General features: G+C 43.6%; 2 protein-coding genes across 2 annotated transcripts; both read right to left on the bottom strand.

Moving 5' to 3' along the window:
* Positions 1-52,138: 52,138 nt before the first annotated feature.
* Positions 52,139-89,747, bottom strand: LOC141964166 (monocarboxylate transporter 2-like). Its single transcript, XM_074914214.1, has 4 exons — positions 89,348-89,747; positions 60,938-61,081; positions 55,256-56,131; positions 52,139-52,439 (listed from the first exon to the last, which is right to left on the bottom strand). Exons 1-4 carry the CDS (start codon positions 89,661-89,663, stop codon positions 52,144-52,146), a joined length of 1,632 nt encoding a protein of 543 aa, XP_074770315.1. The 5' UTR covers positions 89,664-89,747; the 3' UTR covers positions 52,139-52,143.
* Positions 89,748-101,751: 12,004 nt separating this feature from the next.
* On the bottom strand, positions 101,752-112,271 carry KBTBD8 (kelch repeat and BTB domain containing 8). The gene is made up of 4 exons (XM_074914087.1): positions 112,220-112,271; positions 109,693-109,903; positions 107,905-109,019; positions 101,752-105,359 (listed from the first exon to the last, which is right to left on the bottom strand). Exons 1-4 carry the CDS (start codon positions 112,233-112,235, stop codon positions 104,896-104,898), a joined length of 1,806 nt encoding a protein of 601 aa, XP_074770188.1. The 5' UTR covers positions 112,236-112,271; the 3' UTR covers positions 101,752-104,895.
* Between the last annotated feature and the right edge of the window lie 31,908 nt (positions 112,272-144,179).

The following is a 144,179-nucleotide window of genomic DNA, read 5'->3' as shown; positions in this document are numbered from 1 at the left end:
TCCTGCTTCACTTCACTGCTCTGCAGTACACGGAAGGCAAAATCCTGCTTTGTGTGAAATGTTTATTCTGGACACTGTGTGTGCAGGGGGATGACAATCCCCGTATACTCTGGTTTTGAAAATTAAGTTCTCCTGGTTTGCTTGTGCATGTGTTTGCCGTTTCTGCCTTATAAATGGACCGAAGACGTGTCTGTGCTTAATCCAAATGTCACATCAAGCCTGACAGCAGGAGGCTCATTTCAGTGATAAAGGAGCCAAAATAAATGGAGTTCTAGGGAGAAAAGCCTGGGATTCAGGTGGAAGTGGGACAAGGCTCACTGCTGGGATGGCTGGCCCACAGCATAAATTATGAAAGCAGTGCTCTTTCTCTACCATTCACTAGATCCTTCATCCCATCTATTGTGTCCATTGTTGTTCTCTTTATTTCTTGTCTTGCCCTGCATTTTTTCCCTTTTTCTAAGCCACTGCTAAAAAAAAAAAATATTTACAATTTTATAAGGGAAAGCAATGTATGACAGTTCCTCTCCAACCGTTATCTCCCAAAATAAATTAGAAAAAAATCCCTCCCTTCTGTCACAGAGAAACTTCCAATCTCTTACTAACAGCAGACAAAGTCCATAAATCATTCCTAAATTGCCTATCAGGCCACAGTTGGGCTTTTATCTACAAAATAAAGTAGGGCAAATATATAAGGTCTATAAAGTTTAAGGACGTACTATTTACCATTGGTAATTAAAAGCCAAGTGCTCCACGATAGTCACGCTGTTACACTGGACTCCAGGCTGATGTAAATGGGCACAGCTCCATTAGCCACAATGAGGTAAAGCATATTAATTTTAGCTGGAGATTTCTTCCTTATACATCTTTTTTTGCTACCAAAAGACCAGGTGGTGCTTTCCTTACTTGCATTATACAATCTCAAATTGATTTCAGAGGGACTATTTGAGTTGTAAGGTACTACTCAGCTTGTGTAGGGATGGTTGTACTTGGCCTTTGGAGTGCAATAGATTATATTTTTTTAAAGCCAATAAAAACAGGCATTTTCTTTACATACTCTTTTTAAGAACTATAATGTAAGTAGTTATAACTCCTCACATAATTTGTCTTTCTCTTATTTTAATGACAACAGATGGAAATAATCCTAATCATGGAATTAGCTGGTGCAACTGGCTTCCTCAGGCATTCATACCAGCGAAGGGGTTAAATCAGTCAAGTGATGCCTGTCCCTTCCTGGGACACATAGCCTGCTAATGTTGGGTTTCTGAAGTCACACTACTCTGTCAGCTCTCTCCCTGTCAAGCAGGTGGTGAGTGAAAAGTTATTCAAGAATGGTGTTATGTACCCTTCATGAATTATGCATCTTAAACAAACTTACATGATCTGAAGCACTCAAGTGGAAGCCTTTTAGCTAGAAGCAGGCCACTGGAGAGCTTAGCTACAGATCTCCGATAATGGTTTAAAATAGTTCACTGTAGTATGTCTGCTCTCGTTCCCTCTTTGACTCAGTGGCCCATGCTTTGCTTCATTTCCTTGCTGTGGCTGCAATGGAGCTTCTGAAATCCCTGTAGGAAAAGACCATCTTAAATCATCTTCAACGGTTAAAAAGGCTTGCTTCTTTCTGCTGGAGCTTTGTCTTTTGATGGGCTTGGGAGGGAGGTGCTGCCTTGGTTTGGGTTTATTTTGGAAGAGGGAGAATAAGAGACAGAAATTCTGCCAAGGTTACTGTTTTTTTTCCCTTTCAGGACAAGATAATGAATGTCATTTTAATATTTGCTTTCAGTGAAAGGGAACCTTGCTGTGTCTTCATTGCAGCTGTGAGCTGGTTGAGGAAATGTCTTAGTCACTGTGTCATGTAATCATCCTGTGACAATATTACTTGGTATTAATTAATTTTTTCCTCTTCTGAATGCATTGCTTGGGTGCAAGATATGGCATTTCAGTTCTGATCCTCTGATGATGTTAATCTGGTGGGAAGGTGGGTGGACTGCCTACGTGCACTCCATAGACCATGGCTTTTCAGCACCTGGAGTCCCACAAGCAGAGAGAAAAAAAAAAAAAATTAATTTTATCACCCTGTGCAGTCATGCTGGAAGAAGGCTGCTTTCTCTAGACACTAAGTTGTGGTTTCATGATGAATATATACCATCAGGCTTCCACTGGATGGGCCTTTATTCCGTTAAAAGGTCCCTCAGCCTGATATAAGGCATTTTAGGTAGAGCAGCAGCATTATATATAAAGGAAGACATTATAGTACAGCTTATTATAGACTGATTTCAGGAGCACAAGTCACTTGGGATTCAGACTGTGCTGGCAGTGTTAATACTACATCTGGCTTCTCCTTTGGTTATGTATTTCTTTGTCCCTCTGTGCAAAGAACAGCAACACCTATTAACCAAGGACACTGTTATCTAAGCTTGTTCTGGTCCTGTGCAGCTACAGGGACTTTGCTACTGATTTCTTTGAGGTTGGAGCAAGCTCATACTCATTAACCCCACCGTAGTAACATTACAGCTGCTGCCTCCAGAAGCTGCCTGAGACAGGCTATACCTCCACCCCACCGGTTAATGTCAGGTGGTGGAGATCTGGACAGTAACTTGTAACCTGACCAATCCTGTGTGGCCAACTCACCCTGCTCCTGACCAATCCTGTGTGGCCAACTCACCCTGCTCCTGACCAATCCTGTATGGCCAACTCACCCTGCTCCTGTCCAATCCTGTGTGGCCAACTCACCCTGCTCCTGACCAATCCCATGTAGCCAACTCATCCTGCTCCTGGCCAATCCCATGTGGTAACTCACCCTGCTCCTGACCAATCCCATGTGGTAACTCACCCTGCTCCTGACCAGTCCCACATGGCCAACTCACCCTTCTCCGGACCAATCCCAAGTGGCCTACTCACCCTGCTCCTGACCAATCTGGTGTAACCAACTCACCCTGCTCCTGACCAATCCCATGTGGCCAAATAATCCTGCTCCTGACCAATCCTGTGTGGCCAAATAATCCTGCTCCTGACCAATCCTGTGTGGCCAAATCACCCTGCTCCTGACCAGTCAGCTCCTGACCACCCTTTGTCATTTAAAGGCTGGAAAGGGATGTGGGCACCTTCCCTCTACCACCAGGTGTTTCCTCTGGCCTGAACGTCTCTGTCTTTTGCTCGTGTCTTCTGGACATGCTTCTTCCTGCGTGATGGAGCAATAGACACGCTTGGGAGATGCAAGTTCTAATGTGAAAGGTCAGATTTTAATTTGATTTAATAGTGTTGTGATTGAAGTTGCTTGGGTTCCACATGACCTTCAGTTGTGGGCAATCAATGATCCTTGAGAGACCTGCTTACTTGTGGGAGCAACCTTATGGAGGGCCCATAAGTGAGTAAAGACTCAAGACTTTGTACAAACAGCAATGCACATGCATGGGAAGTTACATTGTTCAGAATAATTCAATTATTGTGTAAGTACATCTGAGCAACTAAAATTACTAGGTCAAATTCTTCTGCAGAATTTTGAAGCAGTATCATTTTCATCTTGTCAAACATTTTGTGAACAAAACCTTCCTAGGGTATTTTGAAACTAACATGTCACTTAAAAAAATTCACTTTCTGGCTAGTGCTAATACTTTTTTTTGTAAAACCGCAGAGGGAAAACAATCAATTTTCTTTAATGGTTTGTAACAGGGTGGGGTAATGAAGCCTTTCCACATTTCATGCTATGTCAAAGATGCAGTTTGTATAAATCTGCCAAAAAAGCACCAAGGAAGAAAAGAAAATCTGAGATGCCTCAGTACGAAAAGAAAGTATTGCTTGGTTAAAGTTTGCAAAATGCATTGCTAAAACTTAGAAAATACTGGAATTTTTTGTATGCCTGTTTGTGGGGAGTTAGTCTGGTATTTTGCCCTGTGCTAGGACTTCAGAGTGAATAACCAAGGCTTGTCAACTCGCATAGGAAAGGCTTGCATTTGGAAAACCTGGTAAAGAATGTGTGTTTGTGTGTGTTTCTGCCTCCTGTATCCCACAACTGAGTGCTTGGGTCAGCACTGAGGGGCCAGTTAGGTGGAGTGGGGCAGCTAAAGCAAGATCTGACTGGGCTCTGTTTAGGTGCTTAGTTTCAAAGGATGTTGCTACAGCGGAGCAATTTTAAGGTTCTTGTTTGAGAAACAAAGGTTTTGGAGAACTAAATTCACTTCTTATGGTGCAAAGTTGCTGGATTGGGTTTGTGCTCTTTCACCTTCCTCCTCAGGGTGATGTAGTAGTCAAATGATGAAGACTGCACTTAAAAAACTCACATTGCCTATGAAAAATCACAACTCATTCCCTGCCTGTGCCCAGATTACCAGACCTATTTTTGTCTTTATTGTTTGTGTAGTCATGAAAAATAATTTCCCTTCAGGTAAAGATTTCTTGGATTCAAGTTTCTTGTGTGTGCCACACCCTCAAACATGGTGAGGACTGCTGCATTTATGGTGTAATTAGCTTTTTTTAATTACCGCAGTTTGGACTGAAGGACACAAAGAATTTTTTCAAATGTTTATAATGAGTGTGCTGAGTTGCTGAGGAAATGCATCCTTTCACTAGCTTAGGTCTATATCCAGTGTTCTTGCAAATACATTTCTGGAAATACAGTTTAATGTGAAACTTCAGCTTGAGCAAAAGTGAATGACATGGAGAGAATGTGGGTTACAAGAATCTAGATGTTCCACTTTCCTACATATTTCTAAAACAAATCTGAAACAGTCTAGCTAGCTAAACAAGGGTTTAATTGTCAATGTGTCCTTAAGAGAAGAGCTAGCATTATTGAGTGCAAATGTTTTTTTTTAAAAAAAAAACAGAACAAAGGAGCTCAGTGTGATGCTGCAAGATCCCCTGTTAATCACTACTTTGATCAGCCTTTTCCCCACTGAGCAACCTCAGCACTGGAAAACATCCTCCCTGGCACACAAGTGGGCTCCTTTTGGACTGGAGCACAGTGATTGTCCAGCCACCCTGCAGAGCAGCATGTTCTCAGGGGCTCCTACTGCCCCAGCTCTGCCCTTTGCTCACCCTTATTGCCATTTCTGGACATCCTTATCCTTATACAAGGACATTAAATCTATAAAGTCTATATAAACCAAAACAATTTGGTCAATGTGCCTGGAAGTAAACTCTAGAGGACTTCTGAAAATGGATTTTAAAAATCTGATTTTCTCAACTGTAGGTGTAGTAAAAATACAAATTGGAAATTTGGAAAGCAATTACTGCAGTCATTTAAGAGTGCCAGTACATTGGCAAGTCCTTGCCTTCTTTGAGACTAATCTGCTACCCACATTATTGCATAGCATGGTTACTTGGGGAAGGGAGAGAGAGAGAGAAATGGCAATGTTTGTCTCTTTGTGTGTAAATTGGCCTCGATTTCCCTCACTGACTTCCCCACTGTTCACAGTTGTTCTGCTATGACATTTTGCCTTGGAAGTCATTCATATCTGCTTAGCGCTGGACACTTACTAAAAGGTTAAAGTAATTTCTCCAGCTGTACTTTGACCAAATTCTGTTTGGAGACTCCATGAGCCAGACTGTGGCCAGAGTCCTGGTGGGAAGTTTGCACCCAGGTGGGAACAGCAGAAGCCAATGGCTTTGCTGAGACCAGAGTTTGACCTTTTAGCTGGGCATGTCACATTCATTCTTTGATCCTTCTCTTTTTTTTTTTTTCCAGAGCCATTTAAGGTGACGTTAGAAAGCCAACCTACAGCTAACTCATCACAGTAAATAAAGAGAAATTATAATTACATAATGAAATTAAGTCCCAGTCCCTAGTTACCTGACTAATCCCATGGAATAGCATGGGTCTGTTCCTCCCATCTCCCTTGGACATTACTGAGAGGAAGCCTGCAATATTCTTTTGAGTGTTTAATTGGGTACTTTCAGATAAAATTCTAATTTAAAACCAGCCATTCAGGTTTTATATGGTAAGTAAAAATAAAAAAGGTAAAACAAAGCAGATCCATAAGACTACAAAATTATCCTTAATTGTCACAAAAGGATTCAAGTAAATTTTTAAGCATGTGTAACATCCTTGATCTAACTTGGAGGCACTCAGACAAACCATTCCAAAATATCTTTTAAAACCAACTTGCTGAACTGTGTTAAATCTCTGAAAAGACACTCTTATACTGAATTAGACTAGATTAAATTGAGTTTACCTTAATTTACTTTGGAAACAAAAATCAAATTATTATTCTTTCAGTCATCAATAACCATGCCTACAAAAAGGTAAACATGATTCAACAAATTTGGTTTACAGTGGTGTCTAGTTTTAATTTGGATACATTTCCCTAGTTTTGCTGTGTAGAAAAGTTCTACCCCAAGGTAACTTTGGAATAAATCAAAAGTTATTCCAGGTCTTCGAGATTCAGCAAGACAAATGAACAGCTGATCTGAGCAAGTGTTGGCTCTTGTATGGAGCAGGAGGTTGCTCTAGATGACCTTTAAAAATCCCTCCCTCTCCAAATTACTGGTGTGCATTAGTGTAACTGAGTACATTGTGCTAGTTGTCCTCACTGTCAACTTATATTTAGAGCTGAATTTCTATAATGAGGTTCTTTAAATATTTAAATAGAAGTACTGCTATATTTTTCAAGCTTCCAGATTATTTTTTTTTAATATAGAGAGGGAAAACGGATAATTATGGGGGAAAAGAGGCATTCTATCATATGATGATAATATCTCCACTAGGTTTTTGAAGCCCTGAACTTTGTTTCTAATTTAAGCAAACTTAAACCGTCAGAATAAATCTGCTTCGTTAGGTATAGGGATGATGTTTGCTTTGTTTGACATATACAAACAGAACTGGAAATATATATTGGTATGAAGTTTTAAATGCTCTAGGGATAACACAGAGTCCATTTAAATCAATAGGAAAAAAGTCACAAATCTGCTTTTTAGAGGTTTTGGATTTACAAGAACCCTTAGGGAAGAATTTTTGGTAGCACTTGTGTTGCTGAATTACACAGGTGCTTTATAAATCTCACCCTTTATCTCCAGTAAAGTCTCACAAATGCAGTCTGCTGGGTTTGATTTACTCAGATTGGTAGAGTTTTACGGGGCTTTTTCAGACCGGCATTGACTAGGAAAGAGGCTGAGCCCTCCCCTGCATTTCACATGGTCTCTGGAAAGGGGATGACTTTTAGTTGCTGCTTCTCAGCCAGCCTGCCTTCATATCCTCTGTCTAAAGCTTTATGTCTCTTCAGAGTAACACCTGCTTACCTTTCTCAGTCAGTGGAATGATTCTCATTAAAGTGAGGTAGAAACCTGGTTCCTGCTCACACAAACAGAGATGTCCTTTGGTGTCAGCCCAGGCCAACTTTCATTTGTATAGAGGCCCTACACTGCCTTCAAATTCACCAGTGCCACAGGACTAGTTAGTTAAATGTCAAATTATTCTGGTCACAATTATTCTGGTCAAAGCTCAACAAAATCATTAATGTTTCACTGAAACACTTCATATGATCTTGAGAAATGTAGTTAGATTGACTTCCACGTCTTTTAATCCTGTCTGCAAAATGCTTTGAGTTCAAGTGTCAGATATTGGCTATAATCAATAAGAATAAGGGAAAAACAAAACACAAAAAGAACAAGGAAATATTTTGGTTTAAAATGATGGATGGCATTATTTGTCACTGCTCCTATGACTTTGCAGCTGCTTGCAACAAGCAGTTTGGGACCACATGAGTGCTTGCTGGGGGTGCACAGCACAGGACTTGAAGTAATCAGACCAAACTTTCTGTTGTAACCTTTAGTTCCATGCTGAACCAGGAAAACAGTACATGAAACAACTAACAAAGAAACCAAAGAGTACATAACTTCCTTTACTCCACTGAAAATTACCCTTATGCGCATCCTCAGAAGATCTAGCTTGTTTAGAACCAAGTCTTTCCCAATCTTCCCCTAGAAATACTGTTAAATGGTGGTTGAACTGTCTGAAATAGGACACCTGATTTTTACCAGCTGAGAAATTTTTAGGTTAAGGAGAAATCTGTACTTATAGTAGTCTTACCAACAGACTTCATTTATTCCTGTCAGGGCATACAGCACCCATTTTTAGATGCATTGAACTGATTGTCTGTTTTTTAATTGCATCAGTAATATTTTATATGTGCTGAAGTGGTATTAAGATTTAAATTATTTCAGCAAGCTAATAATTTATTTTCTACCTGGCAGACAGTCTCTCATGCATAAGGGTAGACAAGAAAAGTGAGAGATGGTATATTGGATATACTTGAAGACTAAAGCACCTTCTGCAGTCCTGTAGGGTGAAGAACAGACACTTTGATATAGTCATTGTGGTTTATTGATCCTATTAACATTATCTTGTGGTAAAATCAATGCTGGAGTTTCAGTCTTGCAGGAGACATGTAAATGAGAAGATGAAAAAACATACCAAGGCAAACGGTTTCCTGATGGGGAAAAAAAATATATGAAAAGAAGTAACAGGAGGAAGGTGTGTGTTAAGCGAAGATAATACTTAGAGACAGGAGACTGAGTGCAGGACCTTACCAAAAGTCATCCTTGGTGTATGATGCAGAATGTCATCTCCTGAAAAACCTCTTCACTAACTGGGACATGGCTTTGAAAGGCTGAAAGCTCCTGTTACTTGATCAAACCCTGAGCCCATACGGTCCCTTCTTGTCTCAGATCTTGCCTAAATGAGGCCTTTCTGCATGTGTTTATGGAGGGTCTGTCTGGGCCAGGCACGCAACAGCAGCCCATCCTGCCATCAGGGATTCAAAACTCAATACAAATGGCTGTCTATGTCTGTAGTGCTTTAACCAGCACCAGACCATTAAGTGGGTTTTTTCCTCTTCGGTTCCTCTACACATCTATCTAGAGAGCCAGGCTGTCACCCCGAGCTCCTCCACTGCACCTGCAGTCCCACATTTAGGGTGGTCTTAGCCCAGATTTGATGGCAAGAGGGGAAGGGGCCTGCTCAAGTTATCTCGGGTTGGATGCGCGCCTTGCAACTGAAACGTGCTGCCACTTCCCCGTTCTGTGTCTCTGATGAACGCTGCAGCCACAGAGCACTGGGAAAACTCAGGTTGAACAGGAGAGACAAGAACGTGACAAGAAAATCTTAGGAAAACCTTGGCACTCCTTTTGAAGTGTTTTAAAGGATTTTTAGAATCAGATTTTCAAGCAACTGGAAACAACTCCAATCACAGAATTAACTTGAAATTAAATAGTTCTTGCTCTTCCCCACTGCAATTACTGATTTTTATTTTTTAACCTGACCAACTCTTTGAAATCAACATGAATTTGTGCAGTCATTTGGCTAAAGGAAGCTGCATTTTTAAAGGGGACTACACAGAATGTGCTCAAGAAATTAAATCCTGCTGGATGAATAGGTTTCACTGGATGCTGAAATCTGCAGGTAGCTCTAATAGCATCTTTACCCTTGTGCATTGCAGCAGTAGGGCAGCATCACTCACAGATATCAATGAAGGCTCAGGTCTGCAGGCAGCGATGCACCCAAGCTGACAGGGCCAAAATAAATCTGTTCTGCTATAGCTGGGTCTGAACATAATGAAGCATCTGTGTCCTCTTGATTTATTCGGAGTGAATGGTGGTTTCTTTCAGAAGTTTGGGGGTTTTGTTCTTCTTGCACCAAGAAGTCTACCTTTATAACAGTGTGTACTTAATGATCAATTAGTGAGTTTTTAAACCACAATCCATATTACAGAGTGACAGATTAGAAGTTTTGTGTGAGATTGTTTTCCTCCTGTAGTACATTTAAAATAGTATGGCTTCATTTGCTGAGCAGCTTGATCAGAGGAGCTCTCTGTGCATGAGTGAATGTATAGCTGCGGTGTTGGTTTTAAAGTTCATTTGATCTGTAAAATGTGAATTTACCTAGTTCTCTGCTCTACCAGTTCAGATAGGTTATTAATAAAAGGTAAAATAAAATTTTTGGTGGAAATGTCAGTGATGACATGGAAGTTGTAGATTAAATCATGATCCCCACAAAACCCTCTTATCAATACTTACAGAACCATCATCTAAAAAAGAACCAAGGAAGGAGAGAGCAGCTGTACAAAGTTGTGTCCTGTCCCTGACAACAACCAGCTGCAAATGGTTAAGGACAAAGGGATGGGCAGGTCTAGGTGGTGGTTCTCTGATGCCTTGGGCCATCCCTGTATGAGAGGTTCCACCCAGCAGCTGGCATCTGAACTATTAAAAGAAAATCTCCCTTATCAGTGAGTGAGTCTTCACTGTTCCCCGTTTGAATCAATTTATATTTTTGACTTTTATAATACCGTTTTGGCAGGAACTTTTTCAGGGATGTTGTTTGAGATTATATCTCCTTTGGTTTGTTTCATTACCTGCTCTCTGGTACATTCATTGGGTTCTTTAGAGCTCCTGCTTTTATGAGAAATAGGGAATAACTGTTTCGTGTTCAGCTTTGATTCACCATGCATTGTAGATCTATATCGTGTACTTCATTATAGATCTATATTGTGTCCTACCTCAGTTATTTTTAACTTCAGGTATATAAGTAATGCTACTGGCCACTGAACACCTAAAATTAAGCATGTTGTAAAGTGCTTGCCTGCATCAGGGCGGAGGCTTTTGTGCCAGTTAGCTTTCTGATCATCATTAGCCAGAGAAGTATTTGGATGTGCAAGTCTAACACAGGACCCTTTGTGCTCCCTTTTCTCCACAAAAATAAAGTGCTGTCCAGTGAGGGATCCCTTGTGCTGAGCTTCTACATGTAGAGCTCCTGGAGGTGCTGCTGGCCTGCAGTGCCTGTGTTTAGGGCCTGGAGATACAACCAGTGGAGCAAGACACTGGGTGCATCTGGGCTCCTGATGTTCCAGCCCTGTGGTGCTCCTGGCAGTGATCTTTATGCATGGAATAAGGGGAACAGCATGTTTGGTCCAGGGGGGTGTTTTCAGGTTAAGTCCTGGTGGTTCCCTGAACCCCCTCCACTGAGTGCAGGGAACAGGGATCAGTGGGAAGGGGCATAGTGCCTTGTATTGCTTCTGCTTGGCCTTAATGAGAAGCTCCTCTGCTGTGCCTTGGGTCAAGATGTAGGTAAAGGCAAGGCAGAGAGGGTTTGACTTCTGTCCTCTTGATTCTGGAGCAAACCTTGTTCACTCTGTCCTCTGAAATTATATTCAGGAAGGATGAGGCCATAGGCACATCTCAGTTACAACAGCCTTCCAGTAAAAAACAAACAAACAAAACCCCAAACACCCCCCCCCCCCTCAAAATCCTATAGTTCAAAAAATCCCACAATGACTAAACAAATAGATCAAGACTCATTAATAACTACAGACTCCATTGCCAGTTTAACATGAGGAGCAATTTAATTGGGACCTAGACTACTTTGTGTAGCTTCGTTAATGTAATTGAATAATGCATATTGATTTTTCATGGGGCTCAAATCTTTTTCCTTCATCTCGTATAAGAAAGCCTGTTAAGGAATTATTAATCACACTATAATTGCTTTAAGATCTATGCTCTAATTAAAACCATAAATTCTTTATTACATCTTTATTTTAATTAGACATCCAGAAAGACAATAATTTTTACAAGAAAACTTGTACAATAAAATTACCCCGCTTAACAATGCTTCAAAGAGCCTGGTCTTAGGACACACAGGCTCCAGTAGGACTTCCTAAATGAAGACATGTGTGATTCTCTTCATAATCAGAATTAAAGATGTCCTCTGAATGTAATTAAGTAACTTTACAATATGATCTTCTCTGTGCAACAAAACTGCGTTCATCCACAGGAGTAAGACTTTACTTTCTCTTCTTGTTTTTCTTTTGTCTTTTAAAAATCTAGGATTGAAGAAGCATGTTCTGAAATTTTAAGAGTCTAATCAAAGGTTTAAAATATAATCCTACTATAATGAAAATAAGCTTATTATCATAACCACCTTCTGGTATTTTCTTTTGGGTGTCTTTGTTCCTGCTGTGATAAGTACTTTTTACCTGCCAGGAAGAATTAAAAGTAAGCATATTTCCTCATCTGTGTCGAAGGACTGGATATTTCTCTCATTTAACCTATTGGGAAACTAGGTCCTGGAGAAGAGAGTCTAGTCTATGGTTTGTGTGTGCGGTTTTTAGGTTTTTTTCAACTGTTGAGTCTTATGGGTCTTTTGTTACTAGAAATTGAAGATACACTAAAATAACAGTTTCCCTTTTTTAAGATTAAAATTATTTCTGTAATGTGAAATAACATCGTGGCTTAAAATGTTACCTAATCCACATTTTGCTTGGCTTTAAGTCTAGAACTTTATCAGAAAGGTCAACGAACAGCTGACTTGGACAGAAACTTTTCGTAGTATCTAAGCATAATTGAGAGTTCACCTTATCCCAGTTCAGGATAAAATGTCTCAGAGTGCTCAAAATGTTCCCGGAGAAAATCTTGTAGGTTCCCCACTTGAAGGTGGGGTATGTGCCAGAAATGCTTATCATGATTCTACGATTTGTTCGTGCCATGGGTACTTTTTTCATGGCCATAGTCTCACTTCAGCCAGGTAAGGAAATTGGGCCAAAAAACCATGCTTTTATCCATATTTATTTTGTGGAAGAAATGTACCAGTTCATTTCTTATGGCAAGGCAGGTTCTAAATTGTGGCTGTGTGCAAAGCACCAGGTGTGAACTGCAGTGATATGCTTGTAGCAGAAACAAACACCTGTATCCCATTTTCCTTGAAGAATCTGCAGTGTGCCTCCTTTCAAATCCCAGAACACCACTTCAGAGTGACGTGTAACTATTTAGGCCGACAAGGTCTGATTGAAAAGCCAGCTCATAGCCTAGCAGTTGGTAAATGGCAAAAAGATAGGTTTATTTGCCACTAATTCCTACACTCATCACCAAAGGAAACTGGTACACAGCCGGTGCATTGCCTAGACACGTCACTTGTCAGATAATGTTTTGATGGTCACTTGATGCTCATTCAAAATAGATGAAATAAAGTGTTGATGGAGGGTTTGTTATAGCAGCAGTTAGATTTGCACCTCTGGCTCAGCAGCAATCCTTACCTGTGCTCAGCAGTGACTGTTCTGCTGAGTGATGCTATAGAGGTACGCAGGGGCTGCAGTCCCAAGCTGCTCAGGTGTGAGCTGAAACATAGAAAGAGGGACTTGCAAAGATCCTGGTACTTCCTCTCTTCTGCTATTTTTTTTATACTTCTCACTCTTCTCTAGCATTTTTATGGTTCTGTTCTTTTGAGGCTATGGCTTTAATTTAACCTCTGGTTATTTACAGACTAGGCTGCTGATGGTTTCAACATCTCCAAGGCATGACAGATGCTGACGGTACATGAGCTCAGGGTTTAGGTGCCTGATTCTCAAAGCATTGCCTCCACCTAGGACCTGAAGCCAAACCCACTGGCCTGATCCGGACCAGATGCCAGGGAGGTTTTCCATTGATTTCAGTGGGCTTTGAATCAGGATAACTTGATACTGTGGAGGAAACAAGTGACCTAAGTGTGAATGGAAATGTTTGAAAAATGTGGACATATTCCCTAGAACAGTCTGCCTTGACAGTGCATAACAGTCAGTCAGAAGGATGATTGTACCAGCTTTCATCTAAGTGATGATGAAATTATGGGGGTGGAGGGATGCAGGAAAACCTGTGCTTGAGATGCAGAGGGCTGCCTGCTGCAGATAGATTAGCAAACGGATCAAACAGCATTGCCAGCCGTGCACTCCTCTGCCTCAAATGTTTCACTTATTCGGCAGTCCTTGTGAAGTTTGCAAGATGTACCTGCCCTAGCTCCCGCTTTAGAGAGTGGGAACATGATGTTTTTTTCAATTCTTGAGTTCTGAGGCTTTGCTTTCCTGATCTGTCTTTGCTTCGCCTGAAAACAACTCAGCAGGTCTTCTGTGGGAATTAAGCAAACAGACTACACGGCTGGGAGTACGGTTTGAATACTTGAGTTGAGCAGCTGAAGTAGGGAGAGAAGGGATGTAACAGCAAGAGCTCAATTTAAGGTGTGTGTCCTTCTGTGGGAAGGGTTAGCTGTATTTCTGGTTTTATTGTTGCTTCGTACCTAAACTGAAGTAAATCAGAATAGGGCAGTGTTTGTAGCTTGACTGGTCCCCTCAAACATCATCAAGCTTCAGTTCTACCAGTAGGGCTTTGAAATTTATGAACCTGTGTTTACTGAGATTTTCTCCCCAAAAATAGACAAGAAGGCCAGGATTTACCATAGAGATTGCTAACAAGCAGAGCCAGAAGGCTGTCAGTGGAAAATATTAAATGTCATTACTTTATAGGTATATTAAAAGTTATTAAATAATAGTTGATTTGTAGAGACCAAAGCACAGTGAGCCACTCAGGTGAATTAATGGGATCAGTCACTCGGAAAATCATCCTCAAACATGGGAAATTTTTAGACATCTTTATCAAGAGAGCTGATATCTAGTCAATATTCTTGCTAGCCAAATAGAAATCAAAACAATAAATAGGTTCCTATTATGTAGGAAGCAACATTATTTAACCTGTCAATACACTTCAGCAATTAAATCGAAAGGGGGTTTTGTACATTTCTGGCTTTTGAGCTCCACTAAATGCTTAAGACCTACTATTCATTTAATGGGAATCTCTGGGTAGATACTACTCGAAGATTCAATATCTATTTCTTCAAGAATCAAACAACATACATTAAACAATTATTTATGCAGATAATTTGTTTGTATTTAGTATCCCTAAGTCACTGATCTTATTATAGATATAATCTGTTTTCCCCCTTTGAGAAACAAATAGCCTTTTTTATTATTACAAATGTCAGGAAATGGTTATTCTCAATTTCTCATGAATATGAAAGAGGGAGGGAGGTATCACATGTCACTATTGAGCAGAAGTATAAAAAAGGAAATCAATAATGAAATTGTGGAACTCACAGCTGCAGTATGCTGCAGGACCAAGGGAATAAAAGACAATGTGAAACTAATTGAATAAAAGTCCATTGGAGGCCATTAAACGAATCTCTGGCTTTCAGATTTGTAGCAACTGGGGACATTGGGTAACTCAAGACCAAGCAGTGGTTGTAAGAAATAAGGCATCTGTTACTGGGCACTTTGGAGGGAGGATACTGGGCTAGGCAGGGTCTTACTCTGATCTATGTTGCATGGTTTTAAATGGTAGGAGAAATAAATGAGAAATTTTTAAATTATTACTTGTGTATAATTATTTACCCTCAGAAGATGCACTGACCAGGCTTGTGTGTCCAGCTGTGGGCTGAATTACAGCTCTCCCACGTGTGGGTGCTGCTGAGCAAACCCCGATGATGTGGCTGGGGCAGAAAGAAGCACCTGCTCATTCCCACTTCCACTCGGGGCATCCCAAGGTGCAGGCACTCGCCAACCGCTCCAGCTTCCAAATGGGCTCGTTCTGGTGCCAGCTCAAAGCAGCTTCATAAGAAGTTCCTGTAAATGAGCAGCAAAGCAAGAAATGACCAGAGTAATAACTCTTATTTAAGCACGGCCAGCAGAACTGGGAACAGCAAGCCTAGCCAGGTGTCTGTGGCCTGTTTGGCATGGATCATCAAAGAGCATGGTCTTTTTTTTCCCCTCCCCTCCTGACTTGCCATGGGTGATCTGAGTAAGGCTCTTTAAGAAAATGAATGATATTGAGGCCATTTTGTCATAGTATCCATTTTAAAGTGTTCGTGGCATGACACTAACCCCAGATTCCTTGCTTCCAAGTAGTTCCTCTGCTCTGGATCCATGTGGTGACTCTAGTGTCTCAAATCCACCCCGCTTGCCTTTGGGCCTGTGTAGAGATACAGTCTTTCTAGAGCTGCATCCATCTCTCTGACCCTATAAAGCTGATCCTCCCAACTGGGTAACTCCAAACACATCCCCTCACCCCACTGCCCTACACGTGGATTTTTAGGGTGATGTAAAATGCATCTTTCCATCCCCCCAGGGTTACACTGGCTTCCAACCTCCTAACGTGGTGCATATGCCAGAACACCTCCCCTCCTGTTTTCTTGAGGCAGGAGCTAACTTCCTTTGTCATAATAGCTGAGTAAGCCTATAGCCTATAGGGACATGAACCACATACTTGCCTGTATTTCTTGGGGACAGTGTGACAGGGCTGCAGAAAGAATAGACTGGAGGTATTTTTCCTCTATTATTACAGTTCCTGTCTGCACTGTAGATCTTTATTGCACAATCCCCACTTGTTCTGCATTCAAAATGTCTCCATGGATGTGGATGCAAATTCCACACATTAGTACACTGACAGGTATTTAATACGAACAGAGAAAGCCAAGTGAAGATTGAAATCTTCAATCCTTTAGACATCCATACCAGCAGTGAAACTGCTAACTGTTATAAATGCCTGGTGACAATGCAGCTGAACTCCAGGTTCATAACAGTAAAAAGGAAGGGATTTTATTGCTTCTGCTCAGGTCTGAGAACACCCTGAAGGCTGCTTGTGATGGCACAGTTTGGCCAATATGGATTAGAAAAAATGGGAAAGCCTATGTTCCACCCAGCTGCTGTTGGCAGCTCTGGCTCAGGTCCTGCCTGCCAGCCCTGGGCTGGGGATACACACAGATCATGGTGCTGATGGCTCACGTGGGGTAACTGGAGATAATTTTACCTGCCCAGTGATTGTGCTGAGCTCTGATGGTAGACAATCAGTGTGGTAACCAGCAGTTGAGTTATATGGAAAGATGCATTTCTTATCTCCATGATACTGGGAGCCAAACTATGCCAGAGAGCTTTACACCTGCCTGCCTCAACCGTGACATCTCTGGCTCCCTTCCCCAACGCCCAGCTGGCAGTGTGCTTTCACTTTACCTGTGAAATGCTGGGGTTTCTGCCCCAAGACCCAAATTAAAGTTGACATATGGGTGATTCCCACAGCCCTTCACAAAGGGGGGTGAGTTTGCCTTTAGGCTTCCCCCCAGGGTGCAGCTGGCCTTGCAGACAGAGCCATTGGGTAAATGAGCCCCGGGTGTCTGCATTGAGTAACCCAAGGTCAGGTGTCCCACTGAGGGATAAAGCTGGGACCACTTGCAGGCAGGGGCAGTGTCTGTCTGTGAGGTGGATGCCCTGTGCAGAGTTCCCTGTTGGGGAAGGACCTCCCGCCTCCCTGGGACTGGGCTCCACTCAGGTCTGGCTTTTGTAAACGCGGGCTGTGTAGAGATTCAGTATGTGGCTTCCTTGGTCTTATGTGTTTGGCTTGTTGTCTCAGTTGTCTCCTGTCCCTTCTATGGGAGACTGCATGTCACCATTTATTCCACCCATTGTTGGTCATGCGATGTCATTGTTGGGGTCAGTGGGATTGATGTCGATTATGTATAATCTGACTTGTTTGTACCCCCAGCACTCACCCATGTACTGATCCTTTGGTATCAAATACAATTTGGTTATTGGTTCATCTTTGTGCTGGCTGTGCCCTTTATGCTAGGCCTGATAATTGGCAAAACAACCTGTTGTCTGATCAGGGACAGAATCTGCCTCTTGTTCCCCGTTTGCCCCTCCTGTGGGAGCAGAGGAGATGGTGAGTCCTGCTCTGGTGGTGCCTTGAGGGCTGCCAGGCTGACCCGGGCTCCCTGGCATAAGCACAGGAGCTGCTGCGGTGCTGCTGGGAGCCGAGCACCCAGGGACCTGCAAGGAAGGGTGATTGCCAGTGGGACCAATCTGCCCAGCCTGCTGCCTCCCAGGGATGGAAGAGGTTTTTTAGCTGTGAAACCCCAGGGGTGAGCACCTTGCTTGTGGCCAAGCACTTAGCTGTCAGTTTTGTGAGACTGAGACCCAGAACTAACCTCCAGCTCTACCACCGCTGAGGATGGACGACTGTGCCATAGCTGAATGAATAACACCCAGTAAAGGCAATGAGAGGGAGGCAGCTACAGTGCAGAAAGTGTTTTGTCCATCAATTACCCCCAATTCTTCATCCAGAAAGATTAAAAGTTGTTTGTTTGCAGTTATGTGTAATGTCATGCTCTGTTTGTCATCTTATTAGCTCTCCTGGGATCATAAGACATGCCTAAATGCTACAGTGCCACATTTTAGAAAACAGCCTACTAAAACTAATTAATAGTGCACCCTAGTTAACACATGCAAACTTGGCATTATTAGTCTAATTAAAAGGATTTTAACAATCTGAGTTCTTTTTCTCTCTCCCCCTCACAGATTCCAACATATGCAAGTCAAGTAAATTAAAACCATTAATCACCATTGGTGCAAATGATATAGGTGCCTGTAACATGGGCTCATCTCTGAAGAGAGCCACTAACAGGCCTCATTATGTTTAATTTTGCTCCTTAGCAAAGGATAATAAATACAAATTGTAACATCACAATAAAATATTTAATTATTCATGAGTTTGGTAAGAAACATAATTAGCTCACTGGTACGTGTCTTCATTTGGGTGATAATGGATCCAATTTAGGAGCTTAACCATTTCTGGATAAAGGTTGAAAATGAGAATTTTTCCAGGACTTTATTGCTTAAACATAGAGAATAAACCCATTTCCACAATCTCCTTTACCTCCTGAGGAGGAAGCTGTGTGGACATCCCAGCTCACAGGCCTAACAACATCCCCCATGTACCTGGAGCTCTCCTGCCCCTGGACAGGCTTGGGCTGATCTCTTCAGTCTCGCAGAGATAAGGGAAACTGAGGGCTGATGGTGTTTGCAGAGATGATACCAGAGCAAGCCCAAAGAACAAGAGGTCACGATTTTAAGCTTGACATTGGTGGTTTATTTAATTTGCTGCATAAAGACTCTGCTTTGGGTTTTGCATCTGGCTTGAAATTCAGGGCTTTCCATTCAGTTCCAAGGAAGATGAGCCACAGTTGGGGAAGACCTGCTAGAGCATCACAAGTAGTTTAGGTTACGCCCCACTTGCAAAGGGGAGGTGGGCTGGCTGGAGAGCACGTTTACCCACCCCACCTCCGTCCAGCCCATCTACACCCCCTGACACAAGTCTGGGCATAATACAAATGTCCCAAGAGCTGCTGGTGGTTGGGCCTGTGGCTTGCAGATGCAGTGTTGCAGCAGCTCAGGGGTGCAGGAGTTAAACCAGTGCACTGCTGGGTGCAGGAGGCAACTCCACCAGCTATTTAGCGGCTGCTGTTTGATTTTATGGGATCCTAATTTTATTTATTTTATGTTCTCCTTATTGCACGTATTTAGGTGACAGATGTGTACGTTCCTTAATCTCTTCCTCATTACCCTCTGAAATTGTAGCTGCATTTTGACAGCTTTCAGACAAAGATAAAAGAGGAGAGGAAAACTTCAAACATATGGAAATTTGCAGAGACCCTGGACCGACTCCTGGTGGGGAGATCACTGAATACATAGTAAGAGAATTAAAACTGGTGGCCTTTGAGTTCATGGTGTCTAAATGCAGATCTAAGTGAAAGCATTGCTCAAGCAGCCATGATCCCAGCTTTCGATTATGTATCATACAGGAGAGAAGGGAGCTTAGGAGTGGATTAATGCTCTGAACAGATGAATTCAAAATTGTATTTCCAATGCACTTGCCATGTACCTCTGCACTGTAATCTTTGCTTAAGGGAAAAAAAAAAAAAAAACACCAAACAACAATCCACAAAACAAATCACCAGGAAAACCTAGGATGTCTCAGCACCTGCGTGACGCAAACCATACGATTCAGACTTACTTTTAAAGGTAATTAACAGCCAGGAGATTGATTGGTTTGGCAGAGTTTGAATTAATTTGGCTTAGTTTGAATTAATTTGCATTATTTGCAATACTCATTTTACTTACCCTATCGTGATGTCCCCTTCACCATTTCCCATTTCTAAATAGATTTTTAAAGAATCCCCTGAAACATGAGTTATATTGTCTTTTTGAAGAAGGCATTCGAATTAGTGCAAGAGAGTGTGAATATAAATTTGCAATCAACGTTATAAACATGGTGAGTTATTTCTTCCTGCACTAATTCTTCCAAGCAAGATTTACTGTCTTGGTGAGGTTTTTTTTTTAATAAATTAAATATAACATGAACTAGATAGTTGTTCACATGGAGCTGGAGCTGGAAAGGCTCATTAATCACTAGTTTAAATCCCAGAGTATCCAGTCATCCTAATTAATGATTCAGTGCTGAACTTTACTCCAGCAGTGGCAGCAGAAGCAAGCTATTACCCATCTCGGTTCATAGGGACCACGTGAGTCGGAGGCAATGAAGCAGCCCTTTGGGCTGGTGAGGCAGGGATGCTGCTACCCGGGCAGATCGTACCGACCCATGCCCATCGTGTGGGCAGTGGTCACCGATGCCAAATGCAGCTGCTCCTGCTATCTAAGAGCCACTTTGCAGCACGTGGCTGGTGTAGCGTTCAAACCCCAACCCTGCGGGATGGGTATGGGGTGGAGTACTACAGAGTAACTCTGCACCTCTCTGGGGCAAACAGCATCCAGTCGCTTCTCTTCAAAGAGCAGCAGGCTCCCTAACATGTAACAGGCTGGAGAGAGAGGTTTAAAATGGTCCTGCAGTCTTAGATCGGGGACCCGCAAGGGAGAGAAGTCATACCTGTCTCCAGTGGGTGCTCTAGAGACTATTTAGGTAAAATGGAGCATGTTTATGGGGGACGAGGGCTTCTAGCCCCCTGGATTCCTAGTAAACTGCTGGCTAAGATGCTCCTTTTGGTGGAGATGCAGGACCCCGGGAAAAGGAATATTTTGAAGCCATGTCTATGCGTGGTGTCTGAGGTGTCCTCTGAATCCTGTCTGGGGTCTTGATACTTCATGCACAGGACTGGAGCAGCTTTTGTGCAAGCCAGGGCATAATTAAAGGCTGTAGAATTGAAACTTGTTCTTGTAATAGGAAAATCATAAATCATAATCCTATTATTCAAATGAATTTACCTGCTCTTTAGGGCTACATTAGTTCTGTATTTCATTTATCTGTGTTTCTAAGGCAAATAATTCACATTATTTCGGTGCGCTGCTTTTTTTTTTCTGTAATGTTTTAACATCCCTCACAAATGCCAAGGGAAGGACATTGGGTTTTGGTTTTGTTGTAGGTGCTTTGTTTATTATATATTGGCAGGAAACTCCACTAGGAAAGTGTTCCATCGTGCCTTAGAGAACAAGAGATGCGCTCAGGCCCTCGATTAGCAAAGCAACAAATTTGCCTTGCTGCAGTCCTGTTGCCTGGAAGTTAATAAATTAGGCGGTCTTGAAGGGTTGAACTTCACCGACTTTGGGGACAGTAGGCTTTTTGTTGCTTTTTTATTTTGTTACAGGCAAATTCTCACAAGAGAAAGTTAGCTTGAACGTAACCTCAGTGCATGGAAAATCTACTGAGTGTGGGTTTTGCAGTTGCATCAGTGTTTTGGACTTAAGAGTTTTTGTCAGCTTTTGTTATAATTAACTTAATCATGAGAGATCTTAGGGCTCTACTCACCTAATTCTTAACACAGAATCAGGGCCTCTGCAGCAGCAAATAATTTTTATTCCTGTTGATTTTTGGCCTGGCTAGTGGGACCTAGGAAATTTTAGCATATGTAATTTGAATTATTTCATGAAACATTTAACAAGGGCCTATTTCATTCTTCACTAAGGCAAGTTGATATAAGAAGGATGATGTTATGGTTAATGTAAATCATAATTATTACCAGGTGCATCACTGAACTGCGAAATTGTGCTAAAAATGTAAGTTTTGCTCCATTTCATATTGAAAAATTACTTTGCAGCCTGACAGCCATTAATCTCTGTTACAGGAATGTTATTCTTTATTTTGTTAAATTACAGCACTAAGACATAACAAGGCATAAATTATCAGGCCACAGGAGTCCACTTCACCAGGCTAAGCTGGGCTCAAACCCTTGATGGCGAGAAGAACCAAGTCACCTACACCCACCCCAGTGCTGTCCACCCTGGGGGGCAACTCAGCCCCCCACGTAGTCAGGCCTTCAGCAACTCCATTCCCTGAAACTTGTCTTCTGGACATACCTAAATTTCGTTGTCATGGCAGCACTCCATCTCTGTAGCTCCCACAAGGCTGTACCCTGGGCAGATTTGTGTGCTGGGTGTTCTTCATCTGTTGGCATTGCTAAATCCTCCCTAAAAATAGGTTTTATCATAAAGCAGGGGCTCCAGGAAGCGTTCCCTTTCTATCCAACAGCTTCATTCTTAAAGCAGGATGGGATATCCAGCTATGAAAGGGGGGGGGGGGGATGCAAAACTGTATTGCTTTATTTATCCCCAGGGGATGAATTGGCTTTTCCAAGGCAGGAGCTTCAAGTACTTTCTGACTTGTAATAAAGAAGCTTTAGCAGAAGTAATTAGCTCTGTGTTGGCAGATGGGGAGGCGACATGGCAAGTAGGACTCTAATAGTACTGTGTGTAGTAAGGTCTCTTTTTCTAACAGGAAGAGCACTTGTACAAAGGAATATTTATTATGAAATACCTAAACTTCCTCAGAGCAAGGTGCTGCTCTTCTCAGTTTATGCCATAACATCAGAGGCATAGAGTCCTAGTAGGTTTTGCTTTATAAGCAGAAGAAGCAACTAAACATGAGTTTCCTACCACTGAATTATTCATTAAAGCATATAGGTTTTTGAGATGATTCTCCACTAGGCTTTTCATGTGTTTCCAGTGAAGTAGTTTTGGTTGGTCCTACTCAATTTACTGTGAATCCAGCTTCCAGCCTAGTGACTCCATGAATGATATGAAGTTCAGAATGATCTTTACTTTTGATGAATATGTCTTTCTGTATATAAATGATACATCTTCTCTTCCTCTCACTTTTGGCAGCTATTCCAAATCAGTGTAATCATTGTAACTCTTCACAATAAAGTTTTTTAAACCATCACAGGATGGTTCATTGCCACACCATCGCCTGCCATGCAAAGGTTTAGTCTAAGTAGGTGAATCTTGGGTGCTCTCTGTGAAGTGCCTGTCTCTCCCATTTTGTTGAAGCCCAGCTCCTTGTACTCAGATCACTGTCCAAAAGTCCCTCTGGGACTGCCCACTGTCCCTTTGAAGGGCCCCTCCAAAGCTTTTTATTGTTTGTGCAAGCGATACTTCTCAGAAGACTCTTTATTCATCTTTGACATCTTCCCAAGACAGGATGAACAGTTTTGATAATATAACTGGGGGATAGCCCAGAGAGAAGTCAGTCTGCCTTTAGTGACCATTTTTAATTTTCGTTACGTCATCCTCAGGCTGCCGAGGAAAGGGGCTGGAGTGGACGTGTCTGTGTCTTGGCATCTCTGGTCTCTTCACTTGCAAAAAGCAATATTGAAAATGTTAGAAGTGCACAGCGAAGCTGAAGTGTAGCCTGTGAAAATGATGATAACAGCAAATGGGAAACCATTTAATACTAGATGTGTTGGCTAGCTTGACAGCACTGCAAAAATTTTGCCAAACCTGAAATGTATGCTTTGATAGCACAGAGTCAGCAGAAAAGACCCGAGCCAGCTGAATTGCCGTGCTTGCGTTCAAAGAAATTGCAGCAACAGATGGAAGTTGTGTTGCACTTCAGGGTTTGCTAGAAGCACGTGAGAGCAATATGGAGCTGCTCTTTACCTAAGCAAGGCAAGAAGGGAGATTAAATACATTTCCCTAAAGTTGGTGACTCGGCCCAAATGGTGCTCACAGGCTCATGAGTAATTTACCTGATCAAAATTGGTTTGCACAGGCATACAATTATGAGCAGCTACCTTCAAACGATTACTAAAAATTATTGGCATTTTCCATACTTTAGCATCTGGCATGTTATTATATGGAAGGCTTGTTTCTCATGGAAAAGTGTTGAAGTGAAAGGGGTTTTAGTAAGACCGTTACCATTTGATAGCAGGGAATACTGCACCACAAACATTTCTCTACGTGCCATTTTCTGGGCTCTTAAAAGAAATCTAGTGTCTCAGCCAGAAAGAACAGATGTGAGAAAATTACAAAATGGTTGCCAAGCATTATGAATTAACTCTGCTGGTCAGATGTTCAACACCCCTGGTTGATTGTGTGCTAATCTAAAAGTAGAGTAAATCAATCATTACCCAGGCTCAGGATATCTAGGTAGACCATAGGAAGCCTCTTGATTAATACCCCCATCCTCACCTAGATGATGGTTAGCTCTGCAATTCATGGTTAAAACTAAAGGCAGAAAGAATTGCTTTTTAATAACCTTGATAATAACCATTCTGATAGCTCCATTTAGGCATCATTATTGAATAATAGCCTGTGCATGTCGTCAAGCCACTCTGACATTAGAAGAGAAAATACACAAATATCCTGGTCATGCCACTGATGAAAACAAGAGACAAATCCTCTTCTGGGGCAAATGAACATAGTTCCCTTGATATTAACAGAATGGAGTAGAATTTCTAAACAGACACAGAACCAAAATGATGCTTAAAATTTTTATGCAGCATGTAGAAGATTTTTACACATGCAAGATTCTTCAGAAAGCCTCAACTGCCCCTCTGCTGTCATTCTGGCATTGTGCAGCATCTAAACTTGTGTTCAGTGGATTTGTGATAGACTTGAAGCTGCAGGGTGATGCGGGTGGATGGACACAGCAGCCATGGGAGACCTGAGCCACTGCAGACCACAGAGCTGTGCCGAGATGATCGTGGGGGTGAACCAAAATTGTAGGTCTCAAAGGTTTACAGTCATTTATCACAGCTGCTGTTGTGGCAAAGGAAAGCAAGTCTGGAGAGACCGCTGGTACACACACAAACAGAAAAACAAAATGTGGAATATTCCTGCGCCACTCAGAACACCTTCTAAAAGATGTGCTCTTCACTGGAATACGCTGCTGTCAGCTCAGCAGTGCCAGCATCAGTAAACCACAGTGAATTACATCCACTGCCTATTGTCCAGTCCTTGACACGCTGCCTCTGAGCCTGCTCCCGACACTGGAATGTCTCTGCTGATTCGAGTGGGAACAAGGCGGTGAAGTAGCTGATGCTCTGCGCAGTTTGCACAACTTCAGCCATGCATGGCACATGAAACACCCATTTCATGGAAGCTTTGTTTATTTTTTTCCTCCATTAAACCAATTACTAGCTAATCATTTTGTATAAAATAACACAACATGACATTATTAGATCTGATCCATGCAAACCCTTTATGTATAACAGCCTTAGTTTAATTTCATTTGTAGGATTAACAAAAATCTAACAGCAAAACCGGCATTAACGAAAGCAAAAGGGAAGGCAAATAAATGTCACCCACGTTCAAGGCAGTGTTAAATGATGTAAGTTTTAAATTTTCAGCTCTGATGACATGAAGCTAGGAGGAATCTTCATGCCATATAGTCAGCAAAGAGAACTAAAATTATACAATCTCATTATTGGCTGTTTCTGTCAAGTTAACACTCCATGCTCCCTGTCAAAGTCCTTTCCTTTTTCTTTTCATGTTAATACTGCATTTATTAAGGTATCAGCTCTCTGTGTGTGTGCCCATTCCTCTGGATGGCCCCAGCATGAAGCATTTACTGGCTGGGCAGAGAGGTGAGACCTGGGTGAACAGCACAAATCAGTGAGAGAAGAGAACAAAGGAGCGAACACAACTATACAGGTACATGGATGTGACAGCGTGCTGACTGCCTTCTGCAGTTTGTGGACCCTGAGGACTGCTGACAACTGAGGAGCTTGAGGCAAGTCAGCTCAGAAAACAGAGCTGCAAGGGGTCCCAGGGGGCTCTGCAAGAAGGTGCAATGAACCCTGTCACTCACCACTGCGCATTGCTCTGCCCCATCCCGCCTGGTTCATAAGCCATCAGCTGTTTGTTTTGCTGCTTTGAAATTAATATCAGCCATCAGTCCCAAACGGCTTTTCCAAGGAGATCAGTATTGTCCTCCAGTTCCAAGTGGGCAAGCTGAGGGAGGAGGAGGAGAGGTGATGTGTCGACGTTACTCAGCACCTGCAAAACAAGGCCTTTCTCTTGGGTCTTTCCTATGCCAATGGACTGCTCTGTCCTGCAGCAAAGGCTGGGCAACAGATGGCAAGCAAAGTCAAGGAGGTGGTGATTGAAAGAGGACAATGTTCAAATCACTTTACCTTTTTCAGATGTATTTAACCAGGGCAACAGGTATTTTTCCCTGTTTGGGAAACAAAAGACATGTTTGCTCTAAGTTTTTTCCCCTGAGCTATTCCTTACAGGCATGCTGTAAAGCCAAGATGACAAAGCAATAATGCAGAAGAACCAGGCTTTTTGAAGAAGGATTTGAAAGAGCATTTGCAGGGTAAACATTTCTTACCGTCCTCGTTCAGAGAGCTCTGGCTCTGTTAGGGATGTACAGTACCAATTGTTCTTGAGCTTCTAAGTCCTTCACAACTTGCTGTAGTCTGGTGCTTCGCAGTTGCCAGTGAAAAACTCCCTAAAGAATCAAATCCCAGCCTAGCTAAATCAGAGATATAAATTGAAAGGTGCCTATAAATCACAGCACGCTTTCGTAACTCCGTTCATATGTGAACAATATGTTAGAGCCCCTGTATTAAGCAGTGGAGCTGTGCTGAACAGCTCTGTGGACAATTCTGTATTAGCTGCCAAGAAAATACGATTTATCCAAAAGCTTTGCATACAGAAAAACTTATACTGACTCCCAGGTGGCTTTTTCCCCACCCCTACTACTTGTGGCAGAGAGGAATATTTTGAGCTGACAAGCCAATTAGCTGTCAGTTAGCTGATTGATATGCTCAGTGCTAAACACCATGCAGCAGAACAAATTGGCACAGTCCTGGAGCCAGGAGTTCAGTTTTAGCACACACCTTCCTGTCCTGCTCTTTGTAAGCGGCTGTGAGGATTCTACCAGGAGTAGAACAAATTTTGGTAAAGAAGGGTCCCCCCGGGCTTTGCGCTTGCACTGACCCCTCAGCCTTGTGTTTGGGTGGATTTAAAAGGTTTTTGCTTCTCTTTAAGTTTTACTTTGCCAAACTTCAGAACCCATGGTAGCAAGAGTGGCTGCGATTTCAGCATAAATCCACCACTGCTTGTTGAGTTGGCTTTTTTCTTTTTGTCCTATTTACATTATTTCTAGTAATCCTTATTTACATTTATTTCCACCAATTTTAAGGCAAACTGACACACTTAGTTTGCTGTAAAATAATAAGGATTTTTGGTTTTTAAATAGAGTACCCTGAGTTCTTTATTTACCTTCTCCTCTGTGAATATGTAACACACAGTCAGATCTCCTTCTTATGCATTAGTTATACATTACAGATTGCTGATTCCCTATAACAATGGTTGTTTATTCAGTTACACTGTGGAAGGAAAAGGGACGCAAACCTGCTAATATTAGTGTTGCAAGTCTTAAATATACTCCTTTCTTGCTCTCTCTCTCTCTCAGTGGAAGCTGACTTCTAATTGCCTAGCTTCGTGCCTTCAGAAAGCCATATGATACCCATTTGTCTGCATGCTGGCATTGTTCAATAGCTGAAATAGTTTTTCTCCTTGTCTAGGACTTATATAATGAAGTTTAAAATTTTCCAGTGGTTTAAAACAGTATTTGCTGCAGTAATTTTATTTTTTTCACAGTGCCTTAAGTTTCTCTTGAAGGGTAAAGACAAAAATTAATCCTTCTCAACAGTGAGTGGCTCTCTTCTCTCATTTGTCAGCGTGATGGTTTTGAGATGCTGATAGAGGACAGTTATGTTGAAGGATAAGAGAGAGGAAGATTCTCACTCCCCCACCACATTCCCCTGGCACGTCCCTGGGTCTGTGCCTCAGCTTTCCCTCCCTTTCTGCGGTGTTTGATGAGGCTGTTTAACAAAGCGGTTGCGTAGTGCCCACAGTAACTGTGTATCCTGACAGGGTCCATGGGAGCTCAGGGGTATATCCAGAATTTCTGATGGATGCTTGGAAGCACTTCTTGGATGTCACTGCAAGGCGGCAGAAGCAACTGCCTGGCAGTTTAGCAGGGAGCGGTTAATGAGGGCGTTGCACACAAGTGGAGCCTTGGACGCAGTTGAAGTGGGATGTTGTTTTCTGTTGGAGTGGAGTGTAATTTTTATCTGAAGAGCAATGCAGGTTGGAGAGGAGCTGAAGTAAGAGCGTGCTTGATTTCCTGGGTTGATCACAATCCACAGCACCTTCACTGCCTTCTGTGGCTATCCGCGTATGAACCTGCCCACTTCTTATTTCCACCTTAACATGACAGGTGTGAAACTCTTCTGTCTGAGAAGGCAGAGGGACCCCCAAACCTGACAACGGTGGTATCACAGGGAAGCAAAGTAGGTAGGAAATGTGCCACACCTGCAGGGTGAAAGCAGGGATAAAAGGAGCTACTGTACATGCGGGAGATCTTCATCCTTTTCCAGCTGTGACACGATGTAAAGAAAACATAAAGGATACTCAGGATGAATAATTTAGGAGGAAACAAGGGGTATAAAATTGGTGAGCTGTGAATATGTAGCCAAGACAGCGACTTGAAGCTGTGTCTGTGCATCATTTTCAAGGCAATATTGGATTTTAAACTCTTATCTCCAGATGTTAATCCTTAATGGGAGCAAAGCTGGAGCTTGGTTCCACAACTCAATTTGTAAAATAGCGGCCACATGTTCCCTTCATCCCCCCATTGTTTTTATCACATAAATGCAAAATTACAATTCCCCTGCTTAATTTTTCTCCTATATAGTCTTCCCATTTAAAAGAATTATCATCCAAAAACCTATTAAGCCATTTTTTCTGTCTCTTATTATGGGAATATGCAGTTTTACTGCGAAGGGTTACATTTTTCAGAGAGTTGAGCTAGCCTCTGACTCTGTGCCAGTTCACGAGTCCAAATTATTGATCCACTGTGACTTCTAGGGTCCAAATACTTACCTGGTAGGGTCTTGTTCAACTCCTTAGTACGCACAGAGGCTACCATGGTACACACCAGCCATCCATACATTCTGCCCTGCTGTTGTGGACAGCAGAAGATAACTGTCCTACTTGTAGTCATTAAAACTGTTTTTGTATATATTCAGCTGCACAAAGTGAAAATCCCTTTTGATTTCCATGTTTCCGTTTTTGAGTGAGGATTTTCAAGTTTCAATTAGTCTGTGCAATGAAAGATGAGCACTGATGAATATATGGCTGCCTAGTTTATCTCTATAAGGAGGGATACCTAAAGTTCAGCCCCTCATTTATTCACGTGTACCTGGGAGAAAATTGCTTCTCTGTCACAGTGGCAGCTGTTGAATTGGAGGGAAAGAGGATTACTAAAAAGTGGTATGCAAGAAATTTGGAGAGGATGGACAAAGCCATGCAGCATTCAAGGGGAAATGATTCAGAATCGATCCAAGCTTTGGGGCTGCAGGGAAGAGCGGTTGGAAGAAGCTGGTAAATAGTTAATCCATTTTTCCCTCTGAGGGGCTGACAATATCAGTGACAGGATAACAGCAGCGTGACAGGAGCTTTGCCATACGTGAGCGCGGTGGCTCATCGCAGCACGACACGCTGCTTGCCATGTGCCAGACGGGACATCTGCTCTGGTTGGAGGGGAGGCAGAAACCTCTCACTCCCATCCTTTGTACTCGGGTTTCTTTTAGGTAAGCTCTGCCTTCTCCCCGATTTCTCCGGGGCCTGTGGAAACTACAGGGAAAACAGAGTGAGGCACATCTGGAGTGATGCAGTAGCTGGGAAATGCCTAATGCTGCAGGGGACAGTGATATCATGCGGATGGCTGTGACCTTTTCAGTATTCCAGATTTTGATTGATTGGCCATTTCCTCTGTTTCCCAGGCTGTAAACAGGGGAGCAGTGAAATAGGTAGCCAAAATAAACACGGAGTTACGTAGGCTAAGGCAAATTTATGTTGAATTTATGAGAGATAAAATTTTGCTACCTCGTTCCACCCATAAAAATTATAAAGAGAAAAGAAAGTGACATAAAATCAATCCATTTCCATGACAAAGCTCATTATGAGAAGAGAAAATATAGTCCCATATTAACTTGTTCTCATTACTGTTCTAAGATTTATCATGTCAGGTGCAATGTGCAAGGGAGGAAAGGAAAACCTTCTTTGCCCTTACCTTAAAAAAAATCAAACAGACAAAATAAGCCAAATCATCCTCATCATGTTCAGTGAGCATGTATTTTGCCAAGCCTCACAAGGGGCACAATTTATTCAGAAGGTCTGACTTTGAGGAGCCCTTCCAGGAGAGATGCTCGAGAGTAGGGCAGGTAGCCCTGCCCCAGCTGTTGCTTCCAAACCAGCTCTTCCCCGGCATTGGTAAAAAACTGGCCCTCGGCGAGGAAGATGCTACTTGAGGGCTTGGCAAGACGAAGGAAACCACTTTGAGTCTGTACCATCATACCTCTTCTAAAGGGTGGCAGGAAGTGTGTCGCAGCTATTAAAATGCATGAAGATTTTTAATACTTATGAACAAATAACTTTAAGGCAGATAATGTGTTTCTTTGTTTGTGCTACTGCATTTATTCTGAAATGCTTGTTGAATGTAGCGGTTACCTGTTTTCTAGAAGTTTTCTGTAAATGTAGACATTGAGAATCTATAGAGGGCCATGGATATCTCAAGGGTGCTAATTATTTGGCTTGCAAATATACTAGAAAAGTTTTAATTAGAATTTCTGCTTGGCAAAGCACAGAGCTTCGTGGCTCCAGCTAAAACCCTGGCCCTGCTCTCGTCAACGTAGCCACAGTCAGGTCAGATCTAGATAGAAACAGCCATGAAATGAGGTGTAAACAAGGATCTTCACACTGCAAAAACCAGCCCAAACTCTCACACACGGGTAATGGTGTAGCCCAAGTGCCCCTTCAACTGGCTGATTCCCGAATTACACTGCAGGCCTAGATCCTTCGGATTGCTTATCAGCAGCGGATGAGTTAGGACTGGTCCTTCCAATGTGTTTCAAGTAGCCTGGTAGGAACCAACCATCTTCCTTCTGGAGGAGCAGGATGATGGGGACAAGCAACTGAGCTGGAAAGGCTGACGCACAGTGTCTTTGAACTTAAGCTCAACTTGACCATCCACTGATGTGGCGCGAGGGACCTGTGCAATAGTTTGGAAAGCTTGGATGAATGAGCTCCCCTTTGTCACAAAAACCCAGCAAAGAAGCCGTCTGCTCCAGCCAACAGGCAGAGCAAGGGGCTGCTGTAGATGTAATGTGGAGCGTCTTGGAACACCACCTAGCTGGTGGGGAGCAGGATTTGGAGTAGTGAACAACCGATGGAAAAGTAAGAGCAGACCTGAGTTGCTCAGAGCCAGAGAAAGGACTTGCCACACAGGCCAGCCCCAAGGTCAGTTATTTTGTCTGACTGCTGTATTTTACCCACAGTTCTCATACTCAACTCAGCTTAAGCCGAGCAACAAGTCCTAGGAGAGAAGTCTCAACCTGTCTTTGCAGATGGATTCGTTGCTGCATTTGCAATGCAAGTCCATAGCCCTGGCTCTGAGGGGCCATTCGAGAGTCTAGTCTCATCCTCACATGCATTGCTCCTCATGTACTGCTGAACAGATGCAGTTCATTTTGGAGCTGACATCTGGTGCTGTCAGAGTACATAACTGGTGCTGATTTGCAATGCAAGCTGAATACTCTGACCTTTTTGGTGCATTCATAAGAGATGATAGTCTGTATGCGCTCTATAGATAAACTAGTCAGTGTGTGGTGTATGCATTTGTTTGCAAGGATGACAAAGAAAAAGTAAATACACAAAATGAAGCCTGACAAATTTGGCTGATGTAAAACCTCACTGGTCAGCTGAAGAAGGGAAGAGATGACAGATAAATGGAGGGTATAATGCCTTGGTAAACACAGGCATTTCCTCAAATCAGGATTACAAATGCTGCTTCTCAATTCAGTCAGTCTTGTCCTTACCCATGCAGATAACATTCCCAGCCCTCTCCCCTGACTGGCAAAGGATAGCACAGAAGTCCTGTGAAGCTTTAATAGGATGGTTGCCTTCATTCTTCCAAAATTTGGGCGGGCAATGTGAGGTATAACTGAGGCTGGGACAAAGAGAACCATGTCAGAGATATCTGTACTTCACAGCATAAAACGAATCCTGACATTCACAAAACCTAACCTAGCACGGACTTGGATGGGAACTCTTGTATGGGGTAATGCAACACCCTGTAGAAAGGGTCTAGAAGTAGGGTTTCTCAGGACAGGACAGGCTTGCTTTCCCATACATGGCCTTGGGATTTATACTGTTGTATGGATGGAATTGCTTGAGATCTTTGGCCTACCTGTTTTGTCTCTGCTCTGTGGTATTTAAATATCTCAGTCTTTCATGAGTTTACCCCTGCATGTCAGATTGGGACCTGGGGAATGGAGGGAGAGGCTCTTTAGGGGGAGGCTTTGCTTTACTTGGCTGTTAGCATTCCACTGTCATGCACCCCAAAGCCTGTTGGCACAGGGAAACGTAGGGTCACACAGTGAAGACCCTCAGCTATCAGCTGAGAAAGGCACTTCATGCACTTGTGAAGTGTGAAATGAAGAAGGGATAGTCGGAGGGAGGGTGAGAGAGGCCAAGACCTCTCCTCTGCAAACTCTCACAGTCACACCCGCTGAGGAGGAGACATTCATCCCCAGCTGTGCTTTGAACTTGCCCTGCATATTGAATTGCATTACGTGGTGGAAAGCTGAGTGATCACGGGGGTTGCCTGTAATGGCAGAGTAGCTTCAATAAAGTCAGTGCAGATAAATGTGAGATACAAATGTTCATCTGCTAAGAAGCTTGGGCACTAAGTGACATGTTTAAGGGAGAACTGAACAGACCTATCCAAAGCCATGTTAGAGCATCCTTCCTCCATACAAAATCAGGTTCCCATACCTGTCTAAAGACCAACACATGCCCAATGAAGGCCAAGACCTTGTGCTGCCGAGAGAGAGTTGCCCGGGTCCTTGAGCCTAGAAGAGACACATTATGCTGATCTGCGGGAGATATGGACACGCACACGACCAGTATGATCAAGCAATGCCAATTTATTGAAGGTAAGCAAGCCCTTTTATAGGTTTCTCCCGTGCACGCGAACGGTACGTGGTACAATCCCTATGACTGGATAGTTAGCTTTGTCCACACGCTTCGAGCCTTCTCACGATTGGATAATAAGCACAACACTCAATGTCTTTCTCCACCCAACCCATCTCCTGGAGTTGGTTGCTGAGTTCTTTGTTCTATGTCCTTGCCGAGGCGTGCACATGTGTAGGATTGCTCACATGTCCATCATCTCCCAACACTGATCCAGCTTAGTAAATCATACGATTTCCCTTGGCTCCACCACAGGTTTGCCCCATTATGGAGAATAAGATTCTAGCTCAAAATCTTTCAGGCACCTTTTGCATAGAGGTAGTTCTTCTAAAGGCATCATGGGGACAGTCACATGGGGGCACCCTGCATTCCTAAATTCATGGTAGAGGAGGGACTGCAGCTCTCCCTAGTGACGGCCTGCCCTCTGAGCTCAAGGGGTGAAACATCTTCTTGGGCTTCACGAGTTACAGAAAAAGTTACACAGCCTGTCCCTCTCCTGCCGTGTCCTCTGCCTATCTGGCTTTCAGCAGTGAATAGCCTAACAGATTATTGCAATGGCCTTGAGATCTTTGTGTAAAAGTCAGAAGTAAAAAAGATTTCTCCTTACAAAACTGGCTCAGAAAAGTTGAATTTTAAATGAGTAGTTCCTTCAGCAGTGGGACTAATAAAAGCTGACTTCTTACAGTTTTGTACTCTGTCGTTTGATTTTTTCTGGTAGCCAGGAAGGGGAAGACTCCAGGTGAACATTTTCCTGGGTTTGGGTTGCTGAGAACATCTTTCCCTGTGTGGACTCTTCCGTGGCTGAGTGAGGATGAGGTCTGGCTGCAGCCTTTCCACCAGTGAGGATAGAAGCGCCCGCTTTCATGACAGCCAGAGGATCTCAGTTGTCTTTGAAACTGCTGTTCCCTTTCAAATTTGGTGCGGACTGCCCCATGGATTCAAAAATTACATGGGGGGAACAGACATAGACACATAGAGGTACATGGAGTATGATTGTGTGAACCTCACTTGCCTGGGAAAATAGGCTAAAAAATAGTAAAATGCAGAAACCTCGTTATTATCACAGCTGAACAGTCCTTTCTGACATATTCTATTAAGTCGCTTCTGTTTCACTCAGGTTTTGCATTACTGGCTCTCCTTTCCACGAATGACCTTTTCCATGCCAGGCTTTGTAAAACTATTGCCATTCTTCATTTAGAAATTTGCTAAAGTGTGTTTGCAGAAACCATAGACTTTTTTCTTTTTTTTTCTGATGAATAGTCCCTTTTTGAGGAAAGGAACAAAGAATTATGCTGCTGACCTTTCTTTATATTTAACAGGATCTTTTTGCAAGTTGAAAATCATACCATTGACTCTAAGTAGGGACAGTTCTTCCTATTCAGTGTGTCTATTCGACTGTTTCTTAAGTACATCTGTAATGGTTTTTATAGCACAACATGTTTTGTGGGGAAACCTCACTTTCTCATTCCTTATAAAACATAACTGAGAAACTGAAAGAATATTATTAAAACATTTGAGATGACACAGGATAGGTTAATAGAGTGAAGTACTTGGTGTCCTGTATTTTGAATAGAGAGAACAAAATCTATCATTTATTAAGCCATATTTCAGTTGTTTTGCAGCTTTTGTGGTATATTCAGGCTTCCTATCTCATGCACAGCACCACCATCTCCCCACAGAGCACGGAGGGAGCAGGGCTCCGATGGCCGGCAGTGATGAATTAATTGAATGTCTTGCTGCTGTATTGCATTTCACCCTGACACATGCCCACACCAGCATGGCCCTACGAGAGAACAGAGGGTAAACAAGATTTAGCTTGACCTTCCCAGTGGTATGAAAGGTTTGCTTGATGGCTGCATGTTCACAAAATACTTGTTCTGTGCAGTCTTATTGCTTGCTCCAGTAGTGTTACTTATTTCTTAGGTCATGAGGACTCTGTTGGTGTAGAATTTTATTTGCTGCATGAAAAAGCTACTAAACATTCACCTTTACCACTAAACTAGTCATTCCAGCCTCTCTGTTGCTTATCTGAGACATGTTGCCCTTGCAATGTCATACCTAAGCTTTGGTAATGTATAATACGTGGTGCACTGAGCAATCATGCTCATTAGCAATTTGTGGTCCCACGGTAGATGAATGAAATCATGCAACTCCAAAGAGCTCATCCAGCAGCTCCTGTTCAAGCCAAGCACATCCTTTTTGTGTGCCTGTCAAGGGTGTACAAGAGCAAAGCTACAAGTTACTAACTTTGGTCTTTCTGAGATGTCATGTTATAGATCTAGCAAGGAGCTCGTGCCCAATTACAATTTGCTTCCTTCTTTAAAACCTGCCTTCTGGGAGTCTCCCCAGTTACATCTTTTGTCCTGATCATGGCAGCCGTCTCAGGGATTCGCTGTTCCTGATAGCTGTTTGCAGGGTTTGGAAAGATCGCTGGCTCTCCCCATAAATCACCACTTTCCATTCTGTCTGGCTCTAGCCATAATGGGTTTTCATTCTCTCAGCATCTGGCTCACATCTCACAGCACTGAGCAGACATCTGAGCCGGGGGACCCTGACGCATCAGCTGTTTAACTTAATATTCTGCTGTTAGACGTGTTTAGGAGAGGAATACCTTGTGCTGCAGCCCTTTCCCATGCCCCTTTTCCCACCATTTCCCAGGGCTGGCTTGCAAAGCTGCCATTTCTGGTGCTACAATAAACTGAGGACTCCTCCTTCACTGAAGAGCAGAGAAGTGGCACCGCGAAGTCCCATTAACTTCAGGTGCACAGAAGGACCAGCTCAGCCTGGGCTGACAAGCCTCCCAGCTGATTCAAAAAAAAAAAAAATCTCTTCTGTTCTCCTTCTTTGTTTCATGCAGTAAATAAAAATTAATCCCCCAAGGACCAGAGCATTTAGGCTTAGCGTATTTTTGTTTGTTCAGAGAGTATCAGTCTGTTGTTCTTCCTGGCTAATCAGATAGAGCGGAAACTAAAACAATCTCAATTTGTTGTTCCATTTTATTCTATACATAATCACTGCTTCTCGTTTGCCTCTAAATAGCTGCATAAATGCACATTAAATGCAGTGACATCTCTTTTGGGACTCGCTCCAGTGTTTCCTGGTTATTTTCTCTCTTTGAAAGAGATTAGGTTCTCAGATATTGCCATGTTTCTTGTAAAACCCTCTGTACTGTGCACATACAGGAATGGATATCATAATGCTGGGCCCATTCTTGTCCCCTGCAGACATAAGGGGTTTAGTGACAATGAATGCATAATAATATGTGCCTACATACCATGTGTGAAAGCAGAATAAAGCTCTTTCTCTGGGTAGCCATGGAGGTTGTTTTGGACTGACATTTCTTGCACTAGTCCTTTTTCTCTCAGCTTTCTCTCTTCCCAGTCTGCCTCTGACTCACGCTTCCATCCCAGTTTGCAGGGATCACTTTGGGTTAGTGGCTTGTGGTTCCTCCAGAATGGCTGGCTCCTCTTTTTGTCTGGTTTCCATCACCGAGCAGACACATGCTGTCACTTTTGGCTCTTCAGAGAGCATTCCTGATCATCACAAGTCTAATGTGTGGATATTAGCACTTTAGGCTTTCAAGATTGAGGTAGATACAGGTGTCAGAATCTGAATTTTTGGCTGGCTGATAACTGTCCTAATGTGAAAAGAGACATTTGATTCCATATACACCAACTGCCACCTCCAGAAAACTCCGAGCCCTAAAATTCTGCAGAATTCATAAATTAGTTTTGTCCCATCTTCCTGTGCTTTTTGAATTTGTTTCCCAGAGATGAGCTGGAGGAGGAAAGTTCCCAGCACCTGAAGAGAGTGGCTTTCAAATTTACCCATTCAGGTTTGTTTCCAGAGCACCAATAACCTCAGGCGGGCACGTTCCTCAGGGCTGCCACATCTGGCCAGCTCAGAGCAGGAGGAGGCTGAGCCCACACCCGTCCTCAGGGTACCACACAGTCACATCGTTCATTTTAGCTTTCATTCTCAGTTTGTTCATTTTAGCTGGAGAACCAGGAGAGCAGCCTTGTCAGTTTAAGCCAACCCATAAGTAGGTTTTTGCACTGTGGCATAATGAGAACTGCTATACCTTGTTCCAGCAGAGACTGTAGTTAACTAAAAATATTTACTGCAGATCAGCTATTTCACTGTAATAGGGAGGCGTGCACCCAACACATATGCACATCATGTGCACACACAGACATGTACATTAACTCTGGTGCTCTTCATTAGGAAGATGATCTCAAGTATTTAGTAAAGCACTGGGATAAATCCTGAGGGTGCCTGAGACAAAGTTATGACTGAGGTCCTACAACATAAATGAAGTTGAAGCCCAGTTCCTGGCGGTTTGCATCCTTTTGTATTCCACGTGCTTATATCCATGTGACAATTTGTCATGCCTGGTTATGCCGGCACATCATGTTCAATTTATTTTCAAGGTGCAAAATGAGAGATGATCAGAGAAGTTCTGAAATACCTGAAGCAGGAAAACTATGAGCCTAACTGCAGCATGAAGACTGAGCGTGGCACTAAGCAGGACCTGGAAGAGCTCTGCTCCAGGGAAAGCATCTGCCGAGCTGCTCCTTATGGAGACCACTGCAGACTGGTTATTGAACAGTGCGATATCGCTGCCCCCGGTATCCCCGGTGTGTAAGTGGAATGGTGTGGGCGCGGGGCTGGATGGAGGCTGGATGTCCACCAGCCCTGCCCCGAGCGTAGAGGGTAGTGCTGGGCTTGTCATGCTGCCTGCTGCCTCCAATCTCAGAGAGGGGTTGGGAGGGAGTACCCGTGTAGAAAAGCAAAATATCTTTTTCCTTTGTCTGTTTTTATCTCCCCTCCCATATTTGCATGTATGTAAGAAAGGAAAATGTCAGTCATAGCACTAACACAGTCATCTGACAGCAGATAGGAGTCAAGGGGGGAGGAGAGGGGGGGAACAGAACTCTAAAAGTTTATAACATAGTATAAAAAAACAGTTAAAACAAAGCAAACAGCCAGGGGAAAGAGGGTGTTGTGCATTTCTGCTGCAGAGAAATGCACACAATTTCTCTGCAAGAAAATGTATCTGTCATGCTGTCGGCTAATTAATGACACCGAAGTTGAAAGTGATGGGGAAAAGCACGGGGGAAGCTGAAAACGCACTGGAAAGGGCATGTACATTCCAAAGAAAAAAGAAGAAGAAGAAAAAAAAAAAAAAAAAGTCGGATGTGAAAAGCCAAAGGTCGGGCGGGGACTGAGCAAGCCAAACGCAACCAAAGGGTTTGGAGTGCGGCGCCCAAGAGCAGGGCAAGGCTGATCTCTAGCGGCTGCTGCTTAAATGCTCCCACACCCTCTGCTTTTTGGAGGTGAGGGGTATCTTGTGGGGGTCTCACTCCCAGCACTGCAAGCCAGAGCAGGGAAAATTTTCCCAGACTTTTTTTTTTTTTTTTTTTCCCAGCTTTAAATAGCACTCTAGAATGTATTTTCTCTCTCTAAGAGAAAATTTCTGTAGCAGCGCTACCATGGGTCTCTTGGAGCAGAGCTCTTTCTCCCATACTGGGTTTCTTGTCAAGATCTGTTTAGATAAAAAAGGAAAACGTTCATTTTAGATATTTCTACAATTTTTTAGATTCTTGTTCAAAGCAATTGTTTCTGCTTTATTCTCAGCTGAACACTTGCTTTGTTTCTACTTTCTCTGTGGTATCCACTCTTGTTCCTCCTATGATTGATGAAGGCTGAGGGGAGACCTCATCACCCTCTACAGGTACCTGAAAGGAGAGTGCAGAGAGCTGGGGATGAGCCTCTTTAGCCTAGTAGAAAGCGACAGGACAAGCGGGAATGGCCTCAAGTTGTGCCAGGGAAAGTTCAAACTAGATATTAGGAAGCATTTCTTTCCAGAAGGGGTTGTTGGGCGTTGGAATGTGCTGCCCAGGGAGGTGGTGGAGTCCCCATCCCTGGAGGGGTTCAGGAGTAGGGTCGATTTAGAGCTTAAGGATATGCTGTAGGTGGGAACTGTGCTAGGAGAATGGTTGGACTAGATGATCTCCAGGGTCCTTTCCAACCTAGATGATTCTGTGTGATTCTGTGAAGGGAGAAAAGGTGGGAAAAGGAGAGGTAAAAGTCAGATGCAAAGTATTTTTTGTTTGAAACAGCTTTCTTCCTTGTTCTAATAAAAAAAAAAAAAAAAAAGTGATCGCCTCTCATGCATATTTACAGTGCTATTAATAAAAAGAAAAAAATAATATTTCTTTGGAAGAAAAAACGATGGTTCCTGTCCAATAGGAAAATGCAACTTCTCACTAAGCAAAGCACACGCTCTTGCCGTCATCCAGCCAGCAAAGCAGTCCTTGCTCAAATGTGCACCAGCCGATTAGTGCCTTGTCCACGTATTCTGGTTTCTCAGAGTCTCTGAAAGGGCAACTGGGAAAATCAGACACCTTTTAGCCACCTCTCACAGGAACCAAGAGGAAAGAAGAAATCCAAAACACATTTCAAAATAGACAAAAATGATGAGCACTATGTACTTTGAAGAGCTATATAATATTGGGTTTGTCAGGCAAGTCATGTCCCCCTAGATTGTGCTGTACCACCTAAACCCACTAATTTGTTCTCAAGCTGCAAGACTAATAGTGCCAGTACTATTGTTTTTTCAGTCACTGTACGTATTTGTGTTCTACGTAATGCTGACAAGTCTCTGAAGCAGAAACCACACATTCAGAGCATCACTTATGTGATTTTTTATATGCTCACACATCCTTAATCTATGGGCTTTCTTTTATTAGCTGATAAAACACACAGCAGGGCTGTATATTTCTGTATGTTCCATTAGCAGTCATTGCTTAATAACATTTGCCGATGAACATTGCATGAGTCTAGAGACAAAAGCCTACAAACTTCAGAAAATTATTTCATTCACCGCTGTCCATTGAAACTGGGCATTTTTTCTTTTCCAGATAAAATACTACCTTTCCTTAATTAAAGAACATACTGTGAAGAAACTGATCTATCAAACTGATCTAGCACAGTTCATTCAAGGGTGCTTTGCCTATCACATCCTTCTCATCCTGAGCGGTTTTCATTCTGCCCATACAGCAGCTAACACCCCGTGATCTATTCCCCAGCTGGGCTTCTCACAACAACAGCTAATAATATTATCACCAAAGCCACAACAACTTCAGGGAAAGACAGAAACACCTAATCAGCACCGAACTGTAATGTAGTGGGAAGGAGCCAAGCTGAGCGATATGGGAATTTACAGAAAGGGCAGGTTTGGTTTTGCGGTTTTAGTGTCCAACATTGGTCTCATTCTCCTCCCACCAACTGCACCACTAAGATCCTCTTTCTTAGGTGGCTACAGTCCCTCTGATACTCCTCACATTTGAAAATCCCAGTTATTAGCATGGCTTAGGGCAGCTCTCACTCACTAGTGGAGTTTGGCCAGGGATAGTGGCTTGCCCTGTGCTGCCATAGTCAATGCCCATATTTTGGCTGGAGATAGACCTATACACCTCAGATTGTGCTTTCAGCCCCAGGATTTATTTTTTTTTTCTGCCTCTTGCTGAAATCTTTCCTTTTTGGCAAAAGCAGGGCTGTCCCCTGCAGCTTCACTATGTGACAAGTGTTTATGGGAAGAACGAGACCTTGCTCCTCTAGAGAGGGATGGCAAGTCCCACCCATCCCTGAGCCAGGGCAGGTCCTAGTCTTTCCATATGATGCCAGTGTCCTGAAATTTCCTTAATGTCTATAATGAAAGGATTTACTACAGGGCATTTTTGGTCTTCATGTCACTTCGGTGTTAGAGGGAAGAAGATGTCCAGGTCTTACACAACATAGTATTTCATGCCATGAGTTGGTCAGGGCTGGGCAGGGGCCTCTGGAGGCTCTTCAGGAGGGCATGGCTAATATGCTCATGCCAGTATAAATTGGGAGCAGAAACCTGTGCAGAGGAAGCTCCCCAATTTGGGCACCTTAACAGTAGTTCCTTGGAGAGCAGTTAGGGTTTTAATGGGGCAGACACTTTCCCAGGCTCCTGCTGTGGGGACACTGAAAAGCAGGTATTCAGGGCTCATGCCCCAGCACTTCAAAGCCAATCCTGAATGGTTTCAGAGCCATTTTTTACATTTTGCAGCTGGCTGTCCCTCTCACGGCTCTGGCAGCCAGCACTAAAAGCATTTGTTGCCTTGTGATGAGGAGCTGCGTGACAGCCAACGGGCAATAAAAGTCCTGCAGCAACCCGCTGCTGTCTGTATGGATCCTTAGGCTGATTCATGCCTCTCTCTCTGGCAGCACTGGCCTGACACATCCTGCTCTTTCTGGCGTTAAGGAGAAGCCAGTCAGCAGCTTTGCACTTGGAGGAAGCAGCCTGTAGAAAAATGCCTCCTCGTTCGGCTATGCTTGCAACGAGCAGTCCCGGCTACAGAGGCCAAGTGCCCATTTGGTGAGCTCTGCTGCACGGGCAGGCGTAGGGGAATGAAAGAATTGCCCTGCTTCCATGCTGTTTGGGGCTCTTCCACAGAGGGACTGATATTTCCCGTGCAGGGTTTCCTTCCCCCTTGCAGTGCAGGCAGGACAGGCAGTGTTCCACCTTGAAGGGGTCACCAAAGGGAATGGTGGCTCTTCGTCCTCTGACCCCCATCCATGTAAGGCTACTGCACTCCCTCATTTGGAGGTCATAGTGATGGAAGACGCACTTAAAAGCTTTCTTACTTATTTATATACATACTTACGTAGCTACTATGAGAGCACTGAAGTATTCTTTGTTACGGGCTTCTGCTTTTCTAGGTTTTCCAGTTCATATTAATGCCATAATGTCATGATTTCATTTTAAAGCAGACCTCTGGGAAGTGCAAATCATGGTCTGTAGATAAGTGTATGGGCTTCTGTCTGCCCAGCGGTCTCAAGTGGTCCTCTGCTGCTGTAGGAGCATAGAGGCACTGAGTGTGGGGCACATGGATGTGCGGAAAAGCCACAGCTGGTGAAAAGATAATGGCTGGTAGACAAGGACCCAGTGATGTCTGAGCAACCCCAGGATGCTTTTAAGCCACTAGGAAGCCCTAGAAACAGTCGCATAGTGATACAGAGAATAACTACTTTTCTTGCAAATTATTTACTTACAGCAACATATGATGATTTCTGAACTTCATCTAAGCATCCTGCTTGTCCAGACTTGTTTTGTGGATTCAGTGTAGTTTACCAGATAACTTGGGGACTGGCTATGATAAGAAAGTAGCAGGTAGCCCGGGGGTATGAATTAAAAGGGCAACTCACCAATAGCAGAAGCAAAACCCTGAATGGGCACTTAGGCAAATTTAAACTGGAACAAAAGGACTCAGAGATGCTATCTAGAGAGGATGATCTTGCCGATTTAGGAAGGAGACATCTGGACTCGGCTTAGCATGCCCTGAAGAAGATCAGGTGCTTCTCCCCTTGAATAATTACAATAATCACACCTATTCCCCGAACTAATTGTAATAACCCAGCCCTTCCTAATGAATATGTATGTTTTGGTGTGATGAATATTTGGCTACTTGCCAGAGATGGTGTGCAAGCTTTGTGGAGAAATCCCCTTGCACCCAGGCCGGAATAAACATAACCTGCTTTAGAACTCTCTCTGAGTTGTAGAGTTTGTTTCCGCGCGTCAATAGGACTCTCTCACATGCATACGGCATCTGTACTCTGCATGCAGTGTGTGCACAGGTAAGTCTGTGTGTGCAGGGCGCGGAGTGCCCAAGACACATCTGCACATCTGGATGTTCTGACCATTGGCCAGAGTTGCCCTCCCAACTGGATGCCGGGGGCCTGGGCTCATGGCTTAGAATGGCACCGGGGTAACACCATGAGCTGGAGCATTCTGCGTCTATGGCGCTACCTCTAGCAGTCCGGCAGCTTTGTCCCCTTCTCCAAAGCCTCTTTGAACCTACACTCTCATTTCTGTTCATATTATGCAAAACAGAAGCACCTCCAGGAGCAAAGGCCTGCTGTTCTCATCAGTGCTCGCAAACTGCATGTGTCGAGGGGAAAGCCCTGCTCAGCTTGTGTGCTCGCCGTCATTTCTCACAGGCAATGGCTCCTGCTAAATCAGCCCCAAAACATTTCTCCAAACAGTGCTTAACTGCTTACATGCTTAGCAGTAAACCACATTTAGCTGCCTTTAACACCTTTCCATCTCTATTTTTATGCATTAAGATCAATTTCATGAACTTTTCTAGCTAAGAAGATTGCCATCAGCAGGAATAATGTAGTAAATTAATTATAGATGTATGTTAAATTACTTTCATTACCACCCTCAGTTCTGGGAGGGAGTTGTGTGAGCAGGATGACTGATGAAACACTGTTTTTACATATTCCCCAGGTAATGGATATTTTTACTCAGCTGCCAGTGTTGTTTCTCAGCTCAGAGAAGCTGGAATTACACATTTCAGAAAATGGTGGTTCAATCTAAAATTAACCTCCAAACACTGCCAAACAACTGTGGCTGAGAGACTTGCTGGAATCCAAGCTCTCTGTTCAGGGTCTTCTACTGGCAGCCCTCAGTGATGTACAAAGATGAACTTAGGGGGGGATTCATCATCTTAACACCAAGTACATCCAAATACAAGGGAGAGGGAGTCACCTGCATTTAGGGTGTTGTTTCTGTACACTGTCAAAGACATAACTGCCAAGGCAAAGTCAACATGAGTGGAAAGTTATTTTCCATATTCACCTTATAACAACCTTGGTGCAGGGTATTTTCTAGGGATTAATGACCAGGCCAGTTTAATGGCTCTCTGCTGAACTTCAGGCTATCAACTTTTCACAACCTATCATTAATCCCTGGAAAATATCTAGGTTCATGATAGATACGAGTGAAAAATAATACACAGTGTGAAGGTAAGTATATTGCCAGTGTTTCATCATGTACTGGCCCTAATTGCTAACTTCAGATGCACTTCAGAATACAAGTACTCTAGCTACAGATTAGTTACACTGTAATTACAAAGCTGCTTCATGGCACTCCTATTTATATAGTGTATAATTACTATCTTTGGCTGAAAGCTGAAATCATTATATTATTGTCCCTCATGTTTCATACTGGAATGCATTACACAATACTGTATTTTGAAGGAGATCTGTAACAGGTAAATCAGCGGACAAATGCCTACTGGGTAAATTAATTCAATATATTTCTAGCCACTGCACTCACAATCTTTTTGTTTGGGTTTTTTGTTTTTGTTGTTTGGGGTTTTTTGGGGTTTTTTTTGTTTTGTTTTGTGGTTTGTTTTTTTTTTTTAAAAAAAAAAAAACAAAAAAACAACAAAACACAAAAAGAGTTTGGCAATGGTTTGCTAACTAAAAGGGAAAAAGATAAACCCAAACAGTCAGACTGTTTTTCAAAACATTGAGTTTAGTGAGAAGGACACCAGCCTTCTGGACATTTGTGATTTCCTAAACCAATCCATTGATTGAGGTCTGCAGATGGAGGCACATCTTTAGAGGGGTGATGGTTCCTCCTTGTAGACCTCTGTTTTTAAACATCATAATACAGATGACGTGTTTGCACTCCATGCAGGAGAAGGCCCACGTGGCTGTAGCCCACCCTTTGAGCAGCAGAGACATTTTACTTCTGGTTTTAATTAATCAGCACAGTATTCATTAATTTCTTGGATGAGGTATGAGGACTCATTCATTGACCTCATATCAAGCCACTAGCACTGTTGTCCAACAGAATTTTGACAGACTTTCTGGAGAACAAATCTCATGAAGAAGCACATATGCTCAAAAACTCTTTCCACATAAATACTCACAATCTCAGGGTTAAGTTGACTTTTGGGAGTAATACTAAGAGTTATGAAAAAAAAAAAAAAATGAAAAGTCCAAAGAAATACAAAATATGAATCATCATACATCATATCCAAGATCTTGAGCTGTGAACAAACTTTATTACGTGGGTTGTCCTGCCTGGAAGAGTGGAAAGGAGAGCCCAGCCATGGAGAAGAAGTTCTGCGGCCTCCTCAGTCCCCGGCCGTGGTCTGGGGTCAGAGTCAGCACTGAAAGGAGCTCCCTTCTCGCTTCACATTGCAACTGGCACCTGGCTAGGACCCACCTGGCACCATCAAAGATGCTTTGAGAATCCCTCTTTCCACCAGATTTGAGTGACTCACAGTCTTTTAACACATCAATCCTGACATCCCTGGGGAATTCAGCCCCTGTGTGCAAGGCTGTAGCCTGTGGATTTTCCCTCCGATCTGTTGGAGCAAGGCTGGGACGTGGGTGTGTGCATGTGCACACGAGGTAGGGACTATCTCGGACATCAGAAGCACGTCAGAGAGATTTTCTTCCCCGTACTGCCTCTGCAGGAGCAGGCCTGCTGTGGTTTCTGTTAGACTTGTAGAAGTGCCAAACAAGCCCCATAGTCTGCTGGGAGAATAATTAGGCTTGGCAAGTTTGCCCAACAAGCACTTCTTATACGTAGTATTAATGGGTGATGGGTACTCTGTGGTTTTTTCACTTAATAATGCATGGATCCTCCTAGATATCCTCAGGATCTCTCTCTGGAATTATGTTTTCTGATCAGATGGCATAACTAATGGACGGGACTGATTACATACTGATTAAAAACTACTTACAAATCTCATCTGTCCAGAAAGAGAATGCCAAGGCCTGTAGTACGAGGGAAGTGCTTGTCCCTATTTCATTTCAGTTGTACCAGTTCATCTGTCACTAGCAGCAGGTGCTGAACGACCCTGCTTTACACATCAAAGGGAATCCAGGATACATGAGGAATCCAACGGGTCTGAGTTTAGTCAGAGTTAGACATTGAAGCTGACATTTTCAGTGAATGGGTATCTTCCCCTCCTCAGAAGCTGATGGATTTGATCAGGAAAGCGTAGAAGCACGCTCTTGTTTGATGCATATCCAACACAGCAGTATTCCTACAGAAGATGGGAATTTCTTCATGTGCCTCATTTTGTTGGGACATCTTTGCACTGAGCAGACAGAGGTCTAAAAACTCAGGAGAAACTAAGAGAAGTCCGTGTTTCTCTGTGTTGCTTTTCCCATGCATTTAGTCTGGTGTGAAAAATGACAAATTCATGGGCTGGGGAGCTGGTAGTGGAAAACGGACCATTCAGAGACGATCATGGTGTGATGATGGGCAGTACCAGCTGAGGCAGCTTGGCAGTACCATTAGGACTATCAGATGGTTAGTCTGAATTCAGACTTTGGCTCCTAGGGGCATAGTGCAGGACTCTGGCCTGTGAGTACACTGAGGTCATCCTTTCCATCATAAGATACTTCTTATCTGCCTTTGTAGCAATAGATATACATCCTTCTTATCCCTCCTAAAATCTGCATGTATGCCTTAAGAAGACAGACATAAAACAGATCTGTGTTCATCAAAAGGCTTTAAACTCTATGCTGGCCTGCTGGGACTGCCTCTAGCCTGTGCCACAGCATTGGTTGGCAAACACTAATTCAGCTAAATGCCAGCTTCTGGTGTGATTTTAACAAGTCTTTGCAGAGAAGCGTTTTCTGCAGTGCTGGGCATGCAGTCTCTGAAGAGAGGGTCCTTCGCAGTGTTCAGTTTACAAAAGATAGCTGACTGGGACAGCCATGAACAGTTATGGCCAAATCTCTCTCACTGAGTTACCTATGAATTCAGAGAAACCAAAATGTAAATGCATTTTTTTTTGGAACACTGGGAGGGACTGTTCTATTTGGAGGGCACAAACCTTGGTGTCTGTGCTACACTGTCCATGAATTCCCCGGTTCCTGCTGCAAGCGATATGGTGCTGCTCCTCTGAAGCTTTCCCTCTCTTTTTTCCACTGTAACAGGTTTCTTAGGCTGTCCAGCAAAATTGAATCTTGAATTTCTGACTAAAATATGATCTACAACTCTTAAATGACTTTGTAATGTCTCCAAAATGTTGGAATAGGAGAAAACACCTTTTAAAAAGTATAAAACCAGCACACTATGACAGCCAAATGCAATGTAAAGTTAGTGTGTGTGTGAACAAAGTGGTTTAAAAAGTGAAAAGAAAGGGAAGTCAATAGAGGAAGCATCTTCAATCCAAATTAATCAGTAATACCAAACTTGAAGAGGTGTAGAGTATGTTTTAGAAAGCAGTAACATATAAACAAATAAATACTAAAAAAAGAAAGATTATTTTAAAATATCACCCAAATGTATGCTTTTTTTGAGGGAGGAGACATAACATTTTTCCCTTGCATAAATATCCTCTCTAACTGATTGATTGATGGGCTAAGAGCTTGGGTACCCTACACCATGTAGGCTTGTGTTTGTCTAAGCCTCCAGGAACCTGCACTGTCAAATATGTGGAGGTTCACCCTCTGCAGACACATCAAAGTTGCAGGCACAAATGTCACAGCAGGGTCACACCTTGGCAGATGCTTGGCTCTGCGGGCCAATGGGTTGTACGTTTTTTTCAAGGGAATTATGTGATGCCATTACCTCTGATAGCAGGGTCTTGACCGTGGTGACATAGAAGATCCCATTTACCTCTAATGTTCTTTTTTTTTTTTTTTTTGGTGTCAGAATGTAAATGAGCCTCTCTCCAAACACAAACAAAAGCACAGCAATACTTTAGTGAGTGCCAAAGCAGATGGCAAATCAAGTCTTCTTCTCTGAGCTGCACTGCCATTATGGGAAGCTTTGCTGACAGTTATGAATGTCACTCATCAAAACACCCTCACATGGTTCTGATAAGTCTAAATAGTACTATTTTATAGTCAATGTCACTGTCACTGCAGAGGGCATGAAAGTCGTCTTTTAAATTCATTCCTCAATGCAATCTGAATGCGCCTGTATTGTCTACCAGGCGTTTTCTGAACGCAGCCAAATAAATTTGGCGTCAACTGCCACGGGAACTGTCCTTTTGAATAATCTCTTGTGTTGTCTAAAATGATTGCATATTTCAAACATATAGGTTGGCACTTCATTTTTTTTTTTTTTTTGTTTACTTGCTGGCTTGCTTGTTTTTAACACAGTTACTACCAAGTCACTTCTCATTCGTGGTTCCAGAGTTCTCTGGTCTTCTCATGAGTTTTGTACTTTCTGGACATGGTTTATTCTTTTAATTAAAAGAGGACAATTATATTGTGCTCTATTTCTCCACATATTGCCAGTGAACATCCTTCCTCTTCGCAGCCATGAGCTCCTCTATGTGCTGAATGTGAAGGACTGCCCAGAGCAGCATAAAGACACACCAGTGATGGTTGTGAGCAGCCTCCTGCGCTCACTGCACAAAAGAGCCTGGTTTTATATTCTGTTCCTTAAGTGCTGGGTACTGGTGTCCTCTTGGCTATCACCCCACTGAAGGCTTTCATTAACAGTATAAAATAAAAAGCACCAAAGCTCTTCTATGTGATGAGCTCAAATTTACAGCTGACCTTGCAGAGCTGTGTCCCCCAGCCTTGCTCATCAGTCCTGCTCCCAGGGAAGTCCAAGTTACACCTTTCCCAGGCCAAGACAAGGCTATGTGTGGCAAAGCAGCACCTGGCACAATGCGTGTTGGCAGAAAATGTCCCCTTCTAGTAGCATGACACTCCACCACGTGGCACAGTCACTGCTTTATCATTCTGTTAAAAAGGAAGCTAGGAAGGTGTACAAATTTTGCCACTTCATGTAAGCATTAAAATATTCTAATTCCTCCTCTATGCCTTTACATTTGGAATTGAGGGGAACTATAAATAAGAAATGAGTGTGTGGGATAAATCTAAACCCAATCAGTGGTACTTGTCACAGCTCCCCTGAAACACCACTCGTGCCTCACCAGCAGAACACGTCTGAAGGGGAGTGCCACGGTGTTGCCTGTTGGCTTCTGTTATGGTTGTTGGGAGTGATGGTTCAGCATCAAAATCAGGCTCTGTAGAAGTTCAAGCAACCTTGGAAACAATGGCCAATTGTTTCTGATAAGGTCACAAGCTAATGAAATACAAAAGATGTCTAATAATGGCACCCCAGTGAAAGTGTTAGCAATCATCCTTTCACGTCTGATATCCCAGATATGCCCCATGTGCCTAGTACATTTGTTTATGGTACAACACTCACATCTCTTGACTTTACACAGGTGCTTTCCAGACTTAAGCATATATGTAAATATGAATATTTTGTTCAATTTGTCACACAAATTACTAAATTAGATGCACAGGCAGCTTCTACTCTTTCAGAAGAGCTTTTTCTAATGGATATTTCATATTGCACAAGTAATTTTTAATAACTTAAAATGTTAGGAAAGTTTGAGTTTTCCAAGCCTGGATTACAGCTTGAGTCTGCAAGGCGTTGACTTCATGGGATTTGACTCAGTTAAGCATTTCTAGGACTACTTACATGCTTAGAAGTACAGTTATTTGGCATTGTTTTGCTGCATTGATTAGTGAAATGTCTGAACCTACAGAGGGGCCAGGAGGCAGGGTAACAGGGAAGAGGCAAGCCACCTGCCACTGAAAACCAGCTATAATTGCCAAATTTGTATTAAAACAATCTGGCTTCCTACGTGATGGAAGTAGTACCATAATCTGAATGACAGTATATGTTTCTGTGACAGGAGGTTGAGTAGGTTAAATGAAGTGGCTACTTAATTTTAGAAGACTTCTGAAGCCTCAAAGAACTACTTATCCAATGTAGCACTTTTTGCCCTCAGGGACAGGTTAACAAAGGTGTCTCTCTTCCAGAGGATTTTCATAGATAGCTGAACAGAAAGCCCTTTTATTGAAAGTGTTATCTGTATTTAAAAAATTTAATGATCTAAAAGGCTTGCTTTGGCTTTCTGCTAGACAAAAAGCCTTAGCATCAGCTCCTGCAGTAAGGACAGCTGGAGATCTGGGTCATTGGTCATAAAATTAATTGGTACAACCTGGTGGGAAGGTATGAGAATTGTCTTGTCTGATCCTTGCCACATCATTCTCAGCTGCTTTCAGACTCATGGGCCCACAGAACTGGAGGTGTGAGTCAGGCTGGCCCAGATCACTGAAAATGTCAAAGAAACTGTGGCAAGGAGCTCCCCGCAGTGCTCCTGGAATCAGAGGCTACGACCAAGAGCTGTATTGCCACGTACATGGAGCCAGGCTAGAAACCCTGTAAGGATAAACTCCTTACTCAACAGAAAGGCAGCATTACCCTACAGATCACAGCAGGCAAATGTAAACTCATTCCATTTTTTTAAAAGTTTTATTAAGTATATGAAAGCTTTTAGAAGGCATATTGGAAAATGTTCAGGACCTTCTATCAATGCCTTTTTTACTGAAATGCCATAGATATATTTGACAGAAATAATGAGTATTAAAAACACAACAAGGCCTAAGTATATGGTATAGATTTTGTTTTTCAGAGAAAGTATAAAATACTACATAAGGATAAAATTTAAGTCCTACTGAACTCAATGACCAAAGACCATTATTCTTTAGTGGAACAAAAGGCTTCACAGAAAAGGTTTTGTACAAGAAGGTAGAAGTGATGTAAATTTAAGCATATAGTGTATTTACGAAAGTATTTTTACAAGACATTCTTCATATTGTGTGCACAAGTGATAATTAAATACAGTTCTTCAGTGACAAAGTCATGAAAAAATACTATCTCATCACATAAAGGTACCATTGAATAAGAAAAAGGATACCTAGCCTTTGGACTGGTGTTACCCTTGGATTTGGGTGATCTGCCTGAAAAGTCCTTGTTTTTATCTAGTCACTTGGGGCTAAATCCACAAAAGGCTGATGATTCAACTACATGATGCCATGCTCGGCATCCATGGCTCTTGGGCAACAGCTGCTTATTATAAAATACATCAGTGCTTGGTCCAGGTCTTCCCAGTTCAAAATTATCCCCACTGGATGAGAGCCTCCTACATGGCCTCAGTTCCAGCTCTGCATCACTGACCTGGGAAACTTTATTTCATGCAACGGGATGGCATGAGGCCACCAGGTATTGAAGTGCTAGCAACAGGGCGGTGCCTGACCCAGCCCAAACAAGGGGCAGGCAGCTGTGTTTGGATTCCCTCCAGGATGGATGGAACTTAACCGTGTTAAAAAAAAAATATGGCACAAGGTGACAGCTCTAAGACAGTCTTTAACATCATTAATCCTGAGTATTACGAAGCACAAAGTAACCAGGCTGCACTGCAGAGAGGGCTGTGGTTTAATGCGTGACTATCCACGGTATTTTATTTTCTAGCAGGGGGATACCTGTGCTCAGCAGGGCTTTCAGGCACCTAACTCACAGCAGTGGATCCCATTTCAGCTCTGGCATGCCTAAGCTTTATTCACTGATGCGATGATACTCATAGCTCCTCTGTGCTTCAGTTCTTCATTTGTACAATTAATTACTAGTAAGAACACTTACTGCCTCACTGGGGTATTGTAAAGAAAAAGCATGCTAAAAATGGTAAGGCACTCAGATATTGGATAATCAGGACTTTGTAACCTTCCAGGGAAAATTTTAGAAGAGTTTGCACTGTTTGAATGTAGATCAAAATTTAAGCCTTTTAAAACTGAATTTCTGCCCTGCACAGACAGGGGACCTGGAGGAAGGACTCCTGCAGCATGTCAGCCTTGTGCTGGCCCCCTGCATAACGTCACTTTTCTCAAGGCATTTTGGTAAAGGCAGAGGTCCCTGAGAAAGTCTCTGGTCAAGCCATGATGAGCCACCCCAAGTTAGTTCTTTCCTAGCATGCCACAAGGCCAGGCTGCCACTTCACACACGGGCATGTACAGCCCTTGTTCTGTTGAAGCAGCAGTCTCATGCTGTATTTAAGATGAGTGTAAGGTCTATTTTACATTTCCATGAGATAGAGGTGCAAGTCACAGTGCAGCTGCCAGTGGAAGGCAGAACCAAATCCCTGGGATAATTCTGACACTGCAGATGAAGAGAATCAAAGAGTTTTGACTGTATGGCAAGAAGACCCAGCCACCACAGTACTCAATGCAAAGCCTGTTCAGGCTGCTGGAAGGGCTCTGCATTGACTCTGGTGGCCGTTGGCCTTTTCACTGAGTAAATCTGTAGTACAGGGAATAAAAGGGGGATGTCAGTTACATCCTTACTCGGCCCCTCTGGGAAATGGGAAATACCTAAAGAAAAATGTTGCAGGACCTTTGGTATGCAAATGATACTGCACTGTGTCCCAGCACTTTATAAGAAACCAGACTTGTTTCTGTTCTAGTCTTCTCCTACAACAAAGAAGAGGATGCACATGCCAGAGCACAGAGTAAAATTTAAAAACCTAGTGTGATTTCACAGCTGGTGTCCATTTAAGCAACCCAGAAGCGATTTCCCGTTCAGCCCATGAGAACAGGTTTAAACTTCATTTGTGCCATTCATTTCCTTCTTTAGTCCTTCTCGTTCCTCTCTCAAAGGTTCCAGCTCAGGCCCATCCTGTGCAGTTTCTTTGTTCCAGTTATTTTTGCCTTCATTTTCTGTCCTTACAGGATCCTCTTTTGGATCCCCTTTTACCTTTCTTTCCTTCTCCTCCTTGGCAAGCATACGATAATTATAATAATTCATGATGAACAGGAAGGTTCCTGCCAGGACCATCACAGCTCCACATTTAATGAACATATATTTATAGTCCCCAAACGTATCGATAAGAGTTCCTGTAAAACATATAATTAAAAAAAAAAAAAAAAGAAACTTAGAGGTGAAGGCAAGAATATTGTGTTTTGAGATCCTAAATATAAAAGGACACCCTTGTGGCTTTAGAATAAAATAAGACATTCTCTGGACTTCTGATCTCTTCCACAAATACTCTGATCCTGCAAATACTTCACGCGTTCCACTATATAGCCTGTGGGTAGTTAACATTGATACAGGTAGTATTAGGAATAATTTGTAAGTTAAGTAGAAGGGGACAGAGAACCTACCTTGGGAAGTCTGGACTTTTGAGGCACACCTATATTTTCCATGCAGAAACTAAGTCCTCTGACCACAGAGTCTGCAGACAGCCTTTCCATTGACTCCAGTGATCACCTACAAGGATGTCTGTGCGACTTGGTAGTCCTCAGGCTGCAAGCAAAGCAGCAGCTTTTGGGAAGACCTTCATGAGATGGCACCTGGCCACTGGATATCATCTCTGACTCTTGACAAAGACCCTCCAACTTATTTCATCACAGGTCATTCCCCTGCATTAGAGAGGACTCAGCTTTTGGTCACAGCTGCCCTTTCTGCATTTATACTCATGATCTAAAGATGAAAGGGCACTGCGTGGAACTGGAAAACATTAGTTCCAGGGAAAGCAAAGATGATGCTGTCAATGTCAGATAATTTCAATGCCAAGACAAATGTGACAGGTTCCTCTCAAAGGTTAATGCCTCTGCTACAGAGTTACAGAGTAATTGAAGGGAGATGGCTTAATTGAAATGTCAGTGTTCTCCATTATGTCAAAATGTAATGCAAATCTTATTGGGATTATGATCCTGAGCATTAATTCCCATTTACTGGTGCAACACAGCCCATTTTTAACATCCCAAATCCTAATTAAAGTAACACCCACTCCTAACCTGGCCTTCACAGTACAGACAGTCCTCCTTGAAACTGGCCCATCATCCATTAGCTCTCTGACTTTTTGGAGTATGTTCTCCTCCTTAGAAAGAGGGACTTTAATTACTTCCTGACTGACCCCTAATGTTGAAAAGCTGATGATTAATTATCCAACTGTATTACACTAACAAGGGATTTTATGTTCACCAAATAGATTTCTTGATCACAAAAATATTAATTTTTAACTGGTTTTGGTTAATGGTTCATCCTGATTCATTCCTAGATGTCTTGGTACACCATTTTCAATGCACTGTGTTTTTCATGTTACTGGTGAGACATCAACCAAATGCTAATTGCAACAATTTTCCTTTTCTGCTAATCAGGATGACCTAGAGGTCTCCTAAATAGGTTTCAATGAGAGTTTTAATGAGTAGAGTATTGGAAAATTCAACAGTAGGATAGTCTTGCTTCTTTTCCTTTGAGAATAAGATAAAGTCATAAAACACACTGGGAACAATTTACTTAGTTCATTAAAGCAGAACACTGCAGTAGGTTATTAAAATGCCAAAGAACCAATAAATTTGCTGCTTATTAAAATGGTGGGGGAAACCCTACAAAACTAATATTACTGTTTATTACATAGAACTGTTTAGCCTCATTAGCAGTCTCTGGTCATTAACTTAATCTTCCACACAGAAAATTTTATAATTCAGAAAACGGTCATTTTAAAATTGTATTTTCTTTTGTTTGTCATTAATTAAATAATGAATCTCTAAGACAGCAAGAGGATACAGCTGCTTCTGTCACACCGTATGAGCTACATGGTAATATGAAGAATTAAATGGCTCTGCAATACTTGTCGTACAGACTATTAGCCAGATCTCAGTTTTGAATCCAGAAAATGGGTTTAAACTGCCTTCTTTCTGTGCATTCTTTAAATTTATGACAATACTGTCATATCAAAAAAATTAGCAGAGTTTAGTGTTTATACATCCAAACACAGACAGCACACACAACCTAATTAAATATTTTAGCACACTTAGAGGTGACCAGTTTCCAAACCAGTTATTCAAGCTTGCGTATAGGTGAAATGCAAATTGCAGGACAGGGCACATAGACAGGATGGTATCTGTGCGCTGAGAGGATGTCACCTATAAAGTCATTTAATTCATAGCCGACTCAGATTTGATAAGGACTGCACTTGAGCCAAATGCCAGATACAAGTATGGTGTCTTCAGACATGGTGTGTTCCTTGTAGAAAAAGAAGTGAGCACATGCTAATAGAGACAAAGAAGAGCAGGCTGTTAAATTCCGAGATCACTGTCCTGCCTACCTTCAGATGACTGTAAGCCCTGCCGGATGTTCAGTATTGTCAGCATGGACCTTTGAGGGTCTCTGCCTTTCAAACTATGCCGTCCAAAATAAACCTTTTATTTTCAGAACAGCCTTAAACCTATCAGATGCAGTAAGATGATTGAAATCCACAAGTGGAAGTACTCAGAGCCTCAGCGACAAATAGCAAGGCTTAGGTTTGAGTCAACAAGAGGATTTCATAGAACTCTTGTGTTTTACAGTGCTTAAATTGTGGTGGGCTCCAGCCTTCTGCAACAGGAGGAATCTCCAGGAGTTGTCTAAAGTGCAAGATTCTTAGGGATGTAGAAAGTTCAAGTTCAGTTCATGTGTTTGACAGGATCAGGGATGAAAAGATCACTCTCCAAACTGTTGACATCAAATGGAGGACTACACAGAAAGGAGTAAAGAGGAAATGCTGGAGAAGATATCTAGGACTTGCCTTCCCTGTCCAATTACTGGTGGAAAACGGTTGGTAGGAAGCAGAGAAAACACATTTAGAACCACTTCTTACAAACTGTACTTGCAAGAGTCTAAATAAAAGTGACAACCCAGTGGAAGCAGAGGAAGAACATACACTCACCTCCAATAGGTGGTCCCAGCAATATTGTACAGCACTCTGCAATGGTGACCAGGCCAACAGCGCTTGTAAAGCGGGCAGCTCCCACGAGGTCCATAAGCGTTTCAAAGAGCATGGCACAAACCATGCCAAAAGCCAAGCCAAAAAAGATGGAGTAGACAACGAGCCCTGTGTAGCCAGAAGCCAGCGGGCACAGAAGGTGGCAGGTGCCATTGAAAGCAATGGAGAAGCTGAAAAAGTATTGAATCCGCGGCCTCACCCACTTGCTGTTTGCAATGATGCCAGTGGTAGGTCGGGCAATCATGTCCACGATGGCAAGGATTGAAAGGAGGAAAGCAGCTGAATATTCATCAATGCCAATGTGCTTTGCGTAGGGTGCCAGAAAAACAATAGGGGCAAAAAAACCCAGGAACATGAGCACATTTCCAATTAGGTAAATTAAGAATCCTCTGTGCTTAAAGAGGGAAAAATCAAGGTACCGGTTGATTTTTTCACAACAGTCCTTTCCTCCTTCCTCTTCTGTTTTGTTCTCCATGGGGACATCTGTGGGACTATTCATTTCCATGGCATCTTCAGTGACCTCTTCTTTCAGAGCACCCTTCCCTTCCTCAGTCATCTGGGTTTTGACTGGTACTGTGGCTGGCCCGATTGGTCTGAAGAGTGCTCCTGCCACACAGCAGTTTAATAAAATTGCCCCAAGAATTAAAAAGCTGCCTCTCCAACCAAAATTGTCAAAAAGGAACTGGTTGAGAGGAGCCAGAGTGCAAAGCATCACAGGGCTCCCTGCCATAGCAAGGCCATTTGCGATGGGTCTTCTCTTCAAAAAGTATTTCCCTATGATTATCACTGATGGCTGGAGGTTGAGAGCAAGGCCGAATCCTGGAACAGAGAAAAATAGTTGTGATACACAAAGGAAGATTTGAGACCCATTTATTCTGAGCTCGTTGTTTAAGGCAAATTCATGGACAATTGGTCCACTGGTGGGTCTTCAATATGACAGTCTGTATGCAAACTTTGCTCAAGATATCCCTGAGCTTCTGGCTGCCACATTTGAGTAACTAGACCCCAGAAAGACACTTTCAGTCAGAGAACGCCTCTTCCTTTTGCATTGCAAATCTCTTTGGCGGCGAACCTAGCACAAAGAGTTTGCTGCAGAATAAATTGAAACTACACCCTTGATGAATGCTGGCTGGTCTTGTCCAGACACAGCAGCTTTGTTGGAGGAGAGGATGAATCTATTTTAAAAAAATGACAACTCCCAGTCTGAGGAAGGTTGTTCTGGCTTAGACAGGGCTAACCACCAAAGCACATCCTTCTCACATGCAGTGGGGGCTAGCTCCCCCTTCCACGGGTGGTGAGCACCCAACACTGCTGCCGGGCAGACAGACCTGCATAGAAAATAACATCACCCTTCTCAACCGCTACTAATTTGGTGCTGTGAGCAATTCAGGTCTGATGCAAAAGATTAGGAGGTCTGCAAGTACACAGCAAAACAGCTACTGAGGATGCTAATTAAACAGGACCCTAGAGTGTTTCTTTTAATTAAAATTTATTTTTATTGCTTTTAGATATATAAATGGTATTATAAATCTGCATTGCTAATTCAGTTAGCCAGCTTCTCTTGCGCAGGTGAAAGCTGAAGGCAGACATACCGAATGCTGTGATGGTCTCAGCTGTCTGTGGTTCTGAGAGCACTAGCATATATTAATAACATTTCTATGATGCACAGTATTTCCTTAAAAAGTTAAATTTTCAGAACTCCATCAAAATGACATTTAAAAATCATGCCACATACTTTCCACCCTATCATCCAGGAAAGAATGAGCCACATTAGAACAAAGCAGAAATGTAATCCTTGAAGTGATTATATCAGAGAACATGAATCCTGAAAATAGGGTCATGCAGATTTTTTCTTGTTCATTAGTCTATATAATTAGTTTGTTTAACTGTGCAGTACATAATTAGGCATATTGCTTTACAGAAGAGAATTTAGAAAGGTCAAGGTCCTCAAAATTAATTAAGGAACACTATCATTAGTCGCTGATTAGAATCCAACTGATGCAGCAGAATTCAACTGATGTTGAACAAAATTGTGATTTTTGCCAAGTCTAAGATTCTTTTTTTTTTTTTTTAATTTCTTGGAAGTTTACAACATTAAAAATAAATTGCAATGGCAACACATTAAAATTAGCCTAATATGAAACACATTCTCAGCATGAAGTTTTCTAGATATTTTGTATATTTGGTCGGGCATGTCTTTGGGAAGTACAACCTGCTCATAATGCATAAGGGGCCAAATTCATCCCCATGAGAGGGCTGACCTGAGAACTATGGAGGCAAAACTCAGCCTTGGTTAGAGAACAATCTTGACAGCACTCAAATATAGGAATGCGTCTTCTTTCACCCGAGAAGCTGTAACACAGTGGATTAGACTTTAACTCCGTATTTCCCAGGCTGGTAGGCAAGGGCAGAAATTGGTCCATTGTTTCCACAGAATCATTTTTGTTAGGGACCTACCACACGCTGTGCAGAGAAGGAAAATCAGACTGTATGCCAGCTACCCACTTAAACAATAATCAACTCAAATTTTTTATTATGGGAACATTAATTTGCCAGTCAGACAAATCTAATTTAATATTACCTCATGCTCTTCCCATTAATTAAATCTGGAGAGTTTCAAATTGACTGACTGGAATTTCAATTTACTTTAAGCTTTTGGCTGACTTTAGTTGGAAATATTTATATCCATTTTATTCCAGTTTTCAGAAACTACAACAGCTTTTCCATGGTTGAAATTGTTACTTAAATAACCACATTTTCCCCCCAGGGATATGACAGAGAGGCCTATCGGTGGTGTTGCATGAACAGAAGGAAGCCTGTGCCAGAACGAGTACCCTTCCCTAGATTAAATACATCTCCCTCAAAGGAAGTAAGTGGTGCTACAGGAGTGAACTGTGTAGTTACTGATCTTGTTCTTACTTTATTAGCAAGTGAAGATCCCACCAGGTGTTTCAATGCTCAATATTTACAGCTGAGGCAAAAATTCTAGTCTTATTAGTCAACACGCTTCACCCTAGATTCCAATTTAGTTCATAGCGGTCTAATTGGTACAGATTGGACTAAACTCTGACCAGTGGTTATTGCCTTGTATTTAGCTTTGAAATTTGCTGCTTCTACCTCGAATTGAAGAAGAGGTTGCATGCCTAAACACCTATTTAATGCATCCAAGCTGGCATCTATCCAGATCGACAGCTTGCAAACCCCATTTCTTTTTCTAAGCGCTATAGGGAAACAAGTGAGGAAGAGAACATGGGTTTTACAGCGTACACAAAGTGCCTCGTGCAGCCCACAGCTCGGTGCCATCAAGGACAGAGCTATCTCTGACAGTGGAGCCCGGTCCCTGCTCTGCATGCAAATGGAAAAGACATAATCAAGAAAGCAATTGAGATTGCCGTGTCTAATCCCTCCACTGTAAACAGATACTTCCTGCTCTCCTCCTCTGAAGAAATTTCTATTAATATGCCAAAGGCACAGGACTGTAGCAGAGACCTCCTAGTACCAACTATCTTGTTTTTATCTGCATCCCTGAAAACTACATGAACACGGTCTTTTACATCAGTCTGTTTCCTTTTCGGGCTGGTAGGAAGGGGGCTAAGAAAGAGTGTGATGTTTACAGGTTGCTTTACAGTCATTGCAAATCGCCTTTGCAAAAGTCTCTCTCCTCGTACAGTAATGCTGTCTCAGCCACATGATGAGCAGGCAGCTTCATAATTGCCCTTGAATGCTTCCATGTTAGGCCTGACCAGTGAAAGCACTTCAAGCATAATTAGAGGCATCAAGCATGTTAGCAGCATTATAAGCATCTTCCCTTCTCTGTCAAATTAATATTCCTTCCCCAGCACACACACCATGCCTGGAAATGATGGGTTATTAGCTAAGACCTCATCCATACAGCTGCCCTCATTCAGCAAGCAGGAGGAAAAGATGTACACAACAAAAAAAAATGTGCTTTGCTCTGAGGAAACATCACAGCATTAAAGATGAGATATGGAGGCAGTTTGCTCCTGTACCCTGTTGCTGGGATGAGGGTTACGTGTGTGCCTTCAGCACAGCTCATACTATCAGCTCTCTGGGGTGGGCAATGGACCAGATTTGCAAAGATTAGGGAGTAAAAAAGAGCAGGGTCTTCATAATCCAGAGCAGGGTCTTCATAATCCTAGGCCCACTGGGGTTAGGCACATAATTCCCTGTCAGTGTTTTTAGAAAAGTACCTCTGAAAATAGGAGTTGGTGCCTTCCTACAGCACTGTTCCTTCCTTGCCTGAGCCCTTCTGCTCACCAAAATGCACATATTTTTAGCAAAGGATTTACAGTTTCCATGTGCTAATCCAGTGTTAATCAACTTGCTAGAGGACATTTGTTTAGCAGGGAATGATGCAAGCTCATGCATTGATAAATATTGAATTTATCCATGGGAGAGATTGGTTACTTTCATTTCTCATTGCTTTCTTTCTGGAATGTCTTTCAAGGAATCTGCAAAATTTATTCATTCAGTAATAACACAGTTTCATCTAACCACAGTGACTCCCCTTAGAAAGAGTAAGGTTTAAGAGAGGGAAAGAGAATCCTTCATGGGGATTTATTCACTACTGTACAGATTTAATGAAGCAATATTGGTGTAGGAGAAGAGGGTGACAAACTTTTTGTCCCAATTCACTTTGCTAGTGGGTGATTTTATGATTTTAAATGTTGAGCTCGCACTTCTCAGTTCAGAAAGCAGCAACGCTTAATGTGGCTGAAGAGAATTAGGGAACATTCATTAAAACATACCACCTTGCAACCTCAAAAGCCAATTTTGAACTCATTGTGTCAGATGTCCTAGCCGCACTGGAATAAACACTGGCTGTACCTTAGACAAAATAATCGAACAAAAATGCTTACAATTAAGCAGCTCTATTCACACAGGTGGAGAACTCCAATCCATCTACCTTTAAAAACAATAACCCAGCAACTGCAGGCTTTAAAGTTGCTGGACTTAGCCTATGCCTTCTGTTTGAGTTTCCGATATGGGAATTCATATTTTAATACAGACAATTCAAATTGTAACTTCAATAAGGAAATATAGTTGGTTTTTTTTCTCAACAGGGAGAATATTGCATATTTTCAATCAACTCCAGCAGTTATTTTCAGATAAAGGACCTCCTAAACTTACAAGCAGGCAAAGGGCAAGTAAACTAAAGCAAACCCCTGAAATCTCATTTCATGTATCTTGCAGAGGGAAGATAACACACAGTAATACAAGAACACAGGTGCTTTCTTCATAGCATCACTTTGTATCTCAAAGGACTTGCCTTGCCCAGGGCAGAGCAAAGTCAACCTGCGTTCACTTCAGCAGGAGCTGAGGGCACTGATGGCCATCCTCAGGATTGGGAGCATTCATCTGCAAAGAGCACATCCCCTGCTAAGATCCCGCATGTAATGTTCAGCCAGGAACATAGCTCTTAGCAGGGAATATGCTCTTTGCTAAAGTTCATCTGGAGCAGTTAATAAGCAAGGGCCCTCGTCCTACCAGCTTTTTATCTCACCAGCTTCCCATTGCGTTTGGCTGAGGTGCCCAAGCGTGGATGCTCGAAGGCATCAGAAGTGATCCTCAAGTGTGGGTGGAAAGGAGATGCTTTCTTCTTACCTGTAATGAAGCCCACGCAGATGTAGAGCTGCAGGATGCTGGTGCAGAAGGCGGCTGAGACCATCCCAATACCACACAGCAGGCCTCCAAATATCACCACGGGTCGGCTGCCATAGCGGTTTACTAAAATACTGCTAATGGGGCCTGGGGAAAAAAGTGCAAAATAGTCCTTGAGGTAGGTATCTTCTGACAGAAGGGCATGTTTGACACAAAGCAGGTAAAATTCTGCAATATCAGTGCCCCTGAGGTGCTGCTGACAGCCTCTAGGATGACACCAGGAAGAAAACAGAAAAAGAGAGAAGGATGATGCACACTGTGTGGAGATGGCAGCATGTCCCATGCCACACAGCGGCTGTGTTGCCGTTGACAGCTCTTACCCCCAGGACTTCAAAGTGTCATCAGAGAAGGCAAACAGCAATAACAGCTCAGGTGAACACATGATCCCAACATAGGAGCTTCTAGATTTATTATGATGCTAAACCATACATACAAAGCGGTGGTTCGTATTACAAGGCTGATATCATGAATACTGTTGCATTTTTAATGCTTCTATTTAATGCAGTTTCAATACTGCTGACCAGGACTGAAGCTTCAGCAGAACGGTTGTTAATTAAATCTTAATAGCAGTCTGTGTATGCAGAAACAGTTCGGAATGATGGATTAGCCAGAGCTCAAAAGAATTAGTTTGGTCTTGCATTTATGTAAAGAGGTGGTTCAAAAAAGTGCAAAATTAGGAAAGAGGGAAAGGGCTTAACAAACACTGCACACTGAAAGGAAACATTTTAATCTGAGGAAGTGGAACATGCCAGCAGCTTTGGGCAGAGGAGGAAAGAAGGGTGGTCTCGTGTATAGTCGTCTTAACCAGTTGGAGGACCAGTAAAAAGCAGAATCACAAAATAATATATGTCAGTGGGACTTTGGAGGTCTCAGGACCAATATTCTGCCCAAAGCAGAGCCAACCCTCAAGTTAGATCAGGCTGAGAAGTCAGAACGGGAAAAAGCAAACTGAGCAGGAAAGAGTGGTCCAGAATTCAAGCTATGAGATGTAAGAAAAAGATTCCGTATTACTCAAAAACCCTGAACCACAGTGCTGCAAAAATGATGCTGGCAATGAGGCAAGGGGCTACAGGCAGCATTTAATATCTTGTCTTACCTGACTATTTCTGGTCCTGCTCAGCACACACCAGCAGTGTTTTGGAGCCCAGTGTGCCTATTTGCCTTCATTCCCACCGTTATGAACAGCCCACACTGTCCACATACCAATTACTGGAAACAGGTATTTTAAGCTTACAGGCACCTCTGAGGAGATTGACTGTGGGATCTACCTCACCAAAGAGCCATTTAGTAGGATATTTACCTTTGCTTAAATAATCTCAGCCAGAAATAGTGCCAGAGCTCTTTCCAGACCCTGCCAACCATGGCACACTTGAGCACAGGACCCAGACCCAAAAACTCCAATATCTCCTCAGCATGGCTGACAGCACCCGAACAAGTTCTCAGATGTTATAATGTACAAGAACAAAAACCAGTAGGTATGACTGGTTTAATCTAGGGAATGAAGCCCATTGTTACATCTGTAACATATAAAATACTTTCCACTAAACGTCCAAGGTCAAAACACTCGAATGAAATACACGCAGGCAGAGTCTTAACAGCTTCCCTGTAACTGTGTGATCTGTGAGTTGGTCCCATTGAATGTACCATTCAATTAAAATTTCTGTGAGTGTATAATTACGTGAAGAGTTTTTTCTCCTAATCCTTTAACTGAATTCACATGCATGCATCCTTTTGCTGCACTGAGCTCTACAGAATTCAATGAGAAGTTCTGGGGAAAAAGATACGTATGCCAGATCAGCACAGCAGGAAAGGGACCCCTCTCTCACTGAGCTTCCCCTGGTCAGGGCTTGGGCTTGAATCGTGCTTGAGCTGGTCTCAGTGTGTCCTGTAATTCAATAGATTGAGCCAGTGTTCCTCGGAAAGGCATCAACACATTCCTCTGCAGCCTAAGGGCACACAACTCTTCCATTTTTCAATTTTCCACATGTCCGTGTTTTTCCAGAATCAATCTAATTACTCAGCTAAGAAAATGTGGTTTCAATTACCTTCTCCCACTGGAAGAGGGCTTTCACTTTAGCCCTAAAACTACAGGATGTCATACTATGGAGCAGAGCATTTAAAGCCCACAAGATTCCTGCCAACGCCCCTCTCCTGCTCTGACTTGGAGGAGCTTCCAGGAAGAGAAGCCCCTGATACGAGAAGTAAAACAAAATGCTCACATATGTCCCACTCTTGCAGCATCCACCTTGGGAGAAGGGATATATGGATCCACGTCCCTCTCACTGCAGTCCATGAGCTGTTGTATTGACTTCACCCATCAGTAAGGATGGGTTTGGACAGCAGATGATGAACTGGAAGAGGCTGAGGGTGGGACACATTCTGCTCTGCTTCCCAGCTATGGGGACAACCCGGGGTAGAGGCTGAAGTAGATGAAAACAAAAGTTCATATCCCAACCACTGGCTTTACAAACGAGAGCACCCTTCCTGTGCCCCTTGGGCACCCTCCATGAACATGCAGCGTCCTCAACCCCATCCCAACTTCCCAGTGGTCACTTATTAAGCCACGAGACTGCAATTGCTCCCTGTTCTCGTCTTGTGTGGTCTCTCAGCAATGCCTTACAGCAGGTCTGAGTGACCTTCAGCAAACAGCCTTCATCTGCTGCAAGCAGTGTTATCAGTTTTACGGGGGATAATCAGTCACACTTGTTTGTCAGTCCAGGTGGGAGAGCTGTGGTCTCAAAGGCCTTAGCTGGCTGGGCTGGGGCTTGCTCACAGGGAACTGTGACAAACTTCAGAGGCAACATAAGTCTTTCTCCTTCGCAGCCTGAAACCTTAAGCCCAGGCCCTGTGAGTCTGCTTTGCCAAAGCAGAACGGTGTACAGCATCACAGCACACACTTGAGTGACAGCATTTGATCTACATCACCAGCTCCCACACACAGAACTGAGGGTCAGAGACCTCTAAGGTACTGAGTGCAGCCAGTTAGAGGAGAAAACAGGAGTAGCATATCTGAATCAAACCCTTCCATCCACTGGAGAATCCACAACGAAGGCCATGATGAGCATGCAACCTGCAGGGAAAGTATCAGCTAGACCTACGCTTTACAACACACCAGAGAATCCAACCTAAGGCCTCAAACAGTTGGGAGACAAAACTTCCCTGAGCTGCTGTTCATAGGCTGAAGGTTTTGTCATAGTCCTGAGTAGACCTTTCAAATGCACTGAAGCAAATGCAAAATCACATTCCCAAAATTACTTCCACTTAAGTCATTCTGGACCTCAGAAACATCCGTAGGCTTTAATGGAGCAGCCTTTCAAAAGCTGTCCCATCTCTGGGCAGAAACCAGCACACACAACGTGTCACATAGCTGTGCACACTTCAGCATGCAAGCCCTGCCAGTCTGGACAGGTGCATGAAGCACAGACAACACCTTCACCCTGCCCAGATGTCTTCAGTGATCAGCATCACACCCCGCAGATCTAAATGCACCTCTCCTGCCCTGCTCTGCCACACACCACCCATAGTGTATTTCTTGCAGGGGGCTGTTTAGCCATCAAATGTTAGATAACTTTAACAGCAGTGCTGTGGGGAGCTTCAGAAAACATCAAATAGCTCAAGTCAGGGCAGAGGAATTAAGAAGAGGGAACAACAAAGCCAGCACCACAGTTGTGGGAAATAGGAAACACAATTACTGCTTTGCTTGCAGCTATTGCAAAAATTAAAAGTGTGACAGCCCCTGGAAACATGGTGGAATTAAAAAGTGAGACCTGTCATTTACGTTATTCAGCTGACATGAAAAGAATAAAGATGCTGTATATTACCGCCCAGAAACCATTTATGGTAACAAGATGTGCAGCTTAGATCCCAAGGCACCTTTCCGTGGTAATACCTGCCTGGTCGAATGTGCAGGAACCACAGGCTGCCTGTCCTGGCATCCAAATTAAATCAGCCTTCCTTTCTGCAAGCCAACAGTGGGAGACGGTAGCAGGAGTTGGGGTGATTTTTGCCTCTTAATTTACGGAGTAAGGTGAGGACAGGGCAAGAGAAACAGCTGGCAAAGCCCTCAGATAGCCACCATTTACCTGGCTTTACCTTGCAGGAGCAGCCACGTGAACACTAAGTCACTGAAAAGTCATGGCAAGGAGCAAAAGCCATCTCAGGTGTCCCTGATGCATGGCTTCTCAGGGACTGGAGCAGTCAGGGTAGTATCACCCAGCCAGCACTGTCCCCACAACCCCACCATCATGGCAGTACTGCCACTTCTGGTGGGGAAATTACAAGTAAAATTTAATCGTCCCCTTTCACCCCAATGCATTACAAGGACAAGGCTGCCGACACAGGGGTGGTAGCAGCAGGTGCTTTGTGGGAGAGGATGATGCTTCCACTCACCCAGCCTTAGGAAAGAAGGCAGGTCCCTTCCACAGCCCAGCAAGTGGCTTCCTCTGTCCCAACAGACATCCAGCCATGGCTGTCATTTATCATCCATCACCAGGGGATGACATGAGGCAGTGGAGGATGAGACAGGGGATACGGAGCTTCATCCTGCTGGTGGCTTCGCTCAGAGCCGTGCGTGTGGTTCTGCACCTCCCCGGCTCACAGGGCACTGCTGGGGGACACAGTGGCCAGTGGGGCTACCATCACCCCTGGGTAAGAGCCAGGAAAGCCTGCTCAGGAACGCCTCGCTTCACACCCAAAGCCATTGCAGAGTGCAGTGCACACGGAGGAGGTTCTGTCTGCAATAAAACCCTGCAGTCTGGAAAGCAAGTTTGCACCAAATATCCCCAAAAGATGCTGCTGGGATCATGGCACTCCTGGAAGACTGATGTAATGTAAAGCACCATCCTCAGCCTATATAAATCATGCCGGTTTAGTGTCTGTCCTGTATAAAGCCTCTCTTTTCTCATACCTGTGGCGGATTTCCATTTGTTGTTAGCTGGTACATGAAAGGCCATGTCAAAGAAGCTGATCTTGGTGGCAAGCAAAACACAGGAACTCACCAGTGGGAAATACAGCAAACCCTAACTCATTTGTTAGCTTGTCCAATTACTTTTCACCTTGAGTTCTATGTTTGCAGAAGTGAAAAGGACCCTGAAGAAGAGATTGTAAAACCGTAAAGAAAATGCAAAATACCCTGGACTCTTCTCTCCTCTCCTCCACAAAGCCAAGCCATCTTGTCATTTATTCTTTTTGAGCTGCTGAACTATGATCCAGAGAGGATCATAACACAGAGTTGGCATTTAACAAGAAATATCAATCCAGACTGGCTTAAACTCTTGCAAGTATGACAGTACTCAAAAAATAGAGAATTGCCTTTCTGTTTTCCTCAATAAGCCTTATGAATTTTTTATGAGCTGCAAAACTTCCAGTGTTGGTGCAAAACACCGATGTATTTTTAACAAGGACTAAACCGTTCTTCTCTCCCATACCTCTGACCATACATATATCCCTTGTTTGTAAAGTTTGGTTTGTCTTTTTTTTAAATTTAATCTAATACTAAGAGAAACAGTTTTTCCCCTTTTCTGTGGAACCTGTCTTGGATGAATTTCTGCTGAAATATTTCTGTGCAGGGCTCTCAGAGAGCTAAGAGCAGAGACTCTGAGAGACTGACCCTGTAACCCAGAGGCCTCCAATGCAACGTGAGTTTTTTTCCAGGTTTCACAAGACTGACCTTCTGACAGTGTAAAGTGGCACAAAGCCACTGCAAACATCATATGTCTGCTGGTAAAATCATTTGATGGCCATGCAGATGATAAAATAGCAACACTTTAAAATATTCCACTGCATGGACCCCAGTGCTGGCAGTTTGGGGATCACCAGAGCCCCCATCGCTGGGGCTTAGCTCTTCCCACCTTTCTGCAGTGACAAGTGGCTCTAAAGAGTTACTGTACAGGGACATTGGTCAGCATCAAAAGAACTGCCCAGATAGATAGTTAATATTTTCCAAAGTACTGTGAAAACACAGATAATACTAAGGAACTCGGCACATGACTGGCGTTGACTATGTGGAGTCACTGGGGATATAAGTATGAGCAGAGCATACTCAGCTGGGAAGAAAGGAGGGGAAATCATTTATACTAATAAAACAAAGTCTATTATTACACTAGTAGTAAAACAACGACAGGAGCAGGCCTGCAATTTCCTCAGTAATAATCTCATTCCCTCGGTGGAATAACAACACTGCCTTTGGCCTCATAATTTATCCACCAGGGTACCAGCCCATTGTAACAGAGCAACCTCCTCATTACCCTGCAAATGAAAGCGAGTGCCCCACGTTATTAGCATGGTGCCAGAATCCACCAACCTCCCGAGGCAGAGGGGATCAGCGCCAGCAATCAGCACCCCATCATGATGGATGCCCCAAAAGGGAGGTGGCCTGAGAAAACACGGGGCACAGTCACAAAGGCAGGGGGAAAGGGATGGGTGTGTGTGTGTGTGTTTTAAAACCTGCAGCCTTTCGGTTTTTTGCTTTGCTTAAAGTCCAAGGTCCAGGACCTGGGTGGCTCATGCTCTGAAGTGTCACCAGGGCTTGGCGAATGGCTGCTCACCAGCTGACCCACAGTAACTGAGCCCTGCACATGTCTGCTCCAGATCACTAGAGAGGAAATGGTGGTACCTGGTAATAATACAGTGTATTATTAGTCTCAGCTGCTTGGTTCAGATGGTTTGTTTTGCACTCGCAATGGCTGAGGATGCCACAGACAAATGGCAATTCCCCGGGCAGTGCTGCTGGAGACAGGATGGCCATGCACACCGGGCTGGAGGACGAGCAGCAGTGAGAAAACACCCCAGGTGACAGCCATGGTGTCAAATACCCCTCTTCTAGAGCCCAAGGGGCAGTTCCAAAGACCTTTCCACCCCTAACCACCCTAATGCCTTCTGTTTGCACCGCCAATAATAATTTTTAAATAAGGAGGCTGAAGTCCAGCATACTCCATAGCAGCTCCAACAGCTGACCAGTCACCAGAAGCTGCCTCTCTTTCTTCCTCGTAGGTGAGGAAAATGGTCTCTTATGTTAAAGGGGCCAAGGGCTGCAGTTTCAGCACAACCCCTGTGAGATGAATAAGCCAAGCATGGGAGAGACTGCCTGGACATGCGTTACCGGGTCATCAAACTGGTCAATCCAGGCTCTGTGGTGCTGGGTCTCCCAGGCACGATTGGTAACATATCCAGCTGAGAAGGGAGCGGGTGTAATGATCTACAGAAAACAAGCTGCAGCAGCTCTCCCTCCCCTGCACCCACCAGGCATGTCCTTGGGAAGCCAGGGACCCTGACCTCCCATCAGAAATACACGCACTTGCAACAGCAGCATCCTGATGTGAAAAAAAAAGCAGAGAAGCAAAGCAGACAAGGCCCAAGCTTCAGAAAGACAAAGCGTTCTCTTCATTATCCAGCAATCTTATCTGATCGGCGCTTCAGCATTTCAATTTCCAGATTACACAGCTGACACGTGCTGCTCCTGCGGCGCATGGAGGAGCTACAGGCCAACAGCTCCAAAATTGGGGCTGGAGCCAAGGTCCTTCGTGTCACTTCGTATTTAGGCCATTAAATAACCACTCCTGCAAAGGGACAGCATCACAGGTGCCGAGCGTGCAGCTGACTGCGCTCAGTGGTTTCCCTGGGCTGCTTGTTTGGATCTCACCCACACAGCAGATCACAGCTGCTGACCTTCAGAAGGTCACAACTTCACAGTTTTTGAATTTCTTTCCCATGACTTTTTTAGCTAACCTTTTGCTTTGGCAGGACCACAGACTTTCACCCCTTCTGTCATTTGAATCCCAGCTGCAGAGCACGAGTTCCCTACGCAGCTGAAACACCTATTCCCTGAGATCAGCAGCCCTTCGTTAACCAGGCTTAACACACTGCTCTATGAGCAAATTGGCCGTGCCCCCCAGAGGGCTTTGTCCACCTCCTGGAAACCCTACACAATTTGACCAAGAGACCAGTTATGCTGTTGAGCCATCCATGAGCTGAAAAGCTGCAATGCTGTGGGACAGGCCGGCATCAACGCTCTCGCACTCCTTCCTACAGCAGCACACAAAATGACCAGGGGATGAAGCTTTGACATGTCTGAACTTCACTTGCAGGAGTGGATTATAACTTACACCTGGGCTTAACACCTGCCTGCAAAGCATAAACAATCCCCCAACCAAAAGTCTCTGCTTTCTTCTTCCTAGTTCTTACTAATCTCGTTTTTTATTAAGTCTATCACATCTCTATTACTGCTGCCTGGTGACCTTGCTAGCTCCAGTGAAGGGCAAAATGATAAAGCTTTGTGACCAAGTCCACGAACACAGAAATATTTCACCTGAACCTATAGTGCTATTATCGCTCTTAAGTAGAACAGGGCTATTTAAAAAAATAAAAAATATAAGCACATACGTGGTGACCTTGCAGGGCTTGAGTGCTCTCTGAGAGTCATGAGAAGTATATGAATCTGAAGCTCCATCCATTACAGAAATCAAATCATTCCTCATGCGGCTTTCCTAACAAAATCCACGATTATAATGGTGCTGCTACCCCAGGGATTGCCCCAGAGTGGGAAGACATCTTGTTTCAATGACACGGGGAGGCTGATTGACTCTTGGTGGGACTCCAAGATGACGATAAGCAAAGGGATGAAGTCCAGCACCAGGCAGCTGAGCTGCGGGTACACAGGGGGCACCTGCCTGGGTTTGGGCCGCAATGGCAGGATGCTGGATATCCACTGTGGATAAACAGAGATATTCCTTTTGTTTTGGTCTACACAAAATATGCAGGTGGAAAAGCACATGTCTAGGGAAATCCTAGAGAAAGCCCTACTTGGGAATTTTTGTTGAACCAATGCTGTAAAGCACATAAATAGAGAGAGCTGACATATGATACATTACTACAAATATCACCCGTCCCCCCTCCTCTCCCTCCCCTCTCCCATAACCCTCACTCAGCACTGAGGGCTGATGAAGGAGGTGCGCGTGTTGTTCACACACCCTCGGATAACTGAGGCATCCCACGGGGTGGTCAGACACAACACAGGACCCAGAGGACAGAGGTGCTGGGATTCCTGGAAAGACCAGCGAGCAGCCGGTGTGCACCACAGATCCGCACTGTGGCCGTACAGGCTGGGCACCTCCCAGTGCAAACTGCGCCCAGGTACTGACCCTTTTATTCCTCTGCTAGGCCCATGTTGTAGAAGATGATGGGAAGCCCATAGCGCAACCATCCAAGCATGACACACAAGGATAACTCCTTTGCTTTTCAGGAGTGAAGCCACTTGTGTGGGAGCTCACAGGCTTGGGGCTCTGGTTTTCTTAAAGAACAAGAAAAAGCCCCAGCACATGCTGTGGCAGCTCATTTCTCAGCAGCAGGGGATGAAAACAGCAGCAACAGCATGTGAGCACAGTATCTGCAAAAGGACTCGTGCCTTGGAGAGATTATTTCTTAAACCAGATGACAGCCCCGTAGGCTGCTTCACACAGCCAACCTGCTCTCGTGCAAGCAGCTCTGTTCCCTGCAGCGAGGGGGATGCCGTGCCGTTGGGACTCTGCACACAGAAAATCCACTGCAAAATGCTGGACAACGCACAGCAAATAATTTTGCCAGGCATCCCTGTCACCGAGCTTTTAGCAGGCAAAGCCTCCACCAGTCAGGGCATGTCCTGCCCTGGCACTTGTGGTCCCTCAGGCAACGTCAGAGCCAGAACTGGCTCGCAGAGAGTTTGCATCTCCTGAGCCCTGGCCTGGATGTTGCCACCCACTTGTTGCTTGACCTTGAAAAAAACCCACATCTCCCATCCTCAGTTCCCCTTCTCAGCGCTGTGGCACTTCTGAAAGGACGTTGTAGAGAGGTTAGTGCTGGTCTCTTCCCACAGGGAATTATTGATAGAACAAGAGGGAATGGCTTTAACCTCCAACAGGGAAGGGTCAGGCTGGACATTAGGAAAAAATTTTTCACAGAAAGAATGGTCAGACAGTGGAATAGGCTGCCCAGGGAGGGGGTGGAGTCACCATCCCTGGATATGTTTAAGGTTCATTTGGATGAGATATTGAGGGATGTGGTGTAGGGGAGAACTTTGTGGAGTAGGGCTGAGGGTTGGACTTGATGATCCCAAGGGTCTTTTCCAACCTGAATGATTCTGCGATTCTGTGATTTGCAAGCACCTGGGATGGGTGGAGAGCCCTGGGTGAGGTCTTCTGGAGGCAGAGAAGGTTTTGATGAAGTTTGGACCAGACCAGAAGAGAACATTGGCAGTTTTGATTAAGTTAAAAACTGCAGAATCAAACTCATTATTAATATAGCTTTACGCCACCACATGTTGTAAGGTGCTTTCTAAACCTGTCACTGCAATTTATCATGCTAGCAGTGTAATAAAATACAGCTATAAAATTTTGGATTAAATGTTCAAGGTCAATGGTCGACTTTCAGCTTCCCAGTCTCTTCCTTGCTGCTTTGGCAGATGCTCTATTAAACAGTTACAAGCTCTGGGAGAAAGTTTCTTTGGAGAAAAGACTCAGTTGTGGAACATCTTCAGAATTAAATCTTTAGACATTTCATCCAATTACAAAACAATAAATAATAAATAACAAGAGTAATAAACACTGGCTGGTTCAAGATAAGGCTTTTACTTCAGAAAGGCTCTCATTTTTCTTGCGTTTGCAAACGGTGGCTCTCTGCTCCTATCTTTACAAAATAGGCACAAGGTGATTCCCTAATTTTAACAGAAATTTGGATGTGTAAGAACAGCACCCTGGAGATTTTGGAGGGAATAATACAGCAGCCTATAGCGAGACTGAGACCAAGCCTCCACTGCACTACAATACTGAATAAAAACAATGTACGGTCCTGATGCAACTCAGTGTTTTATGTATTAAGGGGCAACAGAAGCAGCACATATTTACACCTACAAACTGTATACAAACATGCACAAGGCTTAACTGCACAGCCATTGCAAAGAAAAGAGTGAGATTCTTCAAAATGAGGGAAAAAAGAAAGGTCAGATGTCTCCGGCTCTAGCCCCAACTATTCAAACCTGTCAGCTGAAATGACTCTGGGTCAGGATCTGGTCTCTGAATTTCACTCAGATGACTTCTGTTGTTTCATTACAATGATGAAGGGAGCATTTTGGCCACACAGTCACCATAAAAAATTAAAAAAAACCCCAAACCTGAAAATGCAGGTACTGTCCTAAGTACTAAATTATTCTCTCTATTCTGGCACACATACTAGAAAGGCGACTCATTGTTCAAGCTCTAACAGTTGGCCATAATAAAAGACATTACTTCTTTCCATGATCCTTACATCTCTTATAGCCTTAGAGGAAACCGTAACAAGTACAGGAACATTGCTGCTATTAAATTAGTGGCATCAATATTTCTTACTTTTAGAATGTTTGGCTGCTTCCCCTGATGCTGAATAAGGCAACTAAATTACTAGCAAATTAATACTACTTATCTTTTCTTTCTTGGGAGCTCAACTGCCTCCTGCTTTCCTTGGGTAATGGTTATGCCCAGGCACTCATCTGTGGGCTAGCTTGAAATGTGTCACCCTTAAAAATGGGAGAAGGGCAGCTCAGTTTGGTATTGTGAACACAACATGGGCGCACAGTCCAGGTCAGGAGGTGTGAAGGCCAAAGGCTTTTGGTTTTGCAATTATATGATTTAAGATTGTCTTCCTGAACAAAACTCATCCTTGTATATGAGGCAAGACCTTGGAAACTTTGGTCTTGTGTTGGTATAGCAAAGTCCAAGGAGGCAGTTTGCAAAAGGAAACCCTGCCAAGGGCATGCAGCAGCACAACAGGTGCCCTACGATGTTCCACATTTTGACAATGTTGGCATGTCCTCATCATCCCCCGAGCCTGACACCTGGGAGCTAAGGGAGCTGAAAATGCCTTTAGGGAAGGATGATGGCATCTCCCCTGGTCCCTTAGGGACAAATCCTGGTTCCTTTTCTTTCCATCTGTCAAAGACTCTGCTCTGTAATACTTTTCTCATTTGGGGTAAGGAATGAGCCCTTCGCCTATGACCAAAAAAAAAGTAGAAACATTGCAAAACAGAAATCCTTCCTTATCAGATGGATAGGGTTTCACCCTGCAGGTCGAAGTAAAGCAATGTTTCCTTGAGCTACTCGCTCACAAACCTCCCAGTTTGCCCTCCACAACTGGAAATGTGGACTTGCTGAACATGAACACCGGCAAGAACTACAAGTACCCTATCATAAAGTCCAGGCTATCCACTTTACTGCACACTAATCTGTTTTACTACTTGTATTATAGTGACAGAATTGTTTTCTGCAGCCTAGTTCAGATTAAGAAACTGGGGGATAAGACACATTAAAACTTCTGCAATATATATTGCCAGAGCCTCGGCTGGTGTAAAACAGCTTCCTAGGGGAATTAAGCAAAAAGTGAAGGGCAAAACAGTCTCGGCTGCTGATTTTCAGTTTCAGTCTGAAAAACTGGAACTGCTTCAGTGCCACAAGCCAAAGCCTCAGGTGGTCACTGTAAATCTGCACCCATGCTGTCAAAGTCAACAGAGCCACTCCGGTGGAGGTTTGGGTTAGTTCATGAGAGTATTTTCAGAAAATATATTTCATTTGCATTATTTACGAAATGCAAACACAAGCTCTGTTACACAGTAAGCAGCACAGCCTAAAAACAAGTTCGCACACCAACGAGCATGCCAAGGAAACGAGGGACTGTCTGCTGAGGATGTTTGCAAACAAAAGCTGTTGTCAGTGAGAGCATCAGACACCGCACACCCTGCCATGGTGGTGGCACGGCTGTCCCAAGCTTGGGGTCAGTCCTCGTGGGGGACATCCCTGTGTTCAGATGCCAGCCTCGATGCCCCAAGTCCTGGCTCCGAGAGCCACGGCACAGCCCAGAGACCTGGCCGAACACCAGGGAGGGAACAGCAACGCTACAGCCCTTCCCTGCAGCCGACTGAACAAAGAGCGGAGCCTGTGCGCTCTTGAGGAAAGTTTCCAAATCACAGCCATTTACTGCTGCTGGAGCAGGGGGAAGGGAGGGAGGTGAGGCAGGTTTGGGGCTTTCCTTTCATAGCTGTGATGCCCACACCTGACACCAGCAAATGCACCACTTGGCCCCTCCAGCCCCCCAGGACACAGGGTCTGGCACCTCGCACAGGAGATGCTCAGTACACACACCATGGTTCCTGCGTGGCTGTAGCCCACCCACCCCTCCACCTCCACACAGACTCTGCAGTTCTGCCTCACCACTGCTTTGGGAAAGGAAAAGAAGGAATGGACGAGCCATGGCAATAACTACCTGGTTTAGCCACTCTATTAGTTACTCAGGACTATGTTGAAAGCTTCCTTCGGCATTTTTGGAATTTCTGGTTTTTTAGACGAGATTAGCAATATTCTAGTGTTAAGCTACTTTCTAGTTTTTCAGCAAATGAAGCTTTGCTGCACAGGCATCCTAACAGCTCTAACAGGCACCACGGCAGAGCAAGACTTTGGCAGCTCACAGGAACCGTCGCCCTGTTTCTTTAATGAGAATTTCCAAATCACTGAAGTCGTTCATAAGTCAAACGCACTCTGGCATTAAATGCCCAGTCAATCAAATTAGATGTGTTAAATATGCTCTTGGGCATGTGTGTTTCACTTGCTCCACGTTCTGCAAACTCCCACCATGGCCCCGTTTGCAGCCACTGAGCGGCTCAGTGTCTCAGCCTGGATTGCTGCAGAGAGGGATGATCAAACAACCATAAATCTTATTCAAGAGCAGAGCAGAGGAGGGGAGGACTATTAAATGGACATAACTCTGAGCAACTGCAAGGCAGGTGGGAAGGTACAAAGTACAATCACCTGCAATTAAGTCTAACAGCTGTATCATCCCCCATATTACCGTATAATAGCATAAGGGAGGGTGAAGTTAAAGCTCCTTAAAAAAAGACAGGAGATGCTCAGTTAATGGGGATAAAAGTCCATTACAACATCCCAGGTACAGAGCACAGGGCACTGGCTTGAACGCTTGGAGAGATAGAGAAGAAAGTTGGTTGGAAGGTCTGCATGTGGGAGAAGGCAGAGGCGATCAGAGAAGCATTTCACCTGCTCCAGCACCACTTTGTTGGCCGTGACCTGCACCCTCAGAAGATAAAGCCCCCCATCTACACCCCCGTGAGCAACTTCAGGCTCTGCCATGTGCAGGGTTAATCTGCAGAGCATGTTCCTCGCTTGTCATAGTCAGGCACAAAGCATCTCTTCCATACCAGAGGGCAGGGGAACATGTTTTTATTGGAAGATGAGGCAGAGCTGGCAGCAACCCACAGAGGCAGCCATTGAACCCTCAGCCTACAGGTAATTACTTTGGCACATTTATTGCAGCATTACGGGACAGGCAGTCTGCAAAAGGGACATGATTTCTGGGGCTGCTCCATCAAGGTCTCCCCCCACCCCATGACAGAGCAGGGTTTCCCACTGCTTCACTGTGGATGATGGTGCTTGAAATCCTAAGGTCATCATAGAATCAGAGAATGGTTTGGGTTGGAAGGGACCTTAAAGATCATCTAGTTCCAGCCCCCCTGCTGTGGGCAGGGACACCTTCCACTAGCCCAGGTTGCCCAAAGCCCCGTCCAACCTGGCCTTGAACCCTTCCAGGGAGGGGGCAGCCACAGCTGCTCTGGGCAACCTGTGCCAGGGCCTCACCACCCTCACAGGGAAGAATTTCTTCATTACATCTAATCTAAATCTGCCCTCTGTCAGTTTAAAACTGTTACCCCTCATCCTATCCCTACACCCCCTGATAAAGAGTCCCTCCCCCCTTTCCTGTAGCCCCTTTCAGTACTGGGAGGCCGCTCTAAGGTCTCCCCTGAGCCTTCTCCAGGCAGAACAACCCCAACTCTCTCAGCCTGTCCTCAAAAGGGACATAATCATCACGGTGCCCTGAGCCTCAGCTAACATCTACCCAAGACTGAGTGTAGTGGAAGAAACAGAGTTTCCCCAGAAGGCTTGCACTCTGTGATGCCCTGAGCTGCTGGGAAGACAGAAAGAAATGTGTTAGGGACCCAGCCATCAGGGAGAGCAGCCATCTCTGCTCTCCATCAGACACATTTAGTACACTCACCTATATTAAAAACCCAACCACAGCCTTCCCAACAAGTGATATTCTAATTTCAGTACCAGACCACGAAATTTACAGAAGCCTCCACTCCTTCACATACTCTGGTACCAAATATTAGTCCTCTCTCTTTGACTTCCAAACCATGCAGCTTCCTGAACACTAATCTGTAGGCAAATGAATACACCAAAGGAAGGGACTGCCTGCTTTTTTTTCCACCTGACTGCTACAGAGACATTCCACACAATTTACCCCATCCCTTTAAAACAACATTTAAGTAGTATCTAAATGACAAGGGTCCTTCCACCTGCCTCCCCATGACAATGCTTCCCCCCTCCACCACAACCAACTTGCTCCTATTCAGCCTATATAGAGGCTGTTTCCTTTTCACCGCAGACTGCTTATTTATATTTTGCTCGGGCCGAGGCAAAAGTGCTTTTCTCTGCATTTAATAACAAGCCCCAGTGGAAATCTATCCCAAAGCCGCAGCGCTCCCCAGGGCTCAGGCACAGAACCCATCAGGTAGTAAGTGGAGGATTTCTCTTTCTAAATCACTGCTTGGGTTTTGCCCTCAAAGTGCTCCATTTGTGGGCTCTCAAACAGGGACTCAGCCCTTGCAGGGATACTTTCCATGGGACCAAGCCTTTGCAGCAGGTTACAAGAGAGTAGATTACAATGGGCTCTGATTCAAGCATCGCTTCCACTTTCCAAACCTTTACAAAGCCCTTTACACAGCATCTTTCATTACCAACTCTGCCCTCGAAAAAGCACTACAGTGCACTATTAAGGAATAACAAAAAAAAAAAAAATCCCTTTTTAAAAACAAATAATATTTGCAGAATTGTTTTAATAGCCAGGATATATACTGATGAAGTTTCCTGCGATTACAGAGCGTGGTTCCTGTCTACCTCCCATTGCAGATTTAATCAAAGGCAGCCCAAGTTTTTCATTGAGTCATGAAAGTGATATCAAAATCATAAAAAAGGAACAAAGTTATAGGCACTGCTTTTGCAGCTGATAAGAATGATTGACTCTGGTGATTTCATTGCTGCAATTATAAGCTGCCACAATAAACAAGCAGCTACTTCATTTATTGCTCTACTCCACGCTTACATACGGCTGAAACCCAGACCCAGCTATGTCACACCAGCCTGTTCTCAGGGCTTTTTCACTGATGCCCACAGAAAGCTTTTCTAGGTAATCTTCTAGTTTCTGGGTAGGGGACTACCAGTCTTACGCCCAGCAACATGCCATGGTGGTATTTCACAGCTTCTTGGGTGCAAAGTTACAAATTTGTGTCAAAGCAAGGCAGGAGAATGCCAGTGTCTCTTCACAAAACCAGCTCGCCCGTCCCCTCGCCACTCGGACACAAGGAGCAGGGCTGGTGCTGCCCATCTTTGGGGCAATGGAGGTGCTGCGTGACAGGGCCAAGGCCGTGCTCTGTAGTGTCAGAGGAATCCCCCAACGCAGCCCATGGCTGACAGCGTGGCCGGGGAAGGGGACACAGCGAAGGGACACATCATGCACCTCAGCCTCTGGTGCACAGAGGATACTGCACCCCTTTACAAAGGCTTCCACATAACACCGTGCCTGTATTAGCGGAGTGAGCCCTATTTTGAAAAGCAGCAAAGGTGTTGCACACCGAGCTGGAAATAAAGGGGATGTCAGCACCAAACTGGTCACAGACCACATTTTCAAAGGCATCTGGAGTCCCTCACAGGCCCAAAAGGCAACCAAAGTGGTCAAAAGACGCCTGCACCCACTGAACCCAGTGACAAATTTGCAAGGCACTGGGCCTGTTTGAAAATGCCAGCCAACACTGATTTACCTCCAAAAAACTGCTCTTTAGTCTGTTTAGGCTACACACACAACTTGTTTCCCTAAACAACATTGGAAACACAACCAGAAGATAAACCTGTTGATAGTGCCCGTGCAGAAGGACACTGGTGCTTTCCCTGTACTCTGGCCCGAAGCGGAGATTTCTGGCTTATTTCTGCTTTTGCGACCCAGCGCGCCGCAGCGGCTGGTGCAGGTTTACTCACCTGCACCGTACGTCGTAGCCAACATAATCGAGGAGACCCACGCGATCTCGCTATAGGACGTGCCAAAGAAATCCTGGATTTCTTTGAAGAAGATGGCTAAGCCTTTGGGGAAGGCGTACGCGAAGCCGATAGAGATGAAAGCGCCGAAGACCACCGCCCAACCCCAGCCGCCGTCCGGAGGGCCGGGGGCTTGCCCCGTGGGAGCGGGGGGTGGCATGGCCGGGCTGGGGGTGCGGGTGGGTGCCCAGCGCTCCTCGGGAAGCCCTGAAACACAAAGGGCAAAGGCCGAGAGTCAGGTGTTGCACCCCCAGACCCCGAGCGACAGCATCGCCCCAACTCAGTTTCAATCTTGGCATTTAATCCTGACGTCGCACCCCACCCCTGACGTGCTGCCACCTCACGCGAAGGACATCAGCGATGTGCAGTAGTTCCTCCCGGGATCTGCTCCGGGCCTGGGGGGCGAGCGGGACGGTGCCAGAAATGCCCCGTGGAAGTGGGTAAGAACAGAAACAACGGCTCCCACCCGGTGCACCGCCCCACTCGTGTGTGCCCGCACCCCGGACCCCCCCCCGGACAGGCGTGGGACCCCGCAGCACCCACCTGCAGGAGCGCGGCGCGGCCACTGACCCCCGCGGGCGGCGGGCCGGGCGGGGAGGGGAGGGGGAGCGGCCCGCACCGCCCCACGCGGGACCGGCCCGCCCCGCAGACCGGGGCACGCACCAAACCTCCGCCCGGCTTTTCTGCTTTGCCCTTTTCCCCCCCGTTTTGCCTCACCCCGCTCCGCCCCAAGCCGAGGCGCTGCGGGAGGCGGCAGCAGCACCCAGCCACCCCGCGGGCGTTAATTAAACCATCCTCACTTATTTAAATTATTTTTCGTTTCCCCCTGCGTTTCCACCAGCACCTCTTTTCTCCTTACAAAGTTGCAGGTTGCTCTCCCGTCCCCAAACCCCAACATCACTGCGGATTTGTGCCGTTGTCCACACGCTATTTATGTTCACCAACTTGCTGTATATTCTAGTTTTTACGTTAAAATCCCTTTTGGGGAAACATTAGCAGTGTTTGCTCTTGCTGGAAAGTTGCAGTTTTGCTACTGGAGTGCATCTTGCTCAACCTTGCCTCCCCCTGGCTTAAGTAACAGCCCTGGGGGTCTTGGAGGAATTCAGCCATGTGCCCTCTCAGCCCCAATTTTGGGTAAATTCACATGGAGATGTCAGTTAGTGTCAACATCCTGTCACCTCCTGCTCTGCCTCCAGCCTCCTGGAAGAGGGACACCTTCCCTCCATGTGTAACCATGAAGATTAAGGGATGATCTTATAAATTTTGATATATATATATATATATATGATATATATCATATGATTTTATAAATCATTCTGGTAAAAGACATTTCACCTGCAGATCAACTACACTACCTGCATTGCAAAGATGGGCCTTTCTTTCCCCCCCTCTAAGCAGAGCTTCCATTCCCCCTTGGCTTCTCTGGATGTTAAGGCTCAGACCAACACTTTCCTAATCGCCTATAAAGCCATATTCAAAAACCCAAGTCATACTAGTTAGGTGTGTGGAAATAGCTGGTTTAAAAATCTGCATTTAAACACTCCTGCTGTTCACGTTTTTCTTTCCTCCTGTTCTTTTTGAGCCAAATGTCACCCACATCCCTGCCTGCCTGCACCCTCTACCTGGGGATCCTGGGAGCCCTTCCCAGCTAGTCCAGGGAAGAGAAAATCCCTGCGCTCACAAACGGCTTAGTAAGGCTTTGCTGCTGTCCCATCTCATGCCCTTCTGGGCCTGTTCTTCTCTAATTTTGAATTAACAACATGGTTTTAACAGCAATACCACTGTAGGTTCAGGTACAAATACGTCAGTCTCTGATTAAATGAGAAGGAGCTCCCCTCCTCCCAATTTCCACCCTCCCTCCAACATTCCCAAAACAGACCCTGTGTTACTGTAAATCCCATTTTCCTACATATCAATGAAGCAATAATGGAGGGGGGGGGCGGGGAGGAAAATCAGTGCCTTGCTCAGTAACTTTCCTGGCACAGTTAACCTAGAACTTTAAAGATCTCCTTCCAACACATCTCTAAGATGTTTTATTACTACTATTTAATTCTTCCTACATAACTGAGTAAACTTAAACTGACCAGAAGACCTTTACTCTCAGGTGCAGGGTCACAGTGTGATGACCTGCAGAGTTTTGTTTTGGTACAGCCTAGACCCACTTTATGGGCCATAAGGATACCTGCTTTTACTGCACTGCTTGTATGATGTATACTCCAGCTTGCATGAAGGCTCAGGGTCTGTCATCGCAGGAGACAATTAGTCTCTCCAGTAGGAAAACCCTATCTGCAGCTGAACAAGGGGATGGCCAAGGGGACAGGGCTGTTTTCCTCTATTTTCCTACAGAGGGATGAGGGTTTGGATTAGTGGAGTTTGTCTAATAAACGGGAATGACGTTTGTTTCAGCAGCTGGTTTCTGTGTTCTGCCAAAAATAAATAATTGGACCAAATCTAAATAAACACACACGAGACGGAACTTGGGCACATCCTTAGCTGTAGAAGGTGGGGAGGGCAGATGGAAACTCCTGGGACCAGAGGGATGAAGCAGCAGGGACAACTCCACGATCTCAGCTGGAAGGTGGGAGTTTCCTTCCGCAGAAATACTAAATTTGGTGTCACGTTAAAGAACGTCCTCTGCAGCAAACCCTGGTGTGAACGTTCATACAAACTGGTGGCAAACACAAAATCAGAGCAGGAAACAGCTGCAGCAGGAGCTATTGGGGGCAAACAAGTAATTTCTGAAGATGTCTGGAAACAATTAGTCTCTGCCCTCCTGTTGCTGCTCTGAAGAGACGTTCACAAGCAAAGCGTGGCAGCCTGAGGGCAGAAGGTGGGACTGACAGTAGAAATCCCGGGCTCACTAGGTCAAAAAGGACTTTCCTAACAATTTGGGGAGACTTGAGCTCGTCTCACAGTAGCTGCCTATGTGAGTGATCCCCCTTCATTTCAGGAGCACAAGCTCCCCCCGGGGCTGGGCTCCACTTACTCATCAGCAGACAGCAGACGCTTCCTGGAGGGTAGGTTTTTTAATTTGCTGGCAAGCAGCAACAAAATTGATTAAAATTGCAAAATACCTTTTCAAATTACTCATTTCCCTATCACAGTCCTCCATGTAAATAAATGACTGCTACTGTATTCCCAGAGCTGTTGAAAGAAGAGAGGCAAGGGGGAAGAGGGGCTGGGGGCAAGGCAGAAACTAAAACTCTTCCTCTCTCCCCAAAAGCTCCCTTTTCCATAGCTTTCCATGACAGTTCCCATAGCTAATTTAAGTCATGATTTTTAAATCAAATGAACTAATGTCCTTCACTTACTTAAGTCCAAGGTTGGATAAACAATATTTAAAATATAAGGTCACTGGGAAAAAGTGACTAATGTTGACAACCTTTTTCTGAAAATAAAAAAAAAAAAGGAAAAAAAAACCAACCCTGGGCTCCCTTGAGAATGAAAAGCATTTCTATTTGTTCTCAGTGGACCACTTTGGTATTTAGAAAGAATTTTGTTCGAAGCCTTTTACACAAGGCGTTTTATTGCAGCCAAAGGTAGGAGCTACAACTCTATAACCCCAACAGTTTTTCCTTCATTGAGTCTTTGAAACTCAATTAAAGGCTTTAGAAATTGCTTCCACATTAAAGAAAAAAAAAAATCCATTCCTAGCTCTGCTGCATCAAAACAGCATTAGGTAAGTGAGCTCCTAAAGAAGTAACTGCACTTCTTTAAAGCATCTGGGATTTTCACTTCCATGGCATACCTGCATTTCTCAAAACTATTCCGTTGTCACTTTCCATTTGCTCATAAAAAAGCATCAGCCCTGAAATCCAATCCATAACCACAGTTAAAATGGAGCTTCTGCATTAATAAATGAGATTATAAGAAGCAATTGTCTGCAAAACCAAAGGGCTGGACCCCGTGGCCCAGGGTGCAATACTGTTACTTTAGTCAGTGAAATCTGTCTTAGGAGAGAGATATGCCAGTTCTCTGAAAATAGGCCCACACATTTATGTCCCTAATAACATTCTTAACTTTTTCCAAGGGATCAATCCATACTAATATAGATTGTTACTTGGGAAGAAGTTTGAATTCAGCAAAATCCTTGGCTCTGGACCCCAACCAGATGCAATCACAAAATGTCAGCCTGGGGACAGACCAACAGCTCCCTGCCCGGCGAGCACAGAATTACCCTTATTCCCCTGCTCCCTCCTCACGCTGAGCCTGACCAGGCTGACACATTCCTCAGTGTTTAGCCACAAGACTTCCAGCACTCAGGGATTTACCACTAATATTTTCATGCTTGAGGTTTTAATTAAAGGGAACCTAACTCTGCCCGGCAGCTCCCAGTGTGCCGAGCAGCGAGAGGGATGTGGGCAGCACCCCACCGACACAGCACCCCAACAACACAGCACCCACACATGCTCCAAATGGGGATGTGGGTCAGGCGTGGTCAATCCACAGCCCTTGACATCCCTGTGCCTATTTTAGGGGGACCTTTGATTTCCAGGCAGCCTCTTCACCGCTGTGTGAGATGCTCTGCTGTGGACAGAGCCCCCAGCCCCACGTGTCCCTGCACCTGGCAGTGGGGTGACACTGTGCGGAGCTAAGGGACAGCGGTGGTGGCACTGCTGGGAACACCTGGGATGCTGGCAGAGCCTCGTGGCTCTGCTCCACACCAACTAATGGTTTACAAAGGGGTCAAGGAGAGGAAAAACAGAAAGCGATGAAATGTCAAGCTTGCTTTTTGCTAAACCCCAGTATTAATAGTGCAGAGGCCAGACAGGCAGAGGGATTCATATGACATAAAATAACTCTCTCCAGAGCCAGCAAACCTCTTCAGTGGCTTTAGCCCTGCATCCATACCGTCAAACCAGCCAGGTGCATGAAGCATCATTGCTGGATGCACTGGTTTCCTGGAGATGATAAAATAAACTTAAGTAGTGACATGACGTCTGTTTTTCCCTTGTTGCAGGAGTTTAATCAAGCAGCCCAAACCAACACATTTGTGTTGGTAAAAAGATGGCTACAATTTAATCTAAATCTAATAACTGGAATGTTTTCACTGGGGAATTAGAACAAATTATTCCTTTGCTGTTGCATTTTCATCTCATTTACATTTTAATCCCAGTAGGATCTTCCTCTGTTATATTTGGAAAATGACTGCAGAGAAAGGGAACAACAACATGGTTGAAGCACTCAAACATACATTGAGAATTTAGCTGTTAACTTTTATGGCAGAAGTCTGGCTATGACGAGCCTTGAATGTTTGAAATTTAGGACAAATGCTGTGTTTTTTTCCAAACACCACTGAAATGCAGAGCCTGCTGGCATTTCACATCATGCACACAAACATGGGCAAACAAACAGCTGGGGCATAAGGTTGTGTTGAAGGTGTAATTACACATTAGCCAGAGCAGAGCAGGTCACTCTTTTCATTTGCACTGAAAGTAAAGAGGACTCTTTACTGGAGAACACTGTGTGGAGAGGGAAGCCTCTGCCTTCCCAGCCTGTGGTTCTCCACTCCCAGACTCAAGCCTTGTTTTCCTTGCTGTGAGGTTTTACACAAGATAAAGAGTTCATACATTTTTGCTCAAGGAAAACCTGTAGCGAATAAAGGCACTTCAGTGTTGTCAAAGTAAAATCAGTACTATAGCCCATTTTATTCCAGTTTGCCTTACCTAATTTGCCTGCTTGTTCTCATTTTGAAGCCAAAGCACACACACAAAAAATATAAAGGACCTATATTTCTGCCCTGTCAAGGATGTCCTGGTAAACACAAACCGTGTCACACATGTAAAACCCTACAGATCCCCAATGCTGTCAGAGTAGCTGATCCCACCAGGGATACTTGGTTACACCAGCAACAGAGACAGCAGCTTCCTCCATCCCAGAGCATCTTCTGCCACTTTCAGCCAATTTAGAGTCACTGCACAACCCCAGTTTTCCATGTGATCCTGTGCATCCCTTCAGTTAGGAAGATGTGAAATGATGATAATGTACTAGAAAGGCAGCAACCACTTAAATCCTTGGAGTTGTTTCCAAGAGCAGCATTTGCCCCTGCCTTGAGTTATCCCAACACATATTCCACAGGATGCCTGCTAGGTATCTTAGACCCATTTGCTTGGGATGCTACTTTACTACATTTTTCATCCTGAATTAATTTAGCTGAGATCCACGAGGTCACAGCTTGAAAACACAAAGAGAGTTTCTCTGTAGTGGATGTACCCCCCATCTACTGCAGCCCAAGCATGTGGGCTTGGGCCCACCACTGAGCCTGTGGCTTCTGATGGAAATATTCTTGTAAGAGTTTCTTTACTCATTTCAATGAAAAAGAAACAGCTTAGCAAAGATCTGCAGCTTAGACTGTCAAAACTAATCCAATGAATTGTGACTGCAGGGTCCAAACACATCCAGTCCCTCCACCAGCACCTTCTCCAAGGCAATGGCCCTAAGCAGTTGTGGCACAGCTGCATCCAGAAAATCACTGCTGTCTCCTCCAGCCCAGCTCCAAGGCTGTCCTGCCACAAACTCTCAAGTAGTTGTCAACAGGACAGAAAGAGGATTACCTGCCTCAGGGCTGCCTGAATAATGTTTCGACAAGGTGTCAAGCTTTAGATGTCATTAAACCCTCCTGATGTTTGAGAGGAGAGATATTACAGTGCCACCATAAAGAGGAATTCCAACTCCAGAAGAGCAAAAAGCTGGAACTGCACAATGTTGGCTGAGCCTGAATTGAGGGTCAGCAGCTTGGGGTCAGGGGGACGTCACAGGGGTTTGCAAGTAGTCTCTGGGACACTGCTGTTTGCAGATCATAGTACTCTGAGCCATCATATAATGCAGGTATTTTCCCCCAAAATTAACCCCACCTCACCCTACTTTTAAGGTATTAGAGGAACAGTCAATTAAAGCTACAGAAAACTATCATAAAGAGGCAACTGACGTTTTGCTGGTTTTTTTTTTCCCCCCATCAAATAAAACTTGTGACAAGTGATCATAACTCCATGAGGAATTCTCTTGCGGCAAGTTCCCCCAAGAAATCTTCCTCTAGGACTGTAGCACTCGGGGAGCAGGTTCTGCTGTTTGCTGCATACATGTTGGGCACCTTTGGTTTGCTTCAAGGACAAGGATGCACGGAGCAGAAGCCAATCTCAGCTGACACCCTGCAGCGCTCATCGCCAGCGAGGCTGCTAGACCCCGCGAGAGAGCGGGTGGGAAGCAGGTCTGCAGGATCAAGTCTGCAGCCACTCAGCATATAACCAGCTCCTTTTTATAAGGCAGAGAAAACCCAGCAAGCTCCTTCCTTACCTTTCAAATACAGTTAAATATTGGGATAAGAAAACAAAAATCAAACATGGGAAGAGATCAGTTCATGCATCACGCGATGTGGATAGCTGCGTGTAACATCACTCGAGGCTGAACAGCCCTCAGTGCCCTTAACACAGGGTGATGCAATACACAATATTACTGTAGGTAAGCTGAGACAGGCTCCTGCGCCTGCATTTTCTGTATTGCTTTGCCCTTCTGGCTGACCGTTGTCCAGCAGATCAAGCACGATGCTTTAGTATTAACTTTCAAGGTCTTACACAGATTGTTCTTTAGGAGCTTGTTGAACTTTTGACACTGTACATCCATGTTACCCCACAAGATCAAAAAGAGAAGGCTTTTGGTCCAAGTGTAGTATTTGCTCAAGCTTGCTGTAATCCTGGGTTTACGGAGTGACCTTGCCAAGAGCCCCCTAAGTGCCCCAGAAATGACTCCTCATAAGACAGGCTTCAAAGATGCACCTATTATCTAGGTCGTGTTTATAGGCCACTCCATCACTTAACATTTCTGGTGACCTTCGTGAAACTGCTTACAGACACAGAATTAATTTCTGAAATTTCTTTCAGTTCTCGGCCCCCTTTCCTATCTAAATGCCATGCTTGGGGCTGAAATTTGCCAGGCTTCTAGTGCTACACATCAGCAGATCAATCTTTGCAGCTGAAAGATGAAATCCCAGCTCCACTAAAAGTGATGGCAAGGTGCCTGCTGACTTCAGTGCAGCCAAAGTTTCACTTAGAAACAATATTCAGTGTTTGTTGAAGCTTTTTTTTTTTTAATTACTCCAGTGCAAAGAAACACATGCTGTCCTAAATGACTACTCTGTGTACAGTTAGCTGTAACATTTCTGAATATTGTAAAACTAAAGTTGGGGTTTAAAGATATAATTGTCCCTGGAGGGATCCTCTGCATGCCCTCAACCACTCTGGGCAGGCTTTGCTGGTGCTTTCCTCCTCCCTCAAACACAGCATGCAGCTACACAGGATGCTACAGAGTTGCTCTAGATTTATGCTGAAAGGAAGATCAAACTGAGTATTCAATTACTTATGCACTCAAAGATATTTATTCCCCAATATGAAACTCCTAAATCTGTTATTATTGCCATTCCCTCTTCTATTAGCATTAGCATGCTGCTGCTTTCAGATCTACGGAGATGTCAACACCATTTATCGGAAACAACAACTGAAAGATGAGAACATGACAGGGAAACGTTTAGAATTATTAATCATTTGCAAGAACAGAGGAGATAATTGATCTTCCTTAATTCTAGAAGAGTCTACAACCATTACACAGGGATTCTTCCTAAGACTTTTTTTTCAAGTTCTGTTTCTTTCAGAGTTTGCTGGGTTTTGGGGATTTCTGGGTGGGTTTTTTTTTGTGTTTTTTTTTTTTTTTTAAACCCAGATGCTACAGTGATTTAAAAACTGAGTGAGGGGAAGAGCAACAACCACCACACCACGGGACAGACTCCCAGAAAGGAAAGGTGCTCTTGCAGCAATGAACACAGGTGTTTTTGAAAACACCAGGAAAGGTGGGACAGGATACCCCCTGACAGCACTGTGTTATTAGCCCAACATCTGCGTAAAGGCAAACGCAATGCTGAAAAAGAAAAGTCATCTTACTTCACAGCATCTCATATTTTCCTGCTGATGCTGACATCCTCCTGTTGTTACATGCGACATCTGGCAAAGTCAGGCGCTTGCACATGTGGCTGTAGTTTACAATGATAGCTCTGCAGCAATAAGAATTCATTAAAATCTGTATTTAAAGATGGGAAGATCAATGATGAAAAGCACAAGTTTTATACTCTAACGTTGTCTTCTGCCATCAAGATCACTGACAGCAGTTTCCTTGCAGCGCTCTCCTCTGTATCTTTGTCCAGGTGTTGGCAGCCCTAGCTCAGGGAATGTAGAAAATGAAAAGCCAGAAATCTCAACCAGTCTGAGACTGTCTAAAGCTCAGTTTCAGACATCCAACTTTCAGAGGGCCCTGAACAGCCCCCACAGCCTAAATCTCTCTTCCGTCCCTTGCTCAGACTCTGCTAGCCCTTCTCAGCTCCTGACAGAAAACCACCAGAGCCAAACAGCAGCCAGAGGACACACATTCATTATTTAAGGGGAAATAGGTGCTAAGTAGAGCTGCTGATTAAATAACCCTGGAAGTGAACCTTTCTGTCCATTTGCAGCAGAGACTGTAGCCCAAAGAGCCCAGTGAAGCCTCCACGCTGCCCGGCTGAACAACTCCAGCCACACCTGAAAAGGCTGTTTCTGCAATCAGGGAAGCAGCTCATCCCTCACACCTCTCTGGTCACACACATCCTCAACCCCGAGCGTGCCAGGCAGCGCCAGTGGGTTAGTGACATCAGTACCTGCCCTCTGGGAATGGGCTGAGACCAGCTCAGTGGCAGTAGGAGCCTTCAGTCTCCCTTGACAAGGGCTGCATTTGAATCAGTAAGTAAGAAGTTGCTTGTTGCTGTGCCAGTTTTCCAAGGCACGCAGACGTCTTGGGAATTGCATGCTCAATAACACTAGGCATGAGCTGTCAAAAGAGTAAAGAGTCACAGGTTGCCCACAGAGTCACAGGCATTGCTCAGGGCACTGACAGAATGATGTGTATCTCTGCCCCAGGTGCCAGATAAGCCTTACAGAAGTTTTCTTTCACCTTAATCCATCCTATATCAGATGCCAAACCAACTCTTTTTTTTATTGCCATCTAAAACCAGTTTCTAAAGTGCATGAGATGAGCGTGCACGACTTATGTACCACACTGTACCCTGACATTTGTGGTGTGTGACCCGGGAAAGCTCCAAACTGTATCCGTCCTGAAGGTGAGGGGGTACTGAGAAGACCCCTCCATCTAGGACTTGTTTGTAATAGTCTTTCCCAAAGTCTGTGTCACTGATCTTGTTTGAGAAAGAATACAGGCTAAGGCAGATGTGTGTAAGTGTGGCTATTTTTATGTTCTCAAGTGTTAATCCTTTTATGTTTCACCATTGCAAAACAGGCTAAGAAGAACCAAGAGCCTGCTAAGAGCCCAGCAATAACCTCCATCAGCTGCACCTTGCAGGCACCAGCAACCTAAAAGCAAGATGGTCCTCTACTAACCATTAACAGCAAGGTACACACCAGCTGCTCAGATCAAAGTGGCAGACTGATACCTTGCATCAGTATCCGAGGCAAACATCCCCCTGAGAAAACCCACTTGGTGATTTCAGTATGAGGACAAGCAATACCTTCCCACAACCTTTGCACAGTGGCAACTTTTGCAGCTATTGTGGTGCAAGTACTCAGCAAATGTTTCAGCTTGAAGTAACCAGTGGACACATTTGTCCTTTTAGATAGGTTCTGCAGAGAAGTCTAAAACATCATCCCTTAATAAACGACTTGCAGCAAGATTTTAGCAACAGAATTAGGTACTATTTAAATACGTATTTACATACTACCTCAAGATTTACATGCATGTATGCCATGCCTGGTCATCATCAAAACTTCAGGTTTTGAGTTTCAGCATCTTCTCTACAATCATGAGTGCAAGAAATATAATCTTTGTTTCAAAAAGAAAGCCAAGATATGAACAGAACAAAAGACGCAATACTAAATATGCTGAAATAACTGTTCAAGACTCAAATAATTCCACACATAGTAAGATTTCTGATGAAATTATTTTATCAAAAATTATTTCATTTCAAGAATTGGTGACATAATATACGTTGCCAATAAAACGCTCAGCAGCACTGGTTTTGTGTTTTGCCAACGTACATCATCAGAAAACAAAGCCAAACTTGCAGTCAGAGCTTTCCAATAACTTTCTCAAAGAAATACATTCTCCCCTCCCTTTTTGGGGTAGAGAACACCCTTCCTCTTTTCCAAAGAAATGGTCTTGCTTCACTTACCTCCTCCGTAGGTGGTAGCACACATGATGGATGTTATCCAGGCAATCTGGCTGTAGGAAATGCTGTAAACAGCCTGGAGCTCTTTAAAGTAGATTGTGAAAGCCTTAGGAAAGGTATATGCAAACCCAACTGAGATGGAGGCTCCGAACACCACTGCCCATCCCCATCCACCATCAGGGGGTACATAGCCCAGGTCTGACCGGACTGAAGGAGACATGGTCCATCCAGATCTCTGAGCAAAAACCGCTTCCCAGTATCCTGCAGAGCAAAGGATATGTGTATTTTTACAGAATATGCATATAGCATCACCAAGCATGACTTTAAAGTGTAGTAAAATAATTTAGAGGTACAGAGAATCACCCACTCTTGAACGTTTGATGTTTTGCTGGTAACTAACAGTTGTATTGTTCAGTTTATCACAACCAAAACCACCCTTCCCTCTCCACTAACACTGTCCAGCCCTTCTACCTGTTATTTAAATACATACTTTCAAAATACTCCCATGGCTTCCATGTTCAGGGATGGACCCCATTCAGAACTGAAGATAATGCCTCCATTCTCTCTTCCACATCCAACCGTAGCTCAGTGTCTCACCTCAGGAGATGGCTTCTGTAGGTTGCCTTGTCACAGCTGCTCAGTCTGCCCCTCCAGAGAGAAGTCAGTGCCACGGTTTTACCATTTTCAGAGTAACCATTTGTGTATTTTCCAGATGTGGGTAGAAAACTTTATGATTTCATTATCCCCGCTTAAAAGAGTAATTCCCATTACATGAGCAGCAGGTGATCAGCTCCACAGTCCATCCAGCTCCCCTGGTCTGCAGAGGGACAAGGCTTTCTTGGCCGCTCGCTTCCCCCAAGCCAACAAAAACTGCAAGCAACTGCTTGCAAAGTGACTGAAGTTTCTCCCTACTTAGGGGCAGCAACTCCTCTTGTGCCTGGCACATACCAGGTTAGGAGATTATGTTCAGGAACCACACAGATCAAAGAATGCATTCACTCATTTGCATTCTTCCCATTTTCCCTGGCCATTAAAATAAAATAAGGGTAAAAAGAAAAACAAGTATAATCTACATGCCTCTCAGGAGTTAATCCTCTAGTCTCCTCTTCAAGGTCAAGATATTAAACCAGAGGGGAAAGAAGTATGTCCCACAGCAAAGGGTGCCAGGTAGGTGCACATGCATCTTTGTGGATAAAAGGTGATTTATTGCCTTTATATATTCCAAACTCAGAAGCAAATGAAGCTGATAGGAAAGGGCATCATCAGAGCTAATGGGAAGTAGCAGGCCCAGATAGCAGCTGGATGCATTTTGCTGAACATCAGAGGTAGTAGTCAGCAAACCAGGGAGAGAGGGACCTTTGCTTGTCTTGGAAAAAAAAAAAAAAAAAAAAAAGAAATAAAACCACCTTAGGAATAGTATAGTGTAATCTGCATCTATTTGAGAGTCCATTACCTCTTCAGAGATTAAAACAGTAAGAGAACACTACTGGAACAGTAGACAAAAATATTATTGTAAGCTATTGACGTACCTACAGATATACTCCTGAATTCATGCTTTCCTTCATCTACCTTTACAGCTGTTAAGTGATAAAATTAATACGGGGCCCTTACACTACAGACTTCAAGCTCCCCCTATGTCTGGACACTTGTTGCACACACAGCAGACACGCTATCCCCTCTCCAACCTCAGCAGCTTGCTGGGGCACCCCCAGATTGTGAAATGAACTGACAGCATTAAGAGGAGCTGAAAGATAGTTCAAGAACACTGTATAAATATAATGAGATCTGGTTCGTAACCTCCCAAACTGCCATACGCATTTATTCCCTGGTCCTCCCGTGAAGACATTGTCCCAGAGCCTCCCACTTCTTGTTAATCACTTACTGTCTAACTCCAGTTTATCCACTTCTATTTTATAATGGTTTTGTGCTGATAGTGTTATGCAGCTCAGAGGCTTCCTTCCCTTCCCTGCTGTTATGCCCCGATGGTTTCACTGAGAGCAATCATATCCCTTTTAGCCTTTACTTCACCTAGGTAAAGAAGCTGTATTTTTCCCCTCTCCTTAACAAGGACCATGGGAACAGAGAACCTACCTTCCTCTGGTTACCTGTGTCTACACTGCCCATCATTCTGGTGGCAGCTAAAGGTGGTGAAAAGGGAAACAGCCCCAGCCAAGGAGAACACCACATTGCTTTTGGATGACATTTCCAGATACATCAGGAAATACAGGGATGACTTCAGGAAGCCCTCTGTGAAACACTCATCAGACCTCCACTGAAAGTTTTCAATTCCCCCCAAAGATAATTTTTTCCTATCATAACCTTTCTTCACTGCCTTTTTTATCTGAGGCTGTTCAGCTCCATTCACATTTTATTTAAGGGAGTTTATGTTTGCCCATGGTCAGAGTTGCAAAGGCATCGCCGCTGGTCCTGGAGTCCCTCAAAGGGCTAGAAATTACACTGGAGAAGGATCACTACCTGTCAGTCTCGTTCTCACCTTCATCCCTCAGTATCCACTCCCAGTCACTGTGGGCTTGTGGTCAGATCCAGTCTAACAGCATACAGATACTGCACTGCACGTGTGGCTGCAGGTTTTGCCCCACTGAGACCCACGTGAGCATACGTTACCATTTACAGCCCAGGATCCTCACTGGAAGATGAGAGCAAGCTCTGGAAGAAATCCTTTTGCCCTTCAAATTAAAGCCATTTTACTCCACTGCTTGCCTGGGATTATCACAGGTATGTCTGCACAGGCAAGTCCAAGCAGGCACGACTGCTGGTCACGTTTTGAGGTGGCCACGTGCCTGCGAGTGTGGGGCAGGAGCTGTGCAAGCACACGAGATGGGTGCTGTGCTCGGGGTAGCACGCCTGTCTGGTGTGCACGGAAAGGGGCAGGTGAAGAAACCCGTGTCGGTCTGTACCCTCACTCGAGAGCACTCTTTAAACGGGCCAAGAGCTGCTGCGCTCCTCATGCCGTTGCTCCGAGGGCTGCCTGGCAAATGCACACATAAGAACTACTCAACTCTTGACATAAAGAAAAGTCCCTACAGCCCTAGACCTCTGTCCAAAGCAGATGAGCAAAACCCAGTTGTAACTGGGATGAGTTCAAAATGGTAATATTTAATAAACCCAGTCTTAAAGCTGGATAACATCCAGAGTGCCGAGTCATTGGGTTTTCTGAGATTCCATTGCTATATCAAGAGAAGACCAATTAAGAAGCCTTTTGCAAAACAAAATAATATTTTACAATTTTTTACAATATATACATAAATATTTTACAACAAAATAATAATGAAGGTGTCCTGTTACACTATGAGGGATACTATGTTATGATTTCAGCAGCAAGGAATCTTGTACTCGTAAAGTTTCTCCTTTTCTGATACTAAGAAATAAAATGGTCTGAGAAATTAATGGAAGGTTATTTTTCCATTACAGGCATCCAGAACATACGGAACAAGTTATTCTGATGCAGAATCTATTATCCCCCATCATCTAAGTTTTTCCATAGAACAAAATAATTGTCTTTTAGAATTATATTAACCATACTTCATTACTGCAGGGTGGGATTTTAAAAGGAAACCCAAGCTAAAGAGTAATAGTGGTCATGTTGGAATGATTAAGAAGACATTTAAGAGCATTTATTACTTATCAAATATGCATTTCATTGCATTGTTTCTTTCATTTACTGTTATTATACCCAATTTAGGCCATTCAAATATTACAGAGGATACCAAGCTCCCCAAAATATTGACATATCCTAGTGGTTCTGAAATCAGGCAAAATAAAATTAAGGGGTGAACACAGCGAGGACGTATTTCCTTATTTAACATTATGTTTGGTATTCACAACCTACCAAAGTTTAAAGATATGCAAAAATTCTCAGGCCCCTTAAATGCAAATCTTTTTTGGCAGTCCTTTAAAAAGGTTGAGCCTGAACTTTAAATATATTTTCAGGGATTAACAAGAAAGGTTATTTTTTATTACCACCAATTCACACTGCTTGTAAAACTGTGACTAATTGCACACCACCTTTAAAAGTCTCACATTATTAATATATTTGTCCATTTAATTTCATTTTCTGTTTAACGGAAGATTTATTGAGAAGGCATTAGCATAAAATCAGATTATGGTATCAGTTTCATTGCCCAGCTTTTCTTTATCAAGGCAAATTCTTACATAATACAGCAAACCAAAGAGAGGAACTGAAGTTAAATGAAAATGTAGTGTACACTAAAAAATAAAAATCACATCAGTTGACTCTTACTTCCCTGACTGTAAAACAAGGCTTCCAGAGGCTGGTTTGGAGGAACCAAGTTTTCGGAATTAGTTTAACGGAGTTTAATAGCGTGAGCAATGGACAGTAATGGGATACATTGACATTCTCCCCTTGCTACCCCTGTGGCACCCCCACGGTCTGTGGAGACATCAGCACTAAGGAGGGCCCAGGACAGTTCTCCCACGCGGCATTACCTCTTCCATTACCACCCTCTTAGACAGGTCTTTGTCACCTTAAAGTTTCTCTGCACCAGCCCCCTATCTTCTACAGGTTGGTTCTTAATTTCTTAATTTAATAGCAGCTCCTTCTCCAATATCCACTTCAAGGAAATCTTTTACATTTTGATTTTCCTTTTTAATAACTGTCTCTAAACTGTTTGAGGAAGCCCTTGTTTCCTTATGTCAATGCCCATTTACTTCCAGGACCACACTTGCTTTTTCCACTCAATATTGTTCAGGCCCTGCCCCACTGAAGTAGAATTACAGACCTATAATTTTCCAGGTCATATTTAAACAATTGGAGACATATTTCATTTGTTGTTCTCCAGTTGCATTGTGCATGGAATTTCATTTGTTAGCTCTTTGAGATCATCCCATCTCACCCTATCTTTGACAGGTTTTATCTTTGCTTTATGCTGAGAACATTGAAAGCCCCACATCTTTGTTCACCTTTTATTGTAACGGAGGAAAATCATGAGTTACTTTTGCATAGGCACGGTCTGACTCAAACTCACTTGTAAACTCTCTTATTTCACTCCTGTTTCCTTTTTTATGAAGCTATACATGTCTAGACTTCCAATTTCTCTATCTACCATTCCCTACAGGTTTCCTGCTTTATTCCTGATACTTTCCTTTTTCCTTTTTTAGAGTTGGTTATTCATTGGGTCACATCTGGATCTTCTTTAGCCACTATTCTTCTCGCTCTTTAGGAAAGTGGCTGAGGCTACTATCAACAGCTTAAAGAAAAATTCCAGGTCTCTTGCACAATCAAGGCCCTTATGTCTCAATCCAGTTGATATTACCAACTTCTTTCCTTAATATATTGAATTTTTGTCTTTTGGAACCAACACGTATGATCACAGTCCTCTATTTCATAAGCCAAATCAACCAGGGACTATTCTTGAACTATACACTTATTTTCTGCAACATTTGTTTTGTTTTATTGGTGTTTTTTTTGTTGTTAAATGAGAGCACACCATGAAAAGTCAAAACCAAGTCAAACGCAGCTTCACCTACTGAGCCAGGGACTCCCTGGTGCCAAACTTCCCTCAACCCAAGCAAGCCACCACACCCCAGTCATACAGAGTGACTAACCGCCATCCAGTGGGACTGCGCTCCCCTCGGCAGAGGCGGGTACCACTCAGGCTCCCCTCCCTGTGGGACTCCAGTTGCTGGCTCCCCCGGCAGCAAACTGCTCAGCTTTTAAAGCAATGTGCTGAACTCTTCTCCCACCCCAGACACAGCTGAGATCAAAGGTTGAGATCAGAGGCTGTATCCTCAGATGCAAGACCTTCCTGTAAGGGGCCACACCCTCCGCACCAAACCCCTCAGTTACATCCAAGGGCAACCATATCCCACATTAACTAACCTTCCATGAACATTGTCCCTTCACCCACCAGGGGCAAATTCAGGGCAAACTCTCCATTTGCAGAGATTGGAGTGCTAGCCTCTCAGATCTCTGTGGATGTTAATAAATTGTCAGATATCCCTTACCCTTCCTCTCTCTCTTCCCTGTACACATTAACTTATTATTTCGTCATGACACATTTCTGCAGGCTCCACTCTCACTCGCCTCACTGGAAATTTGCATACAGAGCCCCTATTTATACCCCATCTTGCTATAACAATTTTAACTTTCTGGCTGAAATTCTCTGGCATGGCCCCTGGGTCACCTAAAATCCTACATTAGACTTATTTTGATCACTCAAGAACAAATGAAGGGATTCACAGGACACAGCAACACTTATCAGGGGTGAATTTCACCCTGGAGCGAGGGGAGGGGGGTACAGAAACTTCCTGAATTTCTTGCCAGTAACCAAGGAGTTGACTTGGACTAGCGAGCGAACAATGTCCACAACACGAGTCCATGCTTTGCGGAGGTTTATATAACTCATTTTCAGTAGGAATGTTTCCACAAGACTTAGGTTGCAAATGCCCATTTGGGGGATTTAAAACATTCCCCTGCTGTGTTTATAATCCAGATGCTGCAACGCACTAAAGCACTAGAACAAACAGGAAAAAAAAGCTGACTGTAGGTGGGCCAGGGTAACGTTCTCATCCAATCTGAGTAGAAAACTCAGCAGAAAAGGTAAACAAAGAGAAAAATGATTCATCCAAGCTAACTTTGCAAGTCAGCATCTACTGTGGCCCATGTTTCCTGCCTTGTAGCCACATGCAGTCATCCATGCTATTTCATATTGCCCCAGAAAAAAAATATCTTCCTCGCAAGAACACAACAAATGCTTAAAACCACACACTAGCTCCCAGTTTACATTAATAAGAAACACTGCTACCAGCGCTACCGCAGCCAGCTCAGATGCTCTTCTCACAAGCACAGGACACACAACACACACATCTCCCATTTAGAAGAATTTTTCTACCAGCCAACAGTCACAGCATGCTAGAAAAAGTCTCCAATGGCCAAAAGATAGCAAGATAAATTCTTGGGAGAAAGCCACTGAGGGCTATTAAATACAAAGATGTTACTTCTGGCATTGCAGAGTGCAAACTGCTGGAAACTGGGGAGTATTGACAATTAACTCTGTTCTTGTCTCTCCAGGTATCCACTATTAATTCACTGTCAGGGAGAGAATACCAACTGGACATACCTTGGTCTGATCAATATTACGGTCCAGCTCTAGCTCACTGGTCATGGCTCCTACCAGTTACTCGTTCTAAAAAATGATTTACAACCAGAAGTATAACAAGGCTATCTGGTGGTTTTGTCTTCTAAAAGGAATAAATCCTTAAGTGACAGGAGGTCATCAGAAGGTGCCTATTGAAGAGGCTGCAGTCACACAGACCTAGAGTTCACAGGAGTCATTTCTTTCAACACTACACCTTTAGGAATAATGTTATTGTAAAAACTTAATGGCATTGCAGAAGGTGAAATTCCTTTAGACTTTGAGAATTAAGTAGCTTCTTCACTGCTGGCCTTTCTTCCAAAATTGTGCTTTCTTCTTTGTCTGCAGACACTTGATAGTTCCCCTGGCTCTGAGTCATTTCAGAATGGTGCTTTATCAAATCAAAACATGAATTTGCCCACGTTAAATTATATTGTCCCTCCTTCCACCTCTGTGTTAATAGCAATTGCCTAAGTTATAAAGGTTTTCTGCTGATAGTTATTGGGCTGTTACTATTTGTAAGCACTTCAGACACAATAGCAATTCAAACCATTGAGACTACTTTTCAAAATCAATTTGGAAAAACCTGGGTCACCTCCACTGGTTGGTGGTTGAGATGGACAAAAGCAGCAAAGCAGAAGCTCTCCTTTACTATTTCACTGGCCTATGAAAAACTGAAATTTGAATGATAATCAGATGGCTCTTCTTAACACTTGCTCTCCAATACTAGTTGCGATGTAAAATGTGGTACATCTTTAAGAAAAAGAAAATCCAAATTTGTAGACAATTTAAGTGCTTCATTTATTGGCTGTGGGAAAAGGTTAATTTGATATTCACCAAATATTCTTGTCCCTGAACTTCTCAGGCTGTTTGAAGAAATCTGTTACTGAAGGAATATGAATGGAATCAAACTGGAAAGGTAAAGTAATTCAAAATTTATCCACAAATATTTTTCTGCAGCTGATGCATCATATACCATCTTGACTTCAAATTAATGAAATTTGTAATTCAAGTTTACATATAATCAAATCTATAATAAAATATAATAATCAAAATAATCTATAACAAAAGAATCAAAAGAATCTATAATAAAATATAATAATCAAAAGCTATATACATATCCTAAAAGAATCAAAAGTTGGCACAAACTGAGCATACAGTTCATACTTCCCTACATTTGGACTGGATGTTGTCAGCTTTCTACAACAGAAAGAGCTGCAGAACAGAGGTCACGTGCAGGTCTAAGGAGACACGGGAACACAGCATTCTTTTAAATTAATTTATTTGGTACTATTTTGGTTGATGTTTTACAGGTATGTTATCACTGCTAGTACTCATTGACACTTAAAAGATCTAAATAAGCACATACTGTCTTTTAAGAGGTCAGGCTCCACACTTTAAAGAGAGTAACTGAGGCCGTCAGGGCACACAGCCTCCTGTTGTGGCTGCGGGGCCAGGCGAGGTCGTGGCCCACAGCTGCAGGAAGCAGTAGGACCTAGGAGCAACCTGTGACCTACTTTTATAGAATTGCATGCAGCAGTGGCCCTCCACGCTGGGAAGGCCTCACCATCACTCAGGTACTATAAAGAGTAGGACATCATGCTTTATCTATTTCCCTTTTGTTCCTCCTCAGGCAAATCTATGCCTTCTTTCCTCAAAGCTTATGACATGCAGGAAGTTGCCTAGCCCTGTTCAAAAACAGTCAAACCCAGACAAATGTTCACTAAGTGGGGATTTTTAGCTTTTTTTTTTTCCTGAGGAAACACAGCGGGGTTTCATACACGTGCTCGATCACGCTCACTATCTGCCACCACACATACCTCAACTTCTGAGATGTGTCTGGTTTAAATTACACCTGCAGAGGGCCAAAGCTCTCAAAGATGTAAAGAGCCCGTACAGGTTTTGTGTGCAGTTAGTTGACTAAAAAGAAAGAAAGAGATCCCACTGTCACCTTCCCTTATGGGAAAGCTGCCAAACTCAACTTTTGTTATGCTTCAGAAAATCCACTATGGAGAGATACATTAGAAATCAGTTAGTTTCTGCTAACTTGTTAAACCATAGCTTGATCATATAAACTTAGCTAAAGTTAATAAATACCTGCCTCCTACAGTGGATATTTGCATTATTATTTGTGTAAGGTACAGAAACACGTTAATCAGCAGTGCAGCATGCAGGACCTTAACTAAATACTAAGAAAGGGGGGAGGTTCAAGCTTTGCTGGTCTAACTCTTCCCCCTTTGAGAGGCAGATAGGGGAGTACATGTTGCAAAGAGATAAGCAGAAAATCAACAGCTGGGTGATTATTTCTCCACTTGTTGACTGCATGTGAGTGCCCAACTGAGCTATTCCCCTGCACGCAGCATACATGAGTGCAATTCTTCACAGCCTTGGGGCTACGAAGAACCAGAGCATGGGTTCATGAAAGTGGACTGCCATGGAGCAAACCTGGTGGATTATTTCATTTAAGTAATGCTACTTTATTTTGGGGGGTTGGGGTGTTTTTCCATTCCTCCAACAAATGCTTCAAAATAATATGCCTTGCTTCCCAAAGGATGTCTGAAAGGAAAAACAACATGGCCAGAAAAGAATTCCACCCTTCCCCAGGACAGAAACAACCTCTCAAGCACCCATCTATTTCTCTCTTCAAAAAAAACATCAGAATTTACTTTAGTGTCCAAAAAAGGAAAATCACATTTGACACTTAGAGGCTATAATCATTTGCAAAACTGACCAAACTCTCCCTTAGTTAGCTGAGAGCCCTCCTAGTACCTGAATAGGTTAACTTGACCATGCAAAGTTCTCTCATCCGTTGACGTGCATTATTTCACGTGATAATGCATGCCAAGCATTAAGATTTCACAACAGCTACTAGGAAATTTGGGGCACTAGGGGCCAATTCATTTATCTGTTTTTTTGCCATGAGACCAAAAGAGAAATTAGAAAAAAAAATACCAAAGAACATGATCTAACTACTCCTGTCCCAGTTCTGGCCCTGGTCCCTCTCCCTGGCTACTACAAACCTAGAGTGCCTTCTAGATATGACTTTGATGACTTAGCTGAAAGTTTGCAGACATCCCCATAAACATATTTTATAAACCAGATAACAGCTACCACTAACTCATAGACACCCTGATTTTTTTTTTTTGAAGGAGCCATGAGCACTGCAGCAAAGGATGCGTCTGAAGAGTGAGGCACTCGCTGAGGCTTCTGCAGCAACTGCTCAGTTTGGTTTCTTTTCCTCTCCAGTTAAAAAAAAAAAAACCTTAAGGAGATAATTCCAGTTAGCTTCTGAGGTGTTAGCTTTGTCCAAACTGTGGACCCCAAGTTAATTTGATTTGTCCTCAGGAAGGTGATGCAATTTGGTTAGCTTTTTCTTGCAGTCTTTTGTTATTTTGCTTTGGTACAACTTTTTGCCTGGGGGATCACATAGGGAGGTCTTTCTTTTTTGTTCCTGACAGCTTCAGCTCTTTTTTGATTTCTTTAAGTCCCAACAGTTCATTACATACTAGCATTTCGCAAAACCATCACTTGGCACTACAAGATCTTTTAAGTTTGTGGAGTTATGGACAGAGCAAAGGTGCTCCAAAGGAGACAGCAATCAGGGACACTCAGGTTAGGATGCTTTTACCATTCAGGTATTTGGTAACTATAACTTCAAACTCCATACTGGGGATGAACAATTTTGACTTTCAGTTACTATTTTATTAGCAAACTTCAGAGACAGCATGAAAGTAGAGCCAAATCTAGCTAGACCTGTGTGCCTAACAGCAGCCACTAGTATTTCATGGCCTTAGCTGAGTCCTCAGATGTGGAAGCAAGTAGAAAATGCATACAGTTTCATGTGTGTTGTTGATTTATTCAGCCCACTAAAATAAGTTAAACAGCAAGCCTACCTCTGTGCTGGCTTCATCACTTTTTCTGCTAGCTCTTCAAGAGGACGTATCCCTGTTTTTTAAGGGGGCAGCTGCAGATCTGGACAGGAATGCAGGAAGACAAGCAGTGCCTCTGCTCTGCTGGCTAATTTCTCCAGAGCAGTCATCCCAGCAACAGAAGGCTGTGAACAGAAAAGATACCAAGATTGTACAGTACATGTTGTAGGTTGGAAGAAAGGAGCTTAAGTATAAAAGGAACAATGCTGTGATCACACAAAATAAACCAGTGATTACACAAAGAGCCTGGGACCCTTGGGTGCTGTAACTGGAGAGCTGCAGGCTGCTCTTCGGTCTGACTGGAGGGGCTGTACCATCCCAAACCCACGACCAGGAGCATGGATTAGTTAGCACAATCTCACCCAAGGTTAGGATCATCCTGCAGCAGTCTCCAGAAAGGTGGGTACCGCACTGTATAGCTCACGAGCTGGCCACCACGACAGCCCACCCAGCCCGACACTGCTCACCTGTGCCAGAGCTCATCTGAAGATACACAAGCACCACCAGACCAGACTCCTGAATCACTTCTGCCGTGACCAAACGGCCCGGTGAAGCCTTCAGATCACACCCCGACAAGTTTACAGGCTGGGGCTGAGGGGGTGGGAGGGTGGAAATAACACCTGCGAGAACCTGACAACAGAAGCACCTTCCCAAGAGAACCTGATGCTGTTTTCCTAGGCTGCAATGACAGCATCACCACTGAGGTCCTTCATCTCTGAAAGGAAACACAGGTTCTTGAATAGAAAGTATCATTTACAGGCAGATGTACTAAGCACGATCGCTACGTCAGAAGTCATATATAATGCTGGAGTTTTGCTTCAAACAGCTCAGGGAAAGGAGGTCTCATTCTCAGCTCTGCAGCAGACTCCTTTGCAACCAACATCACTGCTTCTCTGTCCCTTTTGCCACCTCAGAAGTAACTTCCCTTCTAAGTGAGGATGCTGGGAAATTCAGCACAAAGCATTTCAGGGTTTTCCTGATATACAGACTGGAAAGCCCTGCCTGACATTCTTGCTGGGATGTCAGCTCCAGCCCAGGCAGGGAGGAAAGGAAGAGGAAAGAAAACATCACCCCTGTGTAAGCAAATGAGAGAAGTCAGATCTGAGTAGCCACAAGGAACAAGACAAAAAAGCAGAACAAAGCACCTTCCACCGCAAGCAACAGCACAGTGCTACCTTAAAAAAAAGTGACATTACGTACAGCTGAGACACACGAGTGCAGAAATAGAACTAAACAAGCATCAAAAGGACATATCATTGGGTTAATTTTCAGAAATCTACTAAAATGCAAGAGATTTATCACATCACCAGTTGAACTCCATTGTATTTCAACAATAGGTTTATTTTAAGAAACATAACATGACATTAAGTAAAAATGCAAAATTGTGCAATTATGGCAAAATGTTTAAAAATCCACACATTTGCCCTCATAGGACTACAGTACTTCTTACTAACATACCTGAGCACTGAATGTTGGATGCCATTTCTAAACAGCCTTACGAACAGGGAGCTCTTCGATTTCTTGTGGAACACACACACACACACACACTGCATGTTTGGTGCACCAAAACTGCTTTTAGTTATTCTAAATTTTACCGATGGAATCAAGTGGAAATTACAAAATGTTTCCTTCTAAAGTAACTAATAATTTTGGAAAAGAGATTTACACTCATGTAAGTCCTTACAACACTAGAAATTCATTTAATAAAGGGAAATAAATGAATGCAGAAAAAATACGAACTGGGGAAAATGCACAGATTACTGTTTAAATATTATCAGTACCTTTGGTGCATTTTTTTTTTTTTTTTGTGCTGTGCAAGTTTACTTAAGCCTGACTCTAAAGCAAAACTTTACCAGGAATCTGACTTTCAGCAAAATGTAGAAGCATTTAAGAATTGGCAAAATGTCACAGCTACGTTACTGTCTCAACAAACTCCTCATGCACAAGATTTAGTATATTCTACTCCCACGGCAAGTTCCAGGATTTAGCTTTTAAACACATTACAGACTTGGATCACACCCTCAGTTTGAATGGTTAAACAGAATGGAGATCTTCGTACTTTAGTGCAGATAAACAAAATTAACAAACCTACTGCAGAATTAACCACAGCATATTGTACTTCTATACATCACATGACCAGTCAATTGCTAACTCAATTCTATTTCATAGTTTCAAGTAATATATTGAAATTTGTTCTACTAAATAAATATAGAAGATTGTCAAAAAGCAGCAAGAAGTCTTGTAAATATTCAACCAAGCTTAAAAAAAAAAAAAACAAGAAAAAAGTTACATTAACACTTTGCAAAAAAAATGGTTTTACACACAAATGCAACACTTAGGGAGGGTGCTTCAGAAAGCTTGCAGCTAGAGGCCTACAACAGCGCAAAGAGAGCTAGCCAAGGACTAAGGATAATTTTTAAAATTAAATTAGTTGTACTTTTAAAAAAACCCTCTTATTCTTGGCTATGGATATATATAAAACAGTATCCAGAAGAAAACTAAACAAAAGGAACACACCTCAACACTGTAGGAAAATGCAGTCTTAGCAAGAATTTTCAACTTCAGAAAAAAATCAGGCGCTCGCATTTGAAAGAAGCAGTTTGGTGAATCTCTGGAAGATGAGGTATGTAATGCGAAGAGGCTTTTTTTTTTGTTTTCCTTTTCATTTCACAGTTTTTTGTTTGTTTTTGCCTTTTAAACATTTTGTGCAAGAATTAAGAAATAGAACCAGGGGAGTATTTTCATGTATTAGAAAGATTCCATTTGGAAACAGTAAGACTACATAGTAAACAAGCATTATCCAAATCCTCAGCCATGCCAGGGGGATAAACAATGAGCTAAATATTTGGCTTACTGAATATCAGCTGTTAAGCCAGATAATGGTAAGCACTTACAGCCCGTGATGGCCACTGCCATTTCAAGTTACCTGGTTTACTCAGATCAACTGAGAAAATAGGGAAGAGTAAGATAACATACTCACAGCTCTGCAAAAATTAGAGCTGTAACAAATTAAACCTGACAAGTTACAGCTGATACAAGTTTTAGGATTCATCTTTTCCCTTTTAAATCCAGTTTTTACTACTGAAAGTAGAGGCTGAACTCTGAACTTATTTACTTCTTAAAAATAAGCTAAATGTTAAATACATAGAGAAAAGTGTTGCAATATATTGGATCCCTATTCTGTATTTGCATCTAGGATTATTATTTAAGCCATGGACACTTATTGCCAATTTTGCTGTAATAAACTGTAAAATTAAGACAGCTCAGTAGTGCAAATTTTCACATTATAGATCAGAATGAAATAGAAGGTATTTGAGGGCCTGACTGCAGGGAGAAAAGAAAAACAACTTGTAAAGTTAAGCCACACTTTTCCAAATTACTGAAGCACATGCCAACTCCGCACGTAGCACTGTACTTTAGTGGAGACAGAATGAACGCTCCACACAAAAAGAAAAAAAAAAAAAAAATCAGTATTATTAAGGCCATATCCTGTCACCATTCTGTGCAAGAATACCACTGCAGTAAAAATGTTATGTTAAAAAAGACAATATGATGACAGGACAGGGCCTGAAGACAGACACACACTCCATGAAAAATAACAGGCTGTCTTAAAGAGCAGCATAAGGCTAGCCCATTTCAGACAAGTATTAAAAATGTACTAGCACCATCAACTTTTGGGTTAGAGCCCTTTATGGGATGAAAAAAAAAAAGTTTTAAGCAGTGTCAAAAAAATGTTTTTACAGCACTACATCTGTGTGGCAGAAAATAGGTGTTGGGATTTCCACTCCCCCTCCCCCCATCATTAAACTCAGTTTTAACAAAAACCCACAGACAGGAAGTGGTACAGTAATCTGAACAGGCCTCCATCCGGGGCAAAGGTACTCCATGTTCCAATTCTGACCGGAGTTTTTCCTCCCAAATTGTAGTGCACAAACGACATCGAACATCTTTAGCAGACTTCAAAAACAGTACAAAAAAAAAAGATCATTATGAATCAGGATCTACCATTCCTCTATGTACTTGTAATCTAAAATTAAAAAAAAAAAAATCTTAGCGATATTGCCTCAAATTTTACCCGTATTTAAAAAAAAAAAGAGAAAAAGAAGAAAAGTCACTTCAAAGCATCTTGGACATCCTTAGCTACTAATGCTAGATTTTCTTTCACTGTAGTGCATAGTTATCCTGGCTCTTCCACTTAATTTGCTCTTACCACAAAAACACCCCTCTAGTATGACATGATTAAGTGTTTACCAGAAAAAAAAAAAATGCTGATAATTGCACTTTGTAACCTCCTTCTCATTTCCCAGGAAAATATCAGTAAATATGAAACTGAACCAGTAATTCCCTCCCCAGACTGCAACCTTTAAAGAGCACCCATCCCCATATACAAAAAACTGTCTGTTTCAGCTTACAATAAATACTGACAGAATTTCTTTGTTTTCTTTTAAGACATGTTTTCTCTAGCATCAGATTACCACTGAAAGGCCTGTTACTGAAAAAAAAAAAATTAAATAACTTTCTGAAGACACTGCGGATACAATTTAGCAACAACACATTCAAAATGCCGGCCTAAATCCCAGAGCCTATCTGGAGTCTCGTATACTTTTTGCCATTGGTCAGTAACCTCATCATACTGGTAGAGTGAATTCTTCCTGCTGGTTCTGAAAACATGTTCTTCAACAGTGACTTGAGTAGCTCTGACAAACAGATGGAGTTTATTTTTGAGGAGTACAAGTTTTATATACGGATTAATGGACTGATCACAAGGGAAGTCTTTTTTTCGAGTCCACTTATTTTGTTCAATGTCATAGGCCTCTACGGTAAACATACGTTGATGGTTTCCACAGGTTCCAGCTATGTAGTAGATGGAGTCATTGTATACAGTTGCCAAGCCTTGGATTCTAGGCACAGTCATTGGGGTCAAAAATCCCCAGTAATCCTTCTGAGGATCATAGCAGAGAAAAAATTCCCCTGAAAAGAGAGAGGAAAAATAAAACATAACTTACGCTTCATTTCCAGAACAGCAATTCTGCAGCTACTAAGGTTTCAGGTATGTTCTTCCACAGACAGAAACGGTCTACCAATTTTTAAAAGCTTTGATCCCATCACAAAAAAACCTAGCACCATCGCCTGCTTTCTTCCAAGTGTATTAAAAAAATATTAATAACATGAGTAAGAACTACTCTGAGCTCCTATTCCAACTGAAGAAGGAGGAATTTAAAACATATCAGAAATACAGTGGTTTACATATTTCCTAGCTATCCTTTACTACTTCTAAACCACGCTTAATAATTTGGGACAAAACATTTCAAGATTCCCGTCCTGAAATGTCTGAAGTATTTGTTCTGTTCTTTAACATCTTCGTGACGTGTCATCTACAGACCATAGTCTCAGAATTCAGTGCCTGAAAGCTGTTAAATCTGAGCAAATTATTGTGTCTGGTACTACACAGATTTTGAAGCTACTTGTATCAGATGGCTGGGTTACACATTTAGGTTGATTTGCTTAAAAGGATGCCGGGTGAATACTTGCATGAAGCTACTGATTCATCATTAGTTTTGCAGTTAGATTATAAAACCTCTCTTCTGTTGACTGCACAGAGTAGCAGCTACAGACTAGATAATAGAAGTTCCGATGACTGAAAGCTCATGCTCTGCAAACTTGATGAAAAGAACATGGATAAAAACCACCTTGTCTTTTGTAAAGCCTGGAGGAAGAAAGGTCTAACATTTGCCAAATATTAGCATAACTCAAATTATATTCACATGGCTATTTTAAGAATTTTAACCAAGCTGCTGTGTAACCGAGCACCTCAAGTATAACAAAGAATACAGAAATAATACAGTAAAATGGGTGGAACATAGTTTAAGAGATTAAGTCTTACAGATAATACATTTTTTGATTATTCATTTTTGTTCCACAGTGTAATCTCCTATGACTGATGCTGGCATTCTGCTGGCATTTTAATACTCTCATCAATCTTTATTGACTACTTCAAACTTATGAGCTTCTCTAGAAAAATTACTGAAAGTTAACTCTGTTATACTACTTCAGTGCAACTCAGTCAAGGTTTTATCTACCACACTCAAATAGAAAACTTGCCTATTTCCCATCACACAAATCTTTATAATTTGCTGGTTAGCACAGTGAAGCAGCTTGCTTAGTTATGTGAGCACTGAGTTGTCATTTAAACCACTGAAGCATAGAATTAGTGCAGCTAAAATGTGTAAACCAGATGCACTCTTATTCTATAGGTTATAATAATATCCACTTTTCAGCAGTTCTAAAACATTTAGAGGATGAATGAATACTCTACCAAGTTAAATATTCCTCAGCATTCCTTTTAACCATCTAAAGCAGGTGTCTGACCCAACAGAAGAGACAGACTGAGAGAACTTGCTAGTGTAACAGAATTATTTAAAGCCACAAACAGAGTTAAGCCTGATACAGAAACAACAAAAGAAGATGACAACTCTCTGCAAATCCTGCAGAAGCCCACCAACCTTATCAAATGGCAGGAACGCAAAGTCAAGAAATCAGATTGACTTCTTCCGGTAAATAACAATGACCTTACAGCATTCTCTAACCCGTTCCTTTCCCATGGTCCAGCTTTGTAAGGAGACTGACCCAAAGAGGGAGCTGGTATAGATCCAAGACCCCAACTTCTGCAGGTGTTTACAGAGAGGTGGTCCTTAGCAAAATATAACCAACACACCCACCTCCTCCTTTCTTTCTAGTTCTTGGGACTCTTACTACAGCCTCATAGCCCAGTCTCAGCACTTTTAAGTGTAGACTGCTATATGGCTTGTGCATACATACAAATATGTATTTTATATAAATCCCATAAATAAAGGGAAGAATAAATTTGATCTATCCCCATAATAAGCTTTTTTATTCTTCATTTAAGAATCAACATCTAATACACCAGTAAATCTGATCATTTACCGGAAGAAAGGACATAAAGGCAGTACTATAATTACTGACCAAAGAAACGGCATTAACTAGGAAGAGATAATCCATCTTTCTCAGTTACCAGGATGACTTCAAAAAGCAGCATAGGGCAGGAAAGGAAGGCCTTGTACTTTTACATGTCACCAAGAATACAGACACCAGGAATTTTCACAGGTTTAGCTAAACAAAACGGAAAGTGCTTTTTCACAGGACGGTATCTTTTCTTCAACTTTAGTGCATTTCACCCAGATAAAGATTTAATAAAGAATTTTCATAGTAAAATTTAATATTGTCCTGTTGGCTTAGAAGACCACCAAAACTGCTGTTTGAGCAATAACTCAATACCACAACTTAGTGATACATTCCCAGGACAGGAGACTTCAGCAGCAGCCTCCCTCCTCCTCACCCACAGCTCTCCCTAGCTTTCCTCTCACCCCATTGTCCCAGGACACTCTTCAAATGTCCAGTAAACAGGTTTTCTAAGGTGCTTAAGAGAGCGCAGACAGTTGGACTGAACGATACCCACTTCCAGTAAAACACCATATAGTCAGTCAAACCACCTTACCCTGTAAAACATAGATGTTATCCTTATATTCCACAGCGCTATGAAACTCCATTGCTACAGGCATTGGACAGACAGCTGTCCAACAGTTCTCTCGGCTGTCATAACACTCCACAGACTTGAGTGAGTTTCGCCCATCTCCTTCATAAACACGACCACCTATTGCATACAGTTTACCACAGCAATGAACCAATTTGCAGCCTATTCTGGCTCGCAACAAAGGAGCTTTCGGAATCCACCTATTGCCAGAGTGATCATACATCCAAAAATCACTCTCTGCTCTGTGGTCAATGGAGACCTCGCTGCTGCTTGGTCTGTAACCACCTGCAATATAAATATCATTATCAGGAGATACAAGAATTCCAACCTCCCTCAAGTCATTTGGTGGCTTGCATAGTTTAAACACTCTCCCTGTGACCGAATCTAAACAAGGCACTGTTTGCTTCTTTCCTGAGTGTTTGTGGGCAGCATCAAAGCATATGATCATTTCAGAAGCGGTCATTCCAAGCCGTTGTGTATAGCCATTGGCACTATGTTGTCCCTTTTGTACACAGCTTTTGGCCATAGCCTGTGCAAACATGGGAGGGATTTTCTCTAAAAATGTCTCTTCCAACAGAGGCATACGGATGCATTTGGCAAATATTTCTGGAAGGTGCACTTCTCTCTTATTTTGTTCATGCTCAAACCACCTTATAATGCTGTCATAAACATGTTCTTCTTTGTCTATATTTAAATCATCACTGTTGAGTATACTTATCAGCTGGTCTTTTCTCAACTGAAGAAATTCTTGCTCTTTGGTGACACTCAGAAACTTTTTACGAATGTAGTCTTGCGATCTGTCTTTGAGTTCCTGATGACCATAGTGATCAGCAAAGATAAACACCCCAATGGAGTTCTGTGGGTCCAAATGACTGATCATATATTTAGCACACTGGTCTTGTATGGAAGGGATCTGGAAGATACTAGCTGCAGTGAACAAAGCTTGAACGTTGGCCTCTGTCAGCATTACTCTGGAGGTATATGCATAGTTCAATACTAAATGCATTGACTCTGCTTCAACACCAACTATACGAACTTCCTTCTGGGTACTCTCTGTAAGGCCGCTAGTGAACATAGATCTACAAAAGAAAAATATTTAGCAGTTTATTTGCAATTACCTTCTAGCTACAGGTATAAGAAATTAAATTATATTGTACAGCTAATCACAATGCATTCGCCCTTATGTCAGCACAAATAATTTTATCACTGATGTTACACTGTCCTGTTTGGGTACCTAAATTTAAGATTAGTTCTAGATTTACTGAACAACAGAAGTTGCAAGCTGAAATTTCTTGCTTAGTTATCTCCCTAACCCCATATTAAAATTTAGTCAGTTTACAAACAAAGCTTTTGACATAGCCAAGTCTTTGCATTCAAATTTCAACATGTTATTCCATATGCATATTCTAGCACACTGGAATATATAACTTTCAAAGGAAACAAGTAATTTAACTATGCTCTTACTGTATCCAAGATACCCTCAATACTGGAGGCATTTATTTTTGTTTGTTTTTTTAAATAGTGTTATATTTTCTCCAGTGAAACTCTCCTTTGATAAACAGACACTGATAATTCATTGATGTTAAAGAGAACAATAATCTTTATGTACTAGGTGCACTATATTATCAATAGTTAAATGGAATATTAGTATAATGGAATATTAGTATAGGTGTAATTTTTAAAAGTTTTCATTTAGCAAAAATAAGTTATAATTCTGCTTTTGATCACCACTAGAACAATGGACTATTGTACCTGAAATAAGGACTGATTGCAGCAAGAACATTCCTATGACAGGAGAATGTTTTCCCATGATCCACTTCCACTACGATATCCGTCAGCTGTCCTTCATCATACATGGTTTTAAGCTGTTGAAGAATACTACAAGCATGGAAGGGGTCCATCCCGCTGCTGACTGCGTTTGAAGAAGGAATTCCGTTCAGTGTTTGTGAAAACTTACTTGGTTCTACAAAGCAAAATTGAAACTGTTTAACAAAAAACAAAGAAACAGCCCCGCCCCCCCCCAACCAAGAACTAGTAGAAATTAATATTCCATATTTTCTCACTGTCACCATCCATCAAGAGCAGGTCTAACATTTTCAAGGGTCAGTAAAGATATAATGTTACTTCAATATTTTTTTTGCCCTTTTCCTAATGTACATGTAGTTTACTGTTAACCTCTAAAATTATACTCAATAATATTAAGAAAAAAATCATATTAATAGTTCGTATTTATTACATATCACTTGGAAGGGGGGAAATTAAATCAAGAATTACAGTGCTTACTGACTTATAAAATGGGAAAAAGAAATAATGCATAAAATAAGCCCCCAACTTTCACCACCATTACGCAAATCTGTATGCACTTAACTTCACACTGAAACAGGAACTGGCTACTAACTTACACAAGTTATGGTTAATATGTTAGACTCATTAAACAGCCTTGGTAAGCATGTCAGACAACAAATTTAAACTCAGATAAATTTGTGTATAAGGTTGCATGTTTCTCTTTACAAATAAGATACAATTATCATTTAAAATTACTCAGGTGTGAAGGAGCTCGTTGTGGAAACATAGGAAGTGGAGCATAGGCTTCTAAGTAACCTGTGATATGCTTAATGAAGTAAATACCAAAGTGAAAATTGAGCAATATCTCAAGCACAAAAATATGTTTCGTAACAGTAACAAAATTTTTATCCAACAACAACAAAGGAGAGCTCAAAAGAAAAACATTAGGTAGCAAGAGCTGCAAATCAGGTAAAGCTGCTGACTGCAACAGAGAACGCTTCCAACAAATTTTGGGCAGCACAAAGGGGCAAAGAGGATAGCGAACAACAATGTTGATGATGAATAGGAGATTTAAACTCTAACTCGTGGTGATATACCGCAGTTACAATTTCTCTTACTCAGAATTCAGACACAGCTTTGAGCACAGTCACAATTAAATCAGTAGGGATCTGCTGTTGGGCACACATTTCCCATGGCAGGCTTGGGGCCAAATATTGTCAGTGTCACTTCAAAGTACTGTTAGGAAAAGTCTTTAAAACATTTTTTTTTTCCTGATATACATAAGTAAATACTTAAAGGTAAGATCTACAACAGGGGAGTTTATCACAGTAACTGAGTTCCAACATTCAAAACTAACCAATCATTAGGGAAGGTGAGAATTTGTACTTGAACTTGTTTAGAAACAATTTTAATCACTAGTGAGCAAATTCCAAGTAAATAATACTTTGCTAGATCGGCTCCAAGGCTTCCTACTTATCAACACCTTGATGTACAAGAGAACTCTCAAGTAGCTCCCATTGCAAAAGAGTTTAATTCACTTTCTAACAGTGGAAAAGATGTGAAATAGTTCCTCTCTGACCCTGCCAGTCACTTGGGCAATGAGCACATGCAATCAAGGCAGCTTCCAGTGCTGGAATAGATACTCGTCCCCATATTCCAGTTTTTCTATTCAATTCTTGACAATATCCACATTACAGCTTTCACCCCATGAAACCTTCCCAGTCACTTTAATCACCTTCATTTTCTCCCTCCTGCCCCAAGCATTTTTCCTCTATTAATATTCCTCTCACTTGCACCTCAAAATGTTATCTCTGTTCCTCCAACATCACCCCAAAATACTCTCCACATTCATTTCTCAGGCACCCTTCCCTTCTCCACTCCCCACACGTTCACCTTCATAAAACCCTTTCAACATGGATAGCCCCACTCCTCCCTCTCGACTCAGCTCCCCTCACACAGACCACAAAGCAGGAGCGTCCCTCCCAGGAAACCCTCCTTCCACCCTAACAAAGCCCACTGCACACCTCCCCTCACAGGGTACTGCTCTCTCCCCTCTCCCAGGCGCACTCTTACCTCACAGCCCTGACCCCCTTCCCCCACAGACACCTCCCAGGCACCCTCCTCTGTTATCACCTTCCCCATCCAAAAGCGACACCCTACCCTGGAGGGGCAGCCTGGAGGCTCCTTAGCCAAGCACCCCTGCCCCTCACAGTCACCCCTCAGCCCAGGGACCCCACGAACGCCCCCTCCCTCACACGGTGCTCCCCACGGACACCACCACCACCCACCACCACCCCCCCCCCGGAGAACCCTCCCCGACGCCCCTCAGCTGAGAGGCCGCAAACCCCCTCCTCTACATGCCCCCCACAGAGACACCCCTCAACACACAGGCCCTAACACCCCTCAGCAGCGACCCCTCCCCGGGCGCCCCACCCCACAGGCCGCTCTCCCGCTTCAGCCCGTTCCCCTGCCCCGCTGGCGCGGCCGCACCGACCTCCTAACGCTGCCATTCTCGGGGCCCCGCTCCGGCAGCGGGAGAGGAGGGGAGGGGGGGTGGGGGGCGGCCCGAAAGGAAATGTCACCGGCGCTGCTTCCCCTGCGCCGCTTCCTCTCCGCGGCCCGCTTACTCCCGCAGAAGCCAACCCCGCTCCTCGCACCCGCCAACAAGAGCCGCGCGGATTGGCCGCCGCCCCCAAGGCCTGCCGGGAAATGTAGTGCCGGCCCCGGCGGCGCCCCGCCCCTGGCGCGCGGGGCATGCTGGGAATTGTAGTCCCCCCCGCCTTGGGGGTGCCTGGGAGTTGTAGTTCTCAGCAGGCGGCAGCGGCGGGGGGCGAGGGAGGGCGGGCTCTGCCCGTCGCGTAGCAACGGGGAGGTGGGTGCCTGAGACCGGAGCGGCCATTTTGGGGCCCTACGGCAGCGCCGTGTGGGCCGCGCTCAGCACCTTGTGCCAGAGTGCTGGCCTCTCCAGGAGCACCCAGCAGAAATGGTTTCTCCGCGTAAATAAATCCCCACCCCGCCCCGTTCCTGGTTTTTTTAGGCCTTGCACTGCCTCTCCCGTCCATGCTGACCTGCACCACCTGGGGCGAACCCTCCCAGAGGGGAGCAGAGGTGACACCCACAAGCTGTCAGCCCAGCAGGCTGGGCAGAGCAGCCACCATGGTCACTGCTGGAAAACAGACAGAAAAGGGGAAAAGAAAATGCCTGCCACCACCCTGACGCTGCAGGCATGTGGTCAGGGGCCTGTCTGGATGCAAGACCCGGAGCTGCGCAAGGCTTAATTGACCTGTAATGAAAAGCATCTAATCAGCTACTTAGTCTGAAAGCTCATCACACCAGAAGTCTTTTGTGTTTTCCCAGTGTTTGTACCCCCCAGCACACTGGCCTGCTGGATCAGTGGATCAGCTGTACCCATCCTACATAGAGAGCAGCTGAATGTCTCCAGCAGACAAGCAACCATTTTGTTGCCAATGACCTTTAATCACAAAGCACATTTCTCTCCAACCGGGAGATCAAGGGGCTGATGGTCACCAGCTTTTTCAGTTTTCTGCAGCGACTAGCCACTGGTTTCATTCTTGGTAACTGAGTCATTATCAGAAGTTTGCTGTGGAAGAGGTTTTTTTCTTTTTTTTTCTTCCTCGTGAAGCGCAATAAATGAAAGAAGAATTAACAAATAATGTGTTACAAAGTCCAGTATATTTTTCTGGTTTTAATCAAAATAGGTTTAATACAACTTTGCAGCTTTTAGCTTTGAAGCTTGGTTAAGAAAAAAAATACAAACAAAACCAATTTAAATAATATTTTAAAAATACATTTCCCTTTAACTTTCAGAAATGGTAGCATGGGTACATTACCAGTGCTTTGAAGGAGATGAATTTAAAGGCAAGAACAGCACCACTTAGTGTCACCTGACTGCTGCTTACATGGTTTAGCTTTCACTCGCAAGGCGTAGCTTTTCCCTAGTTTAGCAATTATCGGTGCTGTCCAGGCTGCTGTTGATAATAGCGCTACACAACACGGGAATGATAGAGACTCTGATGAAGGAGGTGTAAAAGAAAATAGAACTTCACATCTGCAAATCGATTCTGCAGTTTTCCAATTTCCCCATTCAGCTATGGCACGGCCTGTGAAATTGTTCCTAGAAATATAAAACGAAGGGAAGGAGAATACCTCCACTCTTACCTTTTAGCAAATGACATTGCCTGATACAGTTCATTTCCTTTGGTGTGGACACAGGCTGTGCAGGATTAGTGTTCAAAATGCAGAAACGAAATGGAGAATGTTTTTTAATATAGATACCACATTGAACCTTGGAGCGCAAGCTTTTGTTGGAATAGCTTACCTTTGTACAGGTTTTGGTGAAGCAAGTAAATTAGCATACATACAGGTTTAAATATTCTTTACAAGCTATTCATATCAGCACTTGCTCTTAGTCTGAAGTCTTTCTCAGATGTAATATGCCATCACCCACACCCCTCTGGAAACCTTCATTAGCAGTCCCTAGCACTCCAGAGATTTAGCACAACTTAGCACTCCCATGGAAGTCCAGGGACCTGGCTTTTTCGCCCAGCTCTGCATGTTATTTCCTAGATCTCTCAAGTGCAAAATGAGAATGTGGCCTGTGCAAGTTGCTCTGAAATCTGTGGCAGTCACTTAGCATGTTAAAGCTAGGTATTACAAATGGCATTTGCATTACACACAAATATTTGCATTACACACAAATATTAGAACCGGTTCTTTCAGAAATTACAAGACGCTTAATGAGTTACAGTTTCCATTCCTTCTGCTGCATCCTTTTCTTTCTCTCTTCTGTTGTTGTTTTGCCTGGAAAGTGATGCAGGCCCAGTATTTGAGCATAGAACTAGAAATCAGAAAATTAGATTCTTGGCTTGGTGCTAACAATAATTTACTGTGCACTATTGATCAAATAATTTGATTTCATGGATTTTGGCTGTCCCAGGAGACAATGGGGAGCTGCGAAGTCCTTAGAGATATATTGATGTAAATTCCTTTAACAATACTATAATAATGTTTCATAGGGTGGTTTTGTTGGGGTTTTGGTTTTTTTTTTTTCAGTTCTTCTGGTCAACAATGTACTGAGACTGATTATACCATTTTAAGATTTTGCAAGAATTCAAAATGTCCTGGTTATTGAGGAACTGGGATGCTTTCACTTATGCTTTAACTTCACACCTAATTTATCACTCCTGCAGATACAGCTTGAAAACATACAGCTGAAAACACTTGGTGGAGAAAGTGTTTTTTTTTTCCCATTTCATATTCCAAAGGATCAAAAATAAAAATGAAATCATATCAACTGAGAAAGAACACAGAGTCCATGTCTGTCTTTTATAAGTGATTAGAAACATTGCCCCCCTTATGAACTCAGAACTGGCACTGCTTGTTCTGGGATTCTTGCCTTCAGAATAAAGAATGTCTTTGTCATGAGCCCAAGCAAGAAAAGAGGGGAAGGAAAAAGTTTCAGGAGAAAATGAACAAAATACACACTTTTTCAGATATTTGAGAACTTAGAAGATACCAGAAAAAAAGGTTTGAATAAACAATGAAGTTACTGAAAATTCCCCTTCTTCATTACACCCACAGAACAAGTTAATAAGAAAACTGTGGTTTATCTACTTCCAATATAGGGACTAAGAGAGCATCATATCTTTGACAAATGGTTGGTTTGGGTCATCTGGTAGAGAACCACCTGAACCATCCCCAGTGCCCCTGCTACACAAGAGGTGATGCACAGAGCACTTCTGGAGCATCCAGCTCTTGCTACAGAGTGTTAGATAAGACTTTTCATATTTTGTCCTGCCAGAAAAATGAAGATAATAAAAGCAATTGGATCAAAAGATAAAGAAAAATATGCATAGGAGTTTGTTCAAGCAGCTTTAAAATGGAAGAATTTTTAATCCACATGAATATTTCCAATATCATTTTGTATATCGTGTTTAGTTTAAAACTGTAGGAAGAAGTCATAGCAGCCTCTTTTCCTTTTTTTCTTGGCCCTTCCCTGTATGGCTTTTTTTTCACTGAAAAATGGAGGGCATCGTGAAAGGAAGGGCCAACCTACCCCCACACACGCCATACAGTCCAAACAAAGGAAAGTAAGGTTTGCAGAAGCGTGACAAGACTTTTTATTTTTTCACAGCAACAATATGAGTGGTCACTTTTTTCATTAATCTTGAGGTTTTTTTTTTTTAAAAAAAAGCATTAATTTCCAGCAAAATAAACTATAAATTTAAATACAATAACAGTAAAAAATATTAATATTTCTTGCCATCTCCCAAATATGTCTCAATTACTAATATTTACAATTCTTCAGTTATTTGTACATGTTAATTCATACTGTGAATCTGTGAAAAGTAATACAGCTGATACAGCTACACTCTGAAAACTCCTCATATTTTAATTGGAAAAATCTTGATATTCACTGTGGAACAATCTAACCTTGAAAAACAATCTTTTACCAGTTTGTCTTTAATGCATAAAACACTGCTCATTTTCTTCAATTCTGTCACCAAGGGGCACATTAATTTAGTTGCACAATAATTTAATACATTGATACATTGATTGAAGCAGAGAGGTTTTTGTTTAGCGGTTCCAAGAAATCACGCGTTTCTTGCAGAATTTTTAAAAAGGCAGTTCTTGCTGCAGTTTAAGTAGGGGGAATTGTGGATCATTAGGGAGAGTTGCCCTTCAAAGCCAATCGATCCTGCCGTACTGAGCACAGTGGGCATTACATCAGAAGAGAGGGAAAGCTGGCAGGGGGCAATTAATGGGGCAGATACTGGAGTGCCTTTTTTGATTACCCCATACTGTACAGTGGATTTGGCCTTGCTGAGACAGGCTGGTAGAAACAAGAACCCTGATGAGACATGGCTCTGCTAATGTCAAGAAGTGCCACTTCCTAGCAGCAGGAGCAACTTTATTGAAACCATCTGTTGTTTTGGAAGACACATGTGCGCGCACACACGCATACTTCCTCCTCCCAATGTGTTTAACCTTTCTCTGAAGGCTGACTGAAATCACACAGCTAATCCCTCCTTAATCTCAGAATGACAGGCTCTACAGTTTTCAGCAAGTCCCAGCAGCTACTGAAAATCTGGGTGACTGGCATTGTTTAGGTGATGTGACAGTGATGTTTTCTGCAGCAGTCACTTTAGAACAAAATACCCATTCATCCACCGTCGACAAAGCTTCGCAAGAGCAGTCTGGTATTACTAGGAGCCTGACGGAGAAGGCTTGGGTACCTGCCTAGAGACAAGACATCTGTACTCCGCTAGATCTGCTCTGCACAGGGGACAGAAAGAGGACATTCAGTGAGTTTGGTCGCAGTGAAACCACATTTTTCAGCAGGTGTAACCCAAAGGAAGCAGCACTGTTTGGGTTACAGCTGACTTGGAGCATGAGTCCTGTTCCAATTTGTCAAGTCTCTAATCATATTTTTATGATGATCCCTCCTTAACACGGCAGGACCCTTAAGCTTCTCGTGGCTGTGTTACAGAAGTGTGCACCAGAGCCCTGCTTGCCAACAGAAGATGTGGCACTACCAGAGCATTCACTGAGACCGAATTAACTCTAGCCTCTTTGCAGGTGAAGTATTTCTGTTGGTATTTCATGCATATCCGTGCATGTTTAATTTCTTATTCCTAAAAGCCGTGTTTAAAAACACCACTTAAAAAATAACCATCTTCCCAGCTATTTGAAACAAACACTGCATATCAGACCTGGAGTCTCTGAAATCCCTCTTGCCAGCAAACAGGAGCCATATCCCCCAGGCCTTTTGGCCACACCGTAAAACAAACCACACACAAAGGGGAAATGTGTCCCATCCAGAGCAGGAAGAGGTGTGTTTCTGACCTTGTCTCCAGAACAGATTTTCAGCAAGGAGTTTAATCTCATCTCCAAACCCTTCTGGCTACCTCCTCTCCACTTCCAGAGGGCCCAGATCAAACAGACCCTTGCAATGGTGGAAAAGGTGACAACAGAGAAGAACAATAACTTCTTGCTGCCCCTTCTCCGTCCATTTTTTCCTTCTACCTATGTGTGTGTATGTGGTGTTAAAACTCTGCAGCTTGCATAGAAAAACCCACAAAGATCTCAGAGAAACAGGTCACTGATGGCCTGGCCAGCTCCAACAATTAAGAGCTGGAACTTCAGTGAACAAATGTAGTTGTAAACTGATCCAGCCACTAGTCAGAACATGATTCAACCACAGGAAAGGTGCAGACACTTTCCCAAGAGTACAGATGGCTAGAAAAAGGGGAGAGTAAACCATAAAGCGCCTCTTCTGCCTGGAAGAAGCTGAGAACGTTAAGAGCAAACTAATTTTCATTCTTAATGGGGGAGCTGGAATAGCTGCAACCACATTTTTTTCTTTTTAGAGGGGGTGCAGTAAACTTGAATCACTCAACACCATCCTATGCCACTGGGCCATTCTGAAGTCATCACTCAGAGCTGCTGTGTTTTCCGGTTCTTTCTCTCTTCAGTAACTTTTTCTGTGTTTTAAAGAACTTTAATATGGAAAAGACAATCCCTGGAGCTGTACCAGGAAGGAGAGTACTCTCCCTTTCATACTTTCAGCCTGAAGAACATAGGAAGCTTAATACACTGGAGTTATTTTCCTAACTCAAAAGGCCTGTTGTTTAAAAAACAAAAAAAGTGTCTCAGACATCTAAGTTTTAATGGCTATTTTTGAGTTAATACTGTCCGCCAACAAGACGGGGCAGTGTGGCGTTACAGACATATTCACTGAATGCAGAAAGGTAACAACCATAAACAATCTTAACATCTTTGAAAGGGTAATGCATAGTACGAATATTTTTATAAGTGCCCCTGTACTTTGTTTTTGTACAGAGGAAAGTCCAATGTGCCAGCTTTCATAAGGAAATAAGTTTAATACATGGTGCTAGGTTTTTTAAATAACAGGCTGTGATACAGGTGTCTCATTACCTGTCCTTATTTACTTGATCTGTCCAAATTCAGTTATGCAATTTATATTCTATGGGTTCAATTTGGAATATTTGACTGTTTATGAAAACTTCAGGTTACATATTTTTGGGTACTGGCAATTTTTATTTTCTGTTTGTGGCTTTAGGACCTTTTCTTATTGTGGTCAACGACTTTATTATTGAATGGAGGGACACTGAGCTGAGGTCCCGGGAGAATGCCTAGTCTGTTATTGACTGTAAAAGTGTATTTAATGGTTATGTATTAAAAAGAATGAAAGGTTATTTCATCTAAAATCTCTGTGCAACAGAATATATAACTAGATGTCATACAATGGGTAGATTCCTAGAAATTATTTATAAATACTGTGTTAGGATATACAAAAAGAAAGATTACTCATTCTGGCAACTAAAGCAGTAAGATGGACAACAGGATTTTTCCCCATTTGACCCCCACCCTCCCCCAAATAACATCATACAGGTTTTGCTAATTCTTTTGCCAGTTAAGACTATGTCTAAGTGCAGTCACTCAGCTTTAAAATGGCCCAAGGAGATACTAGCAGCAGTAAAGCTGCAGTGATGCCAGCTGTAATACACACCAGCCGCCCAGTTTAGTCTCCAAAAACTTCAGTGATGAAGCTGCTCTTGGGTCGCTGGACTAGTCAAATTGCAGCTAGCTGGATTGTCCCCACCCATCCTGCCATTGCACCTCTGAAGCAGAGGAATCCTTCCAAATGGAATTGGTTTTAGTGTCTTCATTTCTCCTCTAAAAGGCTGCCTTCGTGATATATGGAAAATAATTGCCAGTTTAAAAGGCCATTTTGAGAACTACCTTTTTGAAAATCCTGTCCCATGGCACAGCTTTAAAGCCTGGAACTCTGTTCCTTTTACAGAAGGCCTTGAACTTGCTCTGGGCAGACCACTTTCACATCCTCTTGGATGGAATAATTTCACATCCCCTAAGCTTATGTATTTCACGAGAAGAAGCTGTGGGATTTAACTGTGCTGAGACAACATGCCTGCTCTTTAACCTAGTAGAATAAAGAAGAGCCTTCCAAACAAAAATAGTTAAGATGAAATGGTTCATATGATACTTGGAGCTAGAAGGGCATTCACTTTTTTGCTATTGAGTGGGAAGGATTTCCAAAATTTCAAATCTGACCATTTAAGAATTACACTGAATATCACTATCTTTTCTGTTGAACTTTCTTAGACTTATTTCATAAATAGATGATAAACTGACATACAGATAAAAGCGATAAACTGATATATAAATAGAACTAGAGCTTCATGTATGGTTACATGTATAATCCTGCCATACCATCCATTCATATTTAAACTTAATTCTTTTGGTCTGTTACACAAATTTAACAACTACTGAAAAACACATTAGAGTCAAAAACCAAGGTTCTTATTTGTCAGGCTCAGGATGGGACCATGCTATGCAGAAATGCAGAAACTGCCATCTCTTGTGCCCCCCCCAGCCCCTTGTTCTACATTTAGCACTCACTTGAGCTCCACACAACCATTTCTGTTTCAACCATATGAGTTTTGGCACTCAGGCCTCCTTAGGAGGAAAGCAGGAAACAAATGAGATGTCAACAACCTGGAATTAGCTATATTTTGAAGAGATTGTGACCAGTTTCAATTACAAAGGCAGCACGTGGTAAAAACACTCGCAAAATCCATGCAGTAAAGAAGGGAACTGCAAGGTCTGCCAAGAGACTGCACAGCTGGTGAGCCAAGCCAACGATCTGCCATGTGGGAGAAAGGGAAGCTCTGCTTTTGAGGTCACATCTCAGAGAATGACTACACGTACGTATTTTTTAAAGTAGTCTATTGGTGCTCGGTCAGATGCTGAGCTGAAGCAGTCTAACTCCCTTAATTTGGACTCCGTTGCCTTTTGGTTTGTTTTATGGGTAAGTGGTATTACATTAAGCACTTCTTTGCACAGCACATGCACACCAGTGCACAGAAGCTCCATGCACTTTCCCTGCCTCAGCCCAGGACAGGACATTCAGCACATGCACAACAGAAAGACCTAAGGGCCTGATTCACTATTTTTTTCCCACCCTTAGCATGCACTCACCCTAAATAAAATGGCTTTGCTCCGAGTCACGTGCCAGGCAGGGGTAGGACATACAGTTCCCATAGGGAATCTGAGACAGCTGCACTGGACATCAGGAAAGCACTCACCCTGGAGGATCCATCACTACTACATCTGCACTTTTTCAGGAGTCTGAATGTACCTCCAAAACTAAACTTGCTGATCACCTAGAAAGCAAGCCTACAACAAGTGTGACTGCAGACACAGCTGGGCCAGCTAGGGCCCTGCATGCCAGTCAGCTCCTGGTGTGATCTTCAGGGCAGCTCTAGCAATGCCACAGCAGCCTCACCAGTCCCTCCCAAGACCTGGTTTGGGGAGTGTTTCTGCACCTGCTGGGCAATGGCCCACGTGTTGGGTTTGTGTAGTGGGCACTTTTGGTAGAGGGAGAAGGGGCTACAGCAGTGGCCCCTGTCAGAAGCTTCTCAAAGCTTCCCCGGCTCCAAGTCAGACCCACCTCTGGCCAAGGCTGAGCCAGTTAGCGATAACAGCCATGCCTCTGTGATAACATATTTAAGAGGCACATGTGAGGAGTTGTGAAGGAGACATCTCTGCAAACACCAAGGTCAGTGGAAGAAAGGAGGAGAAGGGGAAAAGCTGAGGCAGAGCAGAGATTCCCCTGCAGCCCGTGGTGAGAGGGCAGGCTGTGCCCTGCAGCCCGTGGAGGTCACCACTGGAAGCGATGACACGTGCAGCCTGTGGAGGACCCCACACTGGAGCAGGTGACTGCACCTGAAGAAGGCTGGGACTCTGTGGGAAGCCCCCACTGTTGCAGCTCAGTGCTGGCAGGACTGCAACACGTGGGGGTGACCCACACTGGAGCGGCTCGGGGAGAACTGCCTCCCATGGGAAGAACTCATGTCAGAGAAAGTTTGTGGAGGACTGTCTCCTGTGAGAGGGACCCCACACTGGAGCAGGGGAAGAATGTGAGAAGTCCTTCCCCTGAAGTAGAAGGAACAGCAGACTGCCTGTAACCCCATTCCCTGCCCCCCCCCCGCACTGCTGCTGGGGAGGAGGTAGAGGAATCAGGAGCAAAACTGAGCCCAGGAAGAAGGGATCAGTGAGGGGAGGTGCTTTTAAGATATGGTAGTACTTCTCACTATCCTACTCTGTTAAGTGGTGTTGGGTTTAGTGTTTTAATTAAATTAATGTTCTTTTTTTTCCTTCCCCTAATGAATCTGTCTCTTGCCCATGACCGTAATGGGTGAGTCATTTCACTCTGTATCTGTCTTGATTTCCAAGCCTTTTGCTTTATTTTGTCCTTCCCATTCCTAAGGGGGAAGGGGTGAGCAAGTAGCTCTATGGTGCTCAGTTGCACCTCTGGGCTCGAACCAGGACAGTCCATCACTCCTGCTGCCCCAAACAGACCTCCAAGCGCACGAAGACCTCCACTCTCAGCTTTATTCTCACACTAAATCCAAAATGCAGAACTTTACCAGCTACTGGGAAGAAAATTAACTCTATCCCAGCCAAAACCAGGACAGTGTCCACCCCTTATTCTATACCATTTACATCATGCCCAGGTCTCATACTTTCTAATACATCCCAGCTAATCACCATCACCTTTCCCATCTTTTGAGACATATATAGATATATACACACACACAACTTCATAAACTTCAGATTTTTTGTGCTTGATTATCATAGGCATGGAGAACACTCAGAACTCAGTTCTTTTACTCATCATAGCAATAGTATAAATGCTAAAAGTGAAGGTAATTTTAGTGCCATTTTCTTCTTGCAGAGGCTGTTCATTTCTAACATGCACTGTCCAGGCAAGATCTCAGGGTAGTCACTCTTATTCACCATTCTTTTTACATTACAAATGACGGGAAATTAAAATTTTCCTCTATTTGCCAAAGAAAATAGCAAGTGTGCTTTGGGGACCTGGTAAGACAATTAAGGACCATTTTTAGCAGCTAGCATACCCGCTCATTTCAGCTAAAAAGATTCAAATCTTTATAAATAAGGATTTTATAAATTCAGATCCAATAAAGATTCATCTTCTTATCATTAAAAAAATTTAAACCCAGTTCTATCATAGTCAATATAAATGTCCCTTTGAGGCAAAGGGAATGCTGGGAGAAAATCCACTGTGAGCCAGTCACTTCTCCACAGAGTAGTGGAGATAACACTGCGGGGCAGAACTTAATTCTTTCCATGACAGAAATATCAACAGTTGGGAAAACAAAAGTGTGTATTTGTTGGGGCTGGCTCCTGTCTGATTGTGGTAGTAGTTTTCTATAGCTTCCTGACTGTACATACAGACTACTGATCCTGGCATTACGGCTTTCCTGCCAAGAGTAGTGAACCAAAACATACACATATATTTAAATTATGTATATTACATTTATCGTGTGTAATACACTACTTTGTACATCCTTTGCCTCAGATATATAGGCCTGGCATTCAGCTAAACAGAGGTAGACCTGGAATTAGAGCCAACACACATGGTTAAGTGTAGGGCATCTGTTTCTTTTAATATATTAAAACCCTTACCTTTCAGGCAGCGGCCAGGCTTAGCTCCCTGCCTTATTGTTCTCCTCTATCTAAAGCTGAAATGCGGGATTAGTTCCACTCTCCAAATTCAATGCATAGCTAAACTTACCTGATGTGACTTGAGGACAGCTACTCAGCAGGGAGGTTTGAAACCTAATAGTGGAACAGGAACAGAGAAACTCCCCAGCAACTACAGTGCACCAGCGTGTGAAAGCTGGAGCTGTCATTTCAACTGCATGTCAATGTGGAAGCTGTGGACTGGCTCTTGGCAACGCACGGTAGAACGAGCTGCAGTTCCAGAAGAGGCTCGAACAGTAACAATAAGGCAAGGAAGAGAAACTCAGTGCCATCATTGTGGAAAATTAGCTTGATTGGGAAGTTTGCATTGCAAAGTTTGGGAGTTAACACAGCAGTCTGTTTCAGAATCTATTTGGTTTTCCAAGAGCATCCTGGTTTTGTTTCTTAATGTTGTGGCATAGAGAAGAAAAGAAGCAGCAATGGCAGAAAGGAGATAAGCCAACTCTAAGCACCAGAGGAAGCTGTGAATGTCACACCACGGTGCTCCACGCTCAAACAGCTGTGGCCATGTACTGACTTCTGTCACCCCATCCCTTGCCAGCCCTCACCTGGTATGTCAGAAGAGGATTCAGAGTGAAAGAAAGAACATGGAAAATACAGGAAAAACACAGAACAGTGGAGAGCAGACATGCCTTGCAGACACAGGAAATTTCTTTCCTACAGCAGTGATCTCACTCCAACCTCTCATTCACCAAATATGCCCACAAAGCTCTCTGCGTACATCAACATTTCTCTGTTAATTCTGTCAGCACAACCCAAACATACTCCCCTTCAGTGATAACACTCCTGCCAACAGGACTTGGCTGCTCTTGCATGCCAGTGATTTTAGTGTAGTCAGACACCAAGGGCTGGTGTGGATCCACAGACAGAGGAGCTGTGTCACTGATTTAGTGACCTCTTGGACAGAAGGAGCTCCCAGCCAAGGTGCCAGGCTGGTTTCAGTGCGCCACCTCCTACTGTCATCCCATCAGCTAGCGGTATTGCAAATCCCTTATCTCTATTGTCCTCTTTCCTTGAGGTATACAGGATGGATGCTTAATGGGATCGCCAATTCAACTTTTCACTTTTTTTTTTTTTTTAAACAAAAAGCCTCCAAACACTACTTTGCATCATCCCAAGATGAAAGCAAAGAAAATATACCCCCCAATCCTGCATTTGCCAAGGTCAGAATTCCCTTCTCGCTTTGTTCCGAGCCAGACCTTTGGCTTTTACCTCCATCCTGTTGATTTTGAGGCCAGGTTTTTCTGAACTGCAGCTGTGCAACTCAGCATCACTTCAGAACCCTGACAGAGCGTTGCTGTTTTACACCAGTGGAGCATCCTTACTTGAAGACAAAGCTCAGGAGAACTGCAGCATTTGATGAATGCAGTCCAGTTTCCAACCAACAATATTCATTTCAAGGCCAGGATCTTTCAGACTCCCTGTGCTGCCACACATTACCTGCCAAACCTTCCCACACTTGTGGATTGGAACAATACCAGAAGAGTTGATTAGAGTTAGTAAATAACATGGGATGAAAACAAATTAGGTAGTAAAAGGGCCCTTGAGAAATTAGGAAAAAAGCTCTATAGCCTTTCAACTTATTCATGATTTTCTAGTAAGTTGTATAAGTAGCAGGCCTAAGAGCTAGCTAAAATGCTTCTAAGGCCAAAATATCCCAATTTGAATAGCTAAGTTGTGTACTGAAAGCCTGGAGAAGTGTTTAAAGGAAGCTAAAATGAAAACCAATGCTCTCCCTTTCCCCCACCCCAAACCTTTGATTAAAAAAGCAACAAAAATGCTAATCTTCTGTGGTTACGCAGAAAGGCTTAAGAAGTGGCTGACAAACCACATGAATTATTCAGGGACAAGCTTACTGCTATTCTACACACATTGCTCCAGAATGTGAGCATGAAGCCACACAAGCACAATAATTCTATGAGTGTTACAGTGATAAAATAGTGTCAAATAACCACTGTTAATTGCATCAACATGATATGGCCTTTCTGGATCGTTAAGGATCCATAACAGACTGTCTAAAAATGGAAGGCCTGATCCCAGTCTAAACTGAACAGGTTTTATGTATTACACAATTCCAGTATTACTTTATGTTGAAGAGGTATGGTCAGAAGCAGCCCCATTCTTCAATCTGATAAGCGGGCAAGCATCTAGGAGGGTTGAAGACCAATAGTCAGGTGAACCATTTAGAGTTTCCATGCTCATAATCATCACCATCTACCCTAAATCCAGAAGAAACCTTGTGTCCATGCAGGCTGGAGTCATATATATATATATGTGCATAGACACATTTCTTTAGCAAAAAAAGGGAAGGAGGAAACAGCAGGTCTTAGAGTTGAATCACCAGAGTAATTGCCCAGATCTCAGACCAGAGAAGGGAGTCTGTGTGTTAAACTCCATATGTTTAGGAAGAGAGACGGCATTAGCAGCCTCCACAAACCCACCCTTGATCCCACTTCCAGCCTAGGTGCCTTGGGGGCTGGCTGAGAGGCATTGGGATGCCTCTGGCTCCCCTGTATCTTACTTTGCCACTCACCTGCTGCTGCCAACTAGTAAACCCTTCAGCTTGCTGGGCAGTTTGCTGCCCTATAGAGATCACTGAGGAAACAAGTTCTAGCTGATTGGAGGAACTGAGATAAGGAACTCATTAATAAGCTTTTCTAAGGTGCCTGCATATAACCCAGCATTTCTGAAGTACGAGGGAGAGAACAGGGCAGCAAGTCCCTGAAATTATCTCTGAGCAGGTACCTACAGAACCAGGGGCCACACAGAACCATATCAGCCTGGCTCCATGCTGCTGAAAGTCAACACCCTCAGAAACAACCACAGAGATTTTAATACATATTAGTAGCTCTGCAGGAGACTGGCTTTTACCCCAATATACATAAAACAACCCTAGGACTTAACATTGCAACCCACATAGTTCTGCAACGATTGCAGTCGTAGGCCCAGGAAGCCCCTTTATTGCCACTGATACCTACACTGCTCTGATTGTAATCTCAAGGAAGACAACCTGGTGCTGGTCTCACAGGGAAAATCACCTGGTGCTGCAACCCATCAGGTTGATAAAGAAACCAGCGTGGTAGCGAACAGCAATGCTGCTAACTGCACAGCTGTATGCAATGATTCATTTTCTGTCAGTGGGCTTTGGGAGGGGATGGAAAGTTAGAAAAACAGTCACAGAGAAGCTCAGTTACAAAAAAACCAAAGGTAAAGCTTCCAATTAAACACATAGCAGTCAAGTTAAAATTATAGGTGACAATTACTGTAACTTGATTAGGCACAATAGCAAATTCACTTCCCTAAATCACTTTCACAACTCTCCTAGGAGGTCTGAAAGATGTAGTATATGAGGTTCATTTAATTTCTAATGTAGTAATTATCACTACTGAATAAAAAAAAAAATAGCAGTGACAGACCCAGGAAATAAATTTAGCACTTGAAGTTTTAATAAAATTTTTATGTGCAACCCCGTTGGTTAGAAATTGTTTAATCAATCTTATCTGGTTCACAGACTTTCTGCTGAGCTTTTGCTTCATGTTATTACAAGGCAATATGCCGCAGCACCTTCTTAGCATCCCAAGTTGCAAAGCCTATACGCTACTGCTATCCAAAGCTAGCGCAAGCTCCTCTTTCAGTTGTGAACACCCACAATTTTGTTCACATGCAGCCGGTTGTAAGTGCTGGGAACTCAAGAGCAGGGTCCAGCCCACTCTGCCTGGCTGCCGTGACGGGGCCTCTGCTCTAGATGGTAGCTTATTTCTATGGCAGAGATATCTGGTGAGCTTAATCAGGTTTTCAAGATATTAGTGTGTAGGAGACACTGCCAGTCCTTTATGAAGGGACTTCATGTTCCAGGCTTTAATATAACACTTCCAGAAGTATCCATCCCAGCCTCTCCTGGCCCCTCCAGGCTCATCCCAGCTGCAGTCAGCACATCCAGAGGCCAGTCCAGTGGTTTGCACAGGGGTAATGGAGGCAGATAAAGAAACTAAGTCTGTGATGCACAGCTACTGGCATTTCTGAGATTTTTCTGACTCTAGACGTTTTACTTAAAATTTGAATTTTCCCAAGCTCCTGGGTGTAGGTGAAGAAAAAACTGAACCCAGTTCTCCTGTCCTGCTGCTTGCAGGGTCACTGCCCTGCAAAAATTAAGCTGAAATGGTTTATTTCTGTTTGCAAACCAGGTCAGTGTGAGTAGCAGAGAGGTTAAAATGCAGTTATTAGTATCTAAGAGAAAAAAAGACAGTGTATTAGCGGGAATCCTGGCCTGTTTCTTTATTTCTTTTATTTAACCTAAAAAGTCCATCTCCACTGTTGAACAAAATTACTCTCACTGCCAGGCTGCTTAAAATACTCAGTTTTAAAGTGTGCCAGTATGAGTTCCTCAGTATCCTTTTAACTGAACATTGGTACCATTCAGGAATCCCCAAAACGAGCACGGCCAGGCAGCCTGTGCAGCACAGACAGGACTGCCGGCAGCACTCACTTGGCTTTCTCCATTTTGTCCATCAGAAACTGGTTTTCCCCCTGCCAGCTCTGCTCTCTCTTTGCTGGCACTCTCTGCCCAAACACACAGAACAATCAATCATCCAAGTTGTTTTGTTGAGTTTTTTTCTGTTCGCAGTTAGTACACTAATAATTCCTGGAGTGACCCAGTGGCTAACAGGTAAATTGATAGCCCCCAGATCAATAAAAAAAAATCAATAAATATTTGAGCATCATCATAAACAAAACTCATTCAGGAGATTAAAGGACTACAACATGGTAATTTGAAGTGAGAGAATAAACTGCTGCCCAGAGAATTAATGTAACTTACTTCAATTGATTTGTTTCAAGAAAAAACATGGATTAAGAAGTATTTTGCCCTGCTGCAGGTTGGTATGGTTTATAACATGTCCTGAAAGTCTTCTGAGATGCAGCCAACCAAATCAAGCCATCTTCATCTGACCTGTGAGGGTCTGTTCTCCACTTTGCTGCTCTATATTTGGCTCCTGGCGCAGGACCCACACCCTGCACCCCATCTCCCATCTGGTCTGCAGCGGCCAAGGCCATTTCTGCCTGGAGCGCCCCGCACAGGGCCCCATATTCCCCACCTGCAAAGGAGGTTTCCTGGGTGAATGCATCTCCAAAAACCCACCTCCTGACGCAGCCTGTGGCATCCTGGTCCAACTTTTGGTCTCTGCCACAGTTTTAATGCTAACCCTGCTGAGGGCTTTGAAGGCAGGAGGGGCAGTGGCAGGACTCGTGCCGTGGCACAGCGGGAGGGAGGCTCTGTGGTGTTACAGCCAGCGCCTTCCAACATCTTCCAAAGCCGCTTGAGACCAAGAGTCAAAGATGTGGGATGCCACAAGTCCTGAGGGATCAACTCAGAGTTAGCAGTCAGTAACCAGGCACCCAGAAATCCCTGTGACCTTCAAAAATCCTTAGCTTTGTTTTCACCCGTCTATGCAGCACCAAAGCCATCAAAGCCATGACAAAATGTTAATTAAAGCACAACTGAAAATAAGAATTTACTTTCTCGACTTTTTAAGTTGGAGTCTGTGTATCATTTTGACACACTAGACAACTACAGCATATAGATGCTCAGTGCAATTATATTTTGACAGCCCATACAGATGCTGATTGAGCCCCAGTGAAGGAGAGCACCGAGGGAAGCTGTCCTCGAAATATCCGGGATGCGGAGAAACACTCGCCCGCATCTTTGCTCAGAGCTGGCAGCGCTGCTGGGATCCGAAGGCCACTGCTGCCATCTGGTGTCACTGTCACCCGACGGAGGAGAGCTGGGATGTTGCAGACTGAAGTTGTGTTCACTCAAGCTGGGTAAATGAGAGGTGACTTGGTCCCAGACACTGAGGAAGGACAAAGCCTTCCCTGGCAAAGATGGCTTTGCACATCTGAACCGCCTTACGTCTGTCTCCATCTAAAAGGAACCAGCCTGTGTGCTTGAAGATAACAGAAGGAGACATAAGAAAGGAGAACAGAAATTGCTTAAAACACTTTTTGCTGAGAGGAAACACAGTCTAGCAGCGTGAGTTACGGATCAGCAACTGTGGTCATCCTGCCCCAGCAGAGCCACTGGGAAACACTCGTGGAAGGGGGAGGCTCACAAAGCTACAGAGTGAAGGGGGAAGGTCAGGCCTCTGGAGCTCAGGCTGGAGCCATGTGGGGAGGAGGAGGCAGTGACTCAGTCAAGATTAGGTCTTCTAAGCCTTGGTCTTAGAGTAGTTTTACATATGAAGGCAACATTCCTTTAAAATGCATCCTCACTGTGGAATTGGAACCATTTAGACGAGAGAATGGTTCTTCCACAGCCATTTGTTGTTCTTTTTTCTCATCTATCTTTTGTCTATCCACACAGGCTTACCACCCCTAGATGCCCTACAAGCTGAAGCCCTGTAACCACGGCATCTCCTTCACTAAGGACAGCATTCATACAAACAGCCCTTGCACTTTTACAGCCCTAGAGGCCAGGCCTGTTCCCTCCTTCATCCCAGCACACTGACCACAGTGGTAGAACGTGCTCTCTACTATGACAAGTTCAAATTTCAAGCCCACTTTCCTCCCTTTCCCAGTGTAATGCTGACTCCAGGCTCCTGGAGAAGCATTTGTCATATGGGGCTGCAGAAACCTGGATTCGAGGTACCATTTGGGGCTGAGCAGGGTGCTTGGATCCCAGGGACAGTAGCCACAGGGGGCCACCCCAGTTGTGGGTGCCTGGACACAGCACTGGGTGCCACCACGCTGCCCCAGCTCCCTGCAAGCACAGGCACAACTGTCCGCAGCACTGGGTTGTTTCGGAGCCAGTCAGGGGACATTAGTGGCATTAGAGACCATCTCCAGATGTCTCATGCAATTTCTCCTGACCATGATGCGTCACTGTGTGTATTTCCATTAACTTAACTCCCAGGAAAACAGAATAAATAGGGGCGATCTGGGAAAAGGCTCCTTTGCATTTGCTATCAGCGGGAGCAGGGCTGTGTCCTGGAGCTGTATGTGCATTTCTCCATGGGAATTACTCCTTGTGCACCAACATGGGCCTGGGGGAAGGGTCATGCCCCAGGGAGCACCAGAGACTCCCTCTCCATAGTCCCAGGGCCAGCTGGCTGATGGGTTCATTAAGTGCTCCTGAGAACTAAACCCTGCCAAGAGCCAGGCTAGCAAGGGTGATGCATTTCTGATTTATAAGAAGTGTTCCTCGTACATGAAAGAGTGATTTATTTCAAAGAGATCAGTGACAAAGGAGATGTTTGTGCCTCTTGTCTCTGCAAAGGACAATCTCTCTTGGCAAGGGATAGTTGTTGAACAGACACCGTTCCTGGATGCTGCAAGACCCAGGTGACATCCCAAGAGAGGGGGCCTGTGGCCTCCTATTCCCTCCGGAGACAATTATACACAGTAGCGAATCAAGCCAACAAGCCAAGGTATCAATTTTTTAAGTGATGGCAATAGAAGGACTCACTCATTCGTTTTGCTGTCTACAGGTTGGAAAGCCTCAGCTTCTTGCTGAACTGCACAGCACTAAAAGCAGCTGAATCAATTCACCAGCAATTACAGATCAAGGCACAGATTTGCAGCAGGAGAGATGCTTCAGGATCTTTCATGACGGGTAGCAATAAAGCTAAGTTTAAGGCTATTTCCTAAACGTTATTCTCCTAGATGCCCACTTTTTCTGCTCACTCCCAGGCCTCACACTCTGCTTAGCAGTGATGCACACCTGCCTTACAGCTTTTGTGTGGCCCAGCAGTTGGTCTGGAAAGCTTCACGGATGAAAGTCCCAGGGCAGTTGTTGGGGCTGTGGTCCCTCTCAGCCCCTGCAGCAGACATCTGCTTTACAGCCACTTTTCTCAGATATCCAGTTATGCCACCCCACTCATTAGATATGGTTATGACTCCAGTTCATTTTCTTTAAGTAGCAATCATGGTATATGTTAGCAAAAACCCCAAAGGGGTTGGGTTTCAGACCTTGTTGATAGGCAGGGACTCCTAAGTGGCTCTAGGTTTGGACAACTGTGTGGTAATCATAATCTGGGTTTTGGTCCTCAAATCTCACTTGTTCCCAGGGTTTTGTCAGCCCTGTAGACACACAGACACATCTGTGTACTTGCATAGACAAAAATGAAGGGATACAGTAGCAGTGGTTTAATCCTACAAGGACTCAGACATAGGCTTGACATTACACACTGTGAAGAGCTCCAAAAAAATTGTGGGAAGATGATAAATGGGGATTAGGATGTTGGCCAGGCGTGTGAGAAGAGCTGTGTTCAATTCCTTGTTTTGGCAAAAACTTCTTTTGCTGTTTTGAGCAAATCATGTAGGTCCAGTGCCTCAAAGCCTCAAGGGGGTCATTCTTACATCCTTGGAGACTTAACCCAAGGGTCACAGCTGTAAAACGAAATTCCTCTGCCTCCCAAAGGTGCCTGATGTTAAATCTCATCATGGGATTCAGGTGCAAAGCTAATGGGGCAAGAGGGACCATAAATCAAGAGGCAGATGGGCTTGGGGGACGCTGGGAAGGCAAACAGCCTGGACAACCTGGTGCAGACTAGTTAAACCATGGAGCTGCTTCTAGAAAAGAAGAAAATATCTGCTGGGAGAGTCAGTGTGGATAGAAATGGGGCTTCACGTTAATTCGCTAGCTACTTTCTGCATCATCTCAAATCTCAGTGTGGCCAGTTCCCTGCAGCAGCCACAGCTCAGGGGTCCAAGCGGGCTCCAGTGCCGCAGTCGCAGGGGTTCCCATGCTCTTGGATCCAGCAGAGCCAGGGAACCCAAATAAGTAAATACAAAATTTTCCAAAACCTTCAATTTTTCTGCAATTCCTGTTCTTCAGGCACTACTCCATAAAAAAACTAGATCCACAAGTTAAGCATGAAATAAAGCCAGCAGTAAGGGAATAATAAGTATTTGATCAGCTCCCAGGGTATCAAATAGCAGTAAATTGAGCTTCAGTTTAAAAAGCAGACAATTTTCAGTGTCATACCACTACATTTTCAAAGCTAATTTAACTATTCCATTAAAAAATGAAAACATATTCAAATTAAAACATCCGTAAGATATGAAAGGGGGGAAAAAAGCCTTGTTGGAAAGAGGACATGAAATGCATCAGTAATTTCCCATCAGGCTACAGTTCCCTTAAATGACCATGACAGTCAAAGATGAAATAGAAATTTCTATATCAAACAGGAACACAAAGGAGAGCTGACCTTTGATCAAATGTCTGTTTGTAGTTTTGACAAGGAAATTTGCATTGAAAGAATTTATGCTGGACACTTACAGGAGAAGTTAACTCCCAGCATGTAAAGGAAGAGAGAGGTCAAACCATCCTTAAACAGCCTGTCAGATGAAAGCCATGCTCTCCTCGCTGCAGAGCTATGTGAAGTTTCAAGGCGTTCAGTCTCTTTCTAAAAGCCTGATGCTGTGGGTTTTGTGATGCAATTTTTCAAAGTAGTATTTATTCAGAGAAGGAAAAAAAACAACCCTGTTTCAGGCAAACAAAGGCTTTCTCACACAAAGAAAACCCACTTTTAGCAGAGCAGCAGAAGGCATATTAAAAAAAAAAATCAAAAAGCACCGATTAATTATAATATTTAAGCTATAGGTTTAGCTAATCCTCCTTGTTTTCCAGCAGGAAATTTTTTTTTTAAAAAAAAAAAAAAAAAAAAGGATAGCAGGCTGAGAAGGGAGGTCTGTGTCTGTTTGGCCCCTGGTTTGCAAGGGAGCTGTAGAGGGGTGAGTGCTGCTCTGGGGCTGCTGGAGAGCCAACCGAGAGTCACTGCTTCATCCACCATCTGCCTCTTCCTGAAAGCAAATGTGAGCTCTCAGGAATGGGACTCTGCCTGCAAGGTGTTGAAATGTTTAGCCGAAAAATATCAGTTGAATGAGGTATTTTGTTGTTGCTACATAAATAAGAGAAATTTGTGGAAATCCATAAGAACAGGGAGATTTTGGGCTTATCTTGTCAGGAAAATTACTGCTGCTTTTTTGAACTCTTTCTACAACTGCACAGTAACAGTCATTTTCATACAGGTTTTTACAAAAGCTCCCACGCTGTGCAGCTAAGAGATTTACCAGATTCCTTCGGCAGATGATGCCCTCCCAATACATGTGATAACCTCCTAGATTGTCTCCTTTCTTCCTTGTACTTATTTCTTTAATATTTCCAAAGTTGCCAAGTTTCCTCACAGGCAGCCCTCAGTTTCGCTCCTAACTTTTCCCCAGTAAGGACTCTGGAATTGGGATCGATTCTTGGATGCTTCCAAATCTGCCTTTTCCAGGGTCTTATACTGTGGTTTGTTACTGCAATAATAACCCCTTGCACACTGTGATCTACTCGTAATCACAGACACATTTCGTTTGTTAATGAAAGATAACAATGAAGATCTCCTGCATTTCCCCAAAAGGCTGCCTTGCCTCTTTGTTTTGACTTTCAACTGGAAGTTCAGTCCTACCGCTGCTTGCCCAGTGGCAATGCTTCCCCAGGCAGGTGTTCGGGGTGCCTGTTTTCCTGCGAGATGCCTGGTGCAGCCCAGCCGAGCATCCTGCTTCTGGCCAGGAGAGGTCAGTGAACACACACAGAGAGCCCACAGTCTCCAAACCTGGCAACAGAACTATTGTATTTAATGAAAATAAGCAGTTGGCAGTTTCAGGCTCCAGAAATGGGAGGCATCGTCCCCTTGGTACCAGAGGCTGGTGCCAGAGTCACTGCAAGCTGCCCTTTGGGGGATGCACCGAGGCGGCAGCACGGCCTGATCCGGGGGAGCTGGCAGCCCATGAGAGGCGAGCCAGCCTTCCAGATGTGCTCCCTGGACCAGCAGCTGCTTCAGCCTTTCCCATCTGCTCCACTGGTTATCCTCCAAGATAACATTTTTCTCCTGGAAACATGCATGAACCAGGCTATAAAATTTCAGTGTGCAGTCCTGCTGGGGCTGCCAGCAGTGGAGGGGAAAACCTCACCCAGGGTCTCCAGGTGCCAACTGCCCTCGGAGAGAAAAGTGCTAAACACTTTGGGAATGCTTTAGTTGCAGGTGAGACATCTCAAAGTGACACGTTTTCCATTGGACAGTCTCTCTGCTTCCCTCCCTACATCCCAGTTAATTGACTTGCAAGAGCCCAACATCCCATGCTCGGTAACACTGCCAGTGGCCTCCGTGCTGCAGGGGGGACACAGTGACACCAGGAGATTGCCCTCCAGAGAGGGGTGGGGATGGGAAGAGAAACAGCCCAGTAGCCAAGAGTTCTCTGCTACATCTCTTCCTCGGAGTCACTAGTGTGCTTCCTGCCTCAGTTAATTTTATGGATTTTGAGGACTCTCCATGAGCCCAGAACATCTAGTTCCTGAACCCATTATGGGATGCTGCTTATTTCAAATATTCACACTCTTGGTGTTTCTTCTCACCGTGGTTTCAGCTTTAGTTATAGATTTCTTCTATTGCTTAGTATGTGTCTAGTCCCAAATCCTTCAAAATTATAGGAGTCTTTTAACAAACTTCAGTTTGAATCAAGCATCTAGTTCAGTCATCAGCAACACTAGCAACACAGGCTTGCCCTTCCAGTGTGGGGCCCTTTCTAGTACAGGGTTACATGTTGACCCTTTAAGGTATTTAGGTAATAGATAGTAGATACATGCTGATAACAGGAGCACACATACATTTATCCTGGGGACTGACAGAGTATTAAATTATTGTTTAGGAAGTGGAGTGAAAAGCTTCTGCTGGGGACAAGTGCACAGCTCAAATGCTATTGTGGCATTTAGATTAGGAAAGGAAATCTTCCACTAAAAAGCTTACAGGCAAATAATTTCCAGCACCCAGAAAGAGTGAGGTTGGGAGTCATGACTGAATGAAAGCTAAACTAAATCTCAGAGGGGAGGATCTGCTCTGTGATTCCCAAGAGCACCACAAGCAGACTTGCCTTCACCACCTCTTTCTTCTGCTTTCTTAGTGCTGAAAAAGAAAGACTTCAGCCGAGCAATTTCAGCTGCTTTTCCCGCTTCTTGGAAAATAGTAGCATCTCTTTTCAAGCAGATATTACCTGAGTTCATTTGAACTATACCGTTTCATGCCAGTGATGAATCTTGTTCTCAAACTCCAGCTATGAGAGTTGCCATACAAAAAACACATGCCCTAGTCTACCTGATTCTTTACGCCAGGACAGGTGTTATCATCCTGTGACCTCTGTACAGGGTCCCAGGGTTGGTGTAAATGATACCTGGAAAAAAAGCCCATATTCAGCCAAGTGAGAACCTTCCAGAAACCCCAGGACTGAATTGGTGATCACTGGAAATCACCTTTTAAGAGTATGGAAGAGTCTTCACCTGCCCCCTGAGGACTGAGCGTGCACAAGGGTGAAGCTACATCCTGAGCATCCTAAACTGCTGCAGCTGATTCCCTACCAGAAGCAGAGAAACTTAGGGGTGACAAGTTACCACAGTGATTTGAAGGCAAAGTCCAAGTTTAATAGCTAAAACTTGTCCATAATAAATGCATTTCCACCCTGGTTCCTGACCGTGAGCTAAAAGAAGCCAAAACCAGCTTATGAATTATTACTTGCTGGCCTCTGTGACCAAAGATCTTGCTGTTGCAGGGAAGCAAAACTATCTGGAGCAGAAGACTGGGAAGGGTGAGGCTACCCAAGGCTAGGGCAGCTTTCTGAAACAAACCATATAAAGCCACAGGAAAAGAAAAAAAGTTGTTCTGCTTAAAAAAAACAAACAAACAAACAAAACCCCAGACCCCAGCAAAAGCAACATTACATTGAAGAAGCAATCAACCAAGCTATGTTTAGGACATGGAGCAAAGTGTTTCATCTTAGTAGGTAGGTGGACTTGGAAGCAGGCTTTGCCTGCAGCACTTTGGGGACACCAAGCAATGTCACAAGCAAGAGCGGGCGGTGGCTGCTGTGGCCAGTAGTCGCCCTTGTTGAAGGCTCCTGCACAGGCTATACTGCATCGCTGTTGATTAGAGAGCAGGATGCCAAGTCATAAAAAGCCAGATGTTCAAATAATACACGTAGCCTCAGCCACTAACATTTTACAAACCCAGGAGCACAGCAAAAGCAAAGCACTTCTGTGAAGAACAGCTAATCTGAAATCAAAGAGCAACTTGCTCAGACAATTTGTATTCGAGTTAAAAAGTGAAGTTGCTCAAACAGCGGATCACAGCTGAGGGAGAATGGCCGTCAGTGCTGCAAATGCAGTGAAAGGAGCTGATGGAGAAGCAAGGAAAAAGATGAATACCATTTCCCCAGAGTGAGAAATATCCAGAGGGGGATTTAGAACTTTGGATTTGTCAAAAGTGTCTTAATCTGACAGTAAGAGTCGCTTATTTGGGGACTGGAGTAAATGAAATCTGCTGTTCTTGTGCTAGTGAATGAGGAACCATGATGGAGGGTGTCAGAGCATCTTCACCTTTTGTACCACTTCCATCACAGGAATGAAAAGAGCAAGCAGGAGAATTTGAGCACTCAGAGGTTAACATGAAGAAGTCAGTCAGGGATGTCCAAGGTCTGGGGGGACAGTGGTCCCCGTCACACAGAGGCTGGGGCTGTCCAGGCAGAAGCCAACCCCTCTGCACCAGTGTCTCCAGGAGCTGGGCCAGCCCTCGGATTACCTCCTGTGAGCGCTTCCTAACCCACCCCCTCTGACCCACTCCAGATGAGCCATGGGAGATGAACTTGCAAACCCGCACTGCCTCCGTTGCTCTTCCCCAGAGTGCAACAGTGTGTTTAGTGTGGGGGGACCTGGGGGGCAGGACAGCCAGAGACCTCCACGTCTCATCTTTTAGCATCTCTCTGCAGGTCTGTGTGGAAGGAGGAAGCTCCAGCTCCCTCCATTTAACCAAACCCCCAGAACCACCCTCAGAGTCCCTCCTGCACACCCCGAGCAGGTACCATGGGCTGAGTGCAGACAACCCATCTCCATTAGCAGCAGCTCAGTGGCTGGTGGCAGCAAGCTCAGAGCAGTTTATCTTGGGGGGCAAGCTGACCTAGCATTCAATTCAAATATTTCACTCTAGGGAGGTGCTAGCTGATCATCTCTCACGCTCTCTATATCCTCTTCGTGATTTGGTTTGCAAACCAAAGCCATAGAAGCTCCGAGTGAGGACAGAGGGATCTGTCCATCTTATTTCAGATGCAGCCTTCTGCCCCCATAAAAGCACATCATAAATCCCTCCAGCACTGGGAGGAAGCAAATTAACTTCGCAGGAGGTGGAAGGAAGCAGGTGGCCTTCTGGCCCGGCCATCCCTCCCTCCTCCTCCACCATGAGAGGGACAGCGAAGCCAAGGCAGTGTCAGAGCTGCTTTCATGTCCTTCCAGCACAGTCCCCACGGCCTCCACTCCCCCCAGGGAAGGGGTGGTGGGTTGAGGGGCCCTTCCCACTCCAGCACCATTCCTGGAGGCAGGACTGGGGCTCAGCACCCCTTGGCAGGGCTGTGAACCTACTGGTGTGACTTGTCCCCACTCCATCCCCTCTTGCGACCACTGGAAACATTTTATTTTCCTCCCCTGGATGGTTGTTGGCTGTATCAGCTCTTTTCCTTGTACGATTAGGAAGGCGGCCAGAGACTATTATCACATAGAAGAGGATCCAAATAACCTCAAAAATAAAAGATTTCTATCACACACACCCACAAGCACTGGTTGGGAAGAGCTTCATTGTTCCAGAAAGCATTCAAGGACGCACTTAAGCCTGTGCTCTCCTGCAGAGAGGCCACACTCCCAGAACAAAAGGTGGAAAGATATACCATGAATGATATTTCCAGCCTTTTTTTGTTGTTGTTATTCCATTTCACCATTTTCTTATTGCTACTGAATCAAGCTGAGCTCAAACAACCCTCAGTCTCTCATCCTGTTGGTGCACGGAGCAAACATCCTATTCAGAGCGCAGTGGGCAGGGGCAGGCATTGTACGGGTCAGCTGGAAAGGAGGGAAAGCATCGGAGAACCAAAACAGATGCATTTTGTAAGGAAAGCTGGCACGTCGCTTGTGCTTTGGGAGGAGCGGGTTCACCTGGAGGAGCACAGAAAGCTGAACCCCTGCCAGAGGAATAATCTGGTAAACTTCCTAATGAATATTTCTGCAACACAAAGTCTCTTTGTGGATTTAAATTAATCTAAAACACATTCATTAATTCATAGCAAAGAATTGAATTATATTTTGTTGCTGACCTCCATGTTGTTTGTCTCTAACTAGATTTCCCCTAAAAGGCAGCAGCACTATTTAATCATAATGCCAACCTCTGGATCTACTTCAGCAGCAATTACCCTGAGATTTGACTTTGATATAATTTATGTTTTAGAATACATCATAAATAACTCTTTCTTCTCCTTTCATTCTGGCTGTGTGAATGTGTACGAACCCGTGGAAATGTGAATCGCTGCCTATTTATCCCATTCAGGCTGCATGAATGAATGCTGCTGCCCTGGCCATGTGTCCTTGGCCACCCCAGTCTGCCCCGTGGGGACACTTTCATGTTGTTGTGGTGTGAGACGAGCCCTGTGTGTGCTCATCATCAAGCTCCGTATGTAATACCACCAGGCAAAGTGGTCCTGAAGGTGCCATAAGCTGGAGCACAACCAGCCTGTAGACCACAGCTGCAAACCCCCCAGTCCAGGTCATGTCACTTCACTTTCCTGGGATGCCCAAATATATTTTAAATAGGAAGCAACTTGAAAGAATATTTACTGTCCTACCTACTTGTATAATTACTATCCTTACCCCTTAGACTTACTGGGGTGCAGCCAGTCATCCCATGTCCAGTTAATGGTGGCAAGTCTTCTTGTCCCTTTTCTGTTCCTTTCAATAAAACACCATTTTTTAAAATGGAGACTGGTTCAGCTTCTTGCTTAGATGCAGAAGATGAGTTCAGTGCAGGTTCAGTTAGGAAGAGCCCCAGGACAAAGTCTGAAAGCCAGCAGTATGAGATTCCCAACCACCCTATTAATGTGACCCCGAATCATCATGAGATTTCTGCTGGTTTGGATCCAAGAAAATCCCATTAAGCAGTTCTGCTATTGCATAGGAAATAGTACTTTGGGCTTTGGGCAGGATTTTAAATGCTCTTATCCTTTTTGAAATTCAGGGAAAATATCAGTTCTGTGTTCTAGTTTTTGTTACTCTGGATTTTCAACCAGACATGAGCTTGTCAGCAAAGAGCTGCTCACACGGGAGTGAGCTGAGCTCCTTCACAAATAACTGGTATTTCCAGTGCCACTGGACAAATACAACCCCAATCCTGCAAACAGGTAGCTGCAGAGATACAATTAGCAGAAGTACCTCATACTAGAGCAAACCTGGTGGCAATGGGCACATTCAGATCCTGTGTGTTTCTATCAGCAAGGGAGCGTGAATCCTAATCATGCTGAAAAACACTTCATGTGTGGTGGAAACCCCCCCTCTAAATGCACAGGAAGGTTTGCAGGTCTGTGTTCACAAGGGAAAATAATAGTAAAGGTGCAACATGAGCTTGATCACGCTGTGCTCTTCCAGCTGCTGAAACTAAGAGTCATTTGCTTTCGGTGAAGTGCAAGGATTTTAAATGTATCTGTCAAGATTGGCAGGAAGCGAGGAAAAGGTTGCAGAAATCTGAAATGTGCAATGAGCACAGCTGGGTCTTCGTAGGAGCAGTGGTTTTTCACTGTTATTTAGTTTGTTGTGGATGAGTTTGACCAAAGAGGATGGCAGATTGTAGAAATTACTATTAAAAATTCTTTTTTTGTTGTTATTTTGTCATAATGTCAAAATAAGACTAAAAAGTGCTTCTGCAGAAGTCCGACATAGCCTTGCAATTAAATTCAAGTTGCTTTCATGAAGAATGACAGACCAGCAGGGGGAAAAAAGCTGCAAAAACAATGCGGAAGACTGTCAAAACAATCAAAAAACACATGTTAACTTCTGCTCAGGTACAAAACTTCAGGCCTCTCCCAAAACCTCCTTAAATAATCAGCTTTTGCAGTACCATGCAGATGGAGGGCAGCGGGAGGACGGTTGATTTGGGCACAAGCCAGGTTCAGGTTGTGCAGTCAGGTGCTTTGCTGTAGCTTTTTCATACCCCTGTAGGCTCCCTGGAGTGCCCAGAAGGGCAGAATTGGGGTATCTGCACTCAAATGTGAAAACAGACTCAGTTGTTGTCTGTGTCCCCCATCCCTGGCTACTCCTGTACATGGGATGTCTCTGAGGAGCTCTGCATTGTGCTGGGGCAGGTGGAGAACCTCCATGACCTCACACACCAGTGTGGCTCAGCGGCACCCCCGGCACGGCTGGAACACCCTCCCTCTCCTCCAGCACAGACCCCTCGAACCCACCAAGCAACCGCTCCAGAAGTGCCTTTTGCTCTCTGTTGCCAAGTGGATTTGCACCATGAGCTCATCCTGTTGACATCCACGTGTAAATGAGTTTAGTTTTTCATTTTCACTGCACTGAATTGTTCACAGACTCCCTGTTTCAGTGACCAACTCTTAGTGCTCTGGACCACAAGAGGAGCTCCAGTGGTGAAGGGTGATGGAAGAAACCCAAAGGTGCATCACAGCCAGTATTTGTCAGCACAGCTTTTACGAATCTAGTACAAAACTGATGGCCTCACCAAACCCCAAAGTGTCCTTTCACAGAAATGTTTGTCACTTCCCAGTAAAATCCAGTGGTTGGGTACAGACCCTGTGTTTTGGCTACCCTGGGGTTGGTGGGTCCCAGATGAGGCAGTCCCAGCCCAAAGCAGAGCCTGAAACTCTAAACACCTAAGCCCTAAGTTTTGGTCTTTGAAAGGATGGGAAATTCCCATGAGTCTTTCATGTTTCTTAGCCTGCACAAGGAAGGACTTGAAATATGGGGCCTCGATAACATTGAGATGACCCTTGTCTTTACAGCTCAGCAATTTTTCATGGCAGTTGCTGTCCGTCATCTGTTTTGCACGTTGGCCAGGTGGGCCCAAAAATAAACTCCCTGTTACTAGCTGTGATTATAAGCAGCTTGCGTTGCAGAAGGGCTCCTGCGATCACCCTCTGGCCTCTTCCATCACTGGGACAACTCAACCAGTGACTTCTGCATCAAGCTTAACATTGTGCAGTTGGGCTGGTGGATCAGGAACTGACCATGAAGGCTCCATGTAGGAGAAAAGTTACTAATGCTCATCCTTTCAAATTAAAATTCCTATTCAAGCCAAGATCCTGCTTCTCAGTTTGAACATGGCTCCATCACCCTGTTGGGACATCAGTCCTGCCAGGTATGCCTTTGCTGGCCACCTCAGGCAAGTTGCCCAACAGCTGGTACCACTACATCATGCTGTGTGTAGGCTGGCACAGTCCTCGGGAATTTTTCACTCTGTCTCTCAATAAAAAGCCTTTGAGTTAACAACCTGCATTTTTTCCATCTGATTATTCTTCATTGGGACCCTCATAAGTGAAGTACCATCCAGAGACAGTGGCCATGGCCCATAAATTTAATCACTAACCTTTAATTCATAAGTGGCAGAAACAGTTCTTCAAGCATCTGAGTTAATCAGGCTTTGCTGACAGTGGCAATCAATTGTTCAGCGGTCTACTTTTTGCTTAATTACTGTTGGACTACATTGCATTTTCAAAATGTCAAGCATCCTCTTTTAGAAATGTGATAAATCATTTCTACATGACGTGCAAGGCTAGAGTAGGAGACTATTATTCTCTCACACCTGACCTTGGTTACAAGGAACAGAAATTGATCATTTACTGTAGCAGTGAAATATCACTTAAGGAAAAAGGAGTCTTAACTAAGAACTCCAGCTAACTAAAAGGAAGGGGAATTACTTTCTGGCCATGCAAGGAAGGTGCTGGCATGGGGATGTGGCTCTCTTAAAACTCTTCTGTTAATGAGGTACTGTCTACACTGGAGATCAAGTGTCAGAGTATCAATTGCAGCAGGAATCCACAAAGCACTTGTGCCCAGATTTTCACTGTGTCCCAGGGAGACATACCCTGATTCTTGTTCTTCCAATACCAGGCTAGGGTATTTCTGTGTCAACCAGAGAGTTGTCTAGTCCTCTTGATTTCTAAAAGGATGTCTCAGTGGAGGCAATTTAGTCCGTTGGAGAAGAAAAAAACTTGACTATTGAGATTGCATTAATTCAGAAGAATTAAGGCACTTCTCAGAACATGACTTTTCCAAGAACATCATCTCTGGGGCCCACCAGCCTCACCTGTGACATCTCACTGCTGGCACCAAAGTTGGCTGCACAAACCTGTGTGTGTGGAGGGGGTGTTTGCTGAAGCTGTGGCCTTCACAGTGCCCATAGCTGAGATGGGCAGGGAAGAGGCAGTTTCTCCATGCTACAACACTGCTGCTAGCACCTCATCTGGCCCCGTTCTGCCCGAAGGGACTGCTGCCAAGGGTAAGTCCATTCCCCTTTGTCTCCATCTGTAAAAAGTAGTGGGCAAATTTTTAATTGTCTGTATTTACCGTGAGTAACGCAAAAGAAACCTGCTCTCTGCTCCGTCCCCAGAGACTAATGGGGTGGAAGTAATAAATGACATCTTCCTTGCTGAGAAATGGAAGGCATTTTCAGCAACAAGATTGTGCTCAAGTATGTTGAAAGCAGTACATGGATTGTGGCTAGTGTCAGCCAAGATGATATGAAGATAAAAGACATCCTCTGAGGATGCTGCCAGAAATAAGAAGGAAGAGGCTGTGCAGTGAATCATATGGATCGAATTTCCTCTCTCATTGTGTTTTAATAGAAAAGCTTTTCGCCTGCTCCAGAGGGTACCGATGAAAATTTCCTTCAAACCAGAGGTAGGATGGGGTCTTTTTGCTTTTCTTTTTTTTTTTTTTTCATTAAATGTACATGCATCCAGAAAAAAACCATTTTTCCCTTCTGGAAAGAAGAGCTGATTCGAGCCAGGAGCCAACAGCAAACAAAGTGCGATCAAGAAATGAAAATCAAGCACTAAAATGTTTAGCAGTTGCAAGACAGTCAAAAACATTTCTTAGAGGAAAAATAAAAGGAAGATACAAAAGAAGTCCCTAATCTAAATTAACGTTGCTGTTTTCTTAACTCAAAACAGATTTCACTTTTCTCCCCATTTGTGACAACGGCGTTTATTCCCTCCGGAGTTCGACTGTCTGTGTTGGGCATCACCTGTTGGCTGAAACACGCTGGTTTAGTGGCAGCAGTTTGATGGGTCTTATGGGAGCTCCCAACTTGAGTATGCTACAAGCTTGCAGGGATCCTGGCCACCACATTGAGGCACCACCAGGAGAGGACATGCCTGCAGAGCCACCACTGATCATCCACATGTCCCAGTTCTTTCTGTGACTCAAGGGGGAAATCCCACTGTCAAATGGGTTTTCCTCTCTGTTTCCCCTCTCCATGGTGGCCCCCGTTTCTCCTCACTGCTGGTCACCATGGCCACGGCGGATGCAGCTCATCCAGGGAGAAGAGCAACCAGGGCCACCCCATGCCCAAGGCGCTGGCACAGCAGCTCAGGGGTTTATGTCCATCTCTTTGTGCCACCAAGCCAGCTCCCACCCGGGCTTTGCTCTCAAAGATTTTCTTTAATATTTCCAGCGATGTCCAAAGGCAGCAGCACTAGAGGGCACTGCCTGCACACCGTGAGAAAAGGGGGACGCATCTCCAGAGGGCCTGCTGGGACACCCAATTTTGGCTGTTCCCTGGTACCTTCCCTTCTCACCTGTGCCCTTTCTGTAGGAAAAGAAATGGAGCCAGCCGTGGCCGTTAATTTTGTTGGCTGCAAATGAGGTTGGTAAGTACAACACGATGTACAAAATCCTCCCAACTAACGGTTTTGGAAAATCCAAAGTGAGTGTTATCAGGCGTGTGTGTTACAGGCACAAA

The sequence above is a fragment of the Athene noctua genome, chromosome 10, assembly GCF_965140245.1.
Source record: "Athene noctua chromosome 10, bAthNoc1.hap1.1, whole genome shotgun sequence".
Lineage (NCBI taxonomy): Eukaryota > Metazoa > Chordata > Aves > Strigiformes > Strigidae > Athene > Athene noctua.
The sequence above is the reverse complement of the archived record's forward strand: the minus strand, read 5'-3'. Positions and strand labels throughout refer to the sequence as shown.

Coding starts and splice junctions, on each gene's coding strand:
- LOC141964166 (XM_074914214.1), bottom strand. CDS start 89,663: ATGCTTGGTGATGCTATATGCATATTCTGTAAAAATACACATATCCTT. Junction 56,132..60,937: donor CTGCGTGGGCTTCATTACAG/GTAAGAAGAAAG, acceptor TCTCTGTTCCAG/GATTCGGCCTTGCTCTCAAC. Junction 52,440..55,255: donor GCTGGGACCACCTATTGGAG/GTGAGTGTATGT, acceptor TATGTTTTACAG/GAACTCTTATCGATACGTTT.
- KBTBD8 (XM_074914087.1), bottom strand. Junction 109,020..109,692: donor GCAATCAGTCCTTATTTCAG/GTACAATAGTCC, acceptor TTTCTTTTGTAG/ATCTATGTTCACTAGCGGCC. Junction 105,360..107,904: donor TAACATCTATGTTTTACAGG/GTAAGGTGGTTT, acceptor CTCTCTTTTCAG/GGGAATTTTTTCTCTGCTAT.